Raw genomic sequence first — 125,030 nt, 5'->3', positions numbered from 1 at the left:
ACCCAAGTAACTACCATAATTAATTATCTCACTCACATAGGCACAACGGCCAGAAGCAGCACAGTATGACACTATTTACCTACCTGCTACTAGTAGAGTAGTGAATCACCAATACCAGATGCAGAAAAAACAATATTCTCTCTCTTTTTCCTCTTTAGTTTTTAACCCTGTTCTTATAGGGTGCGTTTGGTACGTGGGACGGGACGGGACGGAACGGGACGAGGCGTTCCGTCCCGCGTTTGGTGCGCCAAAAATGGATGGAACGGGCTGTTCCACGGGACAGATTTTGGGTGTTTTTGCGTTCCACCTCCCCCCTGGAACGGGTTTGTTCCACGTCTGTGGAACACAATGTTTTACCATTTTAAAACAAATATACCCCATGTCTTTTTCAAAAATTACACATTCGTTCCGTCCTGTCCCGTCCCGTCCCGTCCCGTCCCGTCTGCGTACCAAACGCACCCATAGGTACCTTTTGGTACGTAGGAAGAGACGGAATAAAATGGGACAAGGCGTTCCGTTCCACGTTTGATGCGCCTAAAAATAGTGGAACGCGCTGTTTCACAGGACAAATTTTGGGTGAATTTTCGTTCCACCTCACCTCTCCGGAACGACTTGTTCCACATCTGTAGAACACAAAATTATAACATATCCGTCTCCTTCTTCTTCCTCCTTGTTTCCATCCGAGAACATCTTTGCTCCCTCTCCGTTCCGTCTCGTCCTGTCCCGTCCCTTCCCGTCCCATTCCGTTTCCCCCCGTCCCGTCTGCATACCAAACGATTACATATTCCACCATAAGATAAACATTCTTAGTTAACTTGACATTTGCTTCGCAGTTAAAAAAGAAAGATCGTCAATTCAGTGGAAGGATGAGAGGGATCAACTAGACAAAAAATCGATACAATTTCAAAACAACCATAAACAGCATAACCGCCATCTTAAAATGTAGTTACACTTTATAATTTTTACGGAGGCATAGACCCACGCCCGCATGCATGCATACAAAATATCACATCCATATGTTACAAATGCATATACACACATTACACAATGATCGAGGCACATTTACGTTTACCTGCACACGCCAAATATACCGGCGTCCTCGAAGCCGCCGCCTCCCAACTTCACAGTTTTTGACTTTTTGTCTTGCTCTCAAATCCCTTTTTCCTAAGTTTTCCATCTTCTTGAAAGTTTTACCGGGTTCTGGTCTTGGGTTTTTACCTGCATGCTTGCTAAACAAATTGATACGAAAATACAGCCAAAAGAGAATATAATAAGTTAATTTTGTTTTGCTACTGTTGCGCTGCTGCAAGAATTTCAGAATTCACAGATATATTTATGTATGAATTTCAATAAAAAAAATAAAAATGATGAAATAATTGGTGGCTGGATTGGCTTTGGTCGTCTGTGGATCTGGACATGCTTTTACCGTATGCATCATTCCATTTGCGCAGGAATTTTCATCATTCCTTTCTTCCTCTCTGACCTTTCCATCATTACTGTACCCTGCCATATACAAACACCATACACAATATTATATATATAAATATATAAAGATATATAGGTTTATATAATCGCACTTGTCCGGTTGTCCCCTTCCTCGTCTCTGTTCACCGTTTAATCTTTTCAACCCACGTCTGCAAGCTAGAACCATGAGACCAAGACTGCATATTACATTAATTTGTTCTATTTTTTAGTAAAACTAAAAATTAAACACTAAAAACTAAAAGTATGTTATTGAAAACTTAAGAAAATAATTTTAGCCTTTTAGTTTTCAAAAGTTTTCATTTATTTAAAAAACTAAAGATTTTTAAAAAATTAACAAAAAAATTATTTTAAAAAAAATTGAAACAAAAATGACAAAATTTTCAAACTACCCCTTAAAATTCACAAATCAACCCAAAAAAAAACTATCATACAGATACGCATGGGACTAATTTGACATTGGAGATCCGTGGGCTCTGCTGAAAAGGAATTTGAAATGCTCCAGTCTGTGGAACATACATAATGCACGTTAAGAGTTGAGACAAAGAAAGGTCGATGAACAAAGAACGAAGGGCTTATAGACGTTCGTGTACGTGTTCGTGTATGTGTTCGTGTACGTGTTCGTGTACGTGTATGTGGAGAGTTTGGTCCTTTGGTTGGAAACATCATATATTTGATTGGGATGTGCTAACCACACACCCTTTTTTACTTCTCACACATTCTCTGTTAATTTATGTCCGTTGATCTTCTTCAATTCATCCGATCCGACTGTCGAAAACAAAAAAGGCTTGGGAGAAGTAAAAAGGGTTGTGTGGATATCACACCCCTATTTGATTTTCTCATCCCCAGGCAGGTAGGCCAGTTAGGGATTCTTGACTCATTAAATATTTTTGAGTAAGTTTTATTTGTTAGAGTGTGAGTATGATTCACACGGTTTAGTTATTTCAGATTAGTATAAAGTGATAAGGTCTCAGTTTGTTTATAAGAGTAATCCAGTTTTGGTTTGGATTATAACTCGTTTGGGACTTGAGTTTAGTACTCATGATTGTACAAGGATTTAGTTTCATATTCCTTGTAGGATTGTTATAGGTGATCCGGAACTTGTAATATAAAACCACAAGCCCCTGCTCTCGCAAAGACACACTCTAAATTTCGTTCTAGTTGCCTATAATCTGGAGAGTATCGAGCTTTGCAGAGAGGAGAAGGTTTTGTGCAGATTTTCATGTCTTCTTCATCTATGTACATGTCTGCAGGTATGTACTGATGCAATTATTTATGTTCTTACATTCATATTGCATACATGATCAAAGGGTTGTGATTTAATTGTTTAATCCTTATGGTCTTGGCTGATGAGTTAATCGATAAGTTTATATCTCTTCTTACCTCTCAAGTTTGGAATCAATTTCAACTTCGTATTTTATCTCTTAAAATATTGAAATGTTGAACGCTGAGTTATAATTTATTTATAACGTTATACATTTGTTAATTATTCCGTTAAATTTATAATTAAATGATGACGAGGTAGAGATAGGTCTCGTATACGTACGAGGGCGCGTATATTTATAAAATATTGAGGGCATGTCATGATATTAAAGAGGGTACAAAACTGTGGTCTACAGTCAAACAGGAACACGAGGCACCTTTGCTAATTACACAGAATTGAAGCAATCCGTTAATACGGATATATCTTGTTATATATCCAAACGTGCTAATTAATATCAACTCTAAGGGAGTGTTTACGTATTTGTAATTGGAATAAAAATATGAATTGAATTCTGCTTACAGAGTATTATGATGTTTATTAAATATTGAGAAATAAAAAAAGTAGTGGGGCTCACTCAAAGTTTGGAATTCAATTCCTTATATTTGTGGACTTGGATTCCTTAGATGTAGGTGATAATCCAATTCCTGATTGCTTAGGCAATCAGAATAACACTTTTGTCCCTTTATGCCCTCACTTACCATTTTTATTTCCAAGGCCATCATTTATAAATCCATTAACCCTAGTTTAATTATGCACAACTCCTTACTTTTTTTATTTTCATGCTTATTCACATTATGCACAACTTGAGAGAAAATTAGTGTGTCTATAAAATATTAAAGTAAATACTGAAATTTATAAAAGAAATAAACAAAAGCATTTTAGTTTGTCTATGAAATAAAGAAGCAATTTAATTTTTTTTCTTACTATTATATATTATATCAAATTTTATTAAAAAAAGTATATAAAATATTTGATTTGGGACAAGGGTATTTTAGTAATCATAATGATTTATATTCCGATTATGCTGAATTAGTAAACAACTTTATGGAATTAGTGTCATTTTTATTCCAATTCTAGAACATTTAAGTAAATATTTTCAATAGAAATCCGGTTTTGACTTCTCTTCATTACAACTCCTACTCAATTTAATTTCTCTTATTTTCATTACAGTTACGTTAAAGCGCCATAAATGTGGAAGCTTTGACAACTAAGATTCAGGCTCTGAAAATTCTAAATTTCTGATTAAAAATTAGGATTAATACCTTTAAATTTTTGGATGGGCTCGAAAACTCAAAAGTCAAACAAAAAATAGGACCAAAATACTGAATTAAAACTGAACCGAATGAATATCAAACCGAAACTAAAAAAAATCGAACTAAATTGAAAACTATTGGTCCGGTTCAATTTTGGTGATTCAAAAACCAAACAAAACCGAACTGAATGAGATATAAAATAATTTTTTTTCATTTATTTATGTTGAGTATTCATTTTTTAAGCCCAATTCTAAGTCAACTATTAAGTCTAATGTAATGTCAATCTAAAGTTAGATAAACTCAACTTTAGGCTATGTTGAAAGTCTTATTAATTTCTTCAATTTTAGTTTAAAAAGACAAAGAATTTTGTTTTAAAAAAAAAAATCGAACAAAATTCAAAATAAAAAAAAAAAAAACCCAAAAATCTAACCAAACCAAATAATAATTTTAGTCTAATTTTCGATTTTAACAAAATATCAAACCAAATAAAACCACACTCATTTCTATAAATTTCATAATAAAATTGTAATAAAGTAAACATGTATATTAAAATCATAATTATCATAAGCGAATTGTTATTGACACTTCAAAAATTTTATTTTGCACTCCAAATTTTATATAATTAGAAAAAAAATACATTTATAAAGAATGTAAAATGAAAATTTTAAAATACTAATAACAGTTCCCTTATCCTCAAGGTATTAAATATCGGTAGTCCAAAAACACAGAAATTTCGATGGAAATATCGGGATATTATCGATATCGATAAAAATTGAATAAAAACCATGGAAATTGTAAGAAAAACTTGGAAATTTTTATTGAAACTTTGCAGGATGTTTATTTAGTCAATTATCTATTAGTTTATCATAAAAAATTGGAAGGAAATGCATTGCATGATAGATATAACTGATTTAAGTTGATTACATAGCAAGCTGGCAAATATTGTGAGTGTAGAAAATATGTAGTAGTTAATGAAAGAAGTTTAAAAACATCATAATCATTTATATATAATGAATTAGTACAATATTTTACACTTTATACATTGCATGGTAAGATACATGAGTGACTTAGCAATGTCTAAAATATCGATGATATCGGAAATATCGATAGTCCAAAAAAATATCGGTAGTCAAAAAACACGAAAATTTAAATAAAAATATCGGGATATTATGAATATTTTAGACTATGCTTATCCTAAATTTAGGCCTTAATTCTCTATGGCTGCACACCTAGAAATTAGGAGGAGAATATCACTGTGGTATGACTGAGGCTTGACCTTAGAAAACCGACCTCCTACCCTTTCCATCTCCCATGCGCGAGATTTGATTTGATTTGATTTGATTCAGTTGAATTCCATATACGTATATTAGCTCATCATCCACACTAGATGTGTTGTCCTTTCTCGCAATCACAACCCTTGATTCTTCATCGACATCCGTATTTCTAACGTTACAGTAGTAAGGTGGACGGTGCGGATTTCACTAGGGTTAGGCGTGTATTTACATTCTTCTTTTGCCTTCCTGGCATGATCTGGTTGACTTCAAAGTATTTAGATTTCGACATAGCGTCCTCATCAGTAGACAGTAGCTGCAATAGTACAACAGAAAACTCAATAGTAAAGAGCTGGGCTTTGACTATTTCAATATATATATATATATATATATATATATGTATCTCTCTCTCTCTCTCTCTCTCTCTCTCTCTCTCTCTCTCTCTCTCTCTCTCTCTCTCTCTCTCTCTATATATATATATATATATGAACTATGGAAGGGTCCCTCAACATGCAGACAAACTTAAAGAGATTGAGAAGCAAATGGAATTCAGAATTATGGGATTCAGTGGGAATTGGATTAATGACCGAGCTTAGCAAGAAAAACCTAAATCAAGCAGACACATATATACATAGAGTGTATAAAAAGCGGGTTGCTATCTGCACACTCATTTTTACGTTACCCAAGCTTTTGTTAATTTTTATCATTTAATTTTTTTTAAATTTATTTAAATCGACCGTCAGAAATTGAGAGGAATGAATGAGTGGTAAAAAGAAGTGTACGTATAATACCATTCTACATATCTTATCTCTCAGTAACTCTGTTACCGTGTACCTCTGTAGTTGCAGACCTACGAAGCACGGAGGTTTCGAAAGGAATATGGCTGCCTCTGTAGATAGTATTATGTATTGCTTTCCTCTCCTCTAAGGTTTCTCTCTGCCCCAAAGGTTTCAAACGGCTGCGTTTCGCGCCAGAACCATGCCGAATTCCGGCGAATTATCCAGCCGAATCCCCGCGCTCCCGTTACCGCACCGGCTGCTTCATAGCTGAATGAAGACACATTGAAAAGTGGTTAGGGTTAGGTAACTTTGTACTATACCCTTCAAGCAACCAACCATGAACCCTAAAAATGCGTTGTTTTAATAATTCTCCATCGATTTAACCACTAATTAACTTAAATGGAAATTAACCCTCCAACCATGAACCAAACTCGGTTCGTCTAATCGTTTGTTTTTCTTTGGTGCATTTTAAATTATTAATATATTGCATCAACCCATTCCAATTCCCATGCTGAGTATTTTACTTTTTTTTTAGCGTAATGCTTGGTAAACCAAAATATTAAATTAAATTTGCAAACTAAATTATATGTCATTAATAGAAAATAAACACGTTAATTAACAATTATGTAATAATTCAATAATTGACAACCACATCATTTGATTTAAAAAAATTTAATCTTCCTAACATTGCCTATTTTTTAGAAAGACATAATTTTGTGCTGTGTCTTAAAATGATGCCAACCCATTTAAAAGAGGGGACCTAGCATTTTCATCTACTTCCATTCAATCATATGATTCAACTTGCCCATATCATAAAGCATATTCGTCTTCCAATACCATGGTACTGAAAAGAAAAAACAAAAGGAAGGAGGACGTCCAATAAATGTTGTACCAAAGGGTTATGCTACTCAGAAGGAAACAAAATTAGATAAAGTCGTACAACGTCATATATAAAACACATTTCTCGATCGATTTTATGTTATTCTATAGGAGGCCAAAACTTCTCTAATTAGACAACAATGCAAAAATTTATCTTTATTTAGATCATGATAAGCGTGTCATGCCAAAGTAGATTGTAATATAATTAGGGAAAAGAAATACGCCAATTTTGACTTTAATTTTTTTAATTTGCTTAACAAATGTGAGAATTGGTTTTATTGGGTTGGGGAAAGTGGATTTTATCATGGAAGGAAGAGGATTCTATTCTTTTTTTGGAGATTTCAGAAATTCTGTGATCATGATCGTTAATCGTATATCGTGTAATCAGAAATGATTTAAAATTTAAAATTTAAAATTAAACAGAAATAATATTAACAAAAAATAATCACACGATATAAGATAAACGGATAAGTCAAATCCTTTTCCAAGCATGCAAAATTTGTAATTGAGTTAGGGTTAGGGGAGCATGGCCATCCCGAGGAGAAGTTTTTCGCAAGGACCAACCACCCCTCTGCCCTTCCTGCCCTCGCCAAGGACAGCATACAACATAACAACTCATCCCCAACACCAGTACTCTGGACTTAGGATCCTTTATCCCATCGCATTTACATACAATAAGGGCAAAAACGTCTTTCCGAATCTGAATACTTTTCAGTTTTTCTACCACGTGCACGTGATATGATTTATACATATTTGACTTCGGAAAATAAAAGAGACTGTCGAGTGTCGAGGGGAATATAAAAAGACAGAAATATTAGAGAGAAAGACAAATAAACAATGATTTATTTTCTTCCTTTTGTTATTTGGGTCGATAAAATGGAAATAATAATAACTTCATGGATTTTTGATATCATGACGACGTTCAGAACCAGGAATTGGAAATCATGAGAGAGAAAGAAAAAGGTCAAGGCGAAGCAGTTGTAGCATCCTCCCTATTGGTTTGGTACAGGGGCAAAGAGTTAGAGAGAAGAAGGGTAAAAAAAAATAAAAAATAAAAGATCCATCAGAATTTCAGAAGCTCGTGAGTGAGTGTGATACGTTATTAGAGAGAGAGTTTTTTGTATTTTCAATTTTCATTCCAAATGTTTTACATTTAGATAAAAAATACGTTTATTAAAAAAGTAAAATAAAATTTTTGAAATTTCAATAACTTTTTTCCTTTCAAATTATATTTATTAATATTTGGGTTGGCAGTGGGTGCAAGGAAGGTGTACAAGAAATAAACAGAAGGCGCAGGCAGCAGAAGCAGCAGGAGGAGAGAGAGAGAGGGGTAAATATAGAATAGTAAAAAGTACGGTTAGCAGGTGAGGCAGGGCAGGCAGGCTAGGGAAATACTAGCAATTGCAGCAATAGCAAATAGGTATTATCAGACTCTTTAAGGAATTTACAGAGCTTCTCAGCTCGTCTTATCGTTTTCTCGTGATCTCTCTCTCTCTCTCTTGTTTCTCTCTCCTCTCTGAGATAGGCTTTAAAGTCGTCCTTTTTTAAATGCCCTCTTAGTGTCTGCAGTGACCAACACACACTTTCAACGGGTTTAAAACTTTTTAAGAGGAGAAAACGATACCAGGACGACGCCGTTTCGTTCTGGTCTTGAGGGTGTGAAGGTTGTAAGCAGTTTATCAAGGGATCTGGGGAAGATCCAGGTTGGTGGGAGAAAAAAATGACTACAAGTAGTTGCAGTGCAAGAAACGGCGCCGTCAGGCAGTATGTGAGATCAAAGGTGCCTCGTTTGAGATGGACTCCTGAGCTTCATCGCTGCTTTCTTCAGGCCATTGAAAGGCTTGGAGGCCATAAAAGTAAGTAACTACAAAACCCCACCTTCTATTTTTGTTAGCTCTTTAGAAGTTTTTTAATTATTTTTTGTATAATTTTTTCTTTTTTCTCTCGCAGAAGCTACTCCAAAACTTGTTCTTCAGTTGATGGATGTCAAAGGGCTCACCATTTCTCATGTCAAAAGCCATCTCCAGGTATTTTGCTTTTTTTCTCGAGCTTTTTTAAGTGCTTTTGTTTGTCTAATAGGTTAAAATTTCATTTGCTTTCACGCTTTTTATCCTATCTATATGATAATTTGTTCCCATCTTCTTTTAATCATCAGATGTATAGAAGCATGAGAGGCGATCCGATTATAAGACAAGGTAAATATCCATCGATTTATTTTTGCCGATTTATTGTAAAGTTTTCATCTTTTCTCATACCCTTGATTTATTTCGGCTGATTTTTTGCCAAAGTTTTCATCTTTCCACATACCCATTCATTTATTTCGGCCGATTTCTTATAAAAGTTTTCGTCTTGTAACATTTTCATGTGTGTCTTGACTGTCCATTTGTTTGCCAGTAATGGGTTCTGCCCAGAGCTAGAGTTGCAGAGTTATGAACCCCGTTGATGGCATAAATTTATGAAATATGAGGACTCAACTGCAACTGCAGCATCACCCCATTTATTATGTATTCCCCCCTTTAACAATACATATTTATTGTTCGTAGTCGACATTTAGTGGATGCCCCAAATAGGTCACACCAAAACGTGATCATTTCTTCTTTCCGATCTTCTAGTATTGGCACTTCGCATAAACTGGAAACTTTGTCCAAAAGAACCTATTTATTACTCTCTTTAGGTTTTATTGCTAATAATATATATATATATCTTTTTTTATATTTATTTTATAAAATGGCAGATAGGGTGCAAACAAGAAAACTGCATTCGTTTGAAGAGGCTGAGGATGATGGGTGTGTTGAAGAAGTAAATGGTTTGAGCTTTTACCCATCTTCCAAACCCACCAGAGAATCGGATTCCCAGGTCATCTGCAATCCCCGCCGTTCAAAAAGGTTAGGCTACACCTGCACTTGCAGCACCAGCTACAAATTTTTACTCTGCAGGCACAGCTATATATTATTATATCCACTATTTTAGTTGTTCTTTGGTTTCTTTTGGGGTGTAAACTGTAAAGACCTATTCAAATGTCAAAAGAGTATAATAAAGCAAAAGTTCTACAGTGCCTTGTTATTTTATATATTAGGATTTTCAGCCGTTAAATCTTAAGTCACTAAGTTCTTGAGCAAGAGGCGAATAATCCTGATGTATAGAATCCCGCGGAACATACTAGAAAATCCCGAAATAAAGATGGTGTGATCAGAAACAAACAAAAAGGCATTTGCATGATGTCTTTGCTTTTTTTTTTTTCCCTGAAAGTTGCTTTCTTGTTCCTTGATGCATGTTCCTTCTTTTTGTTTGTTTCTTTTCTATGACTTATCAGAGCTAGAACCGAGACGATGGGTTCAAACATCTCAGAGGGTTTGCAGCAGCAGCAATGCAGCAAAGGTGGAATATATGAGACAGTGTCAAATCCGTACTCTTTTGATGATTACGTGCTGGCATTGGGAATAAAGGAGAACCCTCACCCATCAGCCTTCAAAATTGCTTTGCAAGAATCTGATTTCTTGAAGGTTCTCTCCTTCCCTCTCTCTCTCTCTCTCTACCAACTGCATTTAAGTATTTTATGTTAATTGAAGAAGTTTGAGTGCAATGTTGGTATTTGCTTTTTCTGGTTTCACCCAGGAAATCGAGACGGAATAGGATATTCTCCTCTTTCCTCTCATCTTATTTGAACGGTTACGATTAAATTACATTAACATCTGTGTCGACTTTTTTACAACGGTTACGATTAAATTACATTAACATCTGTGTCGACTTCTTTATAAAGATGAGAAAGTGGAAAGAGAGGACAGTAGAAAATTTGAAGGGGTGAGAATCCCATTCCTTTCTAAACATGCCTGGCATGCCGGCATGGATGGCATAATGTGCATGCTTTTTTTTATTTTTTAAGTCAAGTTGCGTCACCTCTTTGCCTAAACCGTTCTCAACTCTTCGAAAGTGTTGAGTAGACTAGTCCCCTTCTTTATTTTATTGAAAATCTTCTTTGTTTCCTTCCGTGCACAGGAGAAAACAAGTGTGCGAAAATAATTTTCTGTTCTTAGACCTAACTAATTTACATAACGCATCAGAATTCTTCAATAAAAATCTCTAGTTTTTTGTGTCAACTTCATTTTTTTCTACCTTGTTTAATGAGTTATTTGGAAAAAGTGGTTGGGGCGCAGCATTTGGAATACAGTGGTTTGGCATTGCAAATAAATGATTCCATTCTGCCCTATTTAATTTCAAGGTCCACCTATTCTTCATGCTTTGTTGTCTACATGAACTACATTCTAAAAAATTGTTGTTCAAGTCTCCGGTTTTGCCTGCAAAAACTCTTACATTCTGTGGTCCAATTCTGATTCGTATAAATACGGGACCCCCTCCCCCCTCCCCCTCTCTTCATCAGCAAATTCAAATTATTAAAACGTCCTTCTACCCTTTCAGAGAGAGAGTTAAGTGCACCTTATCGGGGTGCCAGAATGTCATCTCGGACTATCTACAGAGAGACTTTAAGTGTACTTTATCGGGATACTACAGTGTCATCTCAGACTAATAATACAACGTTAAATGAGTGGTGAAAACACACAAGACAGCATTGTAATATTAGCTAGCGTCTTGAGGGACGGATGTAAGTCCTTCCGGTTCAGACTTCGTCTTATTGAATCATATATTTCATATTCATGGAGCATTGTTGTATTTCTTTGAAAATTAAATGTGCCCTACTGACATGGTGTTTAATTAATTGTCCTTCCCTCCAGGTTGCCACCTTACCAGAGGCAGGAGGAGCACACGTCGAAGACCATCATGAAGCTGGCCAATGTGAACTATCACTGTCACTCTCATTACATCAGCCCTCCTCCCACAAGAGTAATGCTTCTTCAAGTGACTTCAGTGGTGCAATCTCATCGTCATACTCTAGGCCTAACTCCAAAGACTGCTCCGCTTCTTCTTCCGGGAATCGGAATCTTAATCTGAATCTTTCGATTGCTCTCTGCGGTAATTGATGCTGCTGTAAAAAGGAAAATCATCTGTTTTAGGCTAGTGGATTTCTTCCCGCACTCACCCCACATCTTGTTAGTTCTTTTACTGTTGTTGTAGTTAAGTTATCGATTAGGTCTTCGGGTGGTTTACTAGTCATTTGAGTTCCACTTTTCGTTTTAGAACCGCAAAGCATATATATCTTTGTTATGAGCTCTGAATTTTTATTTACGATGGAGTGTTTACGCGTCTGGACGGAGGAGTAGATCAAAGAATGTATCTTTGACAGCAGACACCAGGCCAAAAACATTTGTACAATTAGAACAAATAAGCTGCATTTGGAACGTTCATCTCTTTTCAATCCCTCCTGTCATTCAATAATCCAATTCGTCTTGGTTGAATCGAAGAAAACAGAAATGAATTTGTACCCGATGTTTTCGTCTTCTTTTTAGTTGTCGCTTGGTTTTGTTCGATTCAAATGTCAGTGCATTAAGAGAAAAGTAGCGTAAAATTTGTTTTTCGATGGAAAATGTTGAACTATATGAGCGAAGAAAATTACCCTGTCGGCCTACTCCATCGACACCGGCGTCGCCTCTAGATCGTCTCTTTCATGGAGCTCAATTGCAATTGCCCGATATGGGGACAAGAAGGTCGTAGCAAGATCTGTTTCGAGGTCTGTTGGACCCATTGGTACGCGGGTGGTATTTGTAAGTTAACTTCTAGCTTTATGGGCCGGGTCAGGTCGTTCAAACATTAATGCATTTGTTATTCTAGCTTTAAAATTCAAACTCGAGTGCATAAATAAAACATTATCAGCTCTAGTGAATAGCCAACGTGACTAAATACCAATGTCTGCAACAATATGAATTATGACGGATCTTTTAAAACTCGAAAACAAGAACGAATCCGGGTGGTATTTGTGGGTTAACTTCTAGCTTTATGGGCCGAGTCTGGTCGTTCAAACATTAATACGTTTGTTATTCTACTTTAAAATTCAAACTCGAGTGCATAAATAAAGCACCATCAGCTCTACCGAATAGCCAATATGAGTAAATACCAATGTCTGCAACAATATGAATTAAGACGGATCCTTTAAAACTCGAAAACAAGAACAAATACATGAAGAACGAAGAAAAGAAAGACCTCTGCCACAGAAAAGCGAAACACAAAACTGGGGTGACTGTTAGGGTACAACAAACAGCTGAATCGGTTGGATCGAATTTTGTAACATATCTAACACCAGCTACAGACCTCCCATTTTCATCATCACTATCAGAGAACTTTACAACTCCCGCCCGCAGGGTATTGTTGGATGTCATGAAACTGTTTAATCCTTCTTACTGCTTTTTCCCCTTCGTTTTTGTATCGGAAACCAGTGCCTTGATGCATAGTTTCGGCTTTGCATTAACAATGTATCGAGGAAGAACTGATACAGCAACCACTAACGACTCTTTGGGTACACCAGAAAGGGGTAGTAGCTCAAGAAGAACACAGAGCTGAAAATTTTGGTCGAATAGTTAGAATGAGCATAAGAATAACATGCCAATTTAAGAAAATGCAGAGGGAATTCTCACTTCCGGAGATTTGAGGTCCACCACTGACTCTGATAGAACACCCTTGACAGCAGTAGCCACTGCGGCAAAGCATTTGTCACGGTCCAACATATCAATTGCATTTGAAGATTCTTTGGGAATATTCAGTTCTGTCTCTATCCCTCTTCTATTATATGCAATTGCAAACTACAAAATCATGTAGAAATTTCATTTGCACATCAAAATATTATAACTCCTATAAAATAATTAATCCCCTTCAATGGTTGCTGAAAAAGGTAACGATGAAACTATTGTTATGAAGTGATAACGGATTTGACTTCTACCTTTATGGGCCGCACAAGCTTCTGATTATCGTTCACGAATTGAAGAACAAGCCTTGACACAACTTCATGCAGTTCCTTCTCTTTCAAACTACAAGTAGCTTGGATAGGGAAAATGCGATTACACCAACTGCACCAAAGAACTCCCAATTAGTGTTCATAATGGGGGAAAAGGATCATATATATTACTGGACCCTTCATATGGAAATGCAAATGAATACTGAGTGCAAAAACATTGAAGAGCTGCGGCACAACCTCAAAGTGGGCTATAGGGAACAACTAGAAGCCCTCATCCTCAAAACAAAGAATGCTTTAGCATAAATTATAAAAGCTTTGAAACAGAAAATCTGTCAGAAGAAAGTAAATTATCTACTCACAGTGGTGAACCAACACTCTTGGATTCCACAGCCTGAATAATTTTCGATACAGTATCAACAACGTCAGGAGAAGTGTTTCTGCGGAAAGTAAAGAGAAGTAGACCACTCTTTGTCAACTTAACCAGCGAAAGAAGGGGATTTGCATCTCCTTCCGCATCCACCTTCGCAGGAGACAAACGAGGAGTACGCTCCTGAAGATCATCTGCCAACAGCATTACGATAACAAACAAGTCATATCACAACAAATACAGAAAGTCAGAACCTAATACTAATAGCACAACATATGCAAGTGATACCACGAGCGTCCTCAGAGTTAGCAGTAGCAGCATCTTTGCTTTCCCCGCCGCCATTGCAGCACTCGCTATCGATATCCTCTTTCGAAAGCTTCCTTCTTTTCGAACTGGTATTGTCCTCTGAGCTGCAACTATTAAAGCACTGAACATACTGAAAACATAAACATACAAAAACCCCAAAATTGTGATCACAATTAAAAAGTTCACATCCATAAATAAATAATAAATCAATCACATTTGCAGTAAACAAGTTGGGAATTTCAAAGGCATAAAAGAAGGGATTTTACCTTTGCAAGGAGGGAAATTGCTTCTTTTGTGGCGCTTTTCTCCCTCTCTGATCAAAATTAATCACAGCAGAAACACAAAGAAACAAACTTTCTATCAGAATCGTTGGTTCTTTGTTAAATTAGGGGTCATAAATTTGAAAGAGGAAGAAGAGGAGAGTGACAGACTGATGGGGCAGGTAATGAGGAAGCCGGAGTGGGAGCGTTGGAGAAGAGAAGAAGGGGCGTTGTAGTCGAAGCGAGGGATGCTGATTACAGTCGAGTGTTGCTCCCATGGCGCCATCTCCTCTTTCCTAGTCGACTCCATCTCTTTCTCTCTTTCTACTTCCGCCGCCGCCGCCTCCACCGGTATCGCCATTCTTTCGAGCCTTCAGAGAAAGGACACACACTTCTTTAGTTCGACAGAATTTCCAAGTTTGTACTTTTAAATTTCTTATATTGTATGTGACTGTGTGACCTAAATTGAAATTCAAAATAATTCTTTATTTCTTTTTTTTTTCTAATCCTAAAACCCTCAAGTATTTTATGTTCCGAAATTTCTATTATCGGGTTTTCTAAGATTTCCTACGTGCTCGTAAAAGGAAATGTTATTAAATGGGAACATAAAATCCTCTTTTGTTCATCGTAAAGTGCATGTTTCGAGACACATTGGTTTTTATTTGAGTGTTGTTCCTTTCACTTATTTTGGGTACCCATTTTTCGTGGTAAGCCAAGGAGAATTCACTTTCAAGCTTTGATTGACAAGGCTAAAGCCCACCTCTCTTGTTGGAAAGGAAAACTTTTCTCAATGGCTGGACGATTTCAATTAGTGCATTCTGTTTATCAAAGTTTGTTCCTCCATAATTTCTTAGTTTATCAATTGCCATCTTGCCTTTTTAAAACATATTTCTGCTTGCGCAAGGAATTTTTTTTGGTCAAGGGATTTAGCTTCCCAGAAGTTGGTAACTGTTGATTGGAGTATGGTGTGTGGACCTAAAAATGAAGGTGGGCTTGGTTTTCATGATTTAGCTTCCTTGAACTTGATGGCTTTGCTTAGTTTTGGATGGAATGCTTTACAATCCTCTTCTCTGTGGGGTTCTTTTGCTCGTCAGCGTTTTCCTCTTTCACCTTCCAAAAAACTAAATATCTATTTATGGTCTTCTGTGTGGCATGGTTTGAAGCGTGCTTTGCCTATTCTGAATAATAATAGTCGTTGGATTATTGGTGATGGGAGGTCCGTTTCCTTTTGGTTTGACAAATGGTTGGAAAACCCATTTATTAGCCCTTGTTTATCTTCGGTCATTTCACCTAAGGTTCTTCCTCGGATTTCAGATGTTATTGAAGCACAAAGTTGGTCTTTCCCATATTATTTTATAAATTTATTCCCTTATGTGGTGCAACAAATTTTATGTCTACCTTTTCCCTTAAATGTCGAGGATGGTAAATTGATTTCGGAGCCCTCACCTACTAGGAAGTTTTCCTTTTCTTCTGGTTATCAACTTATTCGAAGGAAACATAGTGATTGTGCTTGGGCTAAGGTTATTTGGCAGCATTTTATTCCACCACGGCTAACTATTTTGGCTTGGCGGTTTTTTCATGATAAACTGCCTATCGAGGGTGCGCTTCAACGACGTGGTATTTCTTTGGTATCCATTTGTTGTTTATGTCGTAATTTTGAAGAATTTACTACTCATTTTTTCTTCGGCTGTCGGATATCTAGGCAACTTTTGAGGTGGTTAGCATGCCATTTTGGTACCTCTTTGTCTCTTTCAAAATTTTTGGATGTTTTTTGGGATATCTATATGCATAAGCCCTTTTCCCAACCATTGAACAATCTCTGGATTTTTACGGATCTGTATACTATTGTGGCTATTTGGAAGGCTCAAAATAAGTTTATTTTTTTAAGGCCGACCACTCTGTTTTCATCGTCTTTGCATGTTTATCAATTATGTGATTGTTCATGGTGGAAAGTTTATTCGTGGTTACTCTCAAGGTTTTGATACTCGAATCATCTCTTCGATGGGGATCTGACCTATCTCTTGCAAGGCGCCTACTATTTTTCCTGTCCTTTGGTCTCCTCCTTGGTTTCCTTGGATTAAACTTAATACATATGGTTTATCTAAAGGAAATCTTGATCCTGCTGCTTGTGGAGGAGTTTTCAGGAATTGCCATGGTCATTTTCTTGGTGGTTTTTGCCAATGAATTGGTTATCGCAATTCTTTTTTTTGCAAAATTATATGCAATTATTATTGGTGTAAAGTTTGTATATCAGCTGGATTAGCATTGTCTTTGGTTGGAAAGTGACAGCTTTGGTGTTATTTCTGCTATTCAATCGTTTGATTTTGATCCTCCATGGCCTCTTCGTACCCAATGGTCTATTTGTTTGGACCGCATTCGGAAAATGACTTTCTACTTATCTCAAATATATCGGGAAGGAAATTTTGGTGCGAACAATTTTGCTAACATGGGCTTGTCTTCTCCAACTTAAACTTGGCATGATTCTCCTCTGCCAGCGGCTCGTGCTGCATTGTTTTCGGACTATGTTGGCTTGCCTGGCTATTGCTTCACAAATTAATGTTCATTTTGGCATCCAGGTTTGTCTCACTCTTTTTTTCCCCTAACTTTGTGGTGTTGCTCAACTTGTTTTGCAGGTTTAGACATTTAGGTTTGGTTTTAGAGGGGTTAGGTTTCATGCCCCTCCTATTTTCTTTGTATCTCTCTTGTTTTCGTTTCTAGAAGGATATGGTTTATGTCCCCCTTCTTTTTTGTGTATTGTTTTTGTTATCTCTGTTTATGAGGGGTAAGGTTTATGTCCCCCCTGTGGATAAAAATGAAACGACTTCTAGAAACTATATAGAGTAACAGGACTCGTTTGGATTTGCTTTTAAAATAACTGAAAGCACTTTTGATAAAGATATTTTTGGAAACAATTCTTAGTAAAATTTTGAGTAAATTCCGGAAAAGCACTTAAAGTGCTTCCTGGAAGAAGCACATAACTGTGCTTATTGTAGAAAGCACTTGAAGTGCTTTTGGAAATCAAAAACATTTTTTCTAAAAGCTTTTTTAATTGAGTGACTAGGGCTCGTTTGAACGTACTTTTAAAATGACTACAAGTGCTTTTAGTCATTTTAAAAACACGTCCAAACAAGCCCTAGTCACTCAACTAATGTAGCAATGGTTCCTTAACTTTAATTTAATTGAAGTAATGTTCTCTCAACTAAAAATCAATGATCATTAGTTCCTTAACTCATCAAAATGTGCAGCTATAGTCTTTTTCATCAACTACGTCAAAACTTCCGTCAAAATGAGTTATGTTAGAAAGACCATTGCTACAATTAGGTTAAAGTTGAGGGACTATTGCCACAATTTTCTCATTTAGTTTTCCTTATATGACCCCAGATTCAACCTCATATGCATTATATGCATGGTACATGAGTCATTTTGAAGAAGTTCTAACAAAGTTAACAAAAAAATATCATAACTACACGTTTTAATGAGTTAAAAGGATAAATGATTACAAATTTTTAGTTGATGAACTATTACTTCAATTGGGTTAAAGTTAAAGAACCATTGCTGCAATTTCCCCATTAGATAACTTTAGGTCTATAACAGGACTTTCTTGGGTACTCAATAGTACCGATATTTTAACTGTTAGATATTCTTTAAAATTAAAAACCAAAATCTAATGGATAAAACATTCAGGGTACCTGATCCTCCGGGCCACCCAAGAATTTTAGAATTTTTGTTAAATAGCCTCTAACATTTTTTTTTCCACACAAAATATATAGTGTCGACAATAGTATGTTTTCACAAAACTTGAGAGCTCTTATATTTATTAATTCACCATTTACCACTTTTGTGGGGCTCTATAATTTACTTCTTTTCAATATTTACCATTGACTATATAAACTAACACAAATCCTGGCACCAACCCCCTCCCCTCCATAAGTCCTTCGTTATGACCAAACTGTGCAGTGAAGGAAGGTGTCCTTTCTTGTTTTCTATCCCCCCGCGGCTGCCCAGAACGAAGGCATCACGACCGGTATCGGACCGAAGAAGCTAATCACATTTTCATTTGAATCTGCCGATGAATATGTATTAGAAACTCGATATAGGAGAGGCCATTCAAGTTTTTATCTTCGACGATATACGAGAAGAAGAGCATCCCTGGGAAAGTAGAATACAAGAGTTAATACATAAACCCGTAACTTTTATGTAACACAATTATTACACAGCACAACAACGCACTGACCTGATGGATCTCCTTTCTTGCATAATTTCATGCTGCAAGAACATAATCGAGGAATTGATTAGACTTGCATCGAATCAACACGATGTATGATTGAGAAAGTAACAGAAAAACAAAAGCTTACCGGAGGTAGGAACATCTTTGGCGTCGAATCTCATTTACCACGTCATTTAGCTTAGCTGAAAATGGATTATCGTACTGCTGCAGCACAAACTGTGTATGCGAGAATATTAGCGACCGGATGATATTTATACTGGGAAATAAACTGAGAATTAACTTTGCCAATATGCAAGTCGGTCAGTAGTTAGGCATCATATTGGACAGACATTGTGTATAAGAATGATTTGGCTTAACATGTACCTGAGCAGGAATTTCATCAACTGAAGAAATACCGAACAACTTCTTCAAGATATCTGGATCTACCGAGCTGCCAATATATATTAGACAATCCTCTCCATTCTCAAGAAGATAAATTCCCTCATCGCTGATATGCTCACTAGAAAGTGGAATTGCAGGAGGAACAATTGATCCATCCGTCTGTCAATTAACAGAAATCCATTGGTTTTAGGATCAATAACTTGAAAGCGAGCACATTTCTAGCATTGGTTTGTGTCTCAGAGAGAGAGAGAGAGAGAGAGAGAGAGAGAGCAGAGCAAGGGAAAAATCAAACTTAAGTAATGGTAAAACCTTTCGGACCTTGGAAATTAAATCATGGATTGCCACCATTCGAGGATACACAAGTGCTATTGCTAAAGGAGTAGAAACAGAGGACACATAATTGATCCAGTAGGATCGTTCATCTAATTTCCCCGCAGCTCGCAATCCCGTGCTTTTAGTTAGTGCTGAAAAAGAAAAAAAAAATTAAACAGAATTATTAAAACATGTACGAATGTCATACCTCAATGACTGCTAATATGCTTATCGGAAGAGTCATGCATAACATAGTCCATGCATTGGGGCATAACAAAATTCTGATTTTATTTATTTGGAGGGAGAAAGCACATTTAGCTTCACAAATACAACTAGTATAAGTTTTGTAACTTAAAGGCATAGAAGAAGATACCAAGGATGTATAACGGTAGGAGCTTAAGTGTTTCCGGAAGAACAAGTTGTCCAGATGATGAAACTGTAGCACAAAATTTCCTATAAGAACACAGAATACCAATGCAACGGTCAGTCAGTCTTTCACGGACTTGCATGAGCGGGCGAGAAGGAATTTCAATTGCAGCTGCAGAAAGAAAATTCGACAGTATATTGTGAGTATCATTTCCCCATATCAAAGATAACTAAAGTGCCATGGAAGCGATGAAACAAAAGGGACTTCTGGTACTAGAGCGTGAGTGCACAAAGAAAGTGAATGAGAAAATTGCATGGTACAAAGGTAAAAAACAAGATTGTGAAAAAAGGTGTAACCAAATACCTTGTTTCAATATACAAGCGAACTGGGTATCCAAGTCAGCTGTACGGAAAAGATTATTCAGTATACTTGTACATGGCAGAGCTAACGTTGTAACTCGAATTCTTCTTTGACCGTACACAGTGGTGTATAGAAGCGCACACTGGACAATGGACAAGACAAAGTAATTAGAAGGAAAATAAGAGTCATTTTCTTCAACATTAACAGGAATTATGGGAAGCTCCACAGCATCAAAATGGGGAGATATTGGACCAGATATTCCAAGAAACTTAGAAAGTAAAACTAGTTAGTACCTGAAACACACATTCTGAGCCATCCTGCAACTTATCATCATATTTTATGGTTACCATTATAGTTTTGTCACAGTCAATCTGCACAATAAAAGATTAGTTAAGGTTTCATAAATACTGGTATTCAAGCTAACAATATGATCAGCATTTATACGCAGTCCATGGTGGAGAAAAAAGACTCAACGACCATCAAAAGTAGAACATGCAAACATAGGTGTGTGAATGTACATGATATGTGTGTTTGTGTTGTATAACTTACACTGGGTAGGTCAACGTCAGTAGGAACGCGCTTGCAGAAGTTCCCATGGTACTCTTGAACTTGGAGACCCTACAGTAGATCAGGAAAAACAATCACTTGCAGAACAGAGAAATTATAAGTAACCATTTGCTATCACACAAAAGGAAAAGACGAGAAAATGAACGTCAGCACTCCAAATAGGTTACCTGGCTGCATCTCACACGCATCACTGCCTCAAAACCTTGAGGCCGTGTGACATTCCATCTAAGGTCATTGTAGATCTTTGCAGAGTCAGCAACCGCAGAGAAAGGGTAATAATAATAGACCTGGAACAGAGTGGAAATGTGAGGTAAGTCGAGTCTGCAATGACAGAAATCATGAATAGTGCCGTTAATAAAATCCCAAATGGCTAAACAAAGAAAAAACTGGCAGGAAACTATAACCCATATTTTCTATAATATATTGCAAGAATAGACATTTTCCAGTACCTGGCCACCAGTGATTCTTGGGATGACAGACATAGAAGCTATGTCTATGTATGCCTGGGTAGTTACAAAAATATCAACGCAGACCTGTAACATATAAAGACAAAGATCATTAGCATGAATAAGTAATCCCATCAACATCTATGTCTACAAATGCCAACCAATGACCATCAGCAGAATTCAGAATTATAACAAACTACTTATCAAATGCAAACAGAACACTAAATGTTTACCTGATACTCAGCAAGTTCCATAGCCATTGTTTCTAAAATCTTGTCAGCTGGTTGAAGTAATTTATGTACCTCCTGGAGAAGAGAGAGATTCACAAACATAGAGTATAATTCTGTTAGAAGTTAGGACAAATGAAGTACTCAAATAATATAGTTTTGCAGATCGCAGGATTTCAAGGTAGAACGAGAGATGGAAGAACATGTAGTTGGAGAAAATCAGAATATCATATATCAATACCTTCTCCCCCGCAGAGCTATTAGTTCTTCCTTCAGCATCTCTAGCTGAAAGGGCTCCAATTCCAATTGATGGCAAGACTGTAGACAACGTCTATCGTTTTTAGAATATACTCATAAGTCCATTTTAGAAACAGATTTAACTTCTAAAAACACTCTTTAGAGAGATGAACAAGATAAATATAGCATTGCTGTAACAAGCATGACAATGTTGTAAAAAGAAAGTCCATAAAACTAAAATTACACATGTCTCTGAACTTACCTGACTGAAATACCAAAAGTTTTCCTCCATTCCTTTTCATTGCCAAGAATGCAGCCTGAAAAATATAAACAAAATGGCAACACGTTAGAATGCAGGCTATAAACCCTTAGACATCAATCAATGTGATTATACAGTGTCCATGAAGCTGGTGATTTTAAAAACATAACAGTATAAAACACCGGAAAACCCAATTTAACAAGAACTCCAATTTTTTATTTTTTTACTCTCCCACACCATCTTTAACACTCACCCAGAAAAGCCAGAATAAACGCAAGAAGATATGAATACCATACCTTGACCGCGGCACCAAAAGCTGAGTCAGCTGTTTTATTATCTTGAAACATGGATGGGATGCTTTCCAAAAGTAGTTCTAAATGTTGACGGCACTGGATACATGTCAAAAACAACCAAAGGCTTAACAAAAAATCATTTGGACATTTGTCAAACAAGTAATGGTTTGACGTATCTGGGGTTGCTAAGAAATTGCCCTACACATATCAACAGCTTTACTAGAGAACACAAACAAAACTGAAGTCTAAATCTAACCTCAGAAATCTGTACAATTACATCAGTCTGCAGAGGAGTATAAACATCTTGTACATCAGGAACAATGAGCATCAGTGGCTGCAAAACATATCAAATATAAAATCAGTGAGCAATCTTCTATCGAAATGAATGTTTTAGTGTTGTTGAGTAAACAGGGAAATGATCAAATGTATTAACCATAACCGTAACATGGTTTAAATGGAGTACAATCCTTATAACAACAGGAAACCATATATTCTCAGAACCATACTTAGGACATGCTTTTAATGCCGTATATTGAAACAAGGTTTCTCCCAACAAAGAGAAACCACCTATTTTGAATGACAGCACAATTGAAAGGGGTATACTTTCATGCCATAGACCAGGATGAGAAATGATGAGATAATGAAGCAAATGCAATTTTTAAATTCATTGCAGAAGAGAGCATGAGTTACAAAGTAATATATTGACCTGCTGTAATGAACGTTTCAAATTGTAAAAATGAATTGTAGTGTCAAATGTTGCAATTCCCACCATAGTCCTAGGGCCTTCCTGAAATAGTAGAATCATCAATTACATCAGTCGCTAAAAACCTTAATCCAATAAGCAGGTTCTTGTAAGAACTTAAAAAACTTGACATACTCTAAAACCAAGGTGACAAGTATATGTCAAATTTTATATAAGCAGGTGCAATTACATGCTTTAGCATACTGAAAATAGGCATAAAACTTACAGGAAGATCAGAAATAACTTGACTGATTGCACTGCATGCCGCCGCAGTTGCTCCAGTTTGCATAGCACTCATAGATACATCAATAAGGAAGAAATACACAGCCAGCATTGGATCACGCACCTGGAACATGATAATTAATTTTGAATCTAAATGAAACAGAAAAAAAACAACATTAACCAAACATGAAGCTGCATAAAGCTGGGAAATCTCATGAACCAACTAACCATGTACTCTTTTGAAGCAACAAATTCAACCATTCCTTTACAAAGCTCGGGCCTATCGTCAGCATCTCTACGCCTACCATCTGGACCAAGATTGCAGTGGTAATCATGGGGCGTCTCATCACTAAATCCTGCAAATTAAACAAGTGCATGTCGTAAAATCACCATGTTATCAATACCAATGAAAAAAAAACTTCAACATGGAAAAACAAGGACAACTATCCTAAATTAAGGAATAACATAAATGTAAAACTTTGGGAGATGTGAGAAGTGAAGATGACAGAAATGGCTGATAGTATCTTTCATAAAAGTAAGCATACACAAAGTTTAAAAGAAAGATAGTAGATACATAAAAAACTGGTGCAATCCTAAGTTGGACTAACCACACAAGCTACAGATGAACTTCCTGCCCTGATCAATGAACTTCATGGAAGGGTTTATGTAGCCTTTGCAACGAGAACAACGAACAGGACCACTTTCACCAAAATCCACAACCTATAACAAGAATAGTTTATCAAGAAGGACCAGGATGCAGACATGCATCTTTCAATTATCTAGTATGTGTACCCACAAATTTTGGAGCTTTTGACATGGACGATTAATACATTAAGATAAAATCCGCAAATAGCAAAGAGAAGCGGTGATCCCAAATTTTCGGTGATCCGTCAGATCTCGATTATGACTCACTGACCAACGCATGATAAACTGTTAAGTTACCATCAACAACAACAACAACAACAAAGCCTTTTCCCACTAAGTGGGGTCGGCTATATGAATCCTAGAACGCCATTGCGCTCGGTTTTGTGTCATGTCCTCCGTTAGATCCAAGTACTCTAAGTCTTTTCTTAGAGTCTCTTCCAAAGTTTTCCTAGGTCTTCCTCTACCCCTTCGGCCCTGAACCTCTGTCCCGTAGTCACATCTTCGAACCGGAGCGTCAGTCGGCCTTCTTTGCACATGTCCAAATCACCAGAGCCGATTTTCTCTCATCTTTCCTACAATTTCGGCTACTCCTACTGTACCTCGGATATCCTCATTCCCAATCTTATCCTTTCTCGTGTGCCCACACATCCCACGAAGCATCCTCATCTCCGCTACACCCATTTTGTGTACGTGTTGATGCTTCACCACCCAACATTCTCTGCCATACAACATCGCTGGCCTTATTGCCGTCCTATAAAATTTTCCCTTGAGCTTCAGTGGCCTACGACGGTCACACAACACGCCGGATGCACTCTTTCCATCCAGCTCGTATTCTATGGTTGAGATCTCCATCTAATTCTCCGTTCTCTTGCAAGATAGATCATAGGTAACGAAAACGGTCGCTTTTTGTTATCTTCGCTAGATTGCTCCGGTCATTAGTGTGGATAAGTATATAAATGGATAGAGATAGGAAAGCAAACACAAGATGTACGTGGTTCACCCAGATTGGCTACGTCCACGGAATAGAAGAGTTCTCATTAATTGTGAAGGGTTTACACAAGTACATAGGTTCAAGCTCTCCTTTAGTGAGTACGAGTGAATGATTTAGTACAAATGACATTAGGAAATATTGTGGGAGAATGATCTCGTAATCACGAAACTTCTAAGTATCGGAGTGTGGTGTCGTCTTGACTTGCCTTATCTGTCTCATAGGTAGATGTGGCATCTTCTCTGGAAGTACTCTTCCTCCATCCAGGGGTGGTATCTTTAACTGGTGGAGATGCACAAGGTAATGTATCAATTTCACTTGAAGCTTACTTGTAGTTTCAGGCTTGGTCAAGCGCGATACAAACCATGTAGTAGGAGTCCCCCAAGTCGCCGAGCTAGGGGGTCTGCTGAAAGAGGTGACAGACAAGGTAAGCAATCAGAGCTCCGACTGATTGTTCACCTTCTCCCCATCTTGCAGCAGCATGAAGGATAAAGAGAAGAAAAATGAGAAGAGATGATATGAGATACTTTTGCTTTTGAAGAAGTAACTTTCCACAGGCTTATTCTTGAACTGAGCTGGAGGGTTTTCTGGTTTCCTCCAGAGTATAAGGCCGACTGAAGAATTTGAGGGTCAAAACAAGTCCATCAAATCTAGAGTACGTTCCACCCTGCTGATATGGGATACTTTTGCTTTTGACAGAGTAATGGATGTATCAGCACGTGTGCTGTTACGCTTGTCTCCACATGCTTCCTTGTATCCTTCGCACTTGCCCTATCTGTTCCTCAAGCAGATGCGAAATCTTCCCTGGAAACATAAGATGTTGAAGATGAGTACTCGAGAGCAATGCCAGGTAAGTAATCAGGTAAGGGGTTCCAGGCAGTCAGTTCCTGGCTGGAAGCTTGATTCCAAGTGCTGACTGATTGCTCTCTTTCTCCTTGTCTTGCAGGTAAAAACAAGGCCAAAAGAAAAAACAGGGAAAAAGCATGATATGGGATACTCTTGCTTTTAACCCTGATGATATGAGATATTCTTGCTCTAGTATAGCTTGTTTGCAGAGGTATTATCGGGGGGAAAGAAAGCTGAATATTTCGAAAGGCTTTGTTGGGAGTGCCCTCTCAGATATGATGAAGGGTTGAGCATTTTTGCAGGTCTGCCTGTCCGTTGGGGATGGAGGTCGACATATATAGGAGTCTCCCTAACAACAAGTAGTAATGCTATTCCTTTACTCTGCTTGGTCATAGCACGGTAGTGGGAGCTGCCAGTTTCACATGTTTTAACTCTGTCAGAGCACTTTGAAAAAGTGGTCCGTGGTATCTGGCTCTCGAGATTCGGAGAACGATGCCTCTTCGATTTTTGAGAAAGCAATCATGTTGGGGGTCTGACTCTCGAGATTCGGAGAGCAGTGTCTCTTCGATTTTTGAGGAAGTAATCATGTTGGGAGTCTGGCTCTCGAGATTCGGAGGGCGGTGCCTCTTCGATTTTGGAGCAAGCAATCTTGTTGGGAGTGTTGTCTCGAATGTGAGTAAAGGTTGGACATGTTTGCTAGTCTACCTTGCCACGAAGCACAAAGGTTGACACATAGGGACTTTCCAATTATCCAGCAATGGTACTGTTCCTTTACCCTCTCTTCGATTTTGAGAAAGTAGTCATGTTGGGAGTCTGGCTCTCGAGATTCGGAGGACGGTGCCTCTTCGATTTTGGAGCAAGCAATCTTGTTGGGACTGTTTTCTCGAATGTGAGTAAAGGTTGGGCATGTTTGCTAGTCTACCTTGCCACGAAACACAGAGGTTGACACACAGGGACTTTCCAATTATCCAGCAGTGGTACTGTTCCTTTACCCTTGTGGGTAATAATATGGTAGCTAGACCTTCAAAATTTATGTGTCTAAACTTTGTTAGTGCTGTTTCTTTGCTATTCTTTTACCTTTCTTGGTCAGAGCGATGTAGTGGGAGCTGCAAGCTTCACGTGCTCAACTTTGGCAGAGAACTTTGGCAAAGTGATCTGTGGTACCCATGAGTTATTGTTGCGTGTGGGAAGTGGGTGATTGAACAGTAAGATTCATGTGCTTTCTACTTCACCAGAAGTCTTCGACAGAATGCCCATAATTTCTGCAAAGCTGAGTGTGCGTGTGACAGGTGCTGACAAGGCTAGAAAAGTAGGTGCCTCTTTGATTTCTGAGATCGGCCCTCGTGGTCTCTGAGCAGCCCAGCTTTTGAGAAAGCGAGCGCCTCTTCGATTGATTCGGAGAACGGTGCCTCACCGATTTTTGAGAAAGCAATCATGCTGGGGGTCTGGCTCTCGAGATTCGGGGAGCAGTGTCTCTTCGATTTTTGAGAAAGTAATCATGTTGGGAGAGTGGCTCTCGAGATTCGGAGGGCGGTGCCTCTTCGATTTTGGAGCAAGCAATCTTGTTGGGAGTGTTTTCTCGAATGTGAGTAAAGGTTGGGCATGTTTGCTAGTCTACCTTGCCACGAAGCACAGAGGTTGACACACAGGGACTTTCCAATTATCCAGCAATGGTACTGTTCCTTTACCCTCTCTTCGATTTTTAAGAAAGTAGTCATGTTGGGAGTCTGGCTCTTTAGATTCGGAGGACGGTGCCTCTTCGATTTTGGAGCAAGCAATCTTATTGGGAGTGTTTTCTCGAATGTGAGTAAAGGTTGGGCATGTTTGCTAGTCTACCTTGCCACGAAGCACAGAGGTTGACATACATGGACTTTCCAATTATCCAGCAGTGGTACTGTTCCTTTACCCTTGTGGGTAATAATATGGTAGCTAGACCTTCAAAATTTATGGGTCTAAACTTTGTTAGTTCTGTTTCTTTGCTATTCTTTTACCCTTCTTGGTCAGAGCGATGTAGTGGGAGCTGCAAGCTTCACGTGCTCAACTTTGGCAGAGAACTTTGGCAAAGTTATCTGTGGTACCCATGAGCTATTGTTGCGTGTGGGAAGTGGGTGATTGAACAGTAAGATTCATGTGTTTTCTACTTCCCCAGAAGTCTTTGACAGAATGCCCATAATTTCCGCAAAGCTGAGTGTGCGTGTGACAGGTGCTGACAAGGCTGGAAAAGTAGGTGCCTCTTCGATTTCTGAGATCGGTCCTCGTGGTCTCTAGGGAGCCCAGCTTTTGAGAAAGCGAGCGCCTCTTCGATTTCTGAGATCGGCCTTCGTGGTCTTTGAGCAGCCCAACTTTTGAGAAAGCAAACGGCTCTTCGATTTCTGAGATCAACCCTCGTGATCTCTAAGCAGCCCAGCTTTTGAGAAAGCAAACGCCTCTTCGATTTCTGAGCAGGCGCCTCTTTGATTTCTGAAGCTCCGTCGAGTGCAGATTTTTATAGGGGCTGGCATTAAGTTCCAAAGCACACTTGAATCTCCACCAGTAGAAGCTTCATTCTTGCACTTCTAAGATCTTGATTTGTCCGACCTCTTCTCTCTTCAACACCTTTGAAAATGTCCGGCCCCTCCGACCGTCGTTTTGACTTGAACCTTGTTGAAGAGGCAGCCCCGCCTTCTCCAGACAACATATGGCGCCCATCCTTCGTCTCCCCAACTGGTCCTCTTACCGTTGGGGATTCCGTGATGAAGAATGATATGACCGCTGCGGTGGTGGCCAGGAACCTTCTCACTCCCAAAGATAACAGACTACTTTCCAAACGGTCTGATGAGTTAGCTGTTAAGGATTCGCTGGCTCTCAGTGTTCAGTGTGCAGGTTCTGTGTCTAATATGGCACAACGCCTATTTGCTCGAACCCGCCAAGTTGAATCATTGGCGGCTGAAGTGATGAGTCTCAAACAGGAGATTAGAGGGCTCAAGCATGAGAATAAACAGTTGCACCGGCTCGCACATGACTATGCTACAAACATGAAGAGGAAGCTTGACCAGATGAAGGAAACTGATGGTCAGGTTTTACTTGATCATCAGAGATTTGTGGGTTTGTTCCAAAGGCATTTATTGCCTTCGTCTTCTGGGGCTGTACCGCGTAATGAAGCTCCAAATGATCAACCTCTGATGCCTCCTCCTTCTAGGGTTCTGTCCAGTACTGAGGCTCCAAATGATCCCCCTCCGGTGCCTTCTCTTTCTGGGGCTCTACCGACTGCTGAGACTTCTCCTAAGCAACCTTTGTGAAGGCTCCCTCTTGTGTGTTTATTTTGACTCATGTATATGTACATATTTGTAGCTTATCGGGGATATCAATAAATAAGCTTTCCTTCATTTCAACGTATTGTGTTAAATACACCAAAGCCTTCTTCGCTAAGTTCTTTGAATTTTCTTTTGTTGAAGCTTGTATGTTGAAGCTTTCTGAGTGGAGCATGTAGGTTGGGGTAGTGTTCCCTTAATTTCCCGAGTGAGGAAAACTTCTTGGTTGGAGACTTGGAAAATCCAAGTCACTGAGTGGGATCGGCTATATGAATCTTAGAACGCCATTGTGCTCGATCCTGTGTCATGTCCTTCGTTAGATCCAAGTACTCTAAGTCTTTTCTTAGAGTCTCTTCTAAAGTTTTCCTAGGTCTTCCTCTACCCCTTCGGCCCTGAACCTCTGTCCCATAGTCGCATCTTCTAATCGGAGCGTCAGTAGGCCTTCTTTGCACATGTCCAAACCACCGTAACCGATTTTCTCTCATCTTTCCTTCAATTTCGGCTACTCCTACTTTACCCCGGATATCCTCATTCCTAATCTTATCCTTTCTCGTGTGCCCACACATCCAACGAAGCATCCTCATCTCCGCTACACCCATTTTGTGTACGTGTTGATGTTTCACCGCCCAACATTCTGTGCCATACAGCATTGCCGGCCTTATTGCCGTCCTATAAAATTTTCCCTTGAGCTTCAGTGGCATACGGCGGTCACACAACACGCCGGATGCACTCTTCCACTTCATCCATCCAGCTTGTATTCTATGGTTGAGATCTCCATCTAATTCTCCGTTCTTTTGCAAGATAGATCCTAGGTAACGAAAACGGTCGCTCTTTGGTATTTCTTGATCTCCGATCCTCACCCCTAACTCGTTTTGGCCTCCATTTGCACTGAACTTGCACTCCATATATTCTGTCTTTGATCGGCTGAGGCGAAGACCTTTAGATTCCAACACTTCTCTCCAAAGGTTAAGCTTTGCATTTACCCCTTCCTGAGTTTCATCTATCAACACTATATCGTCTGCGAAAAGCATACACCAAGGAATATCATCTTGAATATGTCCTGTTAACTCATCCATTACCAACGCAAAAAGGTAAGGACTTAAGGATGAGCCTTGATGTAATCCTACAGTTATGGGAAAGCTTTCGGTTTGTCCTTCATGAGTTCTTACGGCGGTCTTTGCTCCTTCATACATATCCTTTATAGCTTGGATATATGCTACTCGTACTCCTTTCTTCTCTAAAATCCTCCAAAGAATGTCTCTTGGGACCCTATCATACGCTTTTTCCAAATCTATAAAGACCATGTGTAAATCCTTTTTCCCATCTCTATATCTTTCCATCAATCTTCGTAAGAGATAGATTGCCTCCATGGTTGAGCGCCCTGGCATGAACCCGAATTGGTTGTCCGAAACCCGTCTCTTGCCTCAATCTATGCTCAATGACTCTCTCCCAGAGCTTCATTGTATGACTCATTAGCTTAATACCCCTATAGTTCATGCAATTTTGTACGTCGCCCTTATTCTTGTAGATAGGCACCAAAGTGCTCGTTCGCCACTCATTTGGCATCTTCTTCGTTTTCAAAATCCTATTGAAAAGGTCAGTGAGCCATGTTATACCTATCTCTCCCAAAACTTTCCACACTTCGATTGGTATATCGTCTGGGCCTATTGCTTTTCTATGCTTCATCTTCTTCAAAGCTACAACCACTTCTTCCTTCCGGATTCGACGATAAAAGGAGTAGTTTCTACACTCTTCTGAGTTACTCAACTCCCCTAAAGAAGCACTCCTTTCATGTCCTTCATTGAAAAGATTATGAAAATAACCTCTCCATCTGTCTTTAACCGCGTTCTCTGTAGCAAGAACCTTTCCATCCTCATCCTTGATGCACCTCACTTGGTTTAGGTCCCTTGTCTTCTTTTCCCTTGCTCTAGCTAGTTTATAGATATCCAACTCTCCTTCTTTGGTATCTAGTCGTTTATACATATCGTCGTAAGCCGCTAACTTAGCTTCTCTGACAGCTTTCTTCGCCTCTTGCTTCGCTTTTCTATACCTTTCACCATTTTCATCGGTCCTCTCCTTGTATAAGGCTTTACAACATTCCTTCTTAGCCTTCACCTTTGTTTGTACCTCCTCATTCCACCACCAAGATTCCTTTTGGTGTGGGGCAAAGCCCTTGGACTCTCCTAATACCTCTTTTGCTACTTTTCGGATACAACTAGCCATGGAATCCCACATTTGGCTAGCTTCCCCCTCTCTATCCCACACACATTGGGTGATTACCTTCTCTTTGAAAATGGCTTGTTTTTCTTCTTTTAGATTCCACCATCTAGTTCTTGGGCACTTCCAAGTCTTGTTCTTTTGTCTTACTCTTTTGATATGTACATCCATCACCAACAAGCGATGTTGATTAGCCACGCTCTCTCCTGGTATAACTTTGCAATCCTTACAAGTTATACGATCCCCTTTCCTCATTAGAAGAAAATCTATTTGTGTTTTTGACGACCCACTCTTGTAGGTGATCACATGTTCTTCTCTCTTCTTAAAGAAGGTGTTGGCTAAGAAGAGATCATATGCCATTGCAAAATCCAAGATAGCTTCCCCATCCTCGTTTCTCTCCCCAAAACCATGGCCACCATGAAAACAGTGTAATCCGGCGTGGCCACCATGAAAACAGTCTAAAGAATATTTATGCATTACTTGAATAGGCTCTTCGGATGGATGAGGAAGGGCCAAAGGTTGGAGCAGCAAAGCCAACTGCATTCCCGATGTCGCCAAAAGGTCAGCAGTGCATGGAACCTGTTAAAATAAAAGCGAAATATGTATATAGAAAATGCTGAGAATAATTGATTTTTCCTCACATAATCCAATGAATCACAATCTCAAACATCAAAATCAACTACTTGTTTGTAATTGTTAACTGCTCAGGTTGATACCTGATTAATGGTGCACCTCATATTGCGTGGACTGCAGTTCCCAGTGTCTCTGACAGTGTAATCACTTGTAGAAGGCTTCAGAAAAGTAACATTTAGTAATAGGTGAAAGATCATTAAACGCTAACACAGCGAGCACGTATAAAAAACACAAAATGATTCTTAAAGATCAATTAATGGCCAGAAAAGTTAACTAAATGAATACCGGAGGAGGGGTTGTTTGATTGCCCTGACGAGTTTCATACACAACCACTGAGGAACTTGGAATAGGTCGTGGTATTTGATTCGGATCAATCTTTGACGGTCCTGCCGCCGGAGCTCCAGTTTGCCCCACAGCATGTGATATGGCAGTCATGGATTGGTTTGGCAACGGTGGTGGCATGCCAAACATTCTTGGTGGTTGCACAGACGCTGAAGTTGGCGGCAGCTGCGGTGCCTAAAACAGTTGAAAACATTTCAGTCAGATTATTGAGTGGAGGAAAAAAAAAAAAAAACTTGCATACAATGTCTGAAAAAAAGTTTAAAGCTTTGAGCTTACTTGATTATGCATGGACCACGTTTGTGGAGGTTGAGAAACTGGTTGCGGCGGCTGCACGGGCGGACCTGGAGGCACTCTGCCCACTGAACTGCCCAATACAGAATGCATGGTTGGCGGAGGCTGAGGCTGATGATGAGGAGGCGGTGCCCGAGCTGCAGCCATTGTTGCCGAAGGTCCAGTCCCGCCAACAGGTGGAGGAAAACGGGGCCCGCCGAGAAAAACACCTGGTTGGGGTGCCGGCGGGAAAGCATTGGGAGGAGGCGGTCTGTTGCCAAGTGGTGAAGCTACAGGAGGCCCGGAAGACATTGACGGGCCCACGTACGGTGGAAACGAGGAGGGGGGTCCCACTGGAGGGGGACCCGGTAAAGGTCTGGACTGCGCAGTCCGAGAAAATGGGCCCGGCGGTGCTGGCGGCGGTGGTTGGGAATGAGGTGAAGGTCTTGGGGCAGAGGTGGGCATCGAAGGCGGTCGATTGAGATTCAAATTGTGCAAATTGTCCGACAAAGAATCGGAATTTGGGGGAGGAATTATACGATTTGGGTTAGGGTTGTAATAAGGGGGCGGTGGACGATTACCGGGTCGGGGTGGCCCTGGAGCTGCCATTTGATCGCTCGAATTCAGACCAAAATCCCTAATCCGCTTTCGAATTCTTTATTGATTCTACTTCAATTTTCAATTCCGATCGATAATTACGATTAAATTCAGAAAATCGAACTGAAAAGGAAGGATTTTTTAGGGCAAGTGAGAAGAACCTTGGGGAGGAAGAAGCTCGAGAGACGATTAGGGTTTTTGATTTTACCGCTGTTAATTCCAACGGTTAAATTTTATCTCCGTTATTTCGCTTTCAGTTTTTTGTCTTGAGAGTAGGCCTGGCATTTTGAATCCGACCCGACTCGTTAAAATTAAAGTTTGGATGAATGCTTAATGGGTCATTTTGAATTAATCTGTAAAATTCGTTAACTTAACGAATTGGTTCAGATGATCCGTTAATTTAACGAATCAAGTTGAATCTGATCCAAACTCAATAAATTCGATCTGTTTACCGGTCTCGAGAGAGAGAATCATATAGGACATCGAAGAAAATCCAAAAGCTTTTGGAAGTTATGATGGACGGATCTTCGCACTTTTGTTTTGCAACATTTCTCGTGTTCCACACATGAAGTTTTGTAGGATTATGTATTCATTTTTACTTCTCAATTTTTGAATGTCTCGTCAACGTCAAGTAAATCGACGCGAAATCAATGGTAAAAGTTAACGAAATTGTATGCATGGTAAAAAATTAACAAAGTAGTATAAAATAGGAGTGTAATATCCACACATCCTATTTTACTTCTCATACATCTTTTTAATTTTCAGTTGTCGGATCATATGAATTGAAGAAGATCAACGAACAAAATTTATCAAGGAAGGTGTGAGAAGTAAAATAAGATGTGTGGATAGCATATCCCATAGGGGTGTGCTATCCACACACCTCTTTTTATTTCTCCCACACCCCTTGTTAATTTCTATCATTTGATTTTCTTTAATTCATCTGATCCGACAGCCGAAAATTAAAAGAATGTGAAAGAAGTAAAAATGGTGTGTGAATATCACATTCCAATATAATATACATCATTCGTACTCAGGATTCTATAAATGTATTAGCTTTAGCAGTAGGTGTACCAAACTCTCACAATTAAATTCTTCCTTAATTTAACCTCTTGTCAATCTAATTAACCCTCATCAATTAAATTCTCCCAGATTACGTATTTGTCACATGTTAATAAACGAATAATGGTTAGATTGCCAGTTAATAATACACTTTAATAGAGCTCCTTTTTATTTACGAGAAGGTTTAAATTTAAATCTTAATTTATTTCTCGCTTATTAGTAAAATATAATTGGATTAACTCCAAAAAAAAAAAAAAAAAAAAGGTAACGGTCACACCGACCCCAGTTCTTATCAATCTATCTACATACTGGAATCGACCCTCATTCAACACTCCACTCACCAACCCACAGACTTTGACATTTCGTAATTTCTCACCAAACAATGCCCGGATCCCGAGCCACCTCCATTGATGCGGCCGCACCGGAGGCGTCTACCGGCGATGACGCGCCGCACATCGACCATTAACTCCTCCGCCTCCGACATGCCTGAATCCGTCGTCCTCATCCGCCGGTTTCTCTTCTTTGTGGCGGTCTGTCTCTCCTGCCTGCTCCTCTACAACGACTCCAATGCCCTCCGATTTCTCCACCGTTTCTCTTCCTCTCCCTCCGCCTCCTTCTCCTCCTACCTTTCCCCTCTCGTGAGTTCCTTTACTTTAATCTTCTCACTCTCATTCATTTCTACCTTCAATTTTTTGCTTTTTTGTTTTCCGTAAAGAAATGATTTCTGCACACCCTTTTCTTCTCTCGACGCCCAAATCAAAGGAGTATCGAGGGACATAAGAAAATGGGTGTGCAGAAAAATGAGCATTGTGACATTGTTCTTCTCATATTTCTTTATTTTCTCGAGCTATTAAAAATGGGTGATTTGTGTTTTGATCAGTTATTGTTAATTTCCTTACAATTGTTACTGGGTGACTGACAAAAGTGTGAAAATTTAGATTAATGGCATAAAATTCATAGAAAGTTCGAAACTTTGTGTAGGTTAGCGAGGAACATAGGCTTGAAAAGGTTTTAAAGAATGCTACCATGGAAGACGGCACTGTGATTTTAACAACTTTGAATGAAGCATGGGCAGCTCCCGGCTCAATCCTCGACCTCTTTCTGGAGAGCTTTAGGATTGGAGTTGGAACTCATAGGCTATTGAACCATTTGGTGATCATTGCCTTGGATCAAAGGGCATTTGAGCGTTGTTTGGAGGTGCATAACCATTGCTTTGCTCTTGTCATTCAAGACTTTGATTTTCGTCAGGAGGCTTATTTTATGACCCCTCACTACTTGAAGATGATGTGGGCAAGGATCGATTTTCTGCGCTCTGTTCTTGAGATGGGCTACAATTTCGTTTTCACGGTAATCTCTTCTGCAACTTGAACTTGAAATTTCGTAATTTGGAACTTATTATGGCACAACCTGATTAGAAACTGTTAAGCTTGAATTACGAAGTTTGCATTAGTTTAAAAATTATATTTGAAACAACCTGATGAGAAACTTTTAGACTCGAATTACATTAGTTGAGGATACATTTGGTAGGGTTCTGCTCTAAATCTGTAATGGTTTCCCAATTCTGTTTTGATTCGATATTGATCTCGTCGTGCAGCCCCTTGGCGGATTTAAGAATTAATTGCAAAATACATTTGTAAGACTCAGTGCAAACTTGTTGGCGTGCTTTAATATGGTTCTTATTGATTGAAATCAAATTTTCTTTTCTTGAATGCCTTCCTGGTTGTTCTTTCCTCCTCCAGGATGCTGATATTATGTGGTTCAGGGATCCGTTTCCACAGTTTTATGAGGATGCAGATTTTCAGATTGCATGCGATAATTTCTTAGGCAACTCGGACGATTTACAGAACAGACCGAATGGAGGGTTTAACTATGTAAAGTCCAATAGCAGGTCAATAGCGTTCTACAAATTTTGGTATTCCTCGCGGGAAACCTACCCTGGGTTCCATGATCAGGATGTCCTCAATATTATTAAGTTTGATCCAACCACCTTTAGTATCGGACTGAAAATAAAATTTTTGGATACGGCTTACTTTGGTGGATTTTGTGAACCCAGTAAAGATTTGAATCAAGTTTGTACAATGCATGCAAATTGTTGTTATGGTCTAGATAGCAAGCTTCACGACCTTAGAATCATGGTTCGGAATTGGAAGCGATTTGTGTCCTTGCCGCCAGATTTGAAGAGAGATTTGATGTTACCATGGGGCGTTCCGCAGAACTGCAGGTAAGACAAGCACATAGAAATTTTGGTTGTCCTGATTTTTTAAAATGTGAAGTTATTGTTGCCTAAAATGTGAAGTTATTCATTCCTTTTCCATCATATTCTCGTATAATTCTTAATTTTGTGAATGTTCCTTCCAGCCTCGACTCTCTCCGTCACTCTGATGCACTGGAGAGCGATGCTCAACATGGTTCACAAGAATGATGGAGCTGTATGTAAGTTTTGAAGCCTTCTTGAATGACAGAAATTTGTGGAAGTGGTGCGAAGGGCGGGTTCGAAGGACCCGAGTCTCCCGAGGGAAGAGGTGATATCTTAAACCACACATATGATGTGGGTGTGAAAATTCTTGCAGGGAAATTCGTAGACCATTTTTTTGTAGTAAACAATTTCAGAGGTTTAGGTTTAAGCGTTGTTATCCGACTGGTAGCTTATTTTTGGTGTAGTTTCTGCCTCTTTTCGACGTCAGCGTTTTTTCTTTCAAATTTTAATTTGCAAAATGCTTCCATTAAAGGCTTTTTTAAGTTTCAATACCACAAGACCACGCGATAGAAAAATTTAATTAAGAACCAGTTCGGAGGTAATTTTGAAATGACTGAAAGTGTTTTTCGTGAGTGTTTTAGAATCAAATCTCAATAAAAATCCAATTGAAGGCACTTGAAGTGTTTCCTACAAGAAACACATAACAAGTGTTTCCTTCAAATTCTACTTGGAAGTGTTTTTGGAGCCTAAAAACAATTTCAGTAAAAGCGACTTCAATCGTTCTAAAGGCACTTCTAAACTGAGACCTGTATTAAACAATGTATAATCATTTTGGAGTCGCATTGCCTCCTTAGTTTATATCCTTTGAAAACTGTTAACTGTATAGTAAACAATTATACAAAAATTTGAAATGAAATGTAAATAAAAAAACCAAAAACTAATTTACAAAATAATTACAAGTAGATTCTTTATCCATCACCATTATCAGATTCCAATTTACGGCTTACAAGAACACCTCGATCCCAATTTTCAGTACACCTGCACACATGGAGGTCACAGATTATTCATATACCATTTTAACAGACTGGCTCGTGAGTCTCATAAGCCGAGCCCCAACAATCTCAAGCTCGGGCTGGATTGCTTGGGCACGGCTTGTGAGGCTCAACAAACCTTGTTTTCGAGGGGAGCCCTATATTTAGTTGAAGAGGGGGAAAAATATGTTACACGAACCTTGTCCCGTCAACATCAATGCAGATGAAGTGGCCATGTCGCCAACCATCTTGGAACTGGCCAAAAAAGACATCACCGGACTTTGAATAGAAGCGACCTTCGCCATTGGCTTTCCCTTTCCAGAAGTTTGCAAACCATCGGTCTCCGGTGTGAAAATACAACCAACCCTATACATGACCATAGAAACAGCACATTACAAAATGATATCAAATGAAAGAGATATACCTATTGATACACTTTTACATGAAGAAATTTACCTTGCCATGCATGGCATCGTCCCTCCATGATCCCTGGAACACATCCCCGTTGCTGAAGTAGAATGTACCAAGACCTGATCTTTTTCCATATCGCCACATGCCATCGTATATGCTTCCATCCCCAAGAAGCAGACGACCCTGTAGAGTTTTTCTTAGGATTAGCATTTAATTCCGTTTTGTACAGATCAAATCATGACACCTCAAGAACTTAGATTTTCAGCTTTTATGATTTTGTGGAACAATACCTTTCCTTCAGGAAGACCTCCTTGGCACCGTCCTTCGTAGATTCCTCCTCTGTATGGCATCTCCACCATAGGACTCCACTTTTTTGGTGAATCTCGTTCTGCTTCCTGTACGAAGAATATGTAACCAAACTAAATCCTCAAGTATAAGAACCAGTCAACTAATATAGTAACTTTTGACTCTTTAACAGAAAAGTATGTATTTAAAGCAAGCTCATTACCAACATAGATGCTGCACGAGCAGAGAGATTTCTTTGTTTTTTAGGATTATCAGCATCTTTTCCCTTTACAAGTGTTGATGCTGTGTTGTAAAATTCCCTGACTGCTCCGAGCCCTGTGTCAGTAAATGAATTCCTTGAAGACATACTTAAATTGTAAGCTGGTTGTGCTTTCACACCATCATCGGATTTTGTCTTTGGATCTTGTGTTGGAAATGAGGCATTGACACCATCTTTCAGCTCTTCTGGAGGCTTTACACCAACTGGAAGGCGGAAGATGGTCAGGTTATCTAGCATCACAGTAGCTCCATCTTCAGCTGCCCTCTCTTTTGCCCAATCCTCTGCAAGCTGAGATCCTGGTCCTAAGTTCCAACTAACAAGTGGCTGTCTTTGGAAGGCTGGAGTTTCTTGGCAAAGAAATTTTTTAACCATGATTAGTCGAATGAAGACTACAAGAAATAAAAGTGCTGCCGCGTCCTTTTAACAATTACTAGGACACCAAGGAATGACTACTCCATCAAACTGGAAACAAGTAAATTCACATTTCAAGGAGAGCAAACGAAATAGTAGTGCTACCTTCAGTGATCGGATCGTATAAACTAGACGATTCAGCAGTGGCCTCATAATTTCCATCTTCATTTTGTTCCAACCCACTATTAAAAATCCACATAAATAAAAGAAATCAGTTTAAAAGAATCTGCATGTCAGACAAATCTTTAGGAGAACTTAATTAAAATAGGGAAACCAATTTAACCTTGAAAGGTGGAACTCATCGTAGTTGGTGTTTGTTACTTCCTCGGGTCCTTCAGAGTACTTATCAAAACCTTCGGCTATAACAACAGCCTTTCTATTTCCCATCTCACTAGAATCTGGTGAATCTGCACTATCAAGAGGTAGGTTTTCCCGAGTGTCATTTAGTAGCCACTGGTGCCTATTGAAGAGATTAAAAATGAAAGGAAAATGCTCGGCCAGTCCCGAAATTATGCCGCTTTTCTGAGAAGCTTGTTTTCTGGCAAAACTGGTGATCACATAAAATGTGCATTAGAACAACACCAGACACGAGATGCATCATGTATCAACAAATCAAAATTTGATAAATAGTCAGAAAGTAAGTAGCAAATACTACTGTTAAATAATTAACATGAGGCATGAAGGAAAAACATTACCCTACAATAAGAACCGTTGTGACTACCAAGTTGGGTTCTAGATTAGGTTCATGAACTGTAGAAACTAAGATTTTCCCTTCATATTCTGTAGTTTGACGAAACGTATGCAAAATTGCATGTATATCACTGTTCTCGATAGTGCTCGAACTTGCAATGATGCATATAATCATACCATCCAAGTCCTATGCAACAGAGGGTTAAAAAAATGGAAACAACCCAAAAATCAGAATGGTCGCAAAGAATAGAACATTGCTATAAAATTATAACCGTAACAAATAAATTGCGGGTTATGTACACCCAATTGAGAACAACATAAAGTAAAAAAGACTGGGAAACAGCAACAAATCAATGAGAAACAGAACGAAAACATGTCTATGACACAATTGACCAACAGGAACATAATCAATTCTTGCATTTAGTGCAATTTGGTCATACCTTTACACCCATACTAAGGAAGGGGCAGTCATACATAGATCGTAGTATTGAAGTTTTGATATTGTAGCCAGCACCGAATCCAATATTTGCTTCTTTGTATACTTCCAAAATCTGCACAGAGTTGCAAAAAATAAGCAAAATATAAATAAATAAATAAATGATCTAATAAAGTTCATCATAACTTGCACAAAGGTGTATGATATGATTTGTGAACACTTACTTTAATCACTTCTGAGGCTTCGATCTCTTTCGCATCATAATTGGATGCATCAATAAGTTTTCTGTGTATATCCTATATGTACACCAGCAATAACCAAGTCACAACCAACGTACTGTTAACTTAGATAAACACAAATATGAAAGGGAAACTTACAGTTGTTAGAACAGATACAGCAGTTATTGACATTAAAACAGCACTATTTGCAGTCTTGACAGCTTCATCTAAAGTTACCAAGTCCTTTTTGAGTAACATGTCAGCGTCAAGACCTGCATGTAAAAAGAAACAACATAATGTGCAACTGCTCAAAATAAGTGGGACTTCAAAGCTTATCTAACAGATACTATAACAAACTCACCAATAAACAAATCTGTATGAGACTGAAGTTTTTCCGTTAGATCTTTGGCCTGAAAATTAGATTGAAAGTGTCAATATTCAAGCATGGACTCAATCAGGAAGGGCCAAATCATGGAACATTGAGTTCAGAAATAAGTTTAGAAAACTCCAGCGAATATTATACCTCTCAAGTGAATGGATGTTGCAACAAAAAGTTGAAACGGAATAATTAAACGAGCTATAAAGACATCTATGGATGCTTGTGTTGGGTTTTTTCCAGCCCATGATTAGTTGTCCTAAGTTTATTGGGAATTAATAGTCTTAGAGGATTAAATTGTTTTCCCAATTGGAGTTGTTTACCCAATTGGAGTTATTTCTCAATTGGAGTAGGATTCATAACTAGATTCCAATTAGGATTAATAATCCTTATTGAAGAAGACCTTTATTATGTCTATATAAAGGGGCTATTGTACTAGTTTTGAGAAGGGAGCAAAACAATAAATTGTATACCACTCAAGGGATTAGAGTGAGAGAATATTGTAAAGTGTGTGCGAGAGAAAAGAAAAGAGATAGTGTATTTCTTGTTCTTGTTCTTTCAGGTTTTTCGTCAAGTCCTAGTTCTAGAGATTTGGCAAGATTATTTGTTGTACTCATTATTGATATAGTGAAAGATTGTTGTTGCTGTCCCGTGGACGTAGGCACATATTGCCGAACCACGTAAATTCTTGGTGCTATTTATCTTGGTTATTTGTTTTCGATTTCCCGAGTTTGTTCTATTTTTCCCATTCTTAAACGCAATATTCTTAACAGCTTGCATGAGGATATTATGTCTTAGAGAGGCTTTGATAACAGTTTTTAAAATGGTTACATGGGGCCAAAATAAGATGGATTTGGTCTCTGATGCTATCAACAAATCATTACATAACTGCCATTTTTCTTTCTGTCTAGATGTACAAGATTCTCAAGAGAGAAAATTAGGACGAATTCACCCTGGCTCCATTACTACTTCTAATTTCTATAACTTTTTTGGTTTAAAATTTTTCCCATAAGATGCATAGCAAAATATTTCAATTAATGAACAATGCTGCATATATGATATTCACGTCAACAGGTGTAATCAAAGTTCCAGCCAAAGAAACAATACCTCAACTTGGCGCCTCTGTCCTTCAAAGCTGAAAGGCTTCATAATAATAGTGACTACAAATCCATTTGCAGATCTTATTGTTCTCAGAATATCAATTGCTACCATGAGATCTAACCCATATCCTGCACTTGCCACCTACAGACAGAAGTAACAGGAAATTTTGGATGCCAGTAAGTTTCATAAAGGAACCAAGGTGTACATGCATGGTCAAAATATTTTGACAAATTGCAGTAAAATAATAAGTGAATCAATACAATTTCCAATTTGTATTATAATCCTTCTTGTCATGGTACCAATCATCAGATCAAGAGGCACCAAGTAATAGCCATAGAAGATACTAAAAGTACGGCAAAAGACTATTGTAGAAATAAACAGATACAAGAGTGGGGGGAGGAAGCTGATAAACAACCTAGCACTCACACATGAAACTAGCGCTAGTAATGATAATCAAATAAGTTGGTCTTTTTTATTATCATTAATAAGTCCGTGTTTCTTATGCAAAAAGTAAACTAAGGTGGAATCATATAATCATATGTGAAAGGATAAAGTCTGAAAATTCATTACGCTGGCTGGCACCGAAAAACCTAACCCATTTGTAACCAAGTACACAAAACACATCCAACAATCCCCCAATGTATAATAATCAAATATGGTTTGGAAAACAGAATCATAAACGCAAGTAATAGGTAAGAAATGTACAAACAAGGATAATAGCCTTTGGACATGACTTTGAGGACGGCGGAACTTCAAAGATCATTGGAGTCACATCTGCAATCATAGCCAATAAAAAAAACACAATAAAGCATATCAAGTGTCTATTTGGCTTATGAACAATAACCAAGTCTCCATACAAGTTAGCTAAAAACGACGACAAGTCCATGAAATGAAACTACACAGACATCAATGTATCCAAATTCACACAATACAAACTTGCAAATCAGATGCAATTCAAGAAAATAATTTCAAATTTTCTTGTTAAAATTTTGACAAGTAGAGCGAAGTAAAGCACGAACCTTTTCCGAAAATCCGTTGCTGTAACTGCACCTTCGACGAATCTTTGATGAGAATGTGCCTGCAAGAAATTCCCATTGCTTATAACTCCTATTTTTATGAATATGCTTCGGTTCTCAGCAACAAAGAACAGTGAACTCACCAAAATCGCACAGACGAAAACTGGAACGGTGATTCGAGACAGAAATCGAGAACCGCGTCCTTGCGACTGCCAATACTAATCACTTCAACGAATTCAGACTTTCCCCAAAAATCCTCGCAATTCACTTCACTGTCCGCTCGGCCAGGTCCATTGCCGGCCGAACTCGCCGTTACTCGAAGCGAATGCGAACTCCGGCCGGAACTACCCCGGCAGCTCAAACTGTGCTTTCTTCGGCGACGGAAGGAGCATTTACTGAAGATAAGTCCAGAGAACCTTGAAGAATAAGGGCGCAGAGAAACACCGTAATATGATCGGAAACTTGTGAATGCGGCGGGAAGCTCCATTGAAACGGGCCGCTATTGAAAGATATGCGGCTGCTGCAACTCCGGAGGAGCTGGTACGGTGGCAGATTGGGCGGGAGGGTTTTGGGGACGAAGAACTAGCATCAAGTATCGGTGGAGATTTCAGCTCCTTAATTCTTTTTTCAAACAATAAATAAATAAATAGTGAGTTGGGCTAGGATTAAGCCCACTAAACGAATTGTAGATGTCGAAGACCCAGCCCACCAACAGTCCACACAGCCCAACCAATTAGCCCACCTCAACCAACCAACAGTCCACACCAAATGTCTTTATTTTTATTTAATTCATTTTGTTTTTTGTTCTAACAAAGTGATCTCCTGCAACTCAGTACTATGTTTTTGTGGTATTTCTCCTCACTCAGAAGTGAGAGGTCTTAGATTCGAATCCCGTAGATGGCGAATTCGATAACAAATTAGGCTGCCTACTGTGTGGCTTAACCGAATTATCTCTCTCTTTAGTATAAAGATATCGATGTACTCAAAACAAAGTTATCTCCTGAAGTGATACTCTAATTTAAGGGGCCCAAACACAAGTGCAATAGAGCGAGTGTCATGGAGAACATACCACTTATATTTTCTTAATGATGGAATAATTAACTTCTTAATACAATTGCTAATACTTGCGTAATGCCAATTGTACAATCCACTTCTAGCTTTGTGATGCGAATATAAATTGTGCCATAACATAACAACATAGTTAATTTAAGGACTCGTATGGGATTTCTATTGTCGAAAGTAGTCCTACTCGTAAGCATTTTTGCTAAATTTACTTTTATAATAATGTCTTCGAACTACTTACTAAGAGCATCTTCAAGAAAAAAAATTAAAATTTTGTTAAACTAGCAAGTGAACGGTGTTAAATAACAATTTTAACTACTCAGTTTAACTTTTCATGTGCAATAACATTCTACATTTTAACAAACTTTAAATATTGTATTTCACTCTTGAGTTTTATTTTTTTTAATTTGGTTGATAAAAAGTTGCTATGTATATTTAAAAAGTGACTTTTTAGTGTGATATAATAGGGCTTGTTTGGTTGTGCTTTTGAAAGAGTCAAAAGCGCTTCCTAATGAGTAAAAGCGCTTTAGTTTTAAAAAATGGTCGTTTGGCAAATATTTTAAAAGTGCTTTTAGTTAGAAGTAGAAGCACTAATAAGCATTTTCTAAGAAGCACCTAGGAGGTGCTTCCTCCTAAAAGTGCTATGCAGAGAAAACAAGGGAAGCACTTTGCTCCCTTTAATGAATTTTTTTCAATTCCTGAATTATCCCTATTTTTTAATTTGCAAAGTCTAAAATGCCATTACACTTGAAAAAAACATCAAAATTGACATCACCAATTTTTTATAGGTTTGCACGTTAAAAACCTAGAAGTCTTTTATTTTCATAATATTTTGGTGGCTGGAGAAGTCATCTTGGTCTCATCTCTTCCTCTCCATCTTCCCCAAATCTCCATCACCTAAAATTCTTGTGGAGGTATGTTTGCTATTTCTTATCTTAAAATTTGTATGTAGTGTGTGAATTTGATTGTTGATATGTTATTTTTATCAAAATTGTTGTGATTTTTGAACTACACGAAAATAATTTTAGGGTTTAGTGATCGTTCATTGATATTCCAATGGTATTTTCTGCATTTTTTTCATGATATTTCTAATTTTCCTGATTCATTCTCTGATGAGCAAATTATATATGTTGCCTATCCAGTTAATTAACTCTAACAGCAACTTATTAAAACGCTCATGATCAAACTAACACAAGTAAAACCATCTCCAGTTTCCTATCATTGATCGAGATGTTTACAGAGGATACATGTGCTACAGTTTGTTATAATTTTTTTGTTCGATTTCTAGCAACATATATAGTAGGAACTATGATCTCTCAAGCCCTAATTATATATGGGCTGAAGTTTTTCTTTGTTAAGCTATTTGTCGCTTTGATTATTTGCAGAGTGAGAGTACTCTACAAATTTAGCTAAATAAGTACCTGTACTTATTTATTTAGCTCAAATTAAGCACATGTATAATGCAGTCCCACATATATATATATATATATATATATATATATATATATATAATGTGACATCATGCATGGACAGTGGAGAACGCAGGTTCATCATTAAGTATATGAATTAACGATAAACCACGTTGCTCGGCCTTTGTAATAAATGAACTTTAACAAAAAGCTTCTAGTATTGTTCACTTTAACGAAAAATCATATTTTTACACTAAAAAGTATTTGTTTAATTTGTTAATCGTTTATGTAAACACAACGCTATGAAAGAAAAAAAAGGAATTAGATTAATTGGTCTGCAAGCATTGTTCAACATGCATATATTTCTACAATCTGCTCAACAGAAAGTTAATTTGCAGGTTTGATGCCGAGATTTGATGTCACGTTATAAGTTAACTTGCAGGTTTAATAGCAAATTAACTTCTAATGACAACAGAAAGCAACACTAATGAATTTATTGTTAATGGTTACATATCCTGCATTATATATACAAATACTAGATACATATGCAATGGTGTACTGCATTATTATATATAACAAATACTAGATACATATGCAATGGTGTACTTCATTATTATATATAACAACGGTGTACTGCATTATTATATATAACAAATACTAGTTACAAATCTTGCATTATTGCTTTTAATTTACTTTTGTGTTGTTAGCTAGGACGTAAGTAGTGGTATATGCTCTTATTATGTGCTATGGTTTTTTTTCCACTTCTCTTTATAGATATGTCTAAGAATATAGTTAAAGATATGCAAGATCGTGGAGAAGGTAACGAAAAAAAGAGCAAGGCAATGTGGGATGATGCAAGTGTTGACATATTTATAAGTGTTTGTGTAGCTGAGACATTAGCCGGAAATCAAATAGGTGGTCATCTTAATAGAATTGGATGGAAAAATGTTATTAAAAAATTTAATGACCTTACTCAAAGGTCATATGTTCATAAACAACTCAAGAACAAATGGACTGCACTTAAGAAAGAATGGCAATTGTGGGCATCATTAGTTGGAAAAGAGACTGGCTTAGGATGGGATCCTGTGAAGCAAACTATCATTGCAAGTGACGAGTGGTGGGAGAAAAAAGTGAAGGTGAGAAATTATTATCTCATATCCATGGAAATCTAACTTCATATTTATGTTCTTTTATCATAATTTGTTAATTGCAGTTGGTCATATTTCAGGAGAATTCTGAAGTTGCAAAATATCGAAATAGTGGATTGAAAAATGTTGACCAACTGGACATTTTGTTTAAAGAAGGAGCTGTTACAGGTGTAGGTGCATGGGCACCCTCACAAGGGTTGATGAGTAATAATGTCCAAAAAGCTCCAACATGCGAACAAAATGACGGTCAAGATGATTTGGAGAATGACATAGATAATAATGAGGGGCTTGACGACATAGCCGATGCTGAGACACCTTCCCCTGCTCAACCTTCAACACAAGGAAAATGAACAAAAAGAACAAGAGATTCTAAAAGAGTTGGAATTGGGGCCAAGATGATAAAACAATTAGATGGTATTTTAGAAGCTGTAAACAACCGTTCTAAGAGCACAGATAAGCCTGGTTGTAGCATTGAGGAAGTGATGCAAATGTTGGAAGGAATGCATGAAGTTGTGAATGATGATGAGCTCTTTATGAAAGCGGCTGATATCTTCACTGAAAGAAAAAATAGAGAGATGTTTGTTGCATTGAAGCAATCTAACCGACAAATCATGTGGCTCAAGAGCAAGAAAATTTGATTCGTCACATTTATCTTAGGATTATATTTTTCAACTTGTTTTTTTTTTGGTGGTTGAATAAGTATTTATTATGTAATGGATTGGTTAAACATGTGTGCCTCTAATATCTTTAATTATATGATTTTTTTAGAACTTTATTCAGAATGTGATCTTTATTTTTGCCATGATTATATATTCCTCTCGTATTAAAATTTTCTTTTGTGTTTACATATATGAGTTCTAGCAGCAGTGATAGTAGCAATACAAACAACTCTACTGATGGAAGTGATGATGAATTTTATCAACTGGTTTCTGCAAGCTGTGTCACGGCTGTCTCTGAATGGTTAAAGTATGTTGACAAAGAACCTTGTAGGACTTCTTCGTATACGGGATATAGATGGGTAATGGAAGTTTTAAATGGTCATCCTATAAGATGCCATGAACAATTTAGGATGGAACAACATGTTTTTAAGGACTTGTTAGAGACTTTGAAGCGTGATTATGGCTTAAAAAGAATTGGAGATATAACCCTAGAAGAAGCATTAGCAATGTTTCTAAACACATTAGGTCATGGGCACACTAATAGGATGGTCCAAGAAAGGTTTCAACGCTCTGGAGAGACTGTTTCTAGGTGGTTTGGGATACTATTAGATGTTGTTTCTCGCATGTCTACTGATATTATATGTCCACATGATCGGCAATTCAAGAGAGTATCAAATAAAATTAAGGATGACAATCGGTATTGGCCATATTTTAAAGGTTGCATAGGGGCAATTGACGGAACACATGTCCCAGTTGTGGTACCTAGAGAAATGCAAGTGCCATATATAGGTAGAAAAGGAAATACAACTCAAAATGTTATGGCTGTATGTGATTTTAATATGTGTTTCACATTTGTCTGGGCTGGATGGGAGGGTGCTGCTCATGATTCACGTATATTCATGGAGGCCTTGAGAATACCAGAATTGAAATTTCCTTATCCCCCTTCTGGTTAGTAATCAACCTTAGTCTTATATGAATGTGTTTATTTATTTATTATCTTATGAACACAAAAATCTTTATATTTTTCTTTTCAATTATGGTGTAGGCAAATATTATTTAGTTAATGCTGGATATCCACATATGAATGGATATATTGGACCTTATAGGGGTGAACGATATCATCTTCCTGAATTTCGACGTGGAAGTCATCCAAGAGGGAAAAAAGAGATATTTAATCAGAGACATTCATCCCTAAGATGCACAATAGAAAGAACTTTTGGTGTTTGGAAAAATAGATGGACAATGATTCGTCTCATGCGTAACTTCCCTTTTGAAAAACAGGTACAAATTGTTGTTGCTTCAATGGCCTTACACAATTTTATTAGGAAGCATTCCATGACAGATCAAGAGTTCCAACCTTATGATGATGATGATGAGCTACTTCCACCTGGACATGAGGAAGATCATAGAGATGAAGAAATTGTTGATGAAAATTTTACTCATAGGCGAGAGATAGATGTTGAACGAGAAAGGATTGCTAATCTTCTTATATCTAGTTAATGCTTATTTCACATTTGATTGTCATGCAACTATAACGTGTCATTTTGTTTTCAAGAAACAAACACATATTCTCAATAAGTATGTATAATTTTGTTAGTGATCATTATTTTTTGTAATTGAATTTTCATCAACTCTTAATCAAATTGTATGTTAATTATATACAAAAAATACTTATGCAAAAATTATTAAGAATTATTAATGAAAGCGCTTTTTCATTTGACAACCAAACACTCTATTTAATATAAAAAACGCTTCTATCCAATACAAAAACGCTTAGTTGGTTGCATGCCAAACAACAAACTACTTCCTCATAGAAGCGCTATTGAAAAGTGCTACAAACAAAAAGCGCTAGTGAGTAAAAGCGCTTTATAGAGTAGCACATCCAAACGAGCCCATAGACTCTTTTATAGAGTCTGTTGGAGTTGTATTTTTTAAAATAGAATTTTGGTTATTTTACAGCATTTCTTAGAGATGTTCTAAAACAACTTCTATGATCTCTAATCACATAAATTTTTTACACTAAACGTAATTAAAAAATGATTTTAATTACGGGTATGCTATCCATACACCTTATTTGTACCATACTTGACCAATCCCAAAATTACTGAGCACCGGTCAACGTTATACCGTCAAGGACCCATAAGAGTTTCCCTCCAACTAGGAGGCCAATCATAGCGCAACACGTGTCGGCATCAGAAGCCAATCATAGCGCGACATGTGTCAACATCAGAAGCCAATCACAACTAAGGGTGGGCACTTGGAACCGAAAACCGAAACCGAAACCGAAACACGAATCGAATCAAACCGCACCAAACGATTTGGTTTTGCGGTTTTGAAACGGTTTCGGTTTCAAAACTGAACCGCGACACACAAAACAGTTTGGTTTCGATTTTGGGTTTTCAAAACCGCACCGAAACCGAAACCGAAACCGCACCATATAATAAATAATAAAATAAATGTTATATAACTTATATTTTCAACTTTTCAACTAGGTTATAACTTATAGGTTTGGTTTTGCTATGGGTTTGCACTTCGACTCCACTGCTTCTGCTTGCATCTCTACTTCTGCCTTTGCGACTACATTTTTGCTGCATTATTTTTTGGTGCAATTTTGTGCAGTTTTGCTGCTGTTTTTTATGCATTTTTGCTGCATTTTTTTGGCGCAGTTTTGCTGCTGTTTTTGGTGCTGTTTGGGTGCAGTTTTTGGTGCAGTTTTGCTGCATTTTTTTTTTCTTTCAGTTTTGACTCTTTTTTGCTGCAATTTTACTACATATTCATTAATTAATATACGAGAAAAATAAGACCGTCTTATGCATAAATAGGTGTATATTTTAAATTGTACATTTTTTCTTAAAAATCAAACCGAAACCGTTTGAAACCGCACCGCACCGAACCGAACGGTTTGGTTTCATTTCGGTTTTGGCTTCAAAACCGCACCGCACCGCAAAATGTTTCGGTTTCGGTTGTGGTTTCACTCGAAACTGCACCAAACCGCACCGCGCCCACCCCTAATCACAACACGACATGTGTTAATGTCAGAATGAAACTAAAAACTCTCTTCTATAAATAGAGATCATTCTCTCACAATATTTCTTAATGTCATTTGTACTAAATCATTCACTAGTACTCACAAAATGAGAGCTTGAACCTATGTACATGTGTAAACCCTTCACAATTAATGAGAACTCCTCTACTCCGTGGACGTAGCCAATCTGGGTGAACCACATACATCTTGTGTTTGCTTCCCTGTCCCTATCCATTTACATACTTATCCACACTAGTAACTGGAGCAATCTAGCGAAGGTCACAAACTTAACATTTTCTGTTGTACCAAAGTCCTTACTGATTTTGTGCATCAACATTTGGCGCCGTCTGTGGGAACGACACTTATTCCCACTCTCTTCAGCTTTGCCAAGCTGGTTTCCACCATTTGTACACTCTCTTTTGACCAGTCATCCCTCTCCAACATGGGGAGCGAAGGAAGCAACAACACACAGAATGACACCCCTCTTGCACCTAGTGTGAAGCAACGAAAGAATGAAGGAAAAAGGGTTGCTCTTCAAGCTAAAGTCGATGAGCTAAAAGCTCAGAACAACAAGATAGCAATGAAGAATGAGGTCCTCTAGGAGCAGTATGAGAAGCTCTTTGAGACGCTCCACGAAACTAGGCGTACTCAAACACGCGAGCTCGTTGCCCTTGTGGACATCAACCATCATCTGGGTACCCCCAAAACTGAGGGTCACCTTCCTTTGACATGGGTATCCCTGATGAGAAGCGAGTTAATCATCAAAACATTGATCAACATGAGACTTCTCTCAACCCAGATGCTTCGACCCGAAGCAGGAGAAGTGGAAGAAGGCACCTCATTGCAGAAGGGTTGGAAGGATCGAAAACCGTTTATCTTGACTGCCGAGACTTCCTAAAGCAACGTCAAGAGAATCCCTTCCACATATGCTCGAAGATCAATGACCCAAGGGTTTTTGAAAGACTTGGTCCCCTACCATGACCCATGCCCGCTGCCAATCTAGGGAAAGAACAATAGGTCCCAGAGGAACATGAAGGTACATGAGACTTTGAGGTATTCCGACAAACTCACCCTAGAAGTCGGTATGGCGAGTCCAAGAAAAAACCACACGCCCTTGCTCAAACTTTCCTACTTCCAAGAGGCGATAGAGACTTACGAAAGAAAATTTCAGTGGTACATGGCTCCACTTAGGACCCCCTTGTCATACAGCTCATTGAAGAAGTAAACAAGTTGAAGGCCAAACGTCAGGCCGAGATACCTGATTGGAACCAATCCAGGCTTGGCCCTTTCACAAGGAGGATCCTCGACACCCCCTTTAAGCGAAGACAAAACAAAAGCTTGGTTTACAACTATATACTGGAAAGGAGGACCCAATTGAACACCTTAACCTCTTTGAGTCCACCATGGCATATCGGATGCACACCGACGAAGAGTGAAGTATTCTCTTCCCCTCCACCCTCTATGCGGAACTCTAAACTAGTATTGTCGTCTTCCACCTAAGACAATAGACTCATTTGAGGAACTGAGGAAACTGTTTATTTCTCAACACATCTTCCAGACCAATCGCTTGCATTCTACAGATGACTTGTACACTATTTGCCAGAAGCCGGACGAGTCACTACGAGAGTATGCCGGTCGCTTCAGCCATGAGTATTCTCGCTGTGCTGAGGCAGATGACAAGACCGCCCTCAAGGCCTTCATGGCAGGCCTACGTGATTGTTTCTTCAAGTACATGATTAATGCCAACACTTGGAAGACTTACTCTGAGGTGATGGCACAGGCTTACAACCACGCCTCTGCTGAATCAATGACATACCAAAGGAACCCCCATATGGTTAACCCCTATCAACAAGTGGGAAATGGAAGTCAAGTTCTACCAAGTGAGGAGATCTTGGCCATTCAGACACCCATTGCATCATCTCTTGCCTCATTTAGCTACTCGCTAAGTCACCAAACGTATCTGTCTCTTGGTAAGAGGAATGATTTTTACTCTCAGCAAGCTCATTACAACAAGAGGGATAAAAGTTCGTATTAAGACAACCAGGGGTGAACGTACCGTCGATTATTATGACTATGGGGCCAAGCCTCACTCTTTCAAAGTGGAGAACTATGTACTGAAGGAAATGCTATTATAATAAGGCATACACATTACAAATGTTTTGACTTTCAACCACTTGAGATTTTTTGTCACACAAGCCATTCGACAAATATTTAAAGAAGAGGGAATTCAGACAATTTCTTCTGAGTCTTTTGCGTTCTTAACACTGTAACACTTGGTCTACGCTGACCTACCCTTATACTCCAACTCAGAGCTTCAACATGCATACTTTAACACAAAGTATGTGATACTAAGTGTTACAACCAACATGGTTCACATATAAAAAACATGGATCCCTTCATGCATAGCAAAACATTCATAAGCATCACTCATATCAATCAACATAAACATCATACATTCTAACACATTCATACATAAACATTATACATTCTAACACATTCATACATAAATATCATACATTCCAACACATCCATACATAAGCCAACAGTGATTCGAAAAGGTTCAACATACTTTATGTCTTCGACACTTATTACAATGTGCCTCGACATCTTGCCTTTATTCTCACCAACCAGGTGATGAAATGTGAAGAGTAACTCATCTTCATGCCACTAACCAGGTGATGAAATGTACAACTCGTACTCTCCTTCATGCCACCAACCAGGTGATAAAATGTACAATCCGTACTCTAATATCATTTGGCAACTTGCCACTCATGCCACCAACCAGGTGAAGAAAGAACTCATCTTCATGCCATCAACCAGGTGATGAAATGTACAACCCGTACTCTCCTTCATGCCACCAACCAGGTGATGAAATGTACAACCCATACTCTAATATCATTTGGCAACTTGCCACTCATGCCACCAACCAGGTGAATAAGGAATTCATCTTCATGCCACCAACCAGGTGATGAAATGTACAACCTGTACTCTAATATCATTTGGCAACTTGCCACTCATGCCACTAACCAGGTGAAGAAGGAACTCATTTTCGTGCCACCAACCAGGTGATGAAATGTACAACCCATACTCTAATATCATTTGGCAACTTGCCACTCATGCCACCAACCAGGTGAAAAATGAACTCATCTTCATACTACCAACCAGGTGATTAAATGTACAACTCGTACTCTCCTTCATGCCACCAACCAGGTGATGAAATGTGCAACCCGTACTCTAATATCATTTGGCAACTTGCCACTCATGCCACCAACCAGGTGAAGAAGGAACTCATCTTCGTGCCACTAACCAGATGATAAAATGTACAACCCGTACTCTCTTTCATGCCACCAACCAGGTGATGAAATATACAACCCATACTCTAATATCATTTGGCAACTTGCCACTCATGCCACCAACCAGGTGAAGAAAGAACTCATCTTCATGCCATCAACCAGGTGATGAAATGTACAACCCGTACTCTCCTTCATGCCACCAACCAGGTGATGAAATGTACAACCCATACTCTAATATCATTTGGCAACTTGCCACTCATGCCACCAACCAGGTGAATAAGGAATTCATCTTCATGCCACCAACCAGGTGATGAAATGTACAACCTGTACTCTAATATCATTTGGCAACTTGCCACTCATGCCACTAACCAGGTGAAGAAGGAACTCATTTTCGTGCCACCAACCAGGTGATGAAATGTACAACCCATACTCTAATATCATTTGGCAACTTGCCACTCATGCCACCAACCAGGTGAAAAAGGAACTCATCTTCATACTACCAACCAGGTGATTAAATGTACAACTCGTACTCTCCTTCATGCCACCAACCAGGTGATGAAATGTGCAACCCGTACTCTAATATCATTTGGCAACTTGCCACTCATGCCACCAACCAGGTGAAGAAGGAACTCATCTTCGTGCCACTAACCAGATGATAAAATGTACAACCCGTACTCTCTTTCATGCCACCAACCAGGTGATGAAATATACAACCCATACTCTAATATCATTTGGCAACTTGCCACTCATGCCACCAACCAAGTGAAGAAGGAACCCATCTTCGTACCACCAACCAAGTGATGAAAGCAACTCACCATTCATTCCACCTACCAGAAGACGAGTGATACAACTTGTACATGTGAACTCCTAGCATTCACAAATAATCAAAAACCCTCAAGCTTGACAACTCAACTAGGGGAGCACTTATGCTCAACAAGAGTTATAGTCACCAATAAAGTCTTATTGCAAGCCAATAACAACTTCAGTGCATGGCATACGAAGATCAAGCTATTCAGCCCTCTTGCATCTACTTCAGACATTTCCCCTGTAACAATGCAAACACTACAACTCGTAGAAAGCTTCATACACTCTTGATCAAGACAGTGTGAAGCAAAACCAATTTATGGTGCCAACAAGAGCTTCATCAATAGAGGGCAACCACAATTCTCAAAAGCTTCACACACTCTTGATCAAGACAGTGTGAAGCAAAACCAATTTATGGTGCCAACAAGAGCTTCATCAAAGGAGTTCAACCACAATTCTCAAAAGCTTCACACACTTTTGATCAAGACAGTGTGAAGCAAAACCAATTTATGGCGCCAACAAGAGCTTCATCAATTGAGGACAACCACAATTCTCAAAAGCTTCACACACTTTTGATCAAGACAGTGTGAAGCAAAACCAATTTATGGTGCCAACAAAAGCTTTATTGATGCACAAAACCGGAGGTCTTGGAATAACGTAAATCCGACCGTGAATCTGCAAGAAATGTAAATAACACAAGAAATATCGTGGTTCACCCCAAGGTTTGGGCTATGTCCACACTGGTTATTGTATTTATCTGAGAGGTGAGGGAGAGAACCTCTGAATATGAGAAAGGATGTGAGAAGGGTGAGAAGGCTTTAGAAATGGCCTTCTCTAATTGTGAGGGTGAGGAGTCATTTTATAGAATAAGGGCTCATCACTTATTACATATTTGCCCATTCCTTTATTACATAATTACATTTAAGTCCCCCAAGTATTTATACGAGGTCTAAATACTGAGGCCCTAAATATGGTATAAACAGTGTTCTAAAAATCGGCCTAGGCGGCGCATAGGCGCTGGGCGGGGGAGCTCCGACCCGATTTAGACCAAAACGTTCAGTTAGGCAGGGAGGATTTAGGCGGCCGCCTAGGCGCTCGCTAGGCGCCTTAGGCAAGTTAGGCGGTGCTAGGCGGCGGGCTAGGCGGTTTGAATCTCGCTGAAAATTCCAAACTCGCTGTTATTTTCGCAACGGATCTACAACTTCCGATCTCGTATGTAGCAGTAGAACCCCGGAGAGTTTCTGCAACTCGCCTTTGTGAAGATGTGGGAAGAGAGAGTGCGAAGAGAAAGAGAGACAGAGTATTAAACACTTTAGAGAGAGTATTAAACATTTCAATCTATGGTGGCACAAGTTGGATTTGAGATCCAATTTTGAGGTTCTGAAGAAGAAGAATGAAGATGAGGGAAGAGAGAGAGAGAGAGAGAGAGAGACTCAAAGAACCAACTAAACGAACAAAGAAGAAGAAACGAATAGCACCGGTTGCGTGAATGAGGTAAGGTGGAAATAAGTAAAGTCAAAAGCTGGTGGTTACTGTCTATCTTGATTCTTGGGTGATGTGAGAGGTAAGGTGGATATCAGATGTCCACCCACTTGCGTGAAAGAGGTAAGCTAGTATTTAAGGGTTATCAGATGGTTGTCATCATGAAAGCCACCCACCAGCGTGGGATTTTTATATTTTTCAAAGTTATATATTATATGAAGTGCCATCAGATGGTTTCATGAAAACCACCCACTTGCGTGGGCTTTTTATATTTTAAAAATTTGGGGTGTATATTATATGTATATAAATGTTATATAAATTATTTAGATAATAGTCTTTTTTTTCCCTAGGCAAGCATATTATATATGTACATAAAACATTCATATATGTAGGGGTGGGTTCGGTTCCGTTCGGTTCGGTTTTTTGTCAAAACCGAAAACCGAACCGAAATTACTGTTCGGTTCGGTTCGGTTCAGTTTTTTATCGGTTTGCATTCGGTTCGGTTTTTTCCGGTTCGGTTTCGGCCCGGTTCGATTTTTTTTTTTTTTTTTTTTTTAAATAGCAAACAAATTTTCGAAGAACACAAAGCTTGCAGCCATTCTAAAAAGGCAATGATATCAAATCTGGAAGGCCAATCATCCTCATTGGTTTAAAAGTTAAAAAATTATGATTTAATCTTATGTGATCATTTTTCAAAGCCAATGATACAAAAATGCAGTAAGAACAAGAAAGAACCAGCAACAGAGTGGTTAAAACAAGCAGCACCAGCAACAGAGTGGTTAAACTTATCCACTGTGCCAACATCAACACTTTATCATTCTGGGGCTGCTGAGCCAAGGCTGTCTTCTCGGAATTAAGCATATCCACCTACCAAATGAAAGGATAAAGAAATCAAGTAGTCAAATTTCATGTATCAGTATACTTCACAGTAATAATTAAAAATCCCCAACAGCAGCATCTTTGTCATGAGTGTTTCAGCTTCATCGACCTTTCCAGCTTCACCTAGGGCCTCCACTTGTTCCAGTAAGTTCTTTATCTTTTCCTCCAGAACAGATAGCTGTTCAGACTTTTCAGCTGACAGTGGAGGAGCCGGCGCAGGTTCCACCTCCTAAGGTTGTTGGTGCTGCTTGTTTAACCGGCTTTTGATAAACAAGAAAGGTCCTCCCCAACATTAACTTGTTTTGGATCTCTGTATTTCTTCCTTACAGCATTTACTCGTTGAAATCATCAAAAGCCGCTCTCTCTCTCTCTAAAAAGCTCAAATCGTTTTGTAGTCATGAAGTTGAAGCCTTTATATTCAACAAAAAACCCAAATCCAGAAAGAAAGAAAAAAACCCAGAAATCCATCATAGTTTTTTAATTTTTTATCATTTGGGTAGTTTTGAAATCGAACCAAAACCATGAAAGAGTCGGAGAAAAGCTTGGATCCTCATCTCAACTGTGAAATCCATCATAGTCGATTTCTTCTCCGCCTCGCCGAGGATCCCGTCGATACAAATTAGTACCGCAGGGCTCCTCCTCCATCCCAAAAAATGAAACAAATCCACCCAGAAACTAAAACAAATCCACATGCAAGGATAATAAAAAATAAAAGGACAATCAAAATAATCACAGAGAAGTGAGACTGTGAGACTAACCTTTGCTGTCGAGACTCGAAACGACAAGAAGAAGTTGCAGCAAGATGAGAGACTTCCAATTCGAAAGGGGCGAGTGATTTGGAGGAAGAGAGGAATGAGAGAGAGAGAGAGACTGACGAAGCAGAGACCAGAGAGGAAGAAAGCAGCGGAGGGGAGAGAGAAATAGAGTGTTTGAGAAAACCTAGAGGTGAAAACTGAAATGGGAGTGACGGCGGCTAGGGTTAAAACTTTAAAGGGTTTTGTTCATTTCTCATGAAAATTAAAAAAAATTTCCAACATCCTGGAGCCGAGGGTTCGAACCCATACGCTCTTAGCTTGAAAAGTTTCACTGAAACCAACTTGGCAACATGTTCGGTTTTGTTGTAATTGTATGACTAAAATATTTATAAGAAAAAAACAATTAAATATATATATATCGGTTCGGTTCGGTTTCTGAACCTCAAAAACTGAAACCGAACTGGCCAGATTCGGTTCGGTTTGGTTTGACAGTTTCGGTTAGATTTTTTTTTCGGTTCGGTGTTTTTCGGCCTCGGTCCGGTTCGGTTTTCGGTTTTTTTCGATTTTCGATTTTTTGAACCCACCCCTACATATATGTATTTTTTTTTATAAGAAATAACATATTATTCAATAATTATTTACATCTGATATAGTAAGTTTAATTAATTCATATAATATATAAGAAATTTACCTAAATCCGCCTAGGCCGCCTAGGCGCATGCCTAGATCCCGCCTAGCCGCCTAGGCGCTAGGCGCCATCCCACCGCCCGACTAGCGCCTAGCATTTTTTAGAACCTTGGGTATAAATAGTAGTCCCCTAAGTCTTCAGTCAAAAGAATCTTTTGGCTGGAGACTTGAAATTCAGTCCATGTGTGGGCCGAAGTAACTAGATATTGTCTAGAGCTGAATACTCGATATAAGGCGGCGCTCAATGTGAAATGAGGCTCAACTAGATGTAGCACATATTGCGAGGCTGTTCTGCTTGTGGCTTATGTTGCCTTGGTTGGCTAGGCTTGTGGCGTTGAAGGTGAGGGAGTCCCTTTTATAGAATAATGGCTCGCTCCTCAATACATAAGTGATGGACTAGAGTTGATGCTCGTGGCGAGGCGGTTGCTCAGTAGGCGATGATGCTCTCTAATGATGGTGAGGGAGTCCCTTTTATAGAATAAGGGATCGTTCCTCAATTTATGAATAATGAGCTAGAGTTGATGCTCTCTAATGATGGTGAGGGAGTCCCTTTTATAAAATAAGGGCTCGCTCCTCAATACATAAGTGATGGGCTAAGTCCCCCAAGTATTTTTCATAAGTGTTCTCTAATGAAAGTGAGGGAATCCCTTTTATAGAATAAGGGCTCACTTTTCAATACATAGATAATGGGCTAAGTCCCCCAAGTATTTTCATGAGGCCTAGTTGAGGCCCAATATATGGTATATAATCTAGTCCCCCAAGTATTTTCATGAGGCCTAGTTGAGGCCCAATATATGGTATATAATCTAGTCCCCCAAGTCTTCGGTCAACAGAGTTTGTTGGCTGGAGACTTCAAATTAAATCCATGTATGGGCCGAAGTGGCGGTTGTTCGGAAGTGGTATTTGTATACCCTGCACTGAAGCTTTGTAGGTGAAGCTTTGCAAGTGAAGCTTTGAAACTAGAGCTCTGTAAATGAAGCTTTCGAAGCTGGAGCTTTTGTAAATGAAGCTTTTGAAGCTAGAGCTCTGTAAATGAAGCTTTTGAAGCTGATTGACATGAGTGATGCTCATGAATGTTTATGTTGATTGACATGAGTGATGCTCATGGATGTTGTCATGAGTAATGCTCATGAATGTTAACATGAGTGATGCTCATGAATGTTGACATGAATGTTTATGTAAGATTGTCATGAGTGATGCTCATAAATGTTTATGTATGAATGACATGAGTAATGCTCATGTATAATTTGTAGTACTGGGCGTACTTTTGATCACCTGGTTGGTGGCATGAAGGAGAGTACAGGTTGTACATTTCATCACCTGGTTAGTGGCATGAATGGCTAGTTGCCAAATGATATTAGAGTACGGGTTGTACATTTCATCACCTGGTTGATGGCATGAATGGCTAGTTGCCAAATGATATTAGAGTACGGGTTGTACATTTCATCACCTGGTTGGTGATAATAGCTGCAGGTTGCCAAAAATTTTGGAGTACTAGGCGTACTTTTGATCACCTGGTTGGTGGTAATAGCGGCATGTTGCTGAATAATTTTGGAGTACTGGGCGTACTTTTGATCATCTGGTTGGTGGTAATAGCGGCAGGTTGCCGAATAATTTTAGAGTACTGGGCGTACGGTTGATCACCTGGTTGGTGCTATTTTAGGCTTATGGGCATTCGCTCTCCACACAACATTCCAACCCATTTATACAGATGTCTCCGAGAGATAAGAAAAATAAATTACATCATACATCTATCAAAAAAGTAAATCACATCATTCTGGTGGGGTGTTTATTCCTTACTTTTGCTTTCTCTTTTGCCTTTTCTTTTCACTTTAACATCATGGTGTCGTATGTAAAGAGTGGGAACATGCATGATGAAAGTTGGTGGGCATCTTCTGCGTTGTCATTGTGCCAAGTTGATTCCCTTAATCAACTTGGAGCTTGGGCTGTTGTGCATTAATGGGTAGCCATGCTTTCTGCTTTTCTTTCTGATTTTCTTTCTGTTTCTTGACCCTCTCTTTCTGTCTCTGAGCTGTCATGCATGTGCACCCTTGAATCTGCAGGTTGGCCATGATGGTGATGTTGTGCTGGCATCGTGCCTTCTGGTAGTATATTCGGATTGGGTTATCCTCCTGCGTCGGCTTTTGTTGATGATGTTGATGTTGTTGCCTCGCATCAGATTGGAGTTAACCGCTAGAGATCGGACGGCGGAGGTTGGTTCGAATGAGAAAATGGACTCGATCTCAGGCCAGATATCCAATACCGCCTGGTACAAGTCAGAAACATCCTTTGGAAGCGATGCTTGATCAATGAAACACAAAGATACTCTTGTGGCAACTGCTTTTACTTCCACCCATCGAGAAAAAATCTGGCAGAGGTTGACAAACTTTAGGACAACTACACTTCCAGTAGCAGCAAGTAAAATCCGAGGTTTCCTCATAGCATCACTGTTTTGCACTGGCTCCTCTCTACTACTGTTATTCCCAAGTTCATTGCCAGCCACCGCTTCAAAAAAATGCCATCAAATTCTTCATCCGTACTTTCCGCCTGAGTGTGCCGCGAAGATGAAAGGGTATTTCTTGCTGATCTTAAATGAAGCTTCTGCCTCTATCTTTTCTCTCAACGACATTCTATCAAACACCTTCGATGTACTTATATAATCTCTCAATTTCCTTCCCGCTCGATCCAAGCAACTAATTAATGACTAACTGACTTGCTGACGTGGCCTGTTTGAAGTCTAGTTTTGGTTCAGCTATGAAATCTATCACTGATTGTCGGACGACATCATATCAGAATCGGAGTATGGCGGGGTGGTGAGGGTGTTTGAGATGCCCAAGATGTTGATGCATCCTTAACAGCCAGATTGTCGTGGAGAAGACGGTCGATGTCGTTGGGGACTGTGGCGGAGGATAGGAGAGAGAGAATGACCGGGATCTTATCACCATCATCTCATATCGAAACCTTTTTGGAGCACCGGGATCTGTAATCGCAGTTTTGACCTTGCATGTATGGCCTGGGTTTGAAAACGACGATGATTCTGAGGTTTGAAAGGACTACAAAGCTCTTCTTCCGCTATCACAGTCGTCACTTTGCAGAAGGATGTTGTCGACGGCGAGCACACGAGTTTCTTCCGAAGTCAATGGGGGCGAGAGGTCGAGCCTCTCTGATCTCCTCCGTCATGAGACGACACTGCACCGCGAAACATGATAAGCTACTGGTGCATTAGTAGGATCGAGAGCTGATGAGAGAAAGATCTGATTCCCTGGTTTCCTGAATACCAACCCAAAACCCAAAAAGCAAAATACTTTTATCTTCCTTGTGGGCTTGTGAGGAGTGCTTGAGATTTGGATATTTTATGTTTCTAGGTTTTTGTGATTTTGCAGATTCACGATGGAGGTGAAAAAAATGAAAGAGAACCGACATAGTTTTTTGTGTCGATTTCTACAGACGGCGCCAAATGTTGATGCACAAAATCGGAGGTCTTGGAACAACGTAAATCCGACCGTGAATCTGCAAGAAATATAAATAACACAAGAAGTATCGTGGTTCACCCCAAGGTTTGGGCTACGTCCACACTGATTATTGTATTTATCTGAGAGATGAGGGAGATAACCTCTGAATATGAGAAGGGTGAGAAGGCTTCAGAAATGGCTTCATCTAATTGTGAAGGTGATGAGTTCTTTTATAAAATAAGGGCTCCTCACTTATTACATATATGCCCCTTCCTTTATTACATAATTACATTTAAGTCCCCCGAGTATTTATACGAGGTCTAAATACAGAGACCCTAAATATGGCATAAACAAGCTTCATCAAAGGAGTTCAACCACAATTCTCAAAAGCTTCACACACTCTTGATCAAGACAGTGTGAAGCAAAACCAATTTATGGTGCCAACAAAAGCTTCATCAAAGTAGGGCAACCACAATTCTCAAAAGCTTCACACACTCTTGATCAAGACAGTGTGAAGCAAAACCAATTTATGGTGCCAACAAGAGCTTCATCAATGGAGGGTAACCATAATTCTCAAAAGCTTCACACATTCTTGATCAAGACAGTGTGAAGCAAAACCAATTTATGGTGCCAACAAGAGCTTCATCAATAGAGGGCAACCACAATTCCCAAAAGCTTCACACACTTTTGATCAAGACAGTGTGAAGCAAAACCAAATTATGGTGCCAACAAAAGCCTCATCAAATGAGTTCAATCATAACTCTCAAAAGCTTCACACGCTCTTGATCAAGACAATGTGAAGCAAAATCAATTTATGGTGCCAACAAAAGCTTCATTAATGAAGAGCAATTACAACTCGTAGAAAGCTTCACACACTCTTGATCAAGACTATTCGAAGCAAATTCAATTTATATGGTTCATCCAAACCTTCGACTACTACAAGGTGTGGCTGGCATCATAATCTCTTGCTCAACAGTGTGAAAGCAAAATTTGTATATGTTGTCTCTCCCACATTTTCAAATTTCTAAATTCCCCCCCCCCAAAAAAAAGGAAATTGGGAAATTCAACAAATTTCTAGTTTTCCCAAAAAAAAAAAAGAAAGGAAATTGGGAAATTCAACAAAGCTTCACCAACAAAAGCTTCATCAATGGAGGACAACTACAAATTCTCAAAAGCTTCACATTATCTTGATCAAGATAGTGTGAAGCAAAATCAATTCATGGTACCCAACAAAAGCTTCAACTCCAAAGCTTCACCTACAAAGCTTCACCTACAAAAGCTTCACCTACAAAGCTTCAACTCCAAAGCTTCACTTACAAAGCTTCAACTCCAAAGCTTCACCTACCAAAGCTTCACCTACAAAAGCTTCACCCACAATAGCTTCACCCACAATAGCTTCACCTACAAAAGTTTCACCTATAAAAGCTTCACCAACAAAAGCTTTACCCACAAAAACTTCACCCACCACAAAAGCTTCACCCACCACAAAAGCTTCACCCACAAAAGCTTCCCCTACAAAAACTTCACCCACCACAAAAGCTTCACCCACAAAAGATTCACCCACAAAAAATTCCCCCACCACAAAAGCTTCCCCCACCACAAAAGCTTCACCCATAAAAGCTTCCCCCACAAAAGCTTCTCCCACCATAAAAGCTTCACCCACAAAAGCTTCACTCACAAAAGCTTCACCCACCACAAAAGCTTCACCCATAAAAACTTCACCTACAAAAGCTTCACCTACAAAGCTTCAACACAAAAGGTTCACACTATCTTGATTAAGATAGTGTGAAGCAAAATCAATTCATGGTACCCAACAAACCTTCACCTATAAAACTTAAAATATATATATATATTGGAAATTCGAAAATTCAAAAAAAAAAATCAAAAAAATTCAAAAAAAAAAAAATTGCCTATGCCTCATCTACGTTAGGCATAACAACTTTCATAACAAATATATATGAATGATGAGTTTTGGGCTACCACTTAGAAATGAAAATGGTGAAGTTTTGTTACTTTGGAAACTTGGCCACTAGCAAGACACCTCATTCGTCAACTCCCTCGACCGGAGACTTGGGAGACTCTTACCATATGCTACTACACCTTGATACTCGGAAGTCTCACGACCACTTAGTGACTTGGATTTTTTCAAGTCTCCAACCGAGAAGTTTTCCTCACTCAGGAAATTAAGGGAGCACTACCTCAACCTATATGCTCCACTCACAAAGCTTCAACATACAAGTTTCAACAAAATGAAAAATTCAAAGAACTTAGTGAAGAATGCCTTGGTGTATTTAATACAATACGTTGAAATGAAGCAAAGTTTGTTTATCGATATCTCCGATAAGTTACAAATATGTACATATACATGAATCAAAATAAGCAAACAAGAGGGAGCCTTCACAAAGGTTGCTTGGGAGAAGTCTCAGCAGTCGGCAGAGCCCCAGAAAGAGGAGGCACTAGAGGGTGATTATTCAGAGCCTCAGTACTAGGCAGAACCCCAGAATGAGGAGGCACCGAAGCTTGATCATTTGGAGCTTCATTACGCGGCACAGCCCCAGAAGACGAAGGCAATAAATGCTTTTGGAACAAACCCATAAACTTCTGATGATCAAGTAAAATCTGACCATCAGATTCCTGCAGCTGGTTGAGCTTCATCTTCATGTTTGTAGCATAGTCATGTGCAAGCCTGTGCAATTGTTTATTCTCATGCTTGAGCCATCTGATCTCCTGTTTGAGACTTATCACTTCAGCCGCCAATGATTCAATTTGGCGGGTTCGAGCAAATAGGTGTTGGGCCATATTAGACACAGAACCTGCACACTGAACACTGAGAGCCAGAGAATCCTTAACAGCCAACTCATCAAACCGTTTGGAAAGTAGTATGTTATCTTTGGGAGTGAAAAGGTTTCTGGCCACCACCGCAGCGATTATATCATTCTTCATCACATAGTCCCCAACGGTAAGAGAACCAGTACGAGATAAGAATGATGGGCACCATATGTTGTCTTGAGAAGGCATAGCTGCCTCTTCACTAAAGTTCAAGTTAAAACGATGGTCGGATGGGCCAGACATTCTCAGAAATGATGAAGGAGAAATGAGGTGCAATAAATCTATGAAGAAAGGGAAAAATTCCTACAAGCAATAACTCTCTTAATGTACTTCTTGCACACAATTGGTCCCTTATAAAAGAAAGGGCAACAAGGTCGTTGGTTCAAAAATCAAAGAGACACCACTCTCCGGATTCTGAAGAGGCACCACTTTCCACACGCAACATCAGCTCCTCGGGTACCATAGATAACTTTGCCAAAGATCTCTGACAAAGTTTGGACACATAAATTTTGAAGGTCCAGCTACCCTACTATTACCCACAAGGGTAAAGGAACAGCAACACTGCTTGATAACTAGAAAGTCTCAATGTGTGTCAACCTCCGTGCTCTGTGGCAAGGCAGACTGGCAAAAATGCCCAACCTTTACTCACATTCGAGAAAACACTCACAACAAGATTGCTTGCTCAAAAATCAAAGAGGCACCGCTCTCCGAATCTCAAGAGTCAGACTCCCAACAGGATTACGTGCTCAAAAATCGAAGAGGCACCGTTATTCGAATCTCAAGAGCCAGACTCCCAACATGATTACTTTCTTAAAAATCAAAGAGACACTGCTCTCCGAATCTCAAGAGTCAGACTCCCAACATGATTGTTTTCTCAAAAATTGAAGAGGCACCACTTACCGAATCTCTAGAGCCAGAATCCCAACAGGATTACGTGCTTAAAAATCGAAGAGGCACCACCCTCCGAATCTCGAGAGCCAGACTCCCAACATGATTACTTTCTCAAAAATCGAAGAGACACTGCTCTCCGAATCTCAAGAGTCAGACTCCCAACATGATTGCTTTCTTAAAAATCGAAGAGACACCGTTCTCTGAATCTCGAGAGCCAGATCCTCGACATGATTGCTTGTTCAAAAACCGAAGAGGCACCGCTCTCCGAACTTCGAGAGCCAGATTTCCTTGGATAAAGCTTGTCCGTAATCTTCACACGCAACATCAGCTTTCTAGATACCACAGACCACTTTTTCAAAGTGTTTTGACAAAGTTAAAACAAATGAAGCTTGCAGCTCCAACTATATTGCTATGACCAATAAGGGTAAAGGAATAACATTACTACTTGTTGTTAGGGAGACTCCTATATATGTCGACCTTCATCCTCCACAGCCAGGTAGACCTGCAAATAAAAAAAATGCTCAACTTTTCTTCACATCCGAGAGGGCACTCTCAGCAGAGTTTCTCGAAATACTTAACTTATTTTCCTCCCGATAATACATCTGCAAACAAGCCACACCAGAGTAAGAGCATCTCATATCATCAGGGTTAAAAGCAAGAGTATCCCATATCATGCTTTTTCCCTGTCTTTCCCTTTGACCTTGTTCTTACCTGCAAGACAAGGAGAAAGAGAGTAATCAGTCAGCACTTGTAATCAAGCTTCTAGTCAGGAACTGATTGCCTAGAACCCCTTGCCTGATTACTTACCTGGCATTGCTCTCGAGTACTCATCTTCAACATCTTATGCTTCAAGAGAAGATACCACATCTGCTTGAGGAACATATAGGGCAAGTGAGAAGGATACAAGGAAGCATATAAAGACAAGCGTAACAAAACACGTGCCGATACATCCACTACTTTGTCAATAGCAAAAGTATCTCATATCATCAGGGTCGAACGTACTATAGATTTGATGGACTTGTTTTGACCCTCAAATTCTTGAGTCGGCCTTATACTCTAGAGGAAACCAAAAAACCCTCAAGCCTAGTTTAAGAATAAGCTTGTGGAAAGTTACTTCTTCAAAAGCAAAAGTATCTCATATCATCTCTTCTCCATTTGCTTCTCCTTATCCTTGTTGCTGTTTACGACACAAGGAGAATGAGAACAATCAACCGGAAGCCGAAGTCGAACCTCCGATCCAGGTTGCTTGCTTGGAAGTCTGATTGCTTACCTTGTCTGTTACCTCATTCGGCAAATCTCCTAGCTCGGCTACTTGGGGAACTCCTACTATAGGGTTTGTATCGCACTTGATCAAGCCCGAAACTACAAGTAAGCTTCAAGTGAAATTGATACATTACCTTGTGCATCTTCATCAGTTAAAGATACCACCCTAGATGGAGGAAAAGTACTTCCAAAGAAGATGCAACATCTACATATGAGACAGATAAGGCAAGTGAAAATGATACCACACTTCGGTACTTAGAAGTTTCGTGATTACTCAATGGCTTGGATCTTGCAAGTCCCCAACCGAGGAGCTTCCCTCACTCGGGAACTTAAGGGAGCACTGTTTGTACCATACTTGACCAATCCCGAAACTACTGAGCACCGATCAACGTTATGCCGTCAAGGACCCAGAAGAGTTTCCCTCAAACCAAGAGGTCAATCACAGCGCGACACATGTCGACATCAGAAGCCAATCATAGCGCGACACGTGTCAACATCAGAAGCCAATCACAACATGACACATGTCAATGTCAGAATGAAACTAGAAACTCTCTTCTATAAATAGATATCATTCTCTCACAATATTTCCTAATGTCATTTGTACTAAATCATTCACTAGTACTCACAAAATGAGAGCTTGAATCTATGTACTTGTGTAAACCCTTTACAATTAATGAGAACTCCTCTACTCTGTGGACATAGCCAATCTGGGTGAACCACGTACATTTTGTGTTTGCTTCCCTATTCCTATCCATTTACATACTTATCCACACTAGTGACCGGAGTAATCTAGCGAAGGTCACAAACTTAACATTTTCTGTTGTACCAAAGTCCTCACTGATTTTGTGCATCAACACACCTCATTTTACTTCTCACACACTCCTTGATAATTTACGTCCGTTGATCTTCTTCAATTCATCCGATCATACGGCCAACAATTAAAAAGGTGTTTGAGAAGTAAAATGAGGTGGATGGATATCACACCCCTTTTAATTATTATAAAAGCAATCTCAAACAAACGCTAAGGGTGTGTTTGTTTCACCTTCTTAAGTGGGACTGGACTAGCTAGGATTATTGTCTCATGTTTTGTATGCTTGGGGACTAACTTAAATGAGACTAGCCCGGACTCGTGTGGACTCCGGGCCTCGTTAGATTGTCCAAAATAGTCCCGTGTTGAACCATGGGATTGCCAAGGACTATGATATGCCTTATTCTTTGCTTTCCTCACTCGCTGCCTCATTTTTCGTCTTTCCTTATCTATCTCTGTTTTTACCTCTCTCTCTCTGCTAGATCAAGTTCGTTGGGAAATTAATTAATGAGTTCCTCTTGGCGGTCGCCTTCGATGCAAATCTCAAACCGGATTGATTCTACAGTCTCGCGATTTCTTTGCGTGATCAAGCTCGGCTCTTCAACGACGGCCTTTAGCCGTCGATGTCTATCTTCAGCCGCATACATGGCCATGGGTATAGGAATCTGAGGGCGAAAAGGATAGGGATTGGGTATTTTTAGGGTTCTGGGTACTTTTTATTTGTAATAATCAAAATATTTGGAAATTTGGGAATTGGGTCTTTAGTAGCGGAGGTCTATCTCTTTAGGATCAGGGTTAAGCCTTTTGTTATTGGAAATTTTGTAACTTCCAAGTTGTTGAGGAACACCAGCAATTTGGCGAAGAAGATATCCTCTTTCTTTAATATATTAATTTTGATATTCTTAATAGAAAAAAATTATAATATAATAATAATTTATTGTTAGTCTGACACTGCAACAAACGCTTCACTAAGTTAGTCCAGCTTAATCTAGTCTAAGCCAATCTAGGTTACTCCCTGAGCTTAGTCCAGTCTGAGATAGTCTGGTGCAACAAACGCACCCTAATAGTATTACTACGAAGGTTTCGGGAAGTGGCAACCCCAAAAAGGTTAAAAGCAACGTCATCTGGGCCCAAAAGAAACAGAAATATAAAAAACGTTTGGGCCTCTTAATTCAACCCCCAAAAAGCCCTAAAATCCGGGTGTCCCTTCCAAATTCCCAACAGAGCAATAAAGACCAAGTCCTTAACGGTCTGACTGCAAACTACAAAAATATTTGACCAAATTTGAAAATTGCATGGGAACGTAAAAGGTGCAAGTAAAAAGGCAAACAGAAAGGAGTAAATGAGATGATTAGTTAATAGGGTTAGGGTTAGTGAGAGGGCAGATAGCAATTACAGAAGAATTTGAGGGCAGCGATTGTGAACTGGAAAGTGTGCCGCCATTGTTGAAAAATGCAGCGTGTACTTCTTCTAACAGAACCATCGTCCTCGTGTAGCAACAAACTGCTGTGTTGTCACTTTATGGTCTCGTCTTTTTAAAGCCTTGGCGCAAGGAAAGTTTGTTTTTTGTGATCCATTGGTCATGTGTTCGAGTCGTAAAAATAGTTTCTTTCCAAAATAAGAATATAAAGTTATGAGAGATAAGACGTTTCCCTTGATCTTTGCAAAGCAGAAGTCTTATTTGCTTAGGATCGTCCTTTTTTTTTTACATGTATATATATATGGGTGTTGTGTGTAGTTCAGTCACAGCCCAGGTTTTCTTCAACTCGTTGGTGCTTTTTGGATATGGGGTATAGACTTCATATATATACTTCCAACATATAAGTTACAAAATATCAGTTGCTACATCTTGACATTTTTACCTTATTACACAGACTATCATCCCCTTGTCTAAATTAAGGATATAATTAACGATATTACCAAAACTTTAAGTGAGAATTTGACTATTTACTGTATTGAGAGTTACAATCAAAACCTTTCTCAATCGGAGAAAAACTTTGCTGCAAGGTGCACGAACTTTTTATTCTTTATATATCTAGTCACATGACACACATAATATAATGTGAGAAACAAATAAGAACAACAAGGTGCATGCACACTTCACAGGTAAGTTTTCATCATCGAACAGAGTGAAGGGTCAACTTAATGCCACATTTTATTAGTCAGTTATGCATGCACGGTGCCAAGTAAGTTCTCCTTAAAGGTAATGCCACGTTATAGTCATTATTAGTTGTCATTTTCATGTTAAACTAGGAAGATAACTTGTTAATAAACAACATAACAAGGAAATTTAATATTTTTCTCAATTAAGGCATCATTTTTTCCTTTTAGCAATTGGAACATTGTATCCAAGCAGAAACTCCGGATTAATTAGCACAGCTTAATTAATAGCAGATAAATAGGCTTAGTGGGTACTAAGTCTGCTAGCTCAAGGTCCAAATTTGAATGTCATCCACACAAAGAAATGAAGAATATTTACACCCTCATCACATTACCAAAATGACTACACATGAAAGTGATGTGCATAGTCGTAGTTAAGGTGTCCTTGTTTCAAGGAATGACAGATATGCTGCAAGCGTTCTTGTATGAGGAAAAAGGCTTTAGCTGGCACAGAATAAAAACTGTCATTTCTAAATACTCAAAGAGAAAAGAAGAAATTAAAAGAAAAAGTGTCCCAATCACTTATCAAATTCTACAAATAAAGCAAAATTTGCACTCTATTACATATATATCAACCTTGAAAATCAGAGAAGTGACTCAAATCAAATCACTTTAATTTAATAATTACCTCATAATATTTTTACTGTTATTTAATTACAAAGCTAGGGCTTGGGAAATGATAGGGTTGTTGATGATGATAGCAATTATAATTAGTGGTGGTGTAAATGTTTATTTATCTAAATAAACTAATTTTCCCAGGTAATTGTGTATCGATATATAGTAGTTGGATAATTGGTCTTTTCTTAATTGTTCTTAGTCTTTTAAGTATGATTTTCGGATGTAATTATAAAAGGACTAAAACAACCTTTCATGGCCTCCCATTAAATGTCTGCCCGTAGGAGGAGAATCAATTGCATGTAACTGAAACTGGACCTAGTAGGCGTTGCTCTTTACATGTCAGTGACCAGAGACCGAGAGAGAGAGAGAGAGAGAGAGAGAGAGAGAGAGAGCTCTCAAATGACAACATTAGTCTGCTAGCTTATGCTGGATTTCAGCAACACAGCCCCGTCTCAAACTACCTTCATCAGGTATATATATCTAATTTTCTTTCTGGTAGTTCTTTCTTTTGCGTTTGAAATTTTGTTTATTATTCAACTAATTCTCTTGAGAAGAAAGTGGTGGAGATGAATAGGTTCTTCAATTCATCTCATTGCATTCCGAGATCAAAACTTCTTCTTTTTGTAGTTTAGATGACTATTGTGTATATTATTATCATTTCTCACACTAATTCTCTTGAAAATGTGTATACATATGGTTTAGGTTTATTTTCTCTGTTTTTTCTTGATTTTAAATTTTTTACAGTGAGGTCCACTTGGGACAGGGGTGATGAAGGATAGCTTGTCTGGATGTGAGTAAGAAGATACGAAAAGGAGGGAGAGAGAGAGAGAGTAGCTAGCTGCTTCATGCTCCTCTCACGCACCATACCATGTCGTGATGTGCGTATGGATTGGGTCCACCGACCTGTAGGCCTCACCTTCTCTCTCTACGTCGCTCTCTCTCTTCCCCCTGTCAATTAATTTTCAATTTTTTGTATTTTATTTAAAGAGGAAAAAATACTGAGAAATTCTGGAAAAAAACTATGAAAAAAAAATCAAAAGATTTAAAAGAAAAAAGAAAAGATTCTGTGTATATGTGTTACTGTATGTGCATGACACCAAATCATAAAACCGTAACAGCATCACTTTCCTCAGAAATTTTCATTTAAAACAAGAGAAAAAAACTAGTAGAAGAAGAGAGAAAACATCAAATGCTTAGTTATGGAGTTGATTCCTTTTACTCTCTCTTCAACTCCCTTGATTAATATTTTCTTCCTTTCAAGTTTTTTTCTTTCTCTTCATTTGTTCTTTGGGATAAGATTTGAGGACTTATAAATTGGTTGTGGGGTTTTGCTGGTTTCTAGCTAGAGAACATCTCAGATTGCTCAGGGAGGGTTATTGAAAGGGCAGAAAGAGAAGAAGAAGAAGAAGATTGATCAGAAAGAGATGGCTGCGTCTTCTTCGTCAGGCGCACCGCTTTTTGGAATTAGAGAAGAAGATCAAAATCAGCAGATGAATAAGCAACAACATTCCTCCACAACACCAACCTCATCCACAGCTGCACCAGCTGCTCCAACTCAGAAGAAAAAGAGAAACCAACCTGGAACACCAAGCAAGTATCCAACAATTGATTTTCTTTCTCTTTTTCTAGTTACTTGTTGGCCCGACCTCTGAAATCTTGACATTGGCTAGGATCTACCTAACTAGCTACCCAACACACAAAAGCAAAGTAGATTAAGAATATATATGGTTTAATTTTCTGAATTGAATTCTGGCTCGTATTCCATCCCTTTTTTTCTCTCTCACGGATAAGGAACCCTAAATTGGCAGAGAAACTAATTGAAATGGGAAAACACATATATACAGATAGATATAAAAGTTTATGATTAGTTGGATTGAAAAATGATTACGCAAGTTTACAAAATATGATGTGTCTTGTAAGATATATACAATTTTGTTGTTGTGATTAATAAAGATATGAATTTTCTAATTTGTTGTGGTTTGGCATTTTTCATGAGAGAACAGATCCAGAAGCCGAAGTCATAGCACTATCTCCCAAGACCCTAATGGCAACAAACAGGTTCATATGTGAGGTATGCAACAAAGGATTCCAAAGGGAGCAGAACCTACAGCTCCACAGAAGAGGACACAACCTGCCTTGGAAGCTCAAGCAGAAGACTACAAAAGAACCCAAACGCAAAGTCTATCTCTGCCCGGAGCCCACATGCGTCCACCACGACCCCTCTCGAGCTCTCGGCGACCTCACCGGCATCAAAAAGCACTACTCTAGAAAACACGGCGAAAAAAAATGGAAGTGTGAGAAGTGCTCCAAGAGGTACGCCGTCCAGTCCGATTGGAAGGCACATTCTAAGACTTGCGGTACTCGGGAATACAGATGTGACTGTGGTACTCTTTTCTCAAGGTAAATTATTCACCAAATCAAAATCAACTTTTTATCTAGCTCGTTTTCCCATTAATCAAACATACGCATAATCACAGCAAGTTACTTTAATTCATGAGTTCGGTGTTCTCGGTGCACACAAAAATTTCTTGTGTCGAAACTTGACCTTTTTCTTTTGTTTAAGCTATTTAGATTCCTCGAGTCCTCAGTGACAAGAGAAGAAAAAAGTTTTCACGCTTTTAGTATATGCGTTAATTTTTTTTTTCCTGTCAAATGTGTTTTAATTAATTTTTAAAAATTTTCTTTGGGGAAGAGGAAAATGGCAGAAAAACATGCTCCCACGTGAATAATCTGTGGAAACTGCTATGGTCGTGGTGGTTTCCGGATACTTATATATGATTTTATCCCCAGTTGGGAAGCCCCAGTTTGTTTTTGTTTTTTCAAGAAAAAAAAAAGGCCATATATGGTCGTCATATTAGTACTTGATTTAATTTCTTTTACTTTGTTTCACCTCGGAAACAACCCCGATTTCGGTGTTTAGCAAAAGCTTTTTCGTATTCACGTGTTGCTATGCCAATTGCTACGTAATGTGAGAGAAGAGAAGAGAAAGACGGTACTTGTACTGCTACTGTTCGCTTTCATCACAACGCTTCTCTCTCTCTCTCTCTCTCTAAAAATTGGTTTTGAGTTGGCTTCAGTTCATGACCTTGCAGGAGTTTGAAATTGTGTCAAATTTAATGGGTTTTTGGTCAAAATGTAGGGTTTATAGAATTGCAGTGTCATAATTTGGGGATGATGCGACTAGATAGGAGCAGTAATTGAGGATACTGATATGGCTTTGGGGAAATAATTCTCAACTGGAAAAACAGACATTTGGATCATGAGTTTTCTACTACTTGAGCATAAGTCCTCAAATGGGGTTTTTGATAGATTTACTTTCATCACTTCGAATACATTCTCATGCTGCATTTATTGAAGTGCAAGTCCTTGAAATGGAATTTCTTGGTTGTTAATTAATTAATTTCATTCAAATTTCTTTTCCATTTTTCAGAAAAATTCACACTTCCATCCCCTTTTAATTCTCTATATCTTCTTGGGAAATACTGGTTCATTTTCCTTGTGCAATTATTTCTGTTATCGCATATTAGTGCGTGCAATTGTGAAAGTCATTAAATGTGTCCTCCCCCTAAAAAATGTAATTATAGTGCATTTGAGTTTGTCACAAATTCTTAATTAGTCTTTGTATTTTGAATCCTTCAGAGTTCACACATTAGGGTTTTGAGATTTGATATCTTCCTTCATTTTCATCTATTAATAGAATTGCAACTCGAAATGATTCCTTGTTAATTGGTGTGATTAATTAGACCATCAATTTCCAATTAAAATCAGAACAATTATACTACTAAAATTGGGGAACTCACTTATGGACAGGAACAAAATGGTTTCATTTTAAGGATAGAATTGTATACAATTTTAATTTTCTAAAGCCTAGTGGGGACTTTGAGATTTTTTAAAGAAACAAGCGGTATTGAAAGAGAGGGAATCGAACTTTGGGACCTCCATTTCAAAGGTGAACGCTTTTAACCTATTGTGCAAAGACTTTACACAGCCATTGAGTTTTAAATGGCCTATCTCCATATATATGGAGGTTGTGTCATTCATTTTTTTATCCAATTCAATTCTACCTTTTCCAATTATGTATGTGAATGCAATGCAATGTTTTTCGTACATTTCTAAGCTAATGTATGCAACAGTCATATGACTACTGTCATCAGGAAATGTTTCAACCTAGCTACTTAATTGTATTGTTTTTTTCTGTTCACCATGAAATTGAAAATGATGTATTGTGAGTGCAGGCGGGACAGTTTTATCACGCATAGGGCATTCTGCGACGCACTGGCTCAGGAAAGTGCAAGGCATCCACCCAGTTTGAGCACCATTGGCAGCAGCTTATACGGAGGAGGAAGCCTCAGCAACACTGGCCTCGGATTATCTCAGCAAGTTGTGGGCCCTCCCCATCAACTGTCCTCACTCGACCACAACAATCAATCCAGTCTCCTTAGACTTGGTGGGTCTTCAGGTGCTGACGCTGCCGCTCGGACCGGACAATTCGATCACCTCCTCTCATCCCCTTCAATGGGGTCATCTTTCCGATCGGCTCAGTCGTCAGCTGCATCTTTCTTCATGACTGGAGCCTCTGATCATGATCAATCCAACCAACAACAATACCATGACCAGGACAAGTCATTTCATGGACTCATGCAGTTTCAATCACCACATCAGCATCACTCCGGAGGAGGAGCCAATATTTTTAACCTACCTTTCCTTTCCAACAGCACCACCAACAATACTAATAGCTACAGTGCCAACAACAACAACAACTTACTAATTAGTCCCGACCATTTCAACACCAACGCAAACGGCAGCACCACGGGAGGTGGAAGCGACGTCTCGAATAATCTCTTTACCGGACACATTATGGGTGGCGGCGATCACATGAGTTCCGGAGTCCCTTCTCTCTATAGCAACAATGGTAATAGTCAGCAGCAGGCTATGTCATCGCACATGTCCGCAACCGCGCTGCTTCAGAAGGCTGCTCAAATGGGATCCACCACTTCAAACAACACCACCACCGCCTCGCTCCTCCGTAGCTTCGGAAGCTCTTCCTCGACCACTACAAAACCAGATAGGCTCGGAACCCTAGTTCCTTCCAGCTTAGGTGGGATGTTCGGAAGTGACCAAACCGACCAGAGCCACCTCCAAGACCTAATGAACTCCTTTGCTAGCGGAGGAGGCGGCTCATCGATTTTCGGAAACACGGCCTTTGGTGGATACGATGCTTCGGAAAATAGGGCAATTAACATGGAGGATACAAAGTTGCAGCAGCAGAATCTAGGGTTGAGCAATATTGGCGGAGGGTCGGATAGGCTAACGAGGGACTTTCTTGGGGTTGGACAAGTGGTGAGGAGCATGAGCGGTGGATTTTCTCATCAGAGATCAGAGCAGCAGCATGGCGGCATGGAGATGATGAGCTCATTGGATTCCGAGAGCAATGCTGCAGCAGCTGCGCCGTCAACCCAATCTTTTGGAGGAGGCGGGAATTTTCAGTGAACAAAAAAGTACAGAGATGATGAGAGAGATAGAGGTACGTGAAAATTAGTGACGATTGACCTAGGTTAAAAATGAATATATTTTATTAAAGGGGTTAGTTTTCTTTGGTAATTGTGTAATTTCTGTACACTGCTACTACTTTTCACTGGCTTTTTTGTACTTTTAAAATAATATAACAAAAGAAAATTAAAATGAAAACTGAAATCCTGACACAATGTCTTTGCATGGTTACACAAAATTGAGGCAGTCCTGACTCATGAGTGACGACCTGGTGTACACATTGGGTGTCTTGTCTTTTTGTTTTTATATAAACATGATACCTCTACTCCTTTTTAACTTTTATTTTGGATGGCAGAGAGTCACGAGCGCTGGACATGTAGAGTGAGTGCACTGCATTGCAATTTGCATGGATGAGATAAAATAAATATCCTCTCAATAAAAAGATGCATTTTTTAAAGATGTGTGATATTCACATACCTCATTTTACTTCTCACACATCTTTTTAATTTTCGACCATCAGATCGGATGAATTGAAGAAGATCAACGAATAGAAATTAACAAGGGTGTGTGAAAAGTAATTTGGGGTATGTGGATAACACATCCCTTTCCAAATTGTCTTCGATTTTTACTTGTCGCATGCAGGAATTATTTGTTTACTGTTAAACTATTTCATTATTTAACTTACATTTGTACATATTTAAAAATTAGGAAAACTAATGAAAAGGGCTTGAAAACTTTGAGTTTTAACGATAAAGACAAAATAAAGGGTAAAGTGAATAGTAACAGGATTGACTTTTTAGTGTAAAAATATGGTTTTTCGTTAAAGTGAACAGTACCAGGTACTTTTCGTTAAAGTTCCCTTAAAAATTTTCCTTTTTGTTAAGATTCTTAAGAACATTTTTATACATGATGAGATTGAGCTCTTTCCTATGTGTTGAATATTATTTTCTTGGAAAAATAACTTAAGTCGTTCCTTTGTTTCTTTCTTTTCGTCGAGTACTTAAAAGTTCCATTATCCCTAAGTTTATACTAATAATTACAAGTAAAATGTTTTTCACTTAAGATTTTAAATAACAACTCCTTGGAATTGAAGTGATTATACAATTAAGATGCATGGTTAAGTCTGTGTCTATGGGACTCTTCTCGTTCACATTTATCGATGACCACTATGCTTATTTCTTGTTCACAACGTAATTATCTACCTTAATAAAATAGAGCTTTTACAATTATTATATATATTTGGGTTTGTTTGCAGGGAATATAATTACTTGTTCCGGACTAAAGGCATATGCATGAAGCTCGACATGACACCAAGGAGATTAGTGCAGATTACTTAAGGTTGTTTGAGCTAGCTGTATATTTTTTTTTCCTTTTTTTTTCTCAAGCCTCAAAACGTGTTTTGAGGACCGGGGGTTTAATTTCCAAAGTCAATGAGGGCTAGAACTTTTTCGTAGTTTAAATTTAAATGATGACTAGCTAGTCGACAGTTTGTTCTGTTTAATGTTAAACTGATGTACTCCTTTATGTATTAGCATTTCAACAAAATTGAAATCCTTAGAAACTTTAGTGAAGTATTTTGACTGGACATGCATGCAATGCAGCCATGTCATAATTCATGTTTTAAGAGCCGTTTCCAAGTATGTTACGAGGACATATAGCGTTAAAACATATTCATATTTATAGAAATGTCAAAGAGACTCTCTGAGACTCTCTACGGACTCTCTACCACATCAAAATGTATACAAGTCAATTTATGTGCCAAAAACATAAAGTGGCAGGGAGTCCTACTTTTGAGGAAGTCTCCTTACCATTTCTCATATACTTATTGTCATTTCTTTGTTTCAATGGCATTAAAAACATGATTGTTTTACTTAATAAGTAAACAAAAAAAGCCTTTATTGTTTAATTTTATAAATTTGTATCATATATGGCTAGGAAATAACGTAGTTTAAGTTTCCATTCTCCCAAATATATTCTAAACACACATATATATATATGTATATGTAGGCACATCTACCTAGACAAATTAAAAATTAATTTTTATCATTTTCCTTGATTTTGTTTTGGTACTAGTTAATTTTTATGACAGTGCGTTCGCAAAAGAAAAATTATGACACAGAGGTTGCCTTTCCTATACTGCAATTAGTTGCATGCATATTCAATAGATGCATCTCCTCTATGTGTTTATTCTAGTTTGACACATATTTCTCCACTTAACCTTAAATGTAACACTATTACTTTTGCGTAAAATTAAAAAAATAAAAAAACTGAAAAATTATAGACGACCATCACCATGGCTGAAAAAAACCTTTCAGCAACCTCCCCCAACACTGCAGCCACCAACTCCAACCTTCCCACCATGCATTTCGGTCACGTATCAATGGATTAGATATTCTCAAATTTCAAACTTCACACATTATTTGTCAGTTGTGACAAGATGGATTGATCATATATCGATTAGATATTCTAAATTGCAAACTTCAAACTTCACATGCATTGACTAGATCGATCGATCGATCATGATCTAGTACGGAAATTTGTAGAGAGGGAATGGAAAGGAAAGAAAGCTTTGCCGACTGTGAAGAGCAGTGTAGACGGCGATGGGTTCTATAGTTGCAGTGGGTGATTATCCGAGTGATGGTTTTTATTTTCTTTAATTTTTATTTTATTTTAATTAGTTTATGAAAACATTGATGTTAATGGACAAGTGTCAAAAAATATAAAAAAAAAGACACAAAAGAGACATCAAATTGGAGACAACGGATCCCTGGCCTCAATGGATACTGTGCCTGGGCATCTTAAGTGATGATTAAATGTTTGAAACGAAATTTAACAAATGGTAGTGTTATTTACAGACTCATTTTTGTTTTTCACACATTTATTTCAATTTTTGACCGGTAGATCAAATGAATTGAAGAAGATCAATGTCAAAAAACTAACAAAAATATATGAAAAATAAAAATGAATGTGTAACTAACACTTTCCTTTAACAAAAAGTACATATATATATATATATATATATATATATATATATATATATATATATATATATGCGCGCGCGGGCGCCCCATAGGGAAAAATCATGACCAGCACAAGTTAAGTCTGAAAGATGATGACAATTATTTTTGTTTAAGGGAAGAGGACAATGTGTTTGTACATTTTCGTGCCTCTTATAGTCTAAGAAGTACTTCAGTAGCTGCGTTCTGGACAAGTACAGAAAAATGCATGATTTGTATAGAACCAAAGATTAACATATTATTGTTCATAATATTGGATTTGACGTGTGCCCTGTGAAAGGTACGTCTCAGCAAAATTTTGCACGCAGTTATAAATAATGTTCACACTATTATTTGTGCAAAATTAGATACCAACTATAAATATCTTATACAAGTGACTGGGGCAGTATTACTAATGCAAATATAAGAGCGCTCAAGTATTAACTAGTGACAATTAATATTTCTTATAATTTAAACCGATTACTTTTGGGTTACGTATCATTGATAAATCAACTCTGCAAAAGTTTATAGAATTTGAAAATCACTTAATTAGTTATCCAACTGTGAACTGATAACCGGAGGAACATAAGTATGAATTGTGACTTAAAAAATGAACAATTCAAATTATGAAATTACTTTGTAGAACCAACCCAAACTAATAGTTATTAAATGATTAATTAATTAGTGCTTGATGTCAATATATATATTTGGCAGTGTTCTAAAAATCGGTATAGACGGCCGCCTAGGCGCTAAACGGCAGGTTACCACCGCAATTAAGTCCTAATTAGTCACAAAATCGAAAAGCATATTAGGCGGACGCCTGGGCGGGATTAGGCGGGACTAGGCGGGTCTAGGCAGGGTTGGGCAGAGCTAGGAGGAGCTGGGCGAAGCTAGGTGGGGTCTAGGCGGGTGTATGTGGAGAATGCCGTAATCTGGAAATTTTTTTGTTACAAAGCCCAACGTCGCGCGAGGAAGAAGATGAAGCTCTTTTGTTTGTTTAATTGCACAGTTTTATCATCAAGATGGTCCTCACCATTTTTTCCTTTTACTTATTTTTAAATTCTTTTATTGTATTTCACTGTTGTTGCTAGTGCTAGGTGCAAGCCTAGGACTACGTAGAATACCCGCGTGAAGTGAATAACTTAGCAAGCTTTTTTTGGATTTCATGTTAATTTAATTGGATATAAAAGCAATTTGTAATTTGCATGCCTTTTTTACAATTTGTTGGCCTTTTTGAGGGTTAGTACCATGGGCTTTTTGGTTTCGGAATTTGTAAAGGTCCTTTAACATATTTGTACCAAAGCAATTTGCATTGTTACAAAATTAATTGCAAACTAAATAACGTGTACCGTGGGCTTTTAATAGATAAGTATCTTACATTATTATATTTCCTTATTTTCCCCATATTTTGCATTTTATATGGTTTTAAATTGTAAACTTGTTGTACATGTGTCATCCTACAATACTCTTCACTATGGTTATATGACATATATGCTTAATGTATTTTTAAATTTTGGATTTATTGGATACTCTTTTTGCATTTTATCAAATTTTTATTATCTTATTTATGGATTTCATACAAGTATATAATTTTTTGTAAGTGTCAATATGCACTTATTTACAAACTATACAAGAAATTTACCTAAATCCGTCTAGACTCAGCCTAGCCGCCTAGGCGCTAGCCCGCTGCCCGACTAGTATCTAGCGTTTTTTAGAACCTTGATATTTTGGAGATGAGAGAGAGAATATGCAGTCAATTCTTTGTATTAATAAGACAGAACTTTTGAAGCCAAACCCCACCCTCACGGACTCAATGTACGGTTGGGGGAAGAAATACAGAGATCGACAAGATTGTATTATTATTATTTTATTTTTGTATTCTACTAAGACCTTAGCATATATTTACTCATTAAAACATAAATCCACGGAACTTTGTTGACATCTCGTTGAAACATGTATAGGTTTCTCATCTGACCTTCTCTCTCATTTTCATTTGGTTGACACTCTGATCAAGTCTTAATATATATGGCATAAGTTCCATGAGAGTATCCAAAGTTGTATACAATTGTCTCTTATCAATGGGAAGGGCCGGGAATTATGTGATTATGTTTTTTCCAACACTTCCAACGCGTCTTTCCTTCGAGAGGAACAAGTTTGTACTATTATTAAACAGGAATTAGTATTAATATTGTTTTCAACATAACTACATTGTGTCTAATATATTAAGATGACGTAGGCTCAATGAACCTATTCAATTTCAGGTTTTATCTCTAGGAAATTATTAAAAACCCCATGTATATGAACAATTTTTCTTCATTCACCACCTAAAACAATTTCATTTCTCTCCCGATTCCTAGTTTGAAATTTTGGCATTCAATTGTTGATGAACACTCAAATAAAATACATAAGCACATAGAAAAAGTTGCGGAGAGTAACTTTTATAACAGGACCGACTTAAAAAAGTGAGTATAAATGCCAAAACATTTGCGCTTATTGAGAATCTCTAGACTAAATAGAACATAAAGTATGATAATGAGGGTAACTATAAATATAGAAATAATAAAATAAAAGAGTAGGATTAGGTCATCTCCAACCCTTGGATTAAAACTAAATTTTTTTAATCCATACACAATTTTTCTTCTCCAACCTTGATGGGTTAAAGTTTTCTTCTCCATGGCATCCGATCAAAATGGAGCAATTGGGATTGCACATTGGTGGCCGACAACCCCATCAGACTGGATACACTGACACGTGACATCCTGTGCTATTGAAACAAATACATGTAGACAAAAGCTTAAATATATCTTCATTTCGTTTGACACGAGACACCATCGTAGTTGTTTACTTGTGCCATATAAGTTGTTATCCACATAATATGATACAAGTATTATCCTTATTATAATGCTTATTTGACGTAAGATTTTTTCTGTCCACCTATATCCAAAATTGTAGTATGCACTCCTTTTAACTTCTTACATACCTTTTATATTTTTTATCATCATATTGAATATGAACAAAATTAAATATGAATATGTAGGCGAAAAAAATCCAAACTTATCATTTTTATAGGATATATAAAGATATCTTTCGGAGAGTGACTTTTGAAGTGGTTAATTAGTATGGTTCCATTTGACAAAAGCGAACTCTTTCAATCCCTCAAAAGACACCATTGGGGATTTTGGATATATATCTAAGACGGAGTTCCTCTTCAGTTTTTTTTTTTTTAAGTTCATTATGAAGTTAGTTGAAGTTATACCATGAAATCAATTAGTAATGTAAGAAGTTGTCTAAACTTACTTATAAGTTCATGTATGATCATTTATTCCATCAATGTGAGATTCATTCTCAAAAACTTATATATATATATATATATATATATAAACTAATTATTTGTTGAATGAGTTAATGAATATTCATGAACTAAACAATTTTGTTTATTTTTTCTTCAAAACATTTTTTTTAGTCAAACTATAGGGCATAAATTCAAATTTTGAAAGAAAAAAAAAAGAAGAAGAAAAAAGGCATCCACACGTTGGTAGTCACGGGATGATATATGATTGATTCCTTGTAAGATAGAAGAGACAACAATTACGACAATAGTAGACAGCCCTATCATCATCCATCAATTTCCTAATAATTACAATAAAGGTTATTATATACTCGAATATTTCATCATATGCTGCATCTGGTTGAGTAGTGTGTGTATGTATGTGTGTGTGTATATATATATATACATGGTCAGCAGGTATATATTCTTCAGTCTTTCAGTCGGCCCTAAACCCAATGGCAACACACATGCATATGCTCGTAAAATTAAATTAATTAAATTTCAACATTTAAAGTAAAATATCTAATTATATATCTATCATCAGGAGCAGTGAAGTTGAATAACATTTAAATATCACCGTACGTGGACCTGAAGGAACGAACTAGAATGTAAATTAAGAATATATTGTTGGAAAGCGCCAGGGAGGGACGATTAATTAATTAATTAAATATTATCAAACCAAGCAATGTTTGTACTTAGTTTTACCAGTGGGCATTAGGGTTAGGTACATATTAGGTAGCCGAACAAATTCTTGTGCATAGTTTATATGGGTACTGGCAACTGGGCATACATTATTCGTCGCCCGGAGCCTCTCCTCTAAATCTTATGATTAAAATTAATTTATATGATTTCTTAGTTCTTGATGAATATGGCAATATTAAATTATTAGTTAGGGATATCTCGTAACCAGTCAAATAAGAAAATAAATTCACTTGTCCATTATGTTGGAATGTATCCATTTTGAAGATTCTGGGCAAACAATACCTGCTCAGCTGCTAGCGCCCATGCATGTCTGCTGCTGTGACATTCTGATTCCACATATATACTCAAACATGGCTTACCTCATACATACAATATTTAATTAATTAATACAGGTTAAATTATGAGCATCGATCTCATTACTAATTAAATAATTATTAGATATTTTTATTTTGTTATGTGAAAATTAAGCATGCACCAAATTATATTCTTTAATCGGTCCACAAAAGAGAGAGGAGTGATATTAATTTAGGATTCCTTTATCGCCAACTATATAAGCAAGCAATTAATTAAGGTACTACATTATACATAATATAGTAACCGATGAAAGTACTGGACATCATAAATTAGTGTAGGCCTTAAGGCAAGCACATATAGAAATAAAATTCAAGAAACCCTATTGCTTGGGGGTCAAGATAACTAGTGGATAATTAATCAATGCCGTTCCTTTTTCCCTACATAATAAAAAGATCGACTCTCTCACCTATATCATGAACTTAATTGGAATTCCTCGATCTAGCAGGCTCATTGTAGTGTAGTGCCTCCAAAGGGTTGACTTGCCTGTGCTGACTCCAACTCTGGGTCTAAAGAACTGATCATATTGATGCCATGATGTTGTTGTTGTAGATTATCTCTCTGTGAGTATCCATGGCCACCACTCATATTTCTTACCATCCCTCCAACACCAAGAAAATCCAAGGTCAATTTATCAGATCCTCCAAAATTTACACCCAAATTTTGGTGCATCTTGGCCTCATCATAATTAGGGTTATTATGCTGTTGGTCCATTGCACTAACCCTAGTAGCAGTACTGCCGCTACTAAACCCGCCAAAGTTGTTATTATGATCCTGTTCCCCACCTCCGAAAATCGAAGAGTTTCCATTTGCAAGAGAGTTCATTAGTCCTTGAAGATGGTTTTCATTTTCCACCTGCTGTGATGATCTCAAGTGTTGTTCACCCCCATTAGTACTGTGATGATGATCACCACTAAAACTGACTCCAACGCTTGAGGGCGCAGACACTAGTTGCCTTCCAGATTTAGCTGCTCTTGTTGACGAATTGCCTAATCCCCTAAGCAAAGACGAGCTTTCGGTGCTTGTAGTTGAACCCATTTGAGCAGCTTTCTGAAGCAATGCAGTGGCAGACATGTGTGGAGCCACGCCACCTTCGTGTTGCATCGAATTCCCATAGAGAGATGGTAGAGAACCCGACCCAATTTGATGATCATTACCCATGCTAAACCCTTGGCCACCGCCGTTACCATCACCAAATTGATGATCAGGAGGAGTAATGCTGTTACTGGTACTATTGTTGGAAAAGAAGCCCAGGTTAAAGAGATTCGCAGCACTATTCGATGAGGGTGAGTTGTTGTTAGGGTTGCTTTGGAGATCAGGAAGTTGCATTAGTCCATGTAATGCCTTGCTTGGAAATTGGTGCTGATCTTGAAACCCTTGCTGGTTAGCAATGTCTCTCATGAAGAAATTGGGGGAATTAGGCATGGCTTGTGATCCGAACGAAGACGGATTTGATGGTGGGATGAGGTGCTCAAACTTTGCGCTGCCGCCACTACCTAACCTCAACATGTTGTTAGGGAGGTGGGTTGAGTTTTGGAGTGAGGGGATTTGGGATAGACCTAAGCTCATGTGGTTGTTTCCATAGAGGTTGCCGCCCATTGTGCTTAAGCTTGAAGGATGCCTTGCACTCTCCTGAGCCAGTGCATCACAGAAAGCCCTATGAGTGATAAAACTGTCCCGCCTGTATATCACACAAAAAAATGAAAAGGAAAATCCTCATCATATCATCATATGCTCATGAACGTATATACAGTAAAATGTATGTATCTATAGAAGAACAAGACAAATATCATATATGTGGGTGACACGGATATATATGATGCATCCAGATAAATAAAAAAATAGTACCAATCATTATTACCCATTTAAGTTAAAATGTTAGTACTTGAGAAAAAAAGTCAGTAGCTAGTGCTTGAAAGTAAACTAGAAAAAAAAACAGGAAACCATGAACGGTCCATTGTTCAATTAATTTTTCACAGAGAATATTTCCATTAGATAGTCACAAGTTCACAAACCTCATCACCCTAATCATTGAACAGTCTGACGTGACTTGTAAATTTTCATATCAGAATAAGGACTGTCAATCTATTTTCTAGCTAGAAATATGGTGTTGGACCAGTTCTACTTGGGGGGGGGGGGGGGGAGGGGAGAGAGAGAGAGAGAGAGGGAAATATGGTGTTGGTCCCATGAGTATACGTTTTAATTTCATGGGAAGGAGTATCTGGACTGGAAGGGAAGAGCTGTAGCTCTGTTACATGAATCCAACGAGGAAGAGAACAAAACTCATGAGTGACATATACATCCAACTCATTATATGAGACAACGAAGATAAAGCCTAGCTAGCTTATTTTCTCCACCTCCACTCCACTCCACTCCACTCAACTCCAGTAACATTAATATTATGCTCTTTCTCCCCCTTCCACAGTTCCACTACTTACATTACTTCCACTTCCATTCCACATATATGTTCTGTTGAGAGTCTGTATAATCCAACTCATCATTTTTACTACTACACACGTGAGTATCCAAATGATGAAAGATAAAAAGGGCGTTGTTTTCGAGGATAGATAAAAAGATGATCTTTCTTGTTTTTTTTTCCTCCCATGTCCTCTTAATATTATTTCTTTTCATTTTCCTTTTGAAATTGTGATTGAAACCCCCATATACATATATAACCTTGCCATGCCAGTTTGTCACAGATTACTAGTTATCACGTGGAAACAGTCCTGCCATATTAACTCATACACATACAGACACACTCATAGAGAAAGACAGAAATTTGGTTTAATTAATTCCAATAAAATTCTAAGTCTTTAAAATTGATAATAGAAAATGATCAGGCTAGATTAACACTTCAGTTATAGTCGCGCGTGGCACCTATATATTCTTAGCCAAAAGAGAACTATTACACCCAGAAACCGCCGTGCTTTCGTCTCTCGACCGATTTTGAGAACATCTCCAAAATGAATGTATGGATGAATGAATGAATGAATGAATGAATGAGAATTAACAAAAAATAGGCGCCAGATACAAAATCAAGAGCAACTACTAATTAATTTACCTTGAGAAGAGAGTGCCACAGTCGCATCTGTATTCCCTAGTTCCGCATGTCTTAGAATGAGCCTTCCAATCCGATTGAACGGCGTACCTCTTGGAGCACTTGTCGCACTTCCATTTCTTCTCGCCGTGTTTTCTTGAGTAGTGTTTTTTGATGCCGGTGAGGTCTCCGAGAGCTCGAGAGGGGTCATGGTGAACGCATGATGGTTCAGGGCATAGATAGACCTTGCGCCTGGGTTCTTTATTAGTCTTCTGCTTGAGCTTCCAAGGCAGGTTGTGTCCTCTTCTGTGGAGCTGTAGGTTTTGCTCCCTTTGAAACCCTTTGTTGCACACCTCACATATGAACCTGTTTGTTGCCATTAGCGTCTTGGGAGATAGTGCGATGACCTCCGCATCTGGATCTGTTAGGGAAAAATGCCAAAGAAGAGTGACAATTTTTATTTGTTGAAAATTTAAAATTATTCATATTATAACAAAAAATAACACATCATTTCTAACGAAAAGATTTAGAATTCAAAGCCAAATATAGGAGTAAGTTCAAAGAAACTAGCAACCATTAATTCATCAAACCAAAGAATTTATAAAGATTCAACTCGTTTAAAGTTTCTTTTTTGAAATCTATAAATCGATAAATATGATATGAATAAAGAATTGATGAGGAGGAAAAGTAAAGAGGTACTTGCTTGGATTTCCAGGTTGATTTCTCCTTTTCTTTTGAGGTGGTGGGGCTGTGACTGTGGCTGCGGCGGTAGCATTTGAGGAAGGTGGAAGGATCGACGAAGTCATCTGGCTTTGGTTTTCTTCTCTGCTACTACTACTTCCAAAGAACGGCATCGATGAAGAAGCAGCCGCCATATATATGTGTGTGTGTGTGTGGTAAAGAAAACAATTAATATTATTAATTATTCAGCTGTTGTTTTGAGCTACGCGCTCAGACTGATCAAGGACTCAAGGTATTATATAATCAACAACACACAGAAAAAATTTAGACGCTCTTAGCTCCTAGAATACTAGAGACATATAGTAAACCTAGCTTTATAGCCAATTAAGTAACATAAAAATTCTCCGAATCAAACGTCCTTTTTCTAGGTAGCTACAGCTTCATAGATGCAGAGAACAAAATAATTATGAAGAAAAAAATTAATAAGCAACTGCTGGGACGACAGCTAAAATCGGGAAAATATGAAGATAGAGAGAGAAGACGCAGAGAGTCAAGGGCGGCCTTTGTCCAGCTTCTTCTTCCTCTCCTTAGCTAGAGAGAGATTTATCTTGTTTTTTTTAAATGACGATATAAAAAAAATGAAACTCATCTAATAAAACGCACTATTGTGTTCCTCTCATATCTCAATCATTTAATGTCATGCACATACATACACAACACATACATGCACTCTCTCTCTTTCTCAATCCGTCTCTCTCTCACTGTAAATTAAAAATAATACCAATATTAAAAAATTGAAAAAGAAAATAAAAATATCGGGATGAATAGAGAGGGAGGGAGGGAAGGGAGGGGCGGTGGGGTCGCTGTTCATGCAGGTCACGCAGCCTGATGTATGTCGTTTTATGCTGGGACTGTAAAAATGGGGGCCACCTTTGGTCTCTGTAGGTCTTACCCTCTTCCCCTCTCTTTTTTTCTCTCTCCCCTCTTGTTTCGTATATTCTACCCTTTGCATTCAGACAACCCTGTCGTCATTCTGCACCCATCATATGTGCCCCCCCCCCCCCCCCCCACCCCCCCAAACCACCCGGCCGCCCCGCCCGTCTCTCTCTGTTGGTCCTGTTCTGTTCAATACAAATGCGTGACACCTTTCAACATTGTTCAAGATTTTATTTTTTTACGAAAAAAATATAACGTTAAGCTTTGAGAGTTTTGAATTTATCTCTTTGAACACAGATGTGAGACTCACTGGTTTGAATTTTGATCATTAATATGCAACGTCAGGAAAGAAACTGCCATTTCCATCTGTCGCCAATAGTTATATACACATTAATTTCCTGTAATTTTACAAGTTCCTCTTCCTTCTGCATGCATCTATGTAATCTTATTGATTGTTTAACTTTTAGGATAAACATGTATGATAAACTAAGAGAAATTTAAACAGTTAAATTTTCCCAATGAACGATTTCGTTCGAGTAAAATACCATACCCCAAAGCCAAGTTGAGATAATTACGAGATTTGGGATGTAATTTGACAACTATTGGAAGGCCATAGAGGCCAAGTATGATGAAGAGGCCTAGTAGGTAGTTTTACATTTTATCTCAGGGCAGGTCAGCCATTTCATACCAGGTAGGTTGGCTAGTATGAAAAATTCAAATACAATTAGATGTAGCATTTTAAGATTTTTTAATGAGGACAAATGGTGGCGAATCACGGGTATCCACCTTTTTCGGGTCCGAAGTAAGTTAGTAAGGAATTATAGCCTATCCACGACCATTAGGAATTCACCCTACCATGACTATGATCAAGCAGATTTACAGCTTACAAACCATGGCTATGATCAAGCGATTCACAGCTTACAAAGTATCAAACCCAATGCCTTTTTTTTTTTTTCTTTATATAGGGAGCTGCTGTTCGCACTTTTTCATGGGCTACTTGTTGTGGTTATAGCATTTTAAGAGTTAAAATTGTTAACAATCCGAAGAAAGAAGATAAACTGATTGCAAGAAATAAGCTTATGACAAATAGGAAAATAATCTTAATCCTTATTTGTATGTTGTGGTTTATAGCATTTTAAGAGTTAAAATGGTAAACAATCCGAAGAAAGAAGATAAACTGATTGCAAGAAATAAGCTTATGACAAATAGGAAAATAATCTTAATCCTAATTTGTAGAAACAAGAAAACAATAAAGAAATAGGAAAACAATATTAATCCTTATCACACTAGTAAACTTATGACATAAAATATCAAAAAATTGCATAAAATAAAAATAAAACAGATTACTAACTTGCTACTTTTCTAACAAAAATTGACTTTGCAGTAAAAATTCAGGACAATGGGACATTTTATCAGTGGACTGATATTTACAGAGAAATTTCTTAAGTGACATTCCACGGTGGTTAATGAAGCATGTACTGGCATCGATCTGTCGATGTCGCAATCTGACGAAATTGGTTATAGCATGATTGAACCAACATCAAAAGAATTTCTTCCGTAAAAAGGAAGATGATCGATCTGTTTCAAATTAATGAGACGAAATTGAATATATATCTACCCACTATCTTAAACGCGACGACATTATATACTTAAACCAGGAAAGCAGCCACTGAAAAGTGGAACGTCTTGTGACTGCATTTTGTTGCGTTCTTAATTTATGACACTAATTATTTATTAATGGTAAAAGATCGCTATGAATATTCATGGCCTATAACAAGCCCTTTTCCCCTTCTTATAAAGAGCCAACATGTACAACTAATCCATGTATTTTAGTGTTGCAAGGAGTGATTCGGTTGACAGAGACATCTCTTGTGGCCTAAAAGAATGGAGTCTGATACAACAAATTCAATTCTTTTTCAATTTAATTCCTCTAATTTCGATTATGAATTTGTAAACATGCCATTCGACTACTTCGACACTACGTGGAAAGAGACTTATGAAAGAGATAATCTAAAATAGTTAAAAAAAATGAGGGTGGAAAGGTTAAAACTGCATGCAGAAATGTTTCAAATGAGCACTTTTCTCCTAATTTGGTTGGTTGCATTTTCATTTGAGAGTAGAATTGTTGTGACCTGCCTGCAAAGGAAGCTTCATTCAGTTGCCCATCAAACAAAGGTGACCGTCTTTACTCTCTTTTTTTTTCCCTTGATATTTCTACGGGAAGTGGACAATCTTTGTTGGCTTGTGAGGTATAGAGCCAAACTCTTTGAATTTTCCTCTGTCAATCTCAGTGCTGCATGACTTAACTAGTAGTCATGTAATATAATCAACCTCTTTGTTCCCTTTATACGGTAATATACATGTTCAGCAATACATGGTACCAAAGGAATACATCCATTACATTATATATATATATAAAGGAAAAAAGAGAAAATTTCGTCAGGAGTAGATTAGTCAGGGCAGGGGGTTTCTGTCCTTAAAGACCCTTTTAGGGGGTAGCATCATCTATAGACCCACCACTTAGACATGGTGGGCTATCATGAAATATGCAACCGAATGATCTGACCTGATTTCCTTGATTAAAAATTTTCCAATGTTGGTCAAGTTAGGAGACGGAGTACTCCCAGGTCATTTCTCGTCATAGACACATGAGTAGTAGACAACCAGTGGTTCATAATAATTTACCTTAAATACAATTTTTTTCTTTCAAAACCCTTAGCAGTATGATAAAATTTTAGTGAGAACAGAAATTGAATATCTAATTTTAGATACAAACTTTACATCTCAGAACACATTAAACTTAACCCTTCTTAAAACCTCAAGAGAGTTGATGATCACGTTTTTCTAAATATTTCAATGGGAATATTTATTCTAGACTATATACTTTACCTCTCAAAAAAAGGGAATGATACAAGACCAAGAGAGGGAAGACAAAGTACCTAAGTTCTAACCCCTCTTAAACAAAACTTAAAAAACATAAACCTGCAAAACACGTCACGAAACAAAAAAGCAAGAAGGTTAAAATAATAAAACAACACTTATAACTTCGTATATATGTAGTTGCCTCATGTGGTTTGGGCAATTATGGATATAGAACCGGATGCATATGGTGGGGAATGTGAAAGAATTCTAACTTGACAATTATTCGGTTGTGGTTGTAAGCAGGTGGTGTCCAGTACTGATTTTAAGGTTTGATCTTGTGTGATATTCTCCAATTTCTAGTGTTTTGTTGCAGGGCTTGGTTTGGCTGTGTCTATATTTTATACTATGTATGATTTCCATATATAGAAAAACGTGAATGGAATTATCAACTCCTTGAGGTTTAGCCAAACGTTATACCTTTTCTGCAAAATTTATCGTCTAGCGTAAATATATTCTGCGTTGAAATATCGATAGTGAAGTACTATATAGAATATCATTGTTCAAGCTGATCATTCAGAACAAAAAATGGCTGTCGATGAGCTTCATTTGTTTGGCTGCATGTACAATGAGTCCTCATTCACAAAGATTAACACGCTCCTCCCGTAATCAAAGGTAATATATATTGGGTTTGTTGATAAAACTAGTCCATTATAAAAAAGAAAAAAAAATGAGTGATGCTAGATAGACCAAGTTTTTAGACCATATTTGTAAACAATGTGATGTATCACTAATAACAAATAAGCACGTTACTCAACGCTTAAGTAATAATTCAATTATCAACAACCACCTAATATGGTTTACTAAATACGGTTTATATCGATGGCCTCACGAGCATTACCATAAAAAGAATATTTCCCAGAATTTTCATACTTTATTATTGGAATTTATAAATATAAACATTTTATTTTTAACATTTTTTTTGTATTTAATTCAACCAAAAGAATTAGGGCTAGTTTGATATTGTTGTGCTTAAAAAAAAAAACTACTTCTACTGTGTTGTAAGACAAAACAAATGTGAAATAAAACAGTTGAGTGTTTAGTAAATTTTTTTTTTTTGTAAAAGGGCTTTTAATAGAAAAAACAGTGTCCGAATGTTTAGTAAATTTTTATATAAAATTGATGTGGTTATGTTTAAATGAATAAAAAGAGTATAACATTAAATATGACATAATATATTTTTAATAATCTTTAATTTTCTTTTTATGTTAGATTCCTACGACCGCCTCTTTGAAAAAAAAAGGCTACTTTTTTCTACCAATTTTTACTGTCACTGATAGTAGTTTAAAAAAAAACTTTTTTCTGATTTACTAAACATTTAATGTCCTAAATTGTTTAATAAGTTGTTTTTGAACTAATTTAAGCAATCCCAATCTAGTGCTTACGGCGTTGAATTAAGGTCAATCTTGCATGAATACTTTAAGTTTTTTGCGGGGCAACAAATATTTGAATAAGGAGTAAGTAACAGCCCAAGTACAAGATTTGAAACCCTCTAATCTTTGATGTAACAAAAAAGTATTTGGAATCTTTGATTAATTAAGTTGCCTTTGTTTAACAATAGTAAGACATTAACCAGTTATATGAGTTAACTGCGTAGGGACAGTTTGAAAATTTTCCACAAATTCCTTGTCTAAAGGAAAAATCCTTTTCCTCGGTGAATTTAAAATCAAATACTTATTGGGTAATAAAAGAAAAAAAAAAACTGTTCGTCTTTTCCTTTCAATCCTAAACCAGCTGCAGTCCCGTGAGACACATTCTCTACGTTAGCATCACATCAGCGTCTTTTTGTACCTAATATATATATATATATATATATATATATATATATATATATATTATTCTTATGAATATATAATATTATTTGATAGTAACTTCATTTAGGATATTATATTGCTGTATTCACATGATCATACCCACAGTACACACCAAATTCTCAATAATCGACGTAATGACAACAACCCACATTCCTAACTATTAATATAAAATCCAGTTTTCAATAATCGACGTGATTGGCATTAAAATATGAGATGATAAAGACTCTGAGTTTTATTTTTAAGAAAGTCTTCTATCATTCTTCTTTTAATAATTTTAAGCTGCGTATAATATATATCTTCATGTTTAAAATGTACAGTTGCAATTAAATAGAGCTAACCAAGATTTTCCTTGATTGTCATGACTCAGAATCAATATTCTTTTTCATTCAAAACTCACCATGTCGATACAGCACTCCATCATAATTTAGATTAATTCCGAATGGATAAAAATAATCAGAAAGTCGTAAAACATAGTAGCCAAATTAAATTTTGAAATTAATTACTGGAGAAAGATTGGAGGAACAAATTGTGCTGTGGGTCATGTCTATCTTTAGAGAAGGAAATTTTGCGGTTTGTGGGAATTTTCGGTGGCCTACAGTGGAGTGACATGAAAGTGACGAAGTTACGAACCCTAGTGGGACCACAGAGAGCCACAACCCTAGTTGCTGCTTCTTCTTCTTCTGGAGGTTAGACACGAGTAGACAGTGGAGACTGCTGGTGGTGGTGGTAGTACTAGTACTGGTTGAAAGTCTTCTTCCGTGTGGGTCCAGCCGTACCTTCAGGAATCGTTGCCGGCACCACAATGGAGTATATGGACATCATATAAGACATACCCCTCTCCTTCCCATCCCCCCTTAATCCAATCAATATTATTCCTTTCCTTTCCCACCACTATACTAGTACTACAACTACATGTATTGTGTTATTTATTTAAGTGTATATCTTAATTTACATGCATGAAGAAATTAAGAAGATAAAGGTTACTAAGCTTAAGTTCAAAACTCACATATTACTCCTAGCTAATTATGTCCTTTTATCTAATTATTTTCTTTAATTTGGCAAATTTGATTCATTTATAGCACGATAAGTGATTTTTGTTTTCTTTGATATTTGAATTGAATGAATTGAAACAGAATCAAGAGATAGAAACAATGAAATAAGTGCAAAAGGAGAAACATAGAAGTGAAAACAACTATCCTTATCACACACGAGCCATGTTACTCAATATTTAGGGTTTTTTTTTTAACCCTAAGATGAGTTTTTTGAGTCTATCTCCACTATGACTATAAATATTAACACATTGATTTACTGCCGCATATGCAATGTTATGTTTAGGGTTTCCTCATCGTATGAGTCTATCTCCTCTCTATGACTGTAAATATATGATCGAGCAGCACAAGATTAACGTTTAGAAATTTACATGCATGGGAAAGGAATGGTTGGAAATATTGAAATAGCTAGAAAGTGGGACGTCGATCGAGATAGACAGACAACACACACAAACATGTGATTTGCCTGCAGCTCGATGCATGTGAGCGATGGTGACAACGAGAGGGACACGGGGTGCCGGGTCATTGGTGGGTCCCATCTCTTTGTGGCTTTTTTTGCCAACAGGACCGTCTCTCGATTTTTTGGAAAGAATTTTGAAAATCTGTGAATCGTATTCGTTCATCGTAAATCGTGCAGTTAGTATTTATTAGATATTATTTATATTTAATTTTAAATAAAAATATTTAAAATAATTTTTAATTATACGATATATGATAAACAAATATGATTCATAGATCTTCGAAATTCTTACAAACAAGATCAGGCAAAGATCCACTCTTTCTTTTGGAAAGAGCATAAAGTAGAGACATGCTGTTACTGCTACTGGTACTGTGATACAAGGGTTGTGCGAGGGAGGGGCCCCTGCCCTGCCCTATGCATGAATATATAATTTAATTATAATATATTATTGAAGGAAATCATGCATTCCCTCAGTTAAAAGCCAGCTGCTAGCCAGTATTAATGTTGTAAAGGGCAAGATAACAAAAATCCAACGTATAGTTTGTAGGGTTTGAAGGAGTACTGCACTTGCGTGTTGTTGTTGTTATGGTGGGAAATTGGGAACGGGATGGTAAGCTTCCTTGGAGATAGAAAAAGCGAATTCACGGGCTACAAATAAACTTCCCACTTGGAAGGACGGAACCAAAAGAAAGATTCACCTGCAACTACGAGAGAGAGAGAGAGAGAGATGGATGATGAGGGTAATATTTGTTGGAATTTTTGGATCGTCGGGCCAGTTCCACTTTAACGACACCGATATTGTTTCCAATTTAACCACCTGCACAATCCTCAGGTGTGAGATTTTACCATAAAATGCCTCGGTGTTAATTAGAGTTGGCTGCAATTCAAGAGAAGATCAATGTCATTGTGAAAAACAAGACATGGGAACTAGTGGACAGACCTTGTGACAACTCCGTCATTGGAGTGAAGTGGATTTATAAGACTAAGCTCTGATACCATGTTGGAATTTTTGGATCATCGGGCCCGCCCCACTCTAATGACACCGAGGCCTTTTGTGGTAAAACCCCACATCTGAGGATTGTGCAGGTGGTTAAGTTGGGTACAATATCGGTGTTGTTAGAGTGGGGCGGGCTCGGCGATCCAAAAATTCCAACATGGTATCAGAGCCCACGGTTGCGGGCCCGTGCAAGCCAATGAGCTTGTCACCAAGAAGGAAACAAGTCTGAACTCTTAACAAAGAGACGACCGTTGAGTTCCATTGAAAACAAGTGGGCCCAACGTGAGCCGACCTCTGAGTTTCAATTACCGATGTAGATCTCCACATGTGAACCACTAAATGAGGTTACACGTGAGGGGGAGTGTTAAAGTCCCACATCGGTGGGTGCAAGAAACCAAAGAGGTTTAAATAGTATTACCCCACTCTAACTAACATCGAGGCCTTTTGTGGTAAAACCTCACACCTGAGGATTGTGCAGGTGGTTAAGTTGGGGACAATATTGGTGTCGTTAGAGTGGGACGGGCCCGGCGATCAAAAAATTCCAACAATATTTACAGGAATTGGATCCTCTCCAAGATGAAGTCTCAGGATCCTCCTGACCCACTAACACGAGCCGTTGAATTTTGATCCAACGGTTACAAACATGGGACCTTTCTAAAGTTATAATAATTGTAGCCGTTGGATCAAAATCCAACGGTCCGTGTTATTGAGTCAAGAGGATCCCAAGAGTTCACCTCGGAGAGGATCCAATTCCATATATGCATAGTACTAGGCGGCAACAGCAGCCTAGCTAGGAGTGGTAGTGATGATGCAAGAAAGAAAGAGTATCTTGTAAAAAGGGAATTTTCATAAAAAAGACATACCAACTAACAACTTTGCTGTCTAGCTTCCTCTTGGTTTCCTTTCATTGTCCACACTTACATCACTCACAGACACTACATAATTATGTGTTTGAACTTTTTTGAGTTCAAACATCTACTCAATTACACATAACTTGTTAAGATTCAGTGTCGAATCAGCAGTCTACTACTACCCACATTGATATTGTTCAAACTTAACTAGTTGCATAACTCGGCACGTGTTAAACTTTATCACAAAAACTCCAATACAATTATGAGCGAGACCATTTATAGGTGTAGTTTATCCAGGGAAGTTTCCGACCCGACATGGGACTCTATTTCCAACATAACGCGGAATATTGTTTTTAACCTTTTAATTTATTTATGCGCTTTCATGCAAACTCTGAATATCCTCTTATGATGGATAACCCTGCTATCATTCATGTAGCTCAGTGAACCTCAGAAATTAACCTTGTTCAAATCATTCATTAAACACAACCCTTCTCAATCTACTTAGTCCTAGATAACTATAAATGAGATTATGATTAATTAATTTGAGTTTGGACAACAATTAAGGGATTGTCTTAAGTAAATCGATTATTTGTTTGATCCAGAAACCAACATACCTTCATTCCCAAGTTAAAATACCGAGAGCAAAAGGATAATTTAGAACAAAGGTCCCAATGACCAGATTTAATAAATGGATGAGCACCGAAATTCCAGTTGAAAACTTGCTAATCGTCGTCGTTTTATTGACGATAACTTTAACTGCCAGAATAATATTTGAGCCTATTTACACCCGTATAGGATACCGGCCTACAACTACGTATAGTTTTTCTTCAAATCCCTATCCAATACAACAATGGACCTCTTACAACGTTACAATGTGAATAGAAAAATACAAAAACAAAATTACAAAAGTTTTCTGTTGCTGTTTCTCTATCTGCAGACCCACTGTAAAGCCATTTCCAACCGAAGGAGGTTCAAAGGGCGTCCTTTAGCCCTATAGCCCTGCAATAAATTATATTTTAATAAACAATGCTAGGCCATATTTTATACCATCTCCAATTAAAGGGGCCAAGGGGCCAAGGGGCCAAACATAGCCCTTTGACAAAAAATCAATTTCAACCGAGGGGGCCAATAGGCCATAAGACAAACATAATTTATTATTTTAATTAAATTAAACTACCATATTAAAATAAGATTTTCGAACATATTTTGAGTGTCACTTGTTGCAAAATATATAAGCCTCCGGATTTCTTATCTTCATATAATCTCAATAATTTTTCGGATAAGATTTTGAGTGACATGTGTTGCTAACGTGAGTAACTCTCCATATTTCTTATCTTTATGTAATCTTAATAATTTTTCAGATATGATTTCGAGTGCCACATGTCGAGATGATTGGTTGTGCAAATTTTAGATAAGTTTCTTATCTACGTGGCACTTCTTATCTTTAGCTTTCAATGTTGTAGGAATTGTGTAGGTATTTATAGGAAAAAAGATTTTTTTTTTTAATTCGTCCAAAAAATAAATAAATCAAATTCCAACGGTAACCTAACGACAGCATGACATTAGCTAGCTAGTGTCATGCTGACGCCAAGTAACCGTTGGCATTTAAATAAGCTGAGTTGGAGGGTTGACAAAATATTAAGCTTGACATTCTGAAGCTAGAGGGTTAGTAAAATGTCAAGCTTAACATTCTAACACTACAAGGCTGGGCTCGATGGTTGGCTGAAAATAGCCAACCCACTAACCTGATTTGGCAGTTTAGGCCTGATGGGGCCCACAAGCACTTTGACCTAACATTCGGCTAGAGACAATTTTCGTGTCATTCTTAGCTATTTTTAGCCCTATGACCCCTTAACTGGGCTGAATGACCAGATTAAATAAATGGATGAGCACACTCAACGAAATTCCAAATTAAAACTTGCTAACCATCGTCGTTTCATTGACGATAACTTTAACTGCCAGAATAATATTTGAGCCTTACACCCGTATAGCATACCGGCCTACAACTACGTATAGTTTTTCTTCAAATCCCTATCCAATACAACAATGGACCTCTTACAATGTTACAATGTGAATAGAAAAATACAAAAACTAAATTACAAAAGTTTTCTGTTGCAGTTTCTCTATCCGCAGATCGACTGTAAGTTTTCTAAAATCTTAACCAAGCAAAAGTTTCGATAATATCTCTCCCATGGTGGATGTGTCACCTTCATTATCCATCTCCACGCCAGATTCCAGGACTGCAGCATCTAGCACTAACTTCCTTTTCGCAATCTCGTAGACATTTTCATCAACTGTACCCTTAGTCACTAGCCTGTAAAGGACGTGACAGGTTATAATCCTACAATTTCCTATTCAAGTTTACGACTCATAAACAAATACCGCATTATAAAAGCAGGGAAGAAGGTGGGGGTATGGCCTGAAAGGTACTTCTCTCAGGTTGATAGGTAGAAGTGAGGGAGACATTGGGAAATTGAAGGGGCAAACCTGTATATGGTAACAGGCTTCACTTGGCCAATGCGATGACAACGATCTTCAGCCTGTCGGTCAATTTGCGGGTTGAAATCCATATCATGTATGACTACGGTATCAGCTCCAATCAAGTTCAAGCCCTGGCCTCCAGCTCTTGTGGACAGCAAGCATGCAAATATAGAAGTATCATTATTGAATGTATCAACTATCGTCTGTCTTTCCGTCACCTGAGTGCTGAAATTTGGAGATACGGGTTAACAGACGAAAAATATAACTTATAATAGACGAGGTAACAATTCAAATATACCACAATCAACCAGTGGAACTGAGCAAGCCAAATAATAAAACACATACCATATGGCAGAGCACATTTTGTTAAGATAAAAAAAATTTGTAAATGTGACAAAGTACACCAGTACCTTCCATCAAGTCGTCTGTATGTAACACCTATCACATCCAAAGTCCACTCCAAAATATCAAGCATTGACGTCCACTGGCTGAAAATCAACACACGATGCCCAGCTTGCTTCAGTGAAGGAAGAAGTTCAGCCAATGCCTAATATCATCAACAAGAAAACTCTTCTCAATTTCAAGGAGAGTATTATGTAACAACTCTCTCCAAATTTTGATTCAGACCAATTGGTTGGTGAACTTATTAAAGTACCATTATACCTGAGATTTTGCAGAACGCAATGCATATTTGTCCGGAAGAAATCCTTTCTTATCAGTGACACCATAACACAGCAAAAGCTGCAGAGAGAGAGAGAGAGAGAGAGAGAGAGAGAGAGAGAGAGAGTACATAATGTCAACATACAATATGTAATCTGCTACACCCGCACAAGGAATGTACAAAGCTAGATTATCTAAGTACTCCAAAACATCAATAGTTAGATTAACGCACAAAATTTAGAAAAAAATACAAAATCATTTTCAAGAAGTTAAGAATATACCCGATGGATAGAGAAGTCACTATAGCTCTTAAGTTCCCCAATTACTTTGTCTAAGGTACATTCATAGCCAAATGCACCCATTGGATGTAACTTTCTGGCAAAACGAACCACATCCTCATCACTGTAAATACGCCTTACTAGTAAAGGATGATTTGCAATCTAGAGAATGAGGAAAGAAAAAAAAAACCATGAGCACAACATATATGCAATCACAACAAAAGAACTGGGATATCAAAAACATGAAAGTCGAGAAAGATGCACCTTACGAAACTGAACGAAATAGTTGGAGATCTGCCGCCGAGGAATAACCTTAAGAATACTGTTCGAGTTAACCTCTGAAGTTTTTGCAATACGAGTTCGTGAAGCTGCCCGATACTCCTCGATGGCTTCTTTATAGGCATCATCTTGCTTCTTTTCCATGACAACATACTCAACCTGCACTACATTTCTCAGCTTCTTTCTAAAAAAAACAAAAGAAATAACCAAAAGAGAATGAAAACATGACAATATGAAAAATCAAGAACCAAAGCCCCGAAAATGACTAGGCATAAAGTCATAAAACATACCCGCTGTATTTTTGGAACAAGTTGTTGCATAACATCAGATTTTAAGCGTCTCAAAATAAAGGGTCCTAATATGGATTTCATGCGGCCAATCAAATCTCTATCTTCACCACTTAACAGCTTTTTCAAGTCCACATCCTCTGTAGTGAAAAGATCTGGCATCATAAACTCCAGCATAGACCAAAGCTCCTGCAACAGAAACCCATAACTTAATGAGTCATTTAACAACTAAAAAAATCTAAAAATTAAAACAGAAGCACGTGTCCCATTGCAAATCAATATTAATTCAAGGAACTTAATCAAGAAACATGAAATTATTAAATGATTTCAATTCTTAGTTGTTTCTCTGAGACTCACAGATGGTATTTTCATGTAACACAGAGTTCCCACAACATCCTCGAACGTAACCCAAAAATTCAGTTCCACACAGTAGATCATGACCATCAAAACCACATTTACACTTTATCATATTCCAGTCTTCCCTAAGTAATATCCCATAAGATTTCAAAGGGTAAAAGGTCATACATGTAAATCATTTTGTAGAGGTGTCCCTGTCAGCATTAGACGCTGGTTTGCACTTCGTGCAACAGACATTAGGTTTTTCCACCTGTAGCTATTTTTGTCCTTCAAAGCATGAGCCTCGTCCATAAGCACACAACTCCATTGCCACCGTTTCAGAATTTTACGATCATCTTTCTGCTGTGCACTGGAAGACCAGAAGTTAAGGAATTAAGATAGCATAAAATCATAATCACTATCCATTATCCATATGCAACACCAAAGCAAACCTGTGTCTTTCAAATAGTGAGTAGCACACGAGAATAACATTAAAAGGAGGTGGTAATCCAGCTTTGGACAAAGAGTTCAACTCTTTTGAATAAGCCGATCTTGCAGCCCCATGATACTGGAGAACAGTGAATGACGGGCACCACTTTTTAAGTTCTCTTTCCCAATTTTCCAAAACAGAAGCAGGGCATACAATCAAATGTGGACCCGGGTCATCATTTAAATGTTTCAATAACATCAAGTACGTTATAGCCTGTTCAACAAGGACAATTATTACAAACCAAAGTTACAAATATTACTGAATAGGCAAAGGGAAGGACACGTAGGTACCTGAATGGTCTTCCCGAGACCCATCTCGTCCGCCAAAATGGCTGCACAAAATATAAAGGATATTAAACTGTAATGATTGAGAACTGATATTAAACCAAGCCACAGATGCATATACGCTTATACACAGCTTCATAACTACAATTGCAAAATTTTGAGCATAATAACAACGAAAACAAAATGCATATCCTTCACTGCTTAAATTTCTTCTTTATTGACATGGCCTTGAAGTTAGTTGTGAAACAAACAAATTTTGTGACCCTATCAAAAACATCTTCTTTTAACTTTCCAGACATTCACACTTGAAATACTAGAAAGTACCGCATTATCATCACTCCATTGACCAACCAGGCCACTAACAAGATTACATGCCACTGCTCCAAATTTTGACTCTACTTAAGTAATGGCATTAAAAAAACTCCCAAATTTCAAGGTCTCTCTGAAAAACATCATGTTAAAGTTATCCATACCACATTTTCATTACAAGGACTTTGAAATCATAATGATAGATGCAAACCACCATATATCAAGAAACCATAAACAAGAAAAATTTCATAACAATGAATCAAAAGAAACTGAGGATTAATTGTTCACAAGAAGATTGAAACAATTTTCATCTACTTAACCTAAATCACTTAGTGCGATAAAGCTCTGTTGTTGTTGTTACATGAAGTCACTTAAATATAAAACTTCTTATAGAAACTTCAATCTCACAGCCGTTTCCCAGTTACCCTTAATGAACGCCCTATTTCAATTTACAAACAATTTTTATCTACTTAAATATAAAACTTCTTATAGGAACTTCAATCTCAAAGCCGTTTACCAGTTACTGAATACCCTATTTCAATTTACATCGAGTGGGCTTAAGCCTACTATGGTTTTAAGTTATTCTCGGCTCTCACAGCGTGAAAACCTTAACCTGAAAGTCAAGTTGTTTTGTACCATTCTAGCATGTATATATTCTTTGAGCATCATGCAAGCATACAAGTGGATGAGAATCAATTCAAAAAGCAATTCTTCTTCTTCATTGCTCTATTGTTATCTAAGAATATCAATCTTAACATTTCAGAATCATGCAATTTAGCATACAAGTAGATGAGAATTAATTCAAAAATCAATTCTTCTTCTTCTTCATTGTCATTGTCATCTAAGAGCATTTAATATTGACATTTCAGAATCATACAATGACTAATGAAATACCATTCGGCAATAAATTATAGGAATTGTTATTGGCACTCCAAAAATCTCATTTGGCACTCCAAACTTTCTATATTTAGAAAGAAAAATGCCAAATGAGATTTTTGAAGGGCTAATATCAGTTCCCTAAAATATTAGTCACACATTTTAAGAACTTGTACTAATCAGAATCTAGAGAATCAAAATTCATTACGGTCATACAATTTAACAGAGGGAATCAAATTCATTTATGTACTGTCTAAAGTAGAAGTAAAATCAAAATTATGCTGACCGATAACAAAAAAAAAAGTACCTCCGCCAATACCCTTCTGATACAGCAGAAGAAGAAAGTTAACACCAACCAACTGGTACGGCTTGAGAATCGGTTGAAAATTGGAATCCTCAGACCTACATGCCTCAATAATGTCATCCTACAACAATAAATCAATAACCATCACTTGCCACTCCAATTGAAAGTTGACAACGACACCAGCAACAAGAAGCCAACTTTTTGCTTATGAGGACCTCGCAACACATAACAAAAAAAAAAACAAAACCTTCACACAAGAACCAAACTTTTATACAGCCACATTCTATTCACCTGTAAATTTTCCTCATTTTTAAAATAAATTGGAAACAAAGGCATGCCAAATTTTTTTAAACCCAATTAAGAACAAGTAAAAGAGCTTTCCAACTCCATGACATTCATACCACAAAAAGCTCAGTAAAAGTAAGAAAAGGCACCTGATTGACAATCCTCACAGAGGCAGCTTCCACTTCGGCGTACCTATCAGACACCGCCGGAGCCGACGACCCGTGGAGCTCCTTTCTCAAATCCGCCGATATTTTGGCACACTTCTGCAAAGCTTTCCCAACCACATCGTCATCCTCCAACTCGTCTACCGCATCCTCCTCTTCCTCACTCGTTGAGTCAATATTAGCCCAATCCCCATCGCTATCCTCGTCCTCGACCACGAACCGACGGCCACGATTGACCGTCCTTGCCTCCGGGACCTCGTCGGCGTCGTCGTCCTCCAATTCGTCCTTAATCACGACACAATCGGAATCGTTGTCCTCCAGTTCGGGTTTAATCTCGACGCAATCGGAGTCTTCATCTTCGTCGTAGAGTTGTTGGGGCTTGGGGGATGATCGGAAGGCGAAGGACTCGATTGGGCGCGGCGTTGGGGTGCGAGGCTTCTTGAGGACGCGGGAGGGCTTGAAGGCGGAGGAGTGCTCCTCCCAGTCCTCGTCGGAGATTTCGAAATCGTCGAACCCGCGCTTCATGTAAGCGGTGTCAAAAAAAATGACGGAAAGGGGGGCAATGGAAAACCCTAATTGCAAATTAGGAGGGGGGGGAGGGAGTGAGTTGTAGCGTTACTAATTGAGTAGCAGTACAAGAGAAGGTCGGCGGTGAGTCACTGAAGAGGAAAGGAAGGACGATCTTTGGGATTGGGAGCTTCCTCTACTTTGGGAGTGCAAACGGGAAGAAAGGAAGCCAAAGACCGCCATAATTTTCGGGATGCTTGGTTAATTAAGAGTAATTTAATTTAAGGGTTCGTCAAGTGATAAACGAGTTAAAGTTTAGGAACCGGATCCCCTGTATCCAATAAAACTGAGCCTGCTAACCACAAGATTCACATCGTTAAAATTTGATCAAACCGTTACAAATAGAAGACTCTCTAAAATTATAATAATTGTATTTGTTGGATCAAATTTCAACGGTCTGCATCGTCTGCTCAACAGATTTAGTATATATGGATCCGAATGAGATTCGGTTCCAAAGTAGGCTTTTAAATGGACTCTGTTTTAGTATAGGTTTGACTGAATTAAGCAAGTGAACAATATAAATTAGGTGATGTGAAGCATGTGTTGTTATGGGGCTTCACATAAACTAATTTGACTAAATTTTCAATTAAGCATGTTACCATGAACAAAGTTAAAGTTTTATTATAAAACTATTTGGAAATATGAGAATAACTCAATCTATTATAACTTCTTTCATAATTTGGCTCTACATTAGTGAGAACCAAAACATATAAGGGTTTATGAAAAATTAAATTACTTCACATATTATTAATAATAGATTTTATGATAAAATCTTAACTTTTTTATGACTAAACATCATCTCATGTTAGTTGGATATAAACACAATAATCGGCTTCGATTGCCTAAATTCAAATAAGTTAAAACAAAGTGTAATTCATTGGGCTAACTTCAAAGCCAGATGCTAATTGATGGGCCTAACATAGTTCAGAAATTTGGATACGAGTTAGGGCTTTCATCTATGAATCAAAGTCAGTTTGGACTTGTCCTTGATAAAAAGAACAGTAATCTATAGTGTTTTAAATATAAGGAAAACTAATAAAAATGATTTGAAATTTTTGAGTTTTACTTAAAATGACAAAAATGTGTTGTAAATGAATAGTAGCAGGAGTGCCTTTTTACAGTAAAAATGACATTTTCTTTAAAAATAAACAGTATTAAAAGTATTTCATTCAAACTCCCATAAATATATCATCATGCGGTCAAATTTTACAATAGCATTAGTATAAGTTTTAGTCGCAACATTCTTTTTCTGCGTCCATGATTTAGTTAACTACGAGTTAGCATTACACTCTTTTGATATATGCAGTATTGGGACGGGAATACAAGCACATGACATGAGAAGGGAATTTAAGAAAATTACCTCATCTACAACAAACGCTTTTACCTAATTAAACTACATATTCTTTACGATATTACAATCCGTTGAACCTCATCGAAGTCTTCCATTTGGGTCTTCAAAAATGACTAGTCAAAGTCGACAATTATTGGAATACTACTAAAAACAGTGTTTTCTGCAATTTTGTTAATAAAATACTAGCATATGTGTGTGCGAGAAATTTTTTTTATTTTTGTTTTTGAAATAGAAGGAGAGAGGAAGAGAGTGATAGAAAATGTGGGAAATGGGAAGTTTTGTTTTTTTTTTTTTTTTTTTTTTTAATTAGAGATAGATTATGATTACATGTATGTGAGGTTTAAAAAAAATAGCAAAATTTGGTTATGTGAAATTACATTTCTGTCCATATTTCTTATTCATGTTATGTTTTAATTAAAGGATTAAACTGGTAATTTCATAAGATTTTGGTTGACAATAAGTGTTTTATTAATTAGTAGAGAAGATATTTTTAGTGGTTTGAGGAGAAACTGGGAAGGAAGCACATCATGCATATCAGTTTCTTTCTTTCTAAAGTAGACCATAAATATAGTCTACCATCATTTTGATTGAGGGGAGCACCAAAATAGCATGTTTAAGTGCACCACTACCACTACGAGTTCTGCACTTTATGCTTAATCTTTCCCTTGACCAATTTTGCTTCGTTGGATTCACTTTTTCCCCTTGTCAACTTTTGCTTCTGGAATTAAAATTTGTCGGGATTCAAATTTAAATTATGGTTTTGGAAAGTACTATTTACATAGCTTGTACATAATTTCATGAGATGTGCTGAGGACAAAAGCAAAGTGAGTGACCACCTTGCAAGCATTTCAATTTGTAAGTACTATTACTCCTTGAGAAATTTTTCAACGTGTTAGGAACATGGCACGGTACACCAAGTGTAATAAAATTTATTTTTTTTTTGGTGAAGATAATAAAACAATTTTCAACCAATTGTATTATAACACTTAGTATACTGAGTTGTGTTCTCTTTTTCACTCTGTTGATCATTTCAAGAAAATGAGAATATATAATATAAGGTTTGCTCTGATGGAATTTAGCACGATTGTCACGGGATCAAACTTTAATGTCATTAGACTATTGATTACTATGTGGTAGTGCCAGGGGAGAAATAGCATACCAAAGGGAAGAAGAAAGTCTGTTTCACGTTTAATAATTTGTCTAGAGAAATGAATCCTCCTTTTATAGACTTCATCATACCCTTTCCATAGAGTTGTGAGACATTTCTGAATGGTCTTATCCTTTCATGATAAGACACATCACTTATAGAAGGGTATGACTCTTATGATAAGTCATACATCTTATCACACACTTTGGTTAATTGTATATCAGTACACCAATCTTATGGTGCAACTCCAAACATCAAATACACCCATAGTAAAGCCAACATCATCATCATCATCATATTCCAACATGCTCATGCATCATGAATCTTTATGAATCTCTTCTCCATTAAAACATGCTCAATATAGAAATGTATTTCACGTACATTCATTCTCCAAAGATAATATATATATATATATATATATATATATATATATACACACATAAATAATTAGGTTTAGCCTAATAATGGTGGTGAGGATGAGTAGGATAATGGGTGGGAGTAGAACAACTAGAAATTTAGGATTCGAAACTCTCATTTGTAATGTGTACGTATCAGTTATGGTCGACTTAGAGAAACTCAGTGTTGAATAGTTGAAGCAGCTGTTGATGCACAAAACCGGAGGTCATGGAACAACGTAAATTCGACTGTGAATCTGCAATAAATATAAATAACACAAGATGTATCGTGGTTCACCCCAAGGTTTGGGCTACGTCCACACTGATTATGTATTTATTTGAGGGAGAGAAAGCTCTGAGAGTGAGAGCTTTAAGAGGGGGTGAAAGGGCCTAGGAATTGGCCTCTGAAATGGTCTCTCATAATTATGAGGGTCAGGGGTCCTTTTATATAATAAGGACTCCTCACTTATTACATATTTGCCCATTCCTTTATCACGTAATTACATTTAAGTCCCTCGAGTATTTGTACGAGATCTAAATACGAGGCCCTAAATATGGTATAAACAGTAGTCCCCCAAGTTTTCAGTCAAGAAAGTCTTTTGGCTGGAGACTTGAAATTTAGTCCATGTGTGGGCCGAAGTAACTAGATGTTGTCTTGAACTGATGTTCGATGTGAGGCGGTGCTCAATCTGAAATGATGCTCAACTAGAAGTAGCACATGCTGCGAGGATGCTCGGCTCGTGGCTTATGTTGCCTTGGTTGGCTCGGCTTGTGGCATTGAAGGTGAGGGAATCCCTTTTATAGAATAAGGGCTTGCTCATCAATACATAAATATGGGCTAGAGTTGATGCTCGCGGCCAGGCGGTTGCTCAGTAGACGTTGATGCTCTCTAATGATGGTGAGGGAGTCCCTTTTATAGAATAAGGGCTCGCTTCTCAATACATAAATGATGGGTTAGGAGTGATGCTCGCGGCGAGACGGTTGCTCAGCTGGCGGTGTTGCTCTCTAATGAAGGTGAGGGAGTCCCTTTTATAAAATAAGGGCTCGTTCCTCAATACATAAATACGGGCTAGAGTTAATGCTCTCTAATGGTGGTAAGGGAGTCCCTTTTATAAAATAAGGGCTCGCTCCTCAATACATGAATGATGGGTTATGAGTGATGCTCGTGGCGAAGCGGTTGCTCAGCTGGTGGCGGTGCTCTCTAACGAAGGTGAGGGAGTCCCTTTTATAAAATAAGGGCTCGCTCCCCAATATATAAGTGATGGGCTAAGTCCCTCAAGTATTTTTCATGAGTGCTCTCTAATGAAAGTGAGGGAGTCCCTTTTATAAAATAAGGGCTCGCTCCCCAATACATAAGTGATGGGCTAAGTCCCTCAAGTATTTTTCATGAGTGCTCTCTAATGAAAGTGAGGGAGTCCCTTTTATAGAATAAGGGCTCGCTCTTCAGTACATAGATAATGAGCTAAGTCTCCCAAGTATTTTCATGAGTGCTCTCTAATGAAAGTGAGAGAGTCCCTTTTATAGAATAAGGGTTCGCTCCTTAATACATAAATAATGGGCTAAGTCCCCCAAATATTTTTCATGAGGCCCAGTTGAGGCCCAATATATGGTGTATAGTGTAGTCCCCCAAATCTTCGGTCAATAGAGTCTGTTGGCTGGAGACTTCACATTGAATCCATGTATGGGCCGAAGTGGCGGTTGTTCGGAGGCGGTATTTGTATACCCTGCACTGAAGCTTTGTAGGTGAAGCTTTGCAAGTGAAGCTTTGAAGCTAGAGCTCTGTAAATGAAGCTTTCGAAGCTGGAACTTTTGTAAATGAAGTTTTCGAAGCTGGAACTTTTGTAAATAAAGCTTTTGAAGCTAGAGCTCTGTAAATAAAGCTTTTTGAAGCTGATTGACATGAGTGATGCTCGTGAATGTTTATGTTGATTAACATGAGTGATGCTCATGGATGTTTGACATGAGTGATGCTCATGAATGTTGACATGAGTGATGCTCATGAATGTTGACATGAGTGATGCTCATGAATGTTTATGTATGATTGATATGAGTAATGCTCATGTATGTTTATGTATGATTGACATGAGTAGTGATCATGTATAATTTTGAAGTACTGGGCGTACTTTTGATCACCTGGTTGGTGGCATAAAGAAGAGTACGGGTTGTACATTTCATCACCTGGTCGGTGGCATGAATGGCTAGTTGCCAAATGATATTAGAGTACGGGTTGTACATTTCATCACCTGGTTGGTGGTAATAGCGGCGGGTTGCCGAATAATTTTGGAATATTGGGCGTACTTTTGATCACCTGGTTGGTGCTATTTTGGGCCTATGAGCCTTCGCCCTCCACACAACATTCCAACCCATTTATTTTGGGCTTTGCCTATTTATTTATTTATTTTTTTATTAACCTCTGATATGGTTTATACAGATGTCTCCGAAAGATAAATAAAAATAAATTACATCATACAAAAAATAAATAAAGCAGTCGTTGGTGCGTTGCTTTTGCTTTTTTATTTTGTTTTCTGCTTTGCTTTTGCTTTCATTTTCTGCTCTCTGTTTGGTTGCTGCTGGGACCTTGTAGTGGGATGGCATGTGAGGAAAGCCTCCCTTTTCTTTTCCTAGCGCTCCGTGGTTCACGAGTCCATAACTTGTTATCCACTTGCACTCTTGATTCAACAGCTGTTTGCGCCAGATGCTAATTGCTCCCTAAAGATGGAGAACAAATTGCTTTCAGTCCTTTCAACATAACTTTGGCTGCTGGAAGGTTGCAAAAGAAAAAGGGGGAAGAGATGCACATGTTATCTGGTATGCGTGGGTAGCTCCAAAATGAGTTAAGTCGGTATGGGTTTATTCCTGACCGTGAGTATAAAAAACCATGTCAGAGATGAGAAGGACAGTGAGCTTGGAGTCAGGGGAGCCGGTGACATGGGAGTCGAGCACAAGTTCTGTAGCCTGCCCTTGTTGAATTCAAGCACAAGGGTAAATGTGGTGACAATGTAGGTACCATTAGTTGAGGCACTTAACTAGGGTAGCTTCTCGCCGGGAATCTCGACTTCTAGGTGTTTCACGATGGCGATGTCGACGGAGCTCGTCTTCTTGCTCTTCTTCGGCAATAGCACCACCTGAAAACTTTCCCCTTTTGTGGTTGTCATTGATGTTTACATCTCCTCCACCATCTCTAGGGCAAGCATCAAGCGGACACCCGCATAACGAATTACCCAAAAACGAGTTGGAAGAGTAAGACTGCGACTGCTTCGGAACAGACCCGTTTAGTAAATTGATGGATACATTAAACTGGTTGAGATTATGAATGCTTCAGCTCGGGAATCACTCCAAAAAGCTTGTTGTTTTCAAGATACAAAGTCCTCAGGCGGGTGAGATTGTTGAAACTCAGTGAGATCTCGCTAGAAAAATTGTTGGACGCCAAGTTCAGTCGGACCCAGTTGTGTAGACTATACAAAAACTCCAGGATTTCGCCGGAGAAAAGGTTCCCCTACAAGTAAAGGTTACGAAGAGTAACGCATGCGGAGAGATCTGACGGCATAGGACCTCAGAGCGTTGAGACGGAGACTGAGAGTGCGAAGACTGGTCAGATTTCAAAAAATGCCACTGGGGATTACGCCGGATAAAGCCACATCGGGAAGACGAATCACCGTGACACGGTTGTTCTCACAGTTGACGCCAGTCCACAAACATAGGCTGGTCTGGTTCACATTCCAGAGCAGAGTTCGACTGCCGACGATGGAGCGCAGGGCCAGTAGAGCGGCGCGGTCAGAAGCCAGATCTGGTTTTGCAATGGGGAGCAAAAGCAACAGGGTTAAGAGGAAAAGACAAAGCCTTTGGGTTTGGGAATGCATTTTTGTGGAACCCCAGATGGTGTTTTTGGTGAATTGGGTGGGGGTGTGGATTTCTGGGGTTTTCAAATATCATACATTGTTTTGGTTTTTTGGGCTTCAGAGATTTTGCAGATTCACGGCGGAGGTGAAAAAATGAAAGAGAACTGACACAACTTTTCGTATCGTTTCCCACGGACGGTGCCAAATGTTGATGTACAAAACCGGAAGTCTTGGAACAACGTAAATCCGACCGTGAATATGCAATAAATGTAAATAACACAAGATGTATCGTGGTTCACCCCAAGGTTTGGGCTACGTCCACACTGATTATGTATTTATTTGAGGGAGAGAGAGCTCTGAGAGTGAGAGCTTTGAGAGGGGGTGAAATGGCCTAGGAATTGGCCTCTGAAATGACCTCTCCTAATTGTGAGGGTGAGGGGTCCTTTTATAGAATAAGGACTCCTCACTTATTACATATTTGCCCATTCCTTTATCACATAATTACATTTAAGTCCCTCGAGTATTTATACGAGACCTTAAATATGGTATAAACAACAGCTATGGTTATAGACTTTCATTGGTCCTTTTGCATGTGATATTAGAATTTTACAAAAACTGATGATCATGAGGAGAATGAAAAGAAGAAGAATGTGAGATCGGAAAGAATGAACCGTTGACTTCCAGCATCTGCATGGCACTTTAATTAGGCCAAAGCCATAATACAAAAGAAATATATATATATATATATAGATATATAATTCCCATTCTTTTTTAGAAGATATAAACATGCACTGACCACATTTTTTTCTAGATTAAAATTATTACATTGACCATAAGAAAATATGAAACATATATATATATAATTAAAACTATCATATATGCACTTGGTTAATTATCTATACAAACATCCTCTATATGTTGGTGTCCAATACTCTGATCCTGTATTTTCACGATAAACTTGAGGGGTACATGAAACAGGTACCAAACATAGGCCTTTGCTCTTGAGATCAACCATTGTGTCCCCCTTGTAATCTTTTCTATCCATCGCACATGGATCCTAAATAAAATAACATTAATTATTTAGCATAAGAATGTGTGTGTGTGTCTATATATATATATAAGCATGTATATACCTTTGGTGAATTTGTCTTCAAATTAGGGCTATTCAGTAGCTGCATAAAAATTATGGAAATGTAGATTAATTCTATGCTGGTATTATTAACTTCTTATTAGTTAGAAAATAAAATCGTTTATAATGGACAGAGTTAGTATATATACCACGTGCACTTGGTCTTGCATGAACTTAATGTACTGAATCGCTTCATATAATACTGATGCTGTATCGGTCTGAAATGTAACCAAATTATGATAATTTAAAATATGCCAAATACGATGATCAGTTAAAGGAATGAAACATCTAAATTAATCCAGTTGAAATGAATTAATTAGCAGGTTTTCTTGTGTGGCTTCCGCTCACCTTTCCAAACGGAGATACGATTGGTTGAAGGGCCGTGATTCTGTCCGTAAGCTTGACTTTTGGTGCCTGAATCTGTTGATCCGAGACATTAATTAATAATTTCATAAGAAAAGGTTATTTTATCAATTAACGATCAAGCATGATTTCTTTTGTCTTTTTCCTTTTTTATTTTGTATGTTAGAGCACCTTTGCAGATGATCCTGTAGAAGTTTCTTGCTTAGGCTTTTTCACGACTGTTTCTGATGATGTGTCGTCCGTTCTTTTCTTCTTTCCTTCATTTGCAATTCCCTGTCCTCTTCCACTACTCATTCTTGCCTGCGTGTATTATATATACACATGTAATTAGAACCTGTCCTCTTTCACTACTCATTCAATTATATATACATATATAATATACGATGAGCTTCAGTTAAGATATCGCTCAAGAAAAAATTAAATTAACTAAATATTGAGCTTACCGACGAAGAAGTTTGCAGGGTTTGCTTCTTAGAATGATCAGAAGAGTTGAAAGATTTGAAACAAGACTTAGGAGCATGAAGGTCAATCAAGGGTTTATTTCCTAATTGACTCGTAAAAGATCCAACATCTGCTAAATTTCTGGCAGCAGTAGTACTAGTGGATGAAGAATAATAAGAATCCGACAGTAGTGATCCATTTCCATTGAAGTACTTGCTAGTATGATTATATGCAGCCGTTGCGTTGTTGAGGCCAATCTGATGTTCAATGCCATTATGGTGTCCATGATTCTGATCATCTACCTTCATAATTTGACTGCTGTAACAGGAAAATAAACTGGATCCGGAGTTTATATTTGTAATTCCCATCTGAGGATTGCATGACGATGTGGAATCATTAAAAAACGGTTGTGGCTTTAAATGACAGAGATTTGGTTGTGAGTACTGACGATCATGATGAAAGATAGTAGAACAAAGTTTGTTTTCTTGATCCATTATTTGATGAGGAGGCATATTGTTGAGTACTAGTTGTGGTTCTGGGGATGCAATGGACCAGGTGCTGACTTGATTAGACATCTTGGTTATCCTTTCTTTCTCAATACTAATATTCATGTTGTTGTCCATGAATCCTCCATTTATATGCTTTTCAAAATTGTTGAAATTGGAGGCAGCTGAGTTTATGAACTCCCAAGTACTATTGTTGTCCAACTTCTTCAAGTCGTCACAAGCAGGCTCATTGTACATAACATGATGAGTTGACAAGCTCTTGGATGATAGTGCATCTAGGAAGTTCTCTCCAACACCATGATCATCGTTGCTTAAATCATGGTTTGCATTAGCGTTTCTGCATATTCATGGTTCATTCAAAACTTAAATTAATTACCATATATATGCCTAAATGTATAAAGATGCACATATATATAGACACGGCTCAAGTGTTACTGGGATTAGCCCAGTTGTGAGGGTAGGTAAGGTGATAGGTAGGATAGACTAGGCTCAAGGGTCGAAACCCTGCTATATATGTAAGAAGAAAAAAAATGGATGGTTCAAGTTTTATCATAGATTATATAACTCTTCTAATTACTAGCTAATTAGTAATAAAATATGTTAGGGAAAAATTAGAGTTACTTACAATAGAACATGGTTCCAAATATGATTCTCAGAAACCTGTTCGCCATTAATTAGGTCGTCGTTGGAAGAAGCAGAACGCTGATCAGCAAGCATTCTGCGAGAGGAGTCGACGCTGAGGCTTGAGTGGTTGGAGGCATTGGTAAATGAAGTACTGGAGTTTGAAACATCCTGATCAAGATCATCACAATTATTATTAGAGTTGGAGTACTTCTGGTTTAGCTGCTGCTGCCATGGGTTGGTAGAGCTGACAAGATCCCACCAATTTTGCTGCGTTAGCCGCGCAGAGGAAGAAGAGATTGCAACACTGCATTCTTCGGCCATTTTTTCTTAACTTTGTTCGGTCTCTCTCTCTCCCCCTCTTTCTCTCTGTAATGGATTGTTGTGGTGGAGGGTTTGGAAGGGATTGGGATATATATGAATATCCGTTGGGTGGTGATGACGTACGGGGTTTGTAGGTTTTATCGTTCAATGATAGGGGCAGACAATAAAATATGGCCTCAGTTTTTCCACTAAAGTTCGTGGGCAATTATTAATTTATATACGGACATATGTAACCTGGCCCAGCCAATACCAAGTGTTTGGTATTTAGGGTTAGGGTTTCCAGATGCCCAAGACCAAGAGTTTGGTTTTAGGGTTAGGGTTTCCTAATGCCTCTCGATATGTTCTTTATTCTTCGCTAAGAAAAACTTCCTTCATGGATAAGCCGGATTGTTTAGCGAATTCTAGTCTTGTTTTTGAGATTTATGCAATTTTTATTTTAATAATCCTCATTCTTGTTTAATGAGTTTTGTTTGTTAAGATCAATTTGGAATGTCCCAATTTAGATTTATAAATGAATAATTTTGTTTGAACTTTTGGTCCCTTTTTTTAAATTTAAAAAAAAAAAAATCCTCTTTCATATGGACAAGGTGCATGACAAGACACTATTGATCCGTAAGCAAAACGGAATACGTTCAATACTTTTCTCAAATACAATTGATCAACTTATACATATATGGTCCCAACTGCAAATTAGTTTACATTAAAAAATAAATAAAAAATCACAATAGTCACCAACATTAGTTCTACACAAGACATATCCAGACATATTGTACCAGCACAATAATTGGATTAATCACGGAAGTTCCTAATTTCCACTATACAATTTAAGGTTAGAACTCAATTTTTAGGTCATTGGAACTTATATATTTTATTTCTCTATATATCACAAGAAGCTATGTGTTTTCCTATTAGAGGTCAACACAATGTGTGTGTGAGACGACCATGGTCCCCTAAGATTGAATAATGGACCTAATTGGACCTTGATGATAAAATGGTCAGAAATTAAAATTGCTTTTGCTTAATAATTAATTAATATGTGTGGCATCTTTTACTTTATCGTATAATTAACAAATCCATTCCTTTTAAACGAAATATATGGTTGCTTGGCCTTTGCATATAGGTCAGTGAACATGGTCTAGTTGGTGGGTGTTTTTATTGAGTGGCAATCTGCATCACTCTACATCAAGTTCCACTTTGAGAATTTTTTTCCCATCCTTATAATTTCGTTCTTCTACCACCATTAAGGGCCATTGGCTGCGGAAGGAAGGAAGCATTTTTAAATTTCTTCATTAGACATTGTCACACGAATTAATACATGGCCATATATTTGATCCGTACGTATTTACTTTTATAGTATAAATTATACTGTTCTTGTTAGCTAGCTCTAGCTTCAATCTCATCCACCCAATTTATCTTTTATTTCTAATCTCTAGATTTGGAGTGGAAAGTTTGATTAGGTGCAGACTGAATACATATCATAGGTTAGGCGGCGTTACATTTAAATTATTTAATTTGATTCCTATTTCGACAATAATGGCATTGAAAAGTTCATGTTCTTTTATATAATAACTAGTAGTGTCAATTGCTTTCTCGTTTATAGGAAAAAGATATATGGATAAATTCTAGCCACCTAAATGAGGATCATAACCATCAACCATGCCAAATTGGCTTTGAATCACCGTCTTTCTGGTAAAAAGATATGAATGGATAAAACCATAGGCCAGTTTACCATGTGTTTGCATTTAGCAACTTGTTTGTGCCTCTGTGATTATGAGTCTTTTTGGCTCTTGGAATGATAGACTGTCGTAGCAAAGCCACCAGCTAGCTAGTCTCATTGAAAAAAAAAAACCAACTTGTTTAAGTCCCTAAACATCAATATCACCACCATTGAAGCAAGTATATGTCTAAACTGTAGCTGCATTATTTATGTAGAGTGTGACCAGAGTCTTTCATCTTCAGAATTACAAATAGAGCCAACTACAAATCAATAGCTAGTGGATATTTTTCTTGCACTGAGCCATCTCCAACTTTGGCTCCTCTCTGTCCTATCTATTTCACACAATCGAAGTGTCATATCAAAGATATCCCTCCATGTCCCTGAAATCTCTCACGATATTTTGTTATTAGTCCATGAACTTGCTTATATATGCACCACAAACCATGAGATTAAGTATTGCTAACACAAAAATGTTTACTTCCAATGGACTTTTTTGTGAAACAACACAAACTATGGGAATGATTATCTTTTGCCTCCGAAAATTCTAACACAACGATCGATTCCTTGGAATGTTCATACATGTACTAATTAACACATAAAGGAATAAAGGAAAGAAAAAGAAACACAAATTAATTAAAAGTGAACGTGCGTGGGCTACATTTCCACCATATTCATCGTGAACTTACTCAATTGTTTCATTTGATGTTAGTTTAATTGGAATAGATTGACGCCTCTAGTTTCAGGCCAATAATCAAGATTTCATCCACATTTTTTTTCCATTGGTAATCTGCTCGGCATCTCCCCTAAAAAAAAGCTACGTACACGCAATTAAATATTTGAATTTTGCTTTAGTGGAATACGAAAGTTGGTTAACTTTTTGTATAGTGAGTATATATAAAACCTTGGTGGCTTTAGACCTGGTGGCAAAACCTACCAAACAAAAATGGCCACTTAATAGGAATAAGGGAAAAAAATAATAAGGTGCCTTACAAGAAAATTCATAAAATTAGGCAGCGTATGCGTAGGACCATGCACTGTTGGTGATGGAAATTGAGCTAATAGATTGAACCTTTAAAGATTATATGAGTAAGTAAAAAGCAACTTTGTTACTTTTTGATCAACAACAGCAACATCCAACTCCAACCGTACGATTCCGCCAATGTTGGAGAGATTTGTTTCGGATTATGCCAAGTATCAAATACATACATATATACATACATATATATATATATATATATATATATACACACGTGTGTGTGTCACGGGAATAAGTTAGCAAATTATTAACAACCACCATTAAGTGGAGTCAATTGTATGAATCTTAGAACGTTACTGTTCTCGTTTTTACCTCATATCTTTCGTTAGGTCCAAATACTCCATAAGAAAAACATAAACTTAGGTGAATCATATGACCAAACTATAAATATATAAAACATAAACTGTATATAAACCAAGCACTCTAAAGTTAGGTAAGTTATATGGCCAAAGAGAGTGCCCAAATCCCAAATAATTAAAGATAAGAGGTCCATTAAGCGCATATATATATATATATATATATATATATATATATATATATATATATGTATGTATGTATAGTGGCAGCCATTGTCGTTTTTCTAACTTTCTTAGACATGTTTCAATTACTGTCCTCTGAGAAAGCTCCATCCATGGCAAGGGTTGTTCAACACGCATTCTTGAAGAGCACGAGTCTCCTACTTTTGAAAAAAAGAAAGAAAAAGATTTCGTTAAATAGCACGCGACCTTTAATAAAATGAAATAAAATGGAGCTAGATTATGTTTTTTTATATAATCTGTGATTATATAAAGAATTTGCAAAGCAGCAAAAGATTGAATAATATGTGCTTAAGTATTAATTTTTTGATTTAGTGGTGCTGCTCCTTTTCTTTACTAGATGTAGGTAGCCCTAGCCAGCAAACCTCAAATAAGATTAAATAATACATGTTGACCTCTTTAATTTGTTTAGGACTTATCACACACTAAACACAGATTACATTCAAAAGTCATTTTACTTGGTGTATATGATTTCCAAACTTCTTTAACTACCGCCTTTGTTATAAATTTGTACTGGTTGTGGTTGCGGTTGCGGTTGTGTTCGTAGCAACCGTGTAGGAGTTTCTCTAAAATGTTTATTGATGCAAATTATCTTCAAATCAATGTTGGTCGTCTTAAAAAAAATGTAACCATATAACAATATCTTTATAAATGCCATCGATCACCTGATAAAAACTAATAAGCATGCACCTTGAAACATGTGGTTGTGGTTAAAAGCAAAAGGATGAATTAGGCATTGACAAGCACGTAGCACAATAATACAGACACATAATTAAGATTGGGTTGGAGTAAATCTACATACCTACTAGCACTTGACCTCTCTCGAGTACGGAATAAGTAAAACTGGCAATATATAAAAAATAGAAGGGATGCAGGATATCAAACACCCAATAATAGCTCATTCTTTTTCGTTGCTTGCTCCCATACATATAGCCTAAACTTTTTGTTTTGCACTCTAGAACTGATGCATGACTAAGGATGGGCAATGGTTATACGGGCGGGTTAATTTACCCATAACTGTTTATGCTCATACCCACATAACCGTTTACCCGTTGGGTAATTGCTTAAACGGTTATACCCATACCCATAACCGTTTATAAACGGTTAACCATACCCATAACCGCATACCCATTTAACCGTAACCGTTTAATACCCGTTTACCTATTTATCATTTTTAACCCGTCTATCTTTTTTTTTTTACCATCACCATTTTTTCACCCGTCTACATGTTTTTTAACAACTTGAAAATTAAAAAAAAATTGTCATAATTATTGTTTTTTGACAATTAAACACCGTTATAGGTACATTCATCATACATTTCCATATTTTAATTTTTTAAGTCCTTATACCATTCCAATAATTGAAATAATAGTTTACGGACGATATTTTTAACTGTTACCAATGAAGGTAAATATAATATTTGCTAAGTATTATTGGGTTACAAAAATTGTTTAGAAGATATTTCTGTCAAAACATTTCTGTCAATTTCACGGTTACCCACAAAGAATTTAAATTAATTTGGCCAATTCCTTGATGATGAGAATCATCATTCCTGTAGTAGTGTTATTGAGAGAATGACCGATTAATTCCTTGCTAATTTATTAGGTGCTAAATATTATTGGATTGAGAACATGGTTTGTGTTAATTTTACATATATAAAATAAATGGGTAAACGGTTACCCATTTATAACCGTGGTTAATACCCATAACCGCCCATTTAAATTTCGCGGGTAAACGGTTATACCCATAACCGTTTATTTATCTAAACGGTTACCCATAACCGTAACCGTTTAATTTAAATGAGCGGGTAATCGCAGTTACCCATAACCAATGGGTATTTGCCCATCCCTATGCATGACATGTAATAGATAAGAGAAGTTGAACTGTTTTTGAAAAAGTGTGATAAAAAAAGCGAATTTATGTGGATAAGCAAATATAAAATTTTATAAACAGCGTCAGGGTATAAATAGAAAAAACAGAAGAAGAAGGTACTTTGATGGGTTGATTGCAGGAATCAAAATATCACCCCTACTCGGTGTCCAGTTTGTCCCAAAATAAGAACTTCGAAGTCATGATATTGTGTGTCATTCTTGTGTTTTCACTCTCATATAACTATTAAATATTAAAGTAAATGTAATCAAATTACAACACTTTATTTTGATTCTGATTACTAGTAAACATGCATGTTCTATTCATATACAAACGCACTACATTTTAGGTTTAAACTCTTCATTTTCTCTAAATCTAAATTAGTGTAGAATATCTTGTACTAGAGAAAAATTGTAGTTCAAAGAATAATAGTACTGTGCATATGCATATCACCACTTTTTGGTTCCCTAAATAAGGGTAATATATATGGAATAATTAATTTTTCTCTAGGGTGTTGCTTAATAACCAAATATAACTAAATCTTCTTGATTTCTCAGTTTTTTTATATTCTTCAATCTTCATTTTTGCAATATCAAGCTTGTAATTCAGCTTTGTTAAGACTTAAGAGTGCTATCCACACACCCCTTTAACCTTCTATACACACATCCTGTTAATTAACTCATGTACTTTGATCCGACGGTTAGAAATTTAAAGGGGTGTGTGAAAGGTAAAAAGCATGTGTGGATAGCACCAACCTTTAATTTCTCAAGTGCACATCAAAAGTGCATTTTATGTTACACATCTAAACAAGAGCGGTTAGATCCTATTAAATTAAATGAGCTAACGACTTTTATTAAAATGTGTACTTAAATGTGCACTAAAGAAGCCACTTAGTACTACGATCTAGTGATATTCCTCTTACTTGCAAGTGAGAGGTCTTATTTTCGATTTTCACTAAAGGCGAATGTGAAGCACATTATTGATAGCTCATTGTGAGACTAGTTTGGATGTGCTTTTAAAATGACTGAAATCACTTTTGGTGAAAATATTTTTTAAAACAATCTTTAGTAAAAATAGTAGTAAATCCTGGAAAAACACCTAAAGTGTTTCCTGGAAGAAGCACATTGTAGAAAGCACTTAAAGTGCTTTTAGAACCCAAATTTTTTTTCTCTAAAAGCGCTTTCAGTCATTTTAAAAGTACATCCAAACAAGCCCTAAGACATTCCCCTCCCTTTTAATGTAGATATATTATTTGTTTAAAAAAAAAAAAAAAAAACCACTGGAAAAAGCCTCAACATAATAAAGTGGGAAAGAAAATCTGAAATTGGAAATCGGTCTAGGATGGGTATGTGGCCCATGCTGTTTCATATGGGCCCTTTCAGGATCATTAGTCAATATCCAACTTTTGGGCTCCTCTCAATTGCCACTGACTGGCCTAACCGATAAGCCCACGCTTTTCCTCAACTGCCCAAAGAACACCCTTCAAGTTCGCCTATATCTACACAAATACCACCACCGGTCTGCCATCTCTCTCTCTCGGTCAAACTCGTGATATTTCGTTATTTACAATTATAAAAGGTTAAATTCGTAATTATAATTTTTTCGAATCATAAAAATATAAAAGCTGCCTATTTATGAAAAACTAAAAAAAATAAATAAAGAAATCGAGAAACAAAATCTCAGCAGAACAGAACTCATTGCCAATCGGTACGTTTCGAGTTCCTCGAAAACCCTACAATTTCAGATGAAAATTTAAAATCCAGTAGCTTTCGAAGCAAACAAAGATGGATATTTGAATATCGTTGTTGTTGTTTGTAGAGAGATGGAGGGTGTGATGTCAGTCAGTGACCAGCAGACTCTGGTCTCATCGTTTTTGGAGATCGCCGTCGGCCAGACCGCCGATACGGCGCGGCAGTTTCTGCAGGTAACTCTCAGTCTCTCATTTAGTAACCGAAACGTCGCATTGATCTCTTTGTGTTTTTGGGGTTTTTGTTTTTGTGGTTTTGCTCTTTGGGAGATGGAAAGTGAGTTGGATTAGTAGATTTGGGTGTTCTTTTGGTCTAAAGGTGATGAATTTAGACTTTGTAGAATGTGTGGATGTTGAAAGCTTCAATTTTATATAAACAGGCCACTGGGTGGAAGCTTGAGGAAGCAATTCAGCTCTTTTATGTGGGTAATGAAGCTGGGATAATGGCCGAGGGGGCGCCGTTGCCGACTGAAAATATTGATCAGTTGGCCGAACAAGCTTCTGGGTATTTCATATTCTTTACTTGTTTATGTTTTATTGGTGTGTGTTTTTGTTTTTCTTGTTTGACATTGGGTTTGTGACAGTGTGAATGAAAATGTGGCACTTCCTGGTGTGAATGAGAATGTGGAACAATTCGCTGATGATGAGGTGCGCGCTCCTATGCCTGTTATAAGGGACGTTCTGTATGACGATATGTCGCTCTATGGGTATGTTTTATCGCTCCATTTCTCGCTTTGTCTTGTGAACTATCAAGCTTTTCACATAATTTTGGTTGGTTGTAGTTGTATTATTTTTCTTTTGTTGCACGACTTCTAAAGTAGGTGATATAAATGATTTTAGTGTGGAAGAGCTCTTTCGTCTATAAATTCAAGATCTTTGAACTGGGTTTTGCATCAACTCAACACTGAATTAATGTATTATGGGAAGTTACATGGTATTTCAATGTTCTTTCTTCATTCTTTCCTTTAGCGACTGACATGCCATGTTCGAAAATGGAGATTGGGAGATGAAATTCGGCCGGGAATGCTACTAATTATTCACTTCATTTTAATTGAAGAGCTTTGTTTACTATGTTTTTGATATTTTCTGAACTTTGCTATTACTTTTGGAAATAGTCTCTCCCTTGTATTTTCTTGATAACCTATAAGGTACTGTAGATGGTGGAATATATTTTAGTTTCTTTATCATTTCTTAATTCATTTTTCATCTGTGTACTCTAGTCAGATGGTGGGTGCGTGCCGCAGAGAAGAGTATCTGGTGTTATTTTTGTTAGTTCATAGTTTAAGCATAGCACATGTGCATAATATTTACTTTGTTCTGGTGCATCTTTGGCAATTTAACCCACCCTATCAAGTAATTGCGAGCCATTATGAATTTTTATGTGAGTTATGTCTATCCATTCATTATTACTGTGTACTTGGCCTCTAATTGTAATTTTTCTATTAAATGGTGACATCTAACTTTTTGTCATTCTCATATAGAGCACCAAGGGCTAGATTTTCACAACAGGGTTCTGTAATTGCCTTCCGTAACTTTGAGGAGGAAATGAAGCATCCTGGGGTATGGGAATCGGACCAAGGTGCTACATCCTCAGCAAATGCTGTTCAAGATAATCTTGCATCCTTATATCGTCCTCCCTTTAAGCTACTGTTCCAGGGTTCGTTTGAAAAGGTATGGTCTTCTGATGTTATTTTCATTTCTTCGTAGTGTATGTATTGTAGAAGTTGAACTTGAATGGTATATTCAGTATTATTGGTGTTGCAGGTAGCTGGGAAGGGCTTTGTTGGAGTATTCCTTACTTTTTTAGGCTCTTCCTTTGGTTGTAGTTGAATAAATACATATATCAGATATGATCATAACCTTACAGCTGTAACTATCAACTAAAAACCTTTCTGGTTTGTTCTACCAAATTATAAGCATACCAAGAATCCTAGTTCATCCAGGGACATGTTGAGTGAATTATTATCATTTAGCATTTCATACTTGTTGAGGGAACATGTTTTCATGTATTTATTTATTTTTTTTTTATATCTAATCAGGCAAAAAGTGCTGCTTCTGTCCAGGACAAATGGCTACTGGTGAACTTGCAATCCACTAAAGAGTTCAGCTCGCATATGGTAGTGTTTGCTCTCTGGATTATTTTATTTTGGTTTGTTGGTTTCGTTGTTCTCGGTATGTGGGTTCACTTTTGGTGTGCATATATGTTTTCTTTGTGAAGCTTAATCGAGACACCTGGGCCAACGAAGCTGTCTCTCAAACCATTATTACTAATTTTATCTTCTGGCAGGTCAGTACCATGCTTTTTTTGTATTAAAATTAAATGATTTTTTTTTTCAGGCTGTATTTTGATATTTACATTAGCAAGTGCACGGTTGATGGTTTTTATTTTTAAGAAATTCTTTTTACTTAATTTTTTTTTTTACATACTTTATTTTTTGGTCATAGTGGGAGGCTGTTGATATACATATGCACATTCACTCATTAAGATATAATGATATACATTAGTGTGATTTTGTTTATAAAAGAAAAAAATTCAACATGTATGTGACTGGATGATATTACATATATATTACCATGCTCCCTTGGTGGTAACAGCAAGTTTTGCCCAAGGCAGCCATGATGGTTTCATTTTTTGTTAGGATTATATTATGTTGTTGTCTATGAACCAAAAGTTTGACGAAGGTTGACCTTTAAAACAATAGTCTTAGGATCTCCTATTGGAACTTAAAATTACGGAGATTGTATAAATTTGTTTGTGATTGGTTGTCTTTTCTTGCCATGCCTTTGAGAGACTGTTAATTGTGTCAGAAGTTTTATTAATTGTCTTGTGAGGGTTTTGCCCCCTAATTGTATAACAGATATGGACATGAACTTTTGCATCATCTTTGTGATTCTGACAAAAGTAATTGTTTAATTTTTGTGCTTCATGCGTGTGATGTTGGTTCGAAAATATAGACATATGATGATACAACTGAAGGCAAGAAGGTTTGCACATACTACAAGTTGGAATCTATGCCTGTAGTGCTCCTTATTGACCCTATTACTGGACAAAAAATGCGTTCATGGAATGGAATGGTTCACCCGGATCGTTTGCTAGAGGTAAATGTCATGGTATACACTGTATTTTCACAGTTGAGTATTAAGTTTTCTCTTGTTAGAGTGCCTAAGAGACCGTTTCATACTGTAATTACACTTTTGCTTTGAAGTTAAATTTTGGTATGAAATCATCCTTGCCACTGTAGGATCTACTACTCTTCTTTGATAGTGGCCCCAGGGATCATCATGTAACTTTGTCCAATAAACGCCCGAGAGAAACTGCTCAGCCACAAAAAACTAAAGGTATGTTCGGGAATCTTAATAACTTCTGCTCTATTACATTGCAGTGAACCTTTTTACTCCTTGAGTCTGTTGCATTTCATTTTGCAAATTATTCACTTGGTTGAACCTTTTGAGTTGATCAATTTCCTTGTTCCAACTTAACAAAGTGGGTGTGGGCGTGTGGGAGACGAAAGGGAAAAGAATCCTCGTGTGAAGTGTGATACGAACTCAAAATGGAAATACATACAGAAGAAACCAAGATCCGTGTGTTTAATGTGCTTTTAATCCTGTAATGGAAGTGAGTTCGGTAATTGCTGGCCATACCATATTGGCTTTGGTAGCAGCATAGTGAATTGTTCTGGATCTGTTCTTAAAAGTTGTGTTTTGGATATGTTTTCCTTTTCTTAAACGAACTGTGTGTATGACTATAGATGCTTCAGTTGCAGACGAAACTAATGAAGAAGATGAGGAAGTGCATCGCGCATTGGCAGCTTCCATGGAAGGCATGAAGGAGACAAGCGGAACAATATCCAAAGACAAAGATGAAATCATCACCAAGAAGGAGGAAGAAACAAGCTCAATCAAGATGCCTACATACCCACCTTTGCCCGAAGAACCCAAGGGTGACAGGAGCCTCCTTTGCAGAGTTGGAGTCCGTCTTCCAGACGGTCGCAGGGTCCAGCGGAACTTCCTCCGCGTTGATCCAATTCAGGTAAAGAGGGAAGTTTTATAATTTTATGCCGAAAGTTCATGCTTATGCATGAGCTCCCCTTCCTATGGTTGTCGGTAATTTTGAACTGTTAGTTTTGCAGCTGTTGTGGTCTTTCTGCTATTCCCAACTAAAGGAAGCTGAGGCAAGGCCATTTCACTTGACGCAGGCAATCCCAGGAGCTTCAAAGAATTTGGAGTATGATTGTCAGTCTACTTTTGAAGAATCGGGTCTGGCCAACTCTATGGTCTCGGTTACTTGGGAATGAATGGATGAATTCATGCTCGGTAGACTGCTTTACGCGTCTCCAACTATTACGATGTGCCTGATGGAGAATTTTAGGGTTGTCATTTTGTTTATACTTTTGTTTTCAGGGCTTACTAGGTAGGTCTTGTTTCGTGGATGGGGGAGTTAGGGATACAGATTTCTTTGTGTACTATTTGTTATGTATATACTCATGCAAGAGCATGCTGTCTATCTACATTCCACACTTGTTTGTGCTTGAGCGCTTCTCTACAAAACACTTGTGCTCGTAAGCTTATTTATTAGAAGCACTTTTTATTATCAGATGACGTGCTTCCCAAAAGCACTGGGAACTTTTAACCAAAATGTTATAAGCACTTTTCTCACGGAATGGACCGTGGACTGCGATCAATTCTCCCTACTTTCCTTTCATTTTAATCCAAACCCAAAAATAAGATCCCAGCCCCATCCAATCCAACGGTCCAACCGCATATAGGCTCGGTCTAGATGGAATCAGATTCAGATGAAACACATGCTGGAATTTTTTATAAGAAATGAAACTAAACTGTGGACACATTTTTACTTTCTAAAACACTAAAAGTGTCTTAGAGAAAAATATTTT

At 37.7% G+C, this 125,030-nt stretch overlaps 11 protein-coding genes, 1 long non-coding RNA gene and 1 pseudogene across 23 annotated transcripts; 7 read left to right on the top strand and 6 right to left on the bottom strand.

Moving 5' to 3' along the window:
* The first annotated feature begins 8,112 nt into the window (after positions 1 to 8,112).
* LOC126606412 (myb family transcription factor MOF1-like) lies at positions 8,113 to 12,310 on the top strand (annotated as a pseudogene).
* LOC126606413 (uncharacterized) lies at positions 10,530 to 11,025 on the top strand. The gene is made up of 2 exons (XR_007617202.1): positions 10,530 to 10,642; positions 10,689 to 11,025. It is a non-coding gene; the product is annotated as an uncharacterized LOC126606413 (long non-coding RNA).
* Positions 12,311 to 12,887: 577 nt separating the features above from the next.
* LOC126606401 (uncharacterized) lies at positions 12,888 to 15,139 on the bottom strand. Of its 2 annotated transcripts, none has more exons than XM_050273782.1 (7): positions 14,874 to 15,139; positions 14,709 to 14,755; positions 14,425 to 14,563; positions 14,129 to 14,330; positions 13,755 to 13,881; positions 13,453 to 13,617; positions 12,888 to 13,374 (listed from the first exon to the last, which is right to left on the bottom strand). In XM_050273782.1, exons 1-7 carry the CDS (start codon positions 15,061 to 15,063, stop codon positions 13,216 to 13,218), a joined length of 1,029 nt encoding a protein of 342 aa, XP_050129739.1. In that variant the 5' UTR covers positions 15,064 to 15,139; the 3' UTR covers positions 12,888 to 13,215. The 2 variants fall into 2 exon arrangements, with proteins under 2 accessions (XP_050129739.1, XP_050129738.1); XM_050273781.1 differs by having other exon boundaries at positions 14,425 to 14,572; positions 14,874 to 15,135.
* Positions 15,140 to 18,423: 3,284 nt separating this feature from the next.
* Positions 18,424 to 33,392, bottom strand: LOC126608170 (protein transport protein Sec24-like At4g32640). Its single transcript, XM_050275988.1, has 24 exons — positions 32,581 to 33,392; positions 32,248 to 32,478; positions 32,046 to 32,120; positions 31,810 to 31,908; positions 23,952 to 24,063; positions 23,572 to 23,699; positions 23,348 to 23,467; positions 23,086 to 23,166; positions 22,636 to 22,713; positions 22,383 to 22,475; positions 22,090 to 22,144; positions 21,832 to 21,908; positions 21,597 to 21,668; positions 21,367 to 21,450; positions 21,085 to 21,204; positions 20,900 to 20,968; positions 20,644 to 20,721; positions 20,354 to 20,492; positions 19,997 to 20,161; positions 19,630 to 19,775; positions 19,294 to 19,470; positions 19,058 to 19,146; positions 18,937 to 18,968; positions 18,424 to 18,851 (listed from the first exon to the last, which is right to left on the bottom strand). Exons 1-24 carry the CDS (start codon positions 33,181 to 33,183, stop codon positions 18,748 to 18,750), a joined length of 3,027 nt encoding a protein of 1,008 aa, XP_050131945.1. The 5' UTR covers positions 33,184 to 33,392; the 3' UTR covers positions 18,424 to 18,747.
* Positions 33,393 to 34,546: 1,154 nt separating this feature from the next.
* Positions 34,547 to 36,908, top strand: LOC126608151 (uncharacterized protein At4g15970-like). The gene is made up of 4 exons (XM_050275954.1): positions 34,547 to 34,868; positions 35,212 to 35,577; positions 35,970 to 36,451; positions 36,589 to 36,908. Exons 1-4 carry the CDS (start codon positions 34,641 to 34,643, stop codon positions 36,650 to 36,652), a joined length of 1,140 nt encoding a protein of 379 aa, XP_050131911.1. The 5' UTR covers positions 34,547 to 34,640; the 3' UTR covers positions 36,653 to 36,908.
* Positions 36,909 to 37,238: 330 nt separating this feature from the next.
* On the bottom strand, positions 37,239 to 43,300 carry LOC126608149 (protein ACCUMULATION AND REPLICATION OF CHLOROPLASTS 3, chloroplastic). Of its 3 annotated transcripts, none has more exons than XM_050275951.1 (16): positions 42,826 to 43,300; positions 42,686 to 42,744; positions 42,376 to 42,440; positions 41,673 to 41,807; positions 40,551 to 40,599; positions 40,349 to 40,461; positions 40,196 to 40,267; positions 39,976 to 40,086; positions 39,541 to 39,722; positions 39,129 to 39,392; positions 38,951 to 39,027; positions 38,378 to 38,781; positions 38,160 to 38,264; positions 37,915 to 38,052; positions 37,658 to 37,824; positions 37,239 to 37,465 (listed from the first exon to the last, which is right to left on the bottom strand). In XM_050275951.1, the coding sequence occupies exons 1-16, from the start codon at positions 43,167 to 43,169 to the stop codon at positions 37,396 to 37,398; spliced, it is 2,355 nt and encodes a 784-aa protein (XP_050131908.1). In that variant the 5' UTR covers positions 43,170 to 43,300; the 3' UTR covers positions 37,239 to 37,395. The 3 variants fall into 3 exon arrangements, with proteins under 3 accessions (XP_050131908.1, XP_050131909.1, XP_050131910.1); XM_050275952.1 differs by having other exon boundaries at positions 38,378 to 38,772; XM_050275953.1 differs by lacking the exon at positions 42,826 to 43,300 and having other exon boundaries at positions 42,372 to 42,440.
* A 1,180-nt stretch (positions 43,301 to 44,480) lies between these two features.
* On the top strand, positions 44,481 to 47,083 carry LOC126608509 (L10-interacting MYB domain-containing protein-like). 2 transcript variants are annotated; one of them, XM_050276450.1, is made up of 3 exons: positions 44,481 to 44,658; positions 45,928 to 46,289; positions 46,382 to 47,083. In XM_050276450.1, the coding sequence occupies exons 2-3, from the start codon at positions 45,930 to 45,932 to the stop codon at positions 46,649 to 46,651; spliced, it is 630 nt and encodes a 209-aa protein (XP_050132407.1). In that variant the 5' UTR covers positions 44,481 to 44,658; positions 45,928 to 45,929; the 3' UTR covers positions 46,652 to 47,083. The 2 variants fall into 2 exon arrangements, with proteins under 2 accessions (XP_050132407.1, XP_050132406.1); XM_050276449.1 differs by lacking the exon at positions 44,481 to 44,658 and having other exon boundaries at positions 45,780 to 46,289.
* Positions 47,084 to 47,859: 776 nt separating this feature from the next.
* Positions 47,860 to 48,556, top strand: LOC126608511 (uncharacterized). Its single transcript, XM_050276451.1, has 2 exons — positions 47,860 to 47,908; positions 48,006 to 48,556. Exons 1-2 carry the CDS (start codon positions 47,860 to 47,862, stop codon positions 48,458 to 48,460), a joined length of 504 nt encoding a protein of 167 aa, XP_050132408.1. The 3' UTR covers positions 48,461 to 48,556.
* Positions 48,557 to 70,222: 21,666 nt separating this feature from the next.
* LOC126609396 (protein indeterminate-domain 5, chloroplastic-like) lies at positions 70,223 to 76,967 on the top strand. Of its 4 annotated transcripts, none has more exons than XM_050277331.1 (6): positions 70,223 to 70,376; positions 70,651 to 70,784; positions 71,249 to 71,496; positions 71,910 to 72,306; positions 74,142 to 75,430; positions 76,652 to 76,967. In XM_050277331.1, exons 3-5 carry the CDS (start codon positions 71,331 to 71,333, stop codon positions 75,394 to 75,396), a joined length of 1,818 nt encoding a protein of 605 aa, XP_050133288.1. In that variant the 5' UTR covers positions 70,223 to 70,376; positions 70,651 to 70,784; positions 71,249 to 71,330; the 3' UTR covers positions 75,397 to 75,430; positions 76,652 to 76,967. The 4 variants fall into 4 exon arrangements, 3 of the variants coding, with proteins under 3 accessions (XP_050133288.1, XP_050133287.1, XP_050133289.1); XM_050277330.1 differs by having other exon boundaries at positions 70,651 to 70,811; XM_050277332.1 differs by lacking the exon at positions 70,651 to 70,784 and having other exon boundaries at positions 70,273 to 70,376.
* A 5,970-nt stretch (positions 76,968 to 82,937) lies between these two features.
* LOC126608257 (protein indeterminate-domain 5, chloroplastic-like) lies at positions 82,938 to 87,139 on the bottom strand. The gene is made up of 3 exons (XM_050276114.1): positions 86,514 to 87,139; positions 85,835 to 86,231; positions 82,938 to 84,454 (listed from the first exon to the last, which is right to left on the bottom strand). Exons 1-3 carry the CDS (start codon positions 86,683 to 86,685, stop codon positions 83,224 to 83,226), a joined length of 1,800 nt encoding a protein of 599 aa, XP_050132071.1. The 5' UTR covers positions 86,686 to 87,139; the 3' UTR covers positions 82,938 to 83,223.
* Positions 87,140 to 97,428: 10,289 nt separating this feature from the next.
* LOC126608213 (protein CHROMATIN REMODELING 19-like) lies at positions 97,429 to 103,328 on the bottom strand. Its single transcript, XM_050276046.1, has 12 exons — positions 102,536 to 103,328; positions 102,105 to 102,222; positions 100,619 to 100,659; positions 100,291 to 100,541; positions 100,028 to 100,208; positions 99,506 to 99,691; positions 99,201 to 99,374; positions 98,940 to 99,098; positions 98,662 to 98,739; positions 98,409 to 98,545; positions 98,005 to 98,223; positions 97,429 to 97,831 (listed from the first exon to the last, which is right to left on the bottom strand). Exons 1-12 carry the CDS (start codon positions 103,073 to 103,075, stop codon positions 97,675 to 97,677), a joined length of 2,241 nt encoding a protein of 746 aa, XP_050132003.1. The 5' UTR covers positions 103,076 to 103,328; the 3' UTR covers positions 97,429 to 97,674.
* A 7,179-nt stretch (positions 103,329 to 110,507) lies between these two features.
* LOC126606730 (transcription factor bHLH68-like) lies at positions 110,508 to 113,361 on the bottom strand. Its single transcript, XM_050274118.1, has 7 exons — positions 112,914 to 113,361; positions 111,785 to 112,625; positions 111,513 to 111,641; positions 111,327 to 111,398; positions 111,128 to 111,196; positions 110,983 to 111,021; positions 110,508 to 110,906 (listed from the first exon to the last, which is right to left on the bottom strand). The coding sequence occupies exons 1-7, from the start codon at positions 113,231 to 113,233 to the stop codon at positions 110,742 to 110,744; spliced, it is 1,635 nt and encodes a 544-aa protein (XP_050130075.1). The 5' UTR covers positions 113,234 to 113,361; the 3' UTR covers positions 110,508 to 110,741.
* A 6,641-nt stretch (positions 113,362 to 120,002) lies between these two features.
* Positions 120,003 to 124,732, top strand: LOC126607524 (plant UBX domain-containing protein 7-like). 5 transcript variants are annotated; one of them, XM_050275145.1, is made up of 11 exons: positions 120,003 to 120,098; positions 120,210 to 120,315; positions 120,519 to 120,643; positions 120,723 to 120,845; positions 121,620 to 121,809; positions 122,202 to 122,255; positions 122,357 to 122,425; positions 123,094 to 123,237; positions 123,381 to 123,477; positions 123,888 to 124,168; positions 124,269 to 124,732. In XM_050275145.1, exons 2-11 carry the CDS (start codon positions 120,214 to 120,216, stop codon positions 124,431 to 124,433), a joined length of 1,350 nt encoding a protein of 449 aa, XP_050131102.1. In that variant the 5' UTR covers positions 120,003 to 120,098; positions 120,210 to 120,213; the 3' UTR covers positions 124,434 to 124,732. The 5 variants fall into 5 exon arrangements, with proteins under 5 accessions (XP_050131102.1, XP_050131101.1, XP_050131100.1 ...); XM_050275144.1 differs by having other exon boundaries at positions 122,178 to 122,255; positions 123,903 to 124,168; XM_050275143.1 differs by having other exon boundaries at positions 122,178 to 122,255; positions 123,897 to 124,168.
* The last annotated feature ends 298 nt before the right edge of the window (positions 124,733 to 125,030 follow it).

This window comes from Malus sylvestris, chromosome 16, assembly GCF_916048215.2.
Source record: "Malus sylvestris chromosome 16, drMalSylv7.2, whole genome shotgun sequence".
Taxonomy (NCBI): domain Eukaryota; kingdom Viridiplantae; phylum Streptophyta; class Magnoliopsida; order Rosales; family Rosaceae; genus Malus; species Malus sylvestris.
This window is presented reverse-complemented; position numbering and strand designations above follow the sequence as displayed.

What these genes read in the sequence shown, in the direction of transcription:
- LOC126608511 (XM_050276451.1), top strand. Translation starts at nt 47,860, where the DNA reads ATGGAGGCCTTGAGAATACCAGAATTGAAATTTCCTTATCCCCCTTCT. An exon ending in ATTTCCTTATCCCCCTTCTG is followed by an intron (nt 47,909 to 48,005) that starts GTTAGTAATCAA and finishes ATTATGGTGTAG; the next exon opens with GCAAATATTATTTAGTTAAT.
- LOC126607524 (XM_050275142.1), top strand. Translation starts at nt 120,214, where the DNA reads ATGGAGGGTGTGATGTCAGTCAGTGACCAGCAGACTCTGGTCTCATCG. An exon ending in CTAATTTTATCTTCTGGCAG is followed by an intron (nt 122,426 to 123,093) that starts GTCAGTACCATG and finishes TCGAAAATATAG; the next exon opens with ACATATGATGATACAACTGA. An exon ending in TCCGCGTTGATCCAATTCAG is followed by an intron (nt 124,169 to 124,268) that starts GTAAAGAGGGAA and finishes TTAGTTTTGCAG; the next exon opens with CTGTTGTGGTCTTTCTGCTA.
- LOC126608509 (XM_050276449.1), top strand. Translation starts at nt 45,882, where the DNA reads ATGCTCTTATTATGTGCTATGGTTTTTTTTCCACTTCTCTTTATAGAT. An exon ending in GGTGGGAGAAAAAAGTGAAG is followed by an intron (nt 46,290 to 46,381) that starts GTGAGAAATTAT and finishes GTCATATTTCAG; the next exon opens with GAGAATTCTGAAGTTGCAAA.
- LOC126608149 (XM_050275951.1), bottom strand. Translation starts at nt 43,169, where the DNA reads ATGGAGCTTCCCGCCGCATTCACAAGTTTCCGATCATATTACGGTGTT. An exon ending in TCATACAGATTTGTTTATTG is followed by an intron (nt 40,462 to 40,550) that starts GTGAGTTTGTTA and finishes TTTTACATGCAG; the next exon opens with GTCTTGACGCTGACATGTTA. An exon ending in ACAACGGTTCTTATTGTAGG is followed by an intron (nt 39,393 to 39,540) that starts GTAATGTTTTTC and finishes TGTGATCACCAG; the next exon opens with TTTTGCCAGAAAACAAGCTT.
- LOC126608170 (XM_050275988.1), bottom strand. Translation starts at nt 33,183, where the DNA reads ATGGCAGCTCCAGGGCCACCCCGACCCGGTAATCGTCCACCGCCCCCT. An exon ending in CATCCGAAGAGCCTATTCAA is followed by an intron (nt 24,064 to 31,809) that starts GTAATGCATAAA and finishes TTCTTGTTATAG; the next exon opens with GTTGTGGATTTTGGTGAAAG. An exon ending in AAGTTATTTCTGATCTTCCT is followed by an intron (nt 23,167 to 23,347) that starts GTAAGTTTTATG and finishes CTACTATTTCAG; the next exon opens with GAAGGCCCTAGGACTATGGT.
- LOC126608151 (XM_050275954.1), top strand. Translation starts at nt 34,641, where the DNA reads ATGCGGCCGCACCGGAGGCGTCTACCGGCGATGACGCGCCGCACATCG. An exon ending in GCTACAATTTCGTTTTCACG is followed by an intron (nt 35,578 to 35,969) that starts GTAATCTCTTCT and finishes TTCCTCCTCCAG; the next exon opens with GATGCTGATATTATGTGGTT. An exon ending in GGCGTTCCGCAGAACTGCAG is followed by an intron (nt 36,452 to 36,588) that starts GTAAGACAAGCA and finishes TGTTCCTTCCAG; the next exon opens with CCTCGACTCTCTCCGTCACT.
- LOC126608257 (XM_050276114.1), bottom strand. Translation starts at nt 86,685, where the DNA reads ATGGCGGCTGCTTCTTCATCGATGCCGTTCTTTGGAAGTAGTAGTAGC. An exon ending in AAATCAACCTGGAAATCCAA is followed by an intron (nt 86,232 to 86,513) that starts GCAAGTACCTCT and finishes TTTCCCTAACAG; the next exon opens with ATCCAGATGCGGAGGTCATC. An exon ending in TGTGGCACTCTCTTCTCAAG is followed by an intron (nt 84,455 to 85,834) that starts GTAAATTAATTA and finishes TGTGATATACAG; the next exon opens with GCGGGACAGTTTTATCACTC.
- LOC126606401 (XM_050273781.1), bottom strand. Translation starts at nt 15,063, where the DNA reads ATGGCGATACCGGTGGAGGCGGCGGCGGCGGAAGTAGAAAGAGAGAAA. An exon ending in TAACTCTGAGGACGCTCGTG is followed by an intron (nt 14,331 to 14,424) that starts GTATCACTTGCA and finishes TGCTGTTGGCAG; the next exon opens with ATGATCTTCAGGAGCGTACT. An exon ending in AAGAGTGTTGGTTCACCACT is followed by an intron (nt 13,882 to 14,128) that starts GTGAGTAGATAA and finishes TCTTTGGTGCAG; the next exon opens with TTGGTGTAATCGCATTTTCC.
- LOC126606730 (XM_050274118.1), bottom strand. Translation starts at nt 113,233, where the DNA reads ATGGCCGAAGAATGCAGTGTTGCAATCTCTTCTTCCTCTGCGCGGCTA. An exon ending in TGCAAGACCAAGTGCACGTG is followed by an intron (nt 111,022 to 111,127) that starts GTATATATACTA and finishes ATTTTTATGCAG; the next exon opens with CTACTGAATAGCCCTAATTT. An exon ending in TGAAGACAAATTCACCAAAG is followed by an intron (nt 110,907 to 110,982) that starts GTATATACATGC and finishes TATTTTATTTAG; the next exon opens with GATCCATGTGCGATGGATAG.
- LOC126609396 (XM_050277331.1), top strand. Translation starts at nt 71,331, where the DNA reads ATGGCTGCGTCTTCTTCGTCAGGCGCACCGCTTTTTGGAATTAGAGAA. An exon ending in AAACCAACCTGGAACACCAA is followed by an intron (nt 71,497 to 71,909) that starts GCAAGTATCCAA and finishes ATGAGAGAACAG; the next exon opens with ATCCAGAAGCCGAAGTCATA. An exon ending in TGTGGTACTCTTTTCTCAAG is followed by an intron (nt 72,307 to 74,141) that starts GTAAATTATTCA and finishes TTGTGAGTGCAG; the next exon opens with GCGGGACAGTTTTATCACGC.
- LOC126608213 (XM_050276046.1), bottom strand. Translation starts at nt 103,075, where the DNA reads ATGAAGCGCGGGTTCGACGATTTCGAAATCTCCGACGAGGACTGGGAG. An exon ending in TTGTTCCAAAAATACAGCGG is followed by an intron (nt 99,375 to 99,505) that starts GTATGTTTTATG and finishes AATGTAGTGCAG; the next exon opens with GTTGAGTATGTTGTCATGGA. An exon ending in AAGCCTGTTACCATATACAG is followed by an intron (nt 97,832 to 98,004) that starts GTTTGCCCCTTC and finishes CGTCCTTTACAG; the next exon opens with GCTAGTGACTAAGGGTACAG.